General features: G+C 41.4%; 1 protein-coding gene and 1 non-coding gene across 2 annotated transcripts; both read left to right on the top strand.

Annotated features, from left to right (window-relative positions):
• The first annotated feature begins 35,127 nt into the window (after positions 1 to 35,127).
• Positions 35,128 to 116,480, top strand: PKP2 (plakophilin 2). The gene is made up of 13 exons (XM_059682548.1): positions 35,128 to 35,417; positions 53,206 to 53,318; positions 53,683 to 54,377; positions 61,452 to 61,587; positions 73,259 to 73,466; positions 80,872 to 81,049; positions 95,886 to 96,003; positions 96,863 to 97,027; positions 98,084 to 98,257; positions 104,183 to 104,336; positions 108,604 to 108,793; positions 114,785 to 114,872; positions 115,023 to 116,480. Exons 1-13 carry the CDS (start codon positions 35,195 to 35,197, stop codon positions 115,089 to 115,091), a joined length of 2,511 nt encoding a protein of 836 aa, XP_059538531.1. The 5' UTR covers positions 35,128 to 35,194; the 3' UTR covers positions 115,092 to 116,480.
• LOC132229016 (small Cajal body-specific RNA 24) lies at positions 40,106 to 40,234 on the top strand. The gene has a single exon (XR_009451595.1). It is a non-coding gene; the product is annotated as a small Cajal body-specific RNA 24 (non-coding RNA).
• Positions 116,481 to 144,179: the final 27,699 nt, after the last annotated feature.

Below are 144,179 nucleotides of genomic sequence, written 5' to 3'. Positions count from 1 at the left end.
TGTCAGGGTCTCCAGCCAGGTTCGGTCCAGGTTCTCCAGTCAGGTTCAGTGTCCAGGTTCCAGTCAGGTTCTCCTGCCAATCTCTGTAGTCAGGTTCAGTCCAGGATCCCTTACCATGTTCTCCCGCTAGGCTCTGTCTCTAGGCTCCAAAGCCAGTCCCTCTCCAGGATCCTCCGGCATGCTCTCTCCAGCGAAGTTCTTCTGTCTCTAGGCTCCGTGTAGGTTCTGTCTTCTTGATTCTGTTCTAAGTTCTGAGTGTTTCTGTCTTGTTACAACTGTATTTATACCAGTTGATTCAATCCTATCAATCTCTATTACAAAGGTTAGGGCGTTTCTTATCTCCATTCCAGGGAGAAAAGATTATGTAGTTTAAGCATGATTGTTCGTAGTTAAAGGGATTAATTACCCACCTGGCACTTAGTTGAGGGGTTTTATTCCCTCCCTAACTTCAGGGGAAAATCCCTACCTGGGGAAAACAACCTTTCTCAGAGACCTTGGTTAAAACACATAGTGCCAAGAAGGTGAGCAAACATATTAAGAACAGTATGCCATATATGCCAGGTCCCTTGAAACAGCAAGCATGGACCGGCTCCCGGCAACTTAATATCTCTGGGCCTCACTTTGCTTGTCTGTGAAATAAAATTCAGACTGATGCCTACCTCCTATGGTAGTTGTGAAGATTCAACAACCAATACACAGAAGTGCTTAGAAACAGTGCCTGGCACATGGCAAGTTACTCAATAGATTCCAGTTCTTGTCATAATTATGCTTGCTTTTATTTTATGAGGCACTCATGAATGTGTGCCTTGTGAAAATGTAATGAGCAACGGCAACGAATTCTATAGGTTTTGTTCTAAAAATATACACACAACATAATTTTAACTATTTTACACTTAACTGTTCAACACTTTCCACTGGGCATAGACATTCTTTTAAGAAAAACTCCAGATGTGATTATTAAAGATAAAGTAAATAGAAAAATTAAGTACCCTGTAGTCTGTCAACAATCATTTAATATAGGCTCTAACTGGTCTCCACTGCCAGGATACAAATTAAAGAATTAAAGGCCCCAATGATTGCCCATCTTAAGATTAAAATGAATGGAAAATGAATTGTTCCCAGAAAGGGATTTTGAGTTACAGGAAAATAATTTGCCTAATATCATATTGGAAACCATCATAAGTTCAGCATTCTGCTAGTGCTTATATCTTTAAAAATGCCACTCTCTTCTGGTGATTCTTATACCGGGATTCTGTGCATAGAAATCATGGTAGATCATCTTTATGTACTGATTGATTATTATATATCTCACTATCAACACCACCACTAGAATATAAGCTCTAAGTTAGGGGCCTTATCTGTCTTATTCTCTACTGTGTTATAGTGTCTATAATAGTGCCTGACCTATAATAATTATTCAATTTAAAAGAAGATATAGCAATGCCCTGGCTGGTGTGGCTCAGTTGATTGAGCATGGTCCCATGCACCAAATGGTCACCAGTTTGATTCCCAGTCAGGGCACATACTCAGGTTGAAGGTACGACCCGCAGTAGGGTGCATATAGGAGGCAACTGATCAAAGTTTTTCTTTCATATTGATGTTTCTCTCTCTCTCTCTCTCTCTCTCTCTCTCTCTCTCTCTCTCTCTCCCTCTCTCTCTCCCTCTCCCCTTATCCCTTTATCTCTCTCTAAAAATCAATGAAAACATATTTTTTAAAAAAGAAGATAGCAATGTAAGCTTGATTTAACACCAGATTTTCCCCCAATGTTGAAATGCATATCCTATCTAATAAAAGAGAAACATGGTAATTAGCTGTACCTCTGCTACCCTTCCCATTGGCTAATCAGGGCAATATGCAAATTACCTGCCAGCCAAGATGGCGGCCTGCAGCCAGGCAGCTTGAAGCGAACATGAGGCTTGCTTGCTTCAGTGACGGAGGACTCCAATGTTCCCCGCCTGCCGCTGCTGGCCTCTGAGCTTGCAGTTTGAAACATTGTTACAAATATAGAAGCTAAACAAAACCCCAGAAACCTGCTTTCAGCCAGCCGGGATCTCAGAGCTGGAGTTGAAACAGTGTTTCGATTATAGAACCAAAACAAACCAGATACCTGCTTTCAGCAGCCGAGGCCTAAGAGCTGGAGCCAAGCCTCAGAGCTAACGCTGGCCCAGAATAAAAAAAAAAAAGAAAAAAAGGAGCAGTTGGGAGCTTCAGTCACCCGCCAGCCTGAAAACAGCCCTCAGCCCCTCACCCAGAATGGCCAGGCACCCCAGGGGGGACCCCCACCCTGAAGTGGGTGTGACCAGCTGCAAACAACCATCAGCCCCTCACCCAGGCTGGCCAGGCACCCAAGTGGGACCCCCCACCATGATCCAGGACACCCTTCAGGGCAAACCAGCCGCCCCCCACCCATGCACCAGGCCTCTATCCTATATAGTAAAAGGGTAATATGCCTCCCAGCACCGGGATCAGCAGAGCCGTGAGGCCTCCGGGCACCAGGATCAGCATAACACAGGGCAGCGCCCAAACCCCCTGATTGCCCTGCGGCTCTGTGTGTGACAGGGGGTGGGGCCACAACCTCCCTATCTGCCCTGCTCTGTTCATGACAGGGGAAGGCACCCCAACCCCCTGATCAGCGCTGCACTGTGCCTGATAGGGGGGAGCTCCCCAACCCCCTGATCGGCCCTGCTCTGTGTGTGATGGGGTAGAGCCATAACCTCCCCATCATCCCTGCCCTTAGTGTGACAGGGTGCGGCGCCCCAACCCCCTGATCCGCCCTGCTCTGTGTGTGACAGGGGGTGGTGCCCCAACTCCCCTATCAGCCCTACTCTGTGAGTGACAGGGGGGAGCTCCTCAACCCCCTGTTTGGCCCTGCTCTGTGCGTGACAGGGGGAGCTCCCCAACCCCCTGATGGGCCCTGCTCTGTGAGTGACTGAGGGTGGCATCGCAACCTCCCAATCTGCCCTGCTCTGTGCAAGACAGGGGGCTGTGCCCCAACTCCCCAATAGACCCTGCTCTGAGCCAGACCAGCGGCTGCACCTAGGGATTGGGCCCGCCCTCTGCCACCTGGGAGCAGGCCTAAGCGAGCAAGTCGTTATCTCCCGAGGGGTCCCAGACTGCGAGAGGGCACAAGCTGGGCTGAGGGACCCCCCCTACCCCCCCCCCCCAAATGCACAAATTTTTGTGGACCCGGCCTCTAGTCTTATCTAATAAAAGAGTAACATGCAAATTGACCATACCTTCGCTACACCCACAAGCCACGCCCACCAGCCAATCAGGAGCGAGTATGCAAATAAACCCAACCAAGATGGAGGAGGCCACGGAGCTGGAGCGAACAGGAGGCTTGGGTTGCCCCGGACGATGGAGGAAGCCAAGCTTCCTGCCTGCCCTGGCTGGCTGTGGGCTCCACTCAAGTCTACAAAGTTTCAATTATAGAAGACAAATCCCAGATACCTGCTTCTAGCAGCTGTGGCCTCCGCTCAAGGAGGGTCTGGGAGCCTGGGTTGCCCGGGGCCATGGCCAGCTGGCAAACAGCCATCAGCCACTCACCCAGGCTGGCCAGGCACCACAGCGGGGACCCCACCCTGAAGGGGGTGTGGCCAGCCTGAAAACAGCCCTCAGCCCCTCACCCAGGCTTGTCACACCCTCATAGGGTGAGGGTCCCTGCTGGGGGGGGCTTGGCCAGCCTGCAAACATCCATGAGCCCCTCACCAAGGCTGGCCAGGCACCCAGCTGGACCCCCCATCCTGAAGGGGGTGTGGCCAGCCTGCAAACAGCCCTCAGCCCCTCACCCAGGCTAGCCACACCCTCATGGGTGAGGGTCCCGACTGGGGGGGGGGGGGGCTTGGCCAGCCTGCACACAGCCCTCAGCCCCTCTCCCAGGCTGGCCAGGCACCCCAGCAGGGACCCCCACCCTGAAGGTGGTATGGCCAGCTTGAAAACAGCCCTCAGCCCCTCACCATGGCTGGCCACGACACCTCCAGTGGGGACCCTCACCCCATGGGGGTGTGGCCTGCCTGGAAACCACCACAGGCCCCTCACCTAGGCCACCCCACTCCCCAAGGGAACCCCTACCCTGATCCGGGACACCCTTCAGGGCAAACCAGCCGGCCCCCACCCATGCACCAGGCCTCTATGTATACTAATAAAAGGGTAATATGCTAATTAGACTGGGAGACCTTCCGGACATTCTTCTGGACAAAGCCATGGTGGCGGGGCCGACGTAGAGGCGGTTAGAGGCCAAGAGGGGAGGGAAGTTGTGGGTGATCAGGCTGGTGGGGGGCGGGACTGTTGGGGGTAAGCAGACCAGCAGGGGGGCCAGTTGGGGGCAAGGAGGCCATCAGTGGGGGTCAGTTGGAGGTGATCAGGACAGCAGGGGGGGCAGTTGGGAGCGAGCAGGCCAGTGTGGAGGAAAGGTGGGGGCAAGCAGGCCAGCCGGGGTGGGGGGCAGTTGGGGGTGATCAGGCTGGCGGGGGGGGGGGGCGCATTTGGGAGCAAGCAGACCGGCGGCAGGGGGCAGTTGGGGGCAAGCAGGCTGGCAGGCAGAGTGGTTAGGGGCAATCAGGCAGGCAGGCAGGCAGGTGAGCAGTTAGGAGCCAGCAGTCCCGGATTTCGAGAGGGATGTCCGACTGCCAGTTTAGGCCCAGTCCCTGTAAACCAGCAGTAAGACATCCTTTGAGGAGTCCCAGATTGGAGAGGGTGCAGGCCGGGCTGAGGAACACCCCCTCCCCCGTGCATGAATTTCATGCACCGGGCCACTAGTTAAAAATATTAGCCAGAAGTAAGACATTAAACATCTCTACCACAGAAAGTGTCTGCCAGGTCTTACCTGGAATTTCTCCTTTTAATACACCATTTTAAAAGTTAGTGCTTTAAATTTTCTAAAGACAAGTTAAAAATAAGTGAAATCCAAACATTTTCTTTTCAAAATAATTTTAACTTAACAAGTACATGTTTGACTTTATTCAACAGATAAGATCTTCTTCCTTAATATTACCCCTTGGGGACACTTTTCCAGTGTCTAGACATAGGCACCAGCAGAAACCTGGATTTACATATTAATGGAATTATCATATATTATTGTTTTGCAATTATTTTCTTTATACTTATATATTGCTTTGTGCTTATATATTTCTTTATATGTTGATCTTTCATATCTTATTTACAACCAGATATCTTCAGAATAAGGGGAATGACGGATGATAGATCATGACACTGTTGACTAAAATTTGAGAACTCTGCTCTCAACTATACTCTCCCTCATGTCCAACCACCTCCTCCAAAAGGAAAAGGTATACCTCTCCAGAGATAATAAACATTAGTTTTCCTAGATTCTCCCATTCTCTCTCAAAACAGCCATTTGAGACCTTGTATTAGTTTGGTAGGCTACCATAAATAAGTACCACAAAGTGTCTGGCTTAACCAATCGAAATTTATTCCCACACAGTTCTGGCGGCTAGATGTTCACGGTCAAGGTGTTGACAGGATTGTTTCTTCTGTCACCTCGCTCGTTAGTTTCCAGATAGCTGTCTTCTCCCTATAACCTCATGTGATCTTCCCTCTGTGCATGTCTATGTCTTAATCTCCTTATGAGGAAACCAATCATATTGGATTAGAGCTCACCTAATGATCCCATTTTACCTCTTTAAAGACCCTACCTTCACATATAGTCACATTCTGAGGTAACTAGGGTTAGGACTTCAACATATAAATTTGATGGATACAATTATGCCCGTAACAGATCTATATTTATGTTTTCATAACATATACATTCAAACATTAAGTTTATCAGTAAAAATTTTAGAACTACGGTACTTTATCAAAATTCTAGATTAAGTAGTCCAGATAAGGTAACTACAACTTTGACTAGAAGTTCCAGTTATTGGCAGGGATAGAGATGGTTTTGCCACTTAATTTATTTGTATTACTTTTTCCATTTGGATTTGCTGCTCATCCATGCTTTTATTTATCGGATTGGATGCTTACTGGAAAACACACTAATCTTCTATGTGAAATCACCATTAGAAAGTAGTGGCAGCCAATAGCAGTTGAGGAGACATGAACATCTGGCATGCTGCAGTTGGTAAAAATGAAGTATTTAAAATGCTTAATGTAGTCACATCATTTTGTCATCCAGGCATTTTCATTTCCCAGTGAGATCCGACCCTCAATTGCATCTTAAATTTATGCAGTATCTATTACCTATGCCATTTGATATGGCACAACCTTTTCACAAAGCACCTGCTGGGGAATAGTTTCTTCTTGCTTAATGTTCACATTAATTTCCAAGACACCAAGGGCCTGAATAAAAATCAAGGTGCATATTAATTTCCTGCCCACTCAATTTTTTTATTCAAGAATTATTTTCATGTATTAACCTTGGTGTGAACAATTCTCAATACCTAGCCTACAAAAGGCAGCTACAGAGACAGAGCTCAGAGGCAGGACCCTCACTCACATAATTGTCAGAATGGGGTCAGTGACCCATTTGTTTCAGCCTTTTATTGGGAAGTTTATCAGCGAGATACAACAAGCTAGTCTATTATTGTTGTTTTCTTAATTTCCTGTATGTATGTGTGATAAACATACCCTCGGCTTAGAATATGGACTCTGTGGGAGAAAAAGTTTGAGAAAACTTCAAAATCAGAACCAGTGGCCTGCACAGAGAAAGAAACTAAGACCCTTATGTTGATGTTTTGCACTCTAACATCTCCTGTGATAATCAGTGGTCCCAAGATCACATTAAATTGAAGCCTCAGTTAGCATAAAGGGGGATAATTATAAACTATTAGGTGATTTCAGTACCTCAGTTATATTGGCAGGTGAGAAAGAGATTATTTTTAATACCTCCATCCTGTATAAATAACCAGAAAATACCTGCTGGGAATTAAAAGGTCATGAGTTAAACCTCCTCTGAACTTTGCCACTATAAATAGCCAGTGCATATAGACAGTTTCCAGGACACACTTCATTCTGAAAATGTAGTATTTTCCAAAACATAAAGAACACAATGAAATGCAACATCATAAATATTTAAGAACTAGAGGCCCAGTGCATGAAATTCGTGCATGGGTAGGGTCCCTAGTGACTGCCGGCTGCCAGCTGGGGCCTTCCTTCATTCTGCGCCACCCCCTGGTGGTCAGTGCATAGCGAGCAATCAAACCCACAGTCAGTCAAACTCCCGAGAGGACACGTTGCATATTAGGCTTTTATATATATAGATTAGTTTATCCATAAGCAAAGCTCTGCTACACCCAGGAAAATCAATTTTGTCAATGGGCATAAAGGGAGATGGGCCAGAATAGAACCACATTTCTCTTTTCAAAATTACATAAACCCAAAACTTGTATTAAAATCTGAAAAACCACAGCTTGAATTAGATCACTGAGAAATGGCCTCTATTCAACAAACACACACACACACACACACACACACACACTGTCTTGATATTCCCAAAGCTTCTAGGGAGAGCTGAATCTCATTGACCAAATGATGACAGACTTACCACCTCCCCTCTCCTCCACTCCTAGATAGACAAGGAAGCACCTAATAGATATGAAGTCCTCCTACTTCTCTCTCCCTCTAACCCAGGAGAGCCAAGCTTATGTCTTTTAGCCCAGCCCCCACCCAAGATCCATGGATCACAACAGGTCATGTTTCGCCTCTCTCTCTCTCTCTCTATACTATATAATAAAGAGGTAATATGCAAGTTAGCCCTCACAAGATGACTGCCTACAACTGAAGCAGGGGGTCCCTCAGGGGTGAGGATGATGGAGCCTCAACGCACTAGGGCGTCTGCATGCACGACTCCGGAGACCAGGTTCAGTGACGCAGATCCGTTTTATTGTGGAACTACAGGGGTATATATAGCATGAGGGGACCAATCAGAGGAAGACACGTAAATACAGGCGACCAATGGCTGAAAGGCTGGGGTACTGTGCATGTGGCTCTAGGAGTTTGTTCAGGCGGGCATTGCTACTTCCTGGTGTGCCGAGGAAGTATGTCATGGTGGAGTGTGCTCACACCATTGCATCAGCCGCAGCGCTGAGACATACTTCCCGAACTCTACGTACATACGACCAGGCTAGCAGGGGAGGCAGTAAGAGGTGACCAGGCTGGCGGGAGGGTGCATTTGGGGGCAACCAGGCCAGCAAGGAGGGCAGTGAGGGGCAACTAGGCTGGTGGGGGGTGGCAGTTGGGGACGACCAGGCTGGCAGGGATCGGGCCTAAACCGGCAGTCAGACATCCCCCGGGGGGTCCCAGATTGGAGAGGGTACAGGCTAGGCTGAGGGGACTCCCTCCCATGAGTGAATTTCATGCAGCCGGGCCACTAGTGTGTGTGTGTGTGTGTGTGTGTGTGTGTGTGTGTGTGTGTGTGTGTGTGTATATATATATCTTATATATCTCTTCACACTTAGCCTGGACATCTTCTTAACTAGATGGCCTAATTTGTTAGGTATATTTTATACTTTCTATATTATCTCAGATGACAATGTTGTTAAACTTTCTGCCACTCCTCAAGGATCCTTGCATCCAGTTTTCAAAAGCATTTTCCTCAAATTTTCTTTAAGTTCTCACTGGCAACTTTCTGAAAGGCCAGCAGGCTTCTACTAACAGTCTCCTCAGGACACCTTAGGCTTTCACTTACACTCTCCTCAAAATCCTTCCAGTTTCTGCCCCCTGCCAGGCCCCAAAGCCACTCCCACATTTTTAAGTTTTGTTATGACAGCACTCTAGACTTAGATACCAAAATATGTAATAGTTATCTACTGCTGCATAAAAAATTATTCCAAAACTTAGCAACTTAAAATAACAACCAACAATTATTTTTTTCATATTTTATTTATTTATTTATTTTAAATTAAATCTTTATTGTTCAGATTATTACAGTTGTTCCTCTTTTTTACCACCATAGCTCCCCTCCACCCAGTTCCCACCCCACCCTCTGCCCTCACTCCCCACCCCTGTCCTCATCCATAGGTGTACGATTTTTGTCCAGTCTCTTCCTGCACCACCCACACTCCTTCCCCCCTGCCCCGAGAATAGTCAGTCCACTCCCTTTCTATGCCCCTGATTCTATTATATTCACCAGTTTATTCTGTTCATCAGATTATTTATTCACTTGATTTTTAGATTCACTTGTTGATAGATGTGTATTTGTTGTTCATAATTTTTATCTTTATCTTTTTCTTCTTCCTCCTCTTCTTAAAGAATACCTTTCAGCATTTCATATAATACTGGTTTAGTGGTGATGAACTCCTTTAGCTTTTTCTTATCTGTGAAGCTCTTTATCTGACCTTCAATTCTGAATGATAGCTTTGTGGGTAAAGTAATCTTGGTTGTAGGTTCTTGGTATTCATCACTTTGAATATTTCTTGCCACTCCCTTCTGGCCTGCATAGTTTCTGTTGAGAAATCAACTGACAATCATATGGGTACTCCCTTGTAGGTAACTGACTGTTTTTCTCTTGCTGCTTTTAAGATTCTCTCTTTGTCTTTTGCTCTTGGAATTTTAATTATGATGTGTCTTGGTGTGGTCCTCTTTGGATTCCTTTTGTTTGGGGTTCTCTGCACTTCTGGACTTGTAAGTCTATTTCTTTCACCAGGTGGGGGAAGTTTTCTGTCATTATTTCTTCAAAGAGGTTTTCAATATCTTGCTCTCTCTTCTTCTGGCACCCCCAAAATTCAGATGTTGGTACACTTGAAGTTGTCCCAGAGGCTCCTTACACTATCTTCATATTTTTGGATTCTTTTTTCTTTTTGTTTTTCCGGTTGGGTGTTTTTTGCTTCTTTGTATTTCAAATCTTTGACTTGATTCTTGCGATCCTCTAGTCTGCCTTTGGAACTCTGTATAATATTCTTTATTTCAGTCCATGTATTCTTAATTTCTAGTTGGTCCTTTTTCATATCCTCGAGGGTCTCACTAGACTTCTTGAGGGTCTCACTAAATTTATTGGTGGTTTCTAGAAAATTCTTGAAAAACCTTATAACTGTGGTTTTGAACTCTATATCCAGTAGTTTGCTTTCCTCCATTTCTGTCATTTGTGATCTGTTTCTTTGTCTCCGCATTTTGGCTGCTTCCCTGTGTTGATAGAGTAGCTTTGTGTGCTAGGTGTCCCATAGGGCCCAGTTGCTCAGCCTCCCCAATTACCTGAGGAGGACACTCTTGGTGCACCCCTTTGTGGGCTTTGTACACAGCCTTGTTGTAGTTAAACCTTGATTGTTGTTGGTATCACTGGGAGGAATTGACCTCCAGGCCAATAGGCTGTGAGAATCAGCTGTGTCTATGGTGGGAGAACTTCTGTGCTGGAGACACCCTTATGGGGCAAGACGTGCTTCTGTGGGGCTTTGGTGTTCACTGAGTCTGCCCCCTGAGTGTGTCCCTTATGGATCTGAGGAGTTGTAATCTGGATGGTCCCACTCTGACCACTGGGTACACTGGCTCTTGGATCTCTAAGGAGGTGCTAATTTAGCCTCTGCCTGAGGCTACCTATCAGGAGCTATGGAGAGATCTGAAGATTCCTCTACTCTGTTTAGGGTTTGGAGGTGCCCAGATGAGGTCCAGCTGTGAAGCAATGCAAGCTGCTGTGGGGTCTTGGGTCTTCTTTTGGATGTCCTGGGTCTCTCTGACCCAGCTTTAGTTTGTTAGGTAATTTTCAGATTGCAAAGGGCCAGGCCTTTCATATGCAAAAGCTTCTGCACACAGCTTGGGTAGGGCGGGTTCTCAGGGAATCAACAGGGTGGAGCAAACAGCTATGGCTGATCCTCAGTCCTGCTCTAAGAGGCCCTGGGTCTCAGGGTACCACGGTAATCACTGCAAGCACCTTTGAGAGAAAGCTGCCCTCAAGTTCTGCCCGATGCCAGACAGTCCAGTTTCTCCCTGTATGAGTCTGGGTCCCCAGAGACTCGCCCAGAACTGGAGTTCAGAGCAGTCAGGAGCTTGAGACTCCCTCCCAATTGAAAAAGACAACCGAGTCCTCAGTTGCCAGCCCTTTCCACATGCGCCTCCGTACCTCTGCACTTTACTTCCGCACCTCCTCTGAGTCTCAGTGTGCTTTTCTCTTTCCTTCTAGTTGTAGAATTTCCACTCAGCCAGCCTTCCTGTGGTTCTGGATGATGTCCGTTTTGTCTTTTAGTTGTAGTTTTGAAGTGGTTGTGCGAGGCAGCAATTTCAGGTGTTTACCTATGCCACCATCTTGGTTTTCTCACAACCAACAATTATTATCTCCTACAATTTCCACAGGTCAGGAAACTGGAAATGCTTGCTAGGTGGTCCTGGCTCACCTTGTATGCTTTTCTCCAGTTAATTTCTCAGTTTACTTTTCAGCCCAGCCAGGGACCCTAAGAGGTCAAGGAAAACTTTTTCCTCTCCTACTAGAGCCACATAGAATTAGAACTCCAGAGGTCTGTAGGACTCCCTTAAGTCTTGGTCTGAGTTCTGATCAGCATTTGCTCATAAGGAAACTCCTGAGCTCCAGGGGAAAAACCAACAACCAGAAATGAGCAAAGGGAACAGTCTTCACAGCTCACACTAGGCTGGAAAATTTTCCTGTTCCCACTCAACAGAGTGCTCAAAAGGCCTCAGTGTAGGACCAACCGAGCCCTAGACTGCTCTGGTCCTGCAACAGAAGCTAAATACAAGGCTCAAAATTAAAATGTTCCAAATAACTGCATCCCAGAATAATGCTCAGGAATATTATTAGAAAATGCAAATACCCAGCACTCAACAGGTAAAATCGACAATATCTAGCATCCAATAAAAATTAGCAGACATGCAAAGAAACAGAAAAATGGCTCCAATAATAAGATAGAAAGGCTCAGAAAGATACAGGTGTTAGAATTAGTTGACAAGGACATTAAAACATATATATATATATATATATATATATATATATATATATATATATATATATATATATATATGCTATATATTATGTACTCCTTATATTCAGGGATGTAGAGAAAGACTGAGCACATTAGGTAGAGCAATACAGTGTCTTAAGTAAAAAATATATATTGGTTAGGATGAAGAGCAGATTAGACCCTGCCAAAAACAACATTAGTAAACTTGAGGCATAACAATAGAAACTATCGAAAAAGCCATTAAAATAGAAAAGACTGAAAAACATTGGAACAGCACATCAATGAGCTGCAGGACAACTTCAAAGGGGCCTGATATACATATAATTGAAGTTTTCAAAGTAAGGGGATGGCCAGAAAAATTCTTTAAATAATGGCTAAGATTTTTCCAAATCTGCTGAAATCTTTAAGCCCATACATCCAAGAAGCTCAACAAATCCCAAGAATAAAGAGACATGAAGAAAATTATACCAAAGCACCACATAATACTTGAAATTAAAAAAGCAACTCTGGAGCACTAGTCTGTTTGGCTCAATGGATAGAGAATTGGCCTGTGGACCAAAGGGTCCCAGATTTGATTCTGGTCAAGGGCAGATGCCCGGGTTGCCAACTCCATCCCCAGTAGGGGGTGTGCAGGTGGCAGCTGATCCATGATTCTCTCTCAACACTGATGTTTCTATCTCTCTCTCCCTCTCTCTCTCTCCCTCGCTCTCTTCTTCTCTCTCTGAAATCAATAAGAGCACTTCTTTAAAAAATATTAACAATTAACGCATTCAGTTTTCTTTAAAGGCAACCCTGGAACTCCCTATCCCTTACCCTACTGTATTTTCTTCTTAAAATCAAATTTTAGTTATTTTTATAGTTATTGGATTACTATTTCTTTCACACCCTTAAAAGATGAACTTTATAACAGCAAAAAATTTCTCTTATTTGTATGTATATATTTCAATATAGCCAACAAAATCATGCCTAACACAGTAAACACTTAATAAATGTATGTGGAATATTGATTCAGAAGTGAGTTTAATTATTGTTGACCCAATTATTTATCATACTTAAGGAAACAGAATTTAGACTGCTTCATCTGCTATATTCACTTATTCTGTTACATGTGACATGATACTGGTGTGGACGAAAGGGGCCACACGCTGACCTGACAAGCTCAGGGAAGGCCTGCGTGGCAGCCTAGAGACCTAAAATAACCACAAAGGATGGTCTGAAATTAAACTTTGACTAAAAGCAGTTATGGTGGGCAGTTATGTTCTAAGCCAGTATCTTCACTGACAAGATCAACTTTGATCCTTACTGAGCCCATTTGCCTTTTTGCCTCTAAGATAACATTCCCTTGAGATGTCTGGGTAACTTGTAACTTTCCTTTTTCTGGAGCCCCTGGGGCACAACCAAATGTTCTGGGCGCCAGGACAGATACTACAAATTCCTTTATTATCATGTCAATTGATCCTGCACCCTCCTAAGTATGTGTCCATCATTTTACTTTTTATCCTATCACAGAGGTTTCCCCCGATTCGCTTAATCCCACCTCCTTAAATGTGTCACCAATGAATTTCATGTATAAATACGGATGTAACCCTGCCATTCTCCGAAGCACTATCTCAATCCGTTGAGGTTCTGCTTCCCGGAATATGTCGACAGTTTGGCTCAAATTCACAAAAATTCTTTACAGGTTTCAATGGTTTTTTTACGTTAACACTGGCAACTGGGCTAGTTTTATAAGTGGTTTTTACCAATTCTCTCAAACAGTTTAAGCCTTAACAGTAGGCACTTTTTAAAAATGGACAAGAGACAACTCAATAAACAAACAAAAAATATTAAAAATGGGCAAAGGACTTGAATAGACTTATTTTCCAAAGTAGATACATAAATGATCAACAAAGCACATGAAAAGGTCCTCAACATCACTAATCATTAGGGAAATGAAAATCAAGACTATGATGAGATTCCACTTCCCCCACTGGGAAGGCTACTGTAAAAAAAATAAAATAGGAGTTTGGCGAGCGCAGCGGGGAGGAGGGAGCGCGGATGCAGGAGGCAGGGCAACATAAATAAATAAATAAATAAATAAATAAATAAATAAATAAATAAATAAATAAATAAAATAGAAAATAACAGGATGTAGAGAAATTGGAACCCTGTTAAGGATGTGAAGGAATTGGAACCCTGGTGTACTGTTGGTGAAAACAGAAAATGTTACAGCCTCCATAGAAAACAGTACAGCAGTTCTTTTAAAAATTGAATCATTATACTATTGAGCAATTCTATTTCTGGATATAAATATAGAAGAATTGAAAGCAGAGTCTTGAAGAGATATTTGAATATACATATTCATAGGAGCGTTATTCACAAAAGCCAAAAGGTGAAAGCAAGCCAAGTGTCCATCAGTAGGTAAATGAATAAACAAAATGTGGTGTGCATTTATTATCCAGCCATTAAAAAAATAATCTGCCCTGACCAGTTTGGCTCAGTGGATAGAGCATCAGCCTGTGGACTGAAAGGTCCCAGGTTCGATTCTGGTCAAGGGCATGTACCTGGGTTGCGGGCACTTCCCCAGTGGGGCGTGTGCAGGAGGCAGCTGATCGATGTTTCTCTCTCATCGATGTTTCTGACTATCTATCCCTCTCCGTTCCTCTCTTTAAAAAAAATCAATGAAATATATATATATATATATATATATATAAAAATCTGCCCCAGCGGGTTTGGCTCAGTGAATAAAGCGCCGCCTGCAGACCAAAGGGTCCAGGGTTCGATCCTGGTCAAGGGCAACAACCTCGGTTGCAGGCTCCTCCCCGGCCCAGGCCCTGGTCAGGACGCGTGCAGGAGGCAACCAATCTATGTGTTTCTCTCACATCAATATTTCTGTCTTTCCCTCTTTCTTCCACTCTCTAAAAATCAATGGAAAAATATCCTCGGATGAGGATAAAAAAGAAAAAAAGAAGAAAATTCTGACACAGTGATACAACATGGATGAACCTTGAGGACGTTATGCTAAATGAAATAAACCAGTCACAAAAAGGACAAATATTATGTGATTTCACTTATATGAAGTACCTAGAGTAGTCAAAGACAGAAAGTAGTCAAAGGCAGGTGATTCCTCAGGGTTTGGGTTAGTGGGAAGTTGTTGTTTAATGGGTATAGAGTTTTAGTTTTATAAGATGAAAAGAGTTCTGGAGATTGGTTATACAATGTACTTAATGCCACTAAACTGTACACTTAAAAAAGGTTAAGATGGTAAGTTTAATGTCTTTTGTATTTTATCACAATTAAAAAATAAAAAACTAAATTAAAACAAATAACCTAAACATTTTTTTAAGAAAAAAAAAATTTTAACAAAAAAGACGTTATTTTGAGTGAATGGACAAAAGGAAAAGAGCGAAATGGCACCCTATCACCCATCCCCCATTGTCACCAAACCTGATTCCATGTCTTGCTCCTCTGGTTACTTTGGCTGACCCTCCCCCTACATCCATAAATCCAACCCTGTCTTTCCAAATCTAGCTCAAATGTCACCACCTCTTACTTTATTGATTCATCCAAATAAATATCTTTCCACCTTTGAATTTCTGCAGTCCTTTATTGATCTTCTACAATTCATTATACATATATGCATGTTTTATCTCCACTAAAAGATTGGGGATTCTTTGAGTGTCTAACACTATAAATGGTTATTTTAATATCCTTTCCCTTCCCCAAACTTCACACCACAGTTTACATAAACCTAATCCTCAGCTATTTTTCCTGCCCTATTTCCTTTTTTTCCTTTTTTTATTTAAATCTATTGGTGTAACATTGGTTAATAATATCATATACATTTTAGGTGTACAACTTTATAATACAACATCTGTATATTCCATTCTATACTCACCACCCAAAGTCTAGTCTCTTTCTGTCACCATATATTTAACCCCTTTTATCCTATTCATCCTTCCTCCAGCCTCCTTCCTCTCTGCTAGTCACCATACTGTTGTCTGTGTCTGTGAGTTTCTTTTTTTGTTGCTGTTTTATATCCCACATATGAGTAAAATCATATGGTTCTTTTCCTTTTCCATCTGTCTTATTTCACTTAGCATCATATTCTTAAGATCTATCCATGCTGTCACAAATGGCAGTATTTCACCCTTTTTATGGCTGAGTAGCATTCCATTGTATATATGTATCACATCTTCTTTATTCAATCATCCATCAAAGGACACTTCAGTTGTTTCCAGACCCACCCCTATGCCCACTGCAATCTCTCAGTGCACAATTCCTTTCAAGGTGCACAAATTCATGCACAGGGCCCCTAGTTATGAATAATGTTGCAGTGAACATAGAGGTACATGTATCTCTTTCTATTTTAGGGTTGGGGAGAGAGAGAGATTGAGAGAGAAACATCAATTTTTGTTGTTCCACTTATTTATGCATTCATTAGTTGATTCTTGTATCAGTCCTGACAGGGGATCGAACCCACAGCCTTGGCATATAGGGGGGACACTAGTCTAACCAATTGAACAACCCAGTCAGGGAGGGGTACATATATCTTTACAAATAAGTGTTTTCAAAAATTTTAGGTAAATACCCATAAGGGGGGTTACTGGATATATAGTAGCTTTATTCTTGTTTTAGGAACCTCCATACTGTTTTCCATAGTGTCTGCAGCAATTTACATTCCCACCAAGCAGTGTGCAAGGATTCCCTTTCCTCCACTTCCTCTCCAACAGTTACTTCTTGTCTTATTGATAATAGCCATTCTAATAGGTATAAGGTGGTATCTCATTGTGGTTTTGATTTGCATATTCATTACAGCTAGTGAAGTTGACCATCTTTTCATATGTCAGCCATCTGTATGTCTTCTTGGGAAATGTGTCTGTTTGGATCCTTTGCCAATTTAAATTAGATTACTTGGGGTTTTGTGGTTTTTGTTTGTTTTCTTGTCATTGAATTGTATTTATATATATTATATCAGCCCCTTATCTTCTCCCATTCCTGACCTAGTTCTTGCTTGATAAGAATAGAAAAGTAAGTGCTTTTGGAAGTTATGTAGTCTAAAACCCATCTCTTCTCCTGCTCATCTACCCAAGACATGGAACCTTATTCTAGTGATATGATACTCAGAGACCCTTACTCTGGATAAAAGAGATACTGGAAGATATTCTGAGTTTTCCTCTAAAAAAACAAACAAACAAACAAACAACAACAAAAAAAAACTGTAGCTGATCTTGGTATATCCCATGCTGTCAATAATGTTCTTCATTCCCCAGGGTCAGTTTTGCTTATCAGAATTCAGCCCATTAGGCTTTCACATTCCCTAAATTGAAGTGATAAGGAAAGCTTATTAGCTCAGAACATTCTTTATGGAAACCAGTAATAAGGAAAGAAGAATACAAGACACAAGCCTAGGGCCAAAAGAAATGTAGAGATTTAGATAGTGCTCCTCAATACTGGGAAAATCCCTCAAATTCTTGGGTCTCAGTTTTTCCACTTGGAAAAAAAAAGGGGGGGAAAGTTAAAAGATCTCTGTAGGACTTTTTTTTTTAAGCCCAAATGGTTTATAATTTTATGAAATTTCTTTCTCAAAAAAATCACCAAATATCGTTTTAATTGTTACACACAGTGTTTGTTAGTCTTTTCTCATTTTCCTTTGCCTTTGCAGCATTTTTCACTCTTGGCTACATTTTCTTCTTTCACTAGATTTAAATAAAAAGTTGTGATTTCCTTAGGAGTAGGTAACACTTAAGACGCATATGGTTATGTAAGATGGGCATTGCCAACACACCACATCCAAAGGGCAGTATTTCCATCAAATACATCATACCTATGTATTTCCTCAACAATGACCGGCATGTATTCAAACAAAGTTATTTTTTAGCATTTACTCTTTTTAAATGAGAGAAAAAGAGAAGTTCACATAAACTGACCCCATTAATTCTATGCTCCTTTCCATTTTCCAGCCACTGTATCTGCCGGTCTCCCTACCTTTGGTCTCATCCTCCACCAATATGTCTTACACACCACTACCAGTTATGTCTTCCCAAGACACAGGCATGGTCATCTCTTTTGTTTTCTTGACAACATCCATTTATTGCTGAAGAAAATATGAGTCATCCATGTTCTGACCCCAGTCTACTCTTCTGGCTTATCTCCTGATTACTAAGTATTACATACTCATGGGTGGGGGAGGTGTAATAGAATGAGTTGGCAAAAGAACAATTATTATTAGCTATAATATAAGTGCTTATACTATGTCTGTGTCCAAGTAGACACAGTTGTTTTCAATCTGTTTTAACGTCTGATTGGGTAAAATAAAAGTGAAAATTCTGTCCTCTTATTTGGGGCCTTGAGATAATTTCATAGGGACTTATAAAGTTCCCAGTATTTCAATCCAGGGACACTTTCCATTTAAGGTAAAGCAAAGCATTCTTCTCATCTTGGAATGATTTATTACTCAGAAGCTAAAGAAAAGTACTCATTAATCCCTCTCTATTATTCACATATGAATGTGACATGCAGAGGGGTGTCTCATCACTTAGTCATTCACAAGTTTTAGAACATTTAGCTCAAAAATAGATGATAACTCATAAAAGTTCTCTCCCCGTTTATTGTTTCTGGTCATTCCATTGTCTACGGCAGCAAGTCCATGACATACCATTATCATCTGACTGCTGTTTTTAGTTTTTATATAAATGTTCCTCCTGTGAATTTTCTAAATGGATAAGCCTTCTACCTGAGATGTAAAATAAGAAAGCATCAAAGAGCTAAACTGAGGGCCAATTTTTTCCCCCACTTAGAAAGTGGCTAAATCTAGAATTTTAAAATGAAACATATTTCCTTTTAGTTTCAGATTTTAGAAACATAAGATAGACATATTGAAAAAAAATAAGAAAATGAGATTTGAGAAACACGGGTGCAAAAGTAAAGAGGACTTTCTGTGAATTGGTGACTTGGCTCTACAGTTCTTGCACTAGTATAGGCAGCTTGGGACTAGTGGCTTATCTAGTTGCACTTGCAAGATCTTACACAAATCTTTGGTTCCACATACAAAATGATGGTCCCTGGGATCAAGAGTAATCCCACTTCCTTTTTTGTTTTTTGTTTTTTTAAATAACTCAGGGTTCTTTCTCTGCCAGTGTTTTGAAGTGCCACAGTCCAGACTAACTAAACGTCTACATGCCAATTAATTGCCCAACTTCCTCTTCTTTCTTTTATTTGTAAGTTGGGTGTGTCTTACTCTGTTCAGCAATTGTATTTCTTTAAACTATGTATATCAAATATTTATAAACTTAGTCATAATATAAATATACTGTGAGATCGCCTATAAAATCAGGGATTTTTTTGTGATTTCTTTAGCATTGTTATATTTTGGGTACCTCGATTTTAGCTCACTAGGCATGGTTACAAAAGGAGCTTTGACCTTTGTCATAAACTCATTGGATTTTCTTGGCATTAGCCCGAAGTATTCTCATTTTAGTCAAGTTCATAGTGCTCTCTCCTTGATGAGTCATATTGTTTTAAAACCACTGACAGTTTCATCAACATTATCATGGTTTTTGCATGTACAGTTTATCTTAGGCTTTCTTTCACTTCACTGAAACCACCTGGTTCTAGAAACAACTAACAAAGGTGTTTATATTGGAGAGCACTCAAAGGATCCCATGTCAGGGTCAAATTTTTGTTGTTGTTTTTCTATTCTTTTAGCATTCTGGGGGGAGTAAGGTGTGCATAAACAAAAGAATACATCCTGAAACTGATGGGGGAAGGGAGAACAATACCCTATTTAAGTTAATTAATTTAAATATCAAAGTCCCAAATAAAAAGGGAAATACCCTATAACAACCACTTGATGTCACTGCTGTAGCTCCTCTCCAGCTTTGGAGAAGCAGGGAAGTTGGCTACTTCTTAAGTCACCAGAAAAGAGAAGACAAATATAGTTTTAGTATTTTCTCATGGACATTTTTTAAAAAGTAATGATTGCTTCTGTTTTAAACTGAGTTATTCCACCATGTGTCTTTTACTAGCTCTGTAAAGAGAAGGGAATTGCGTGAAGGGACTGAGCAGATACTACTGGACAAAGGCAAATATTTCATTCCCCTGTTTGCAGTTCTCAAATGTAGCCATGTATCAAAATTTATCTGGAGATGTTTTTAAAAACACAGATCACTGGACTCTACCCTAGAACTACAGAATCAGAATCTCTGGGTTGGGGCATGGACATTTATGTTTTTACAAATTTTCCAGAGTGATTCTGAATATCAGTAAGGTTTGAAAATCTCTGTTTCACTTTGTCCTACACCTCTCCTAATTTATAATGTTAGAGAATGTAAGCTGACTTGATATCCTATTTAATAAAGAGGGAATATGCTAATTGGCCCTCACACCATCGCAAAGATGGCAGCACCCACAGCCAATAAGGAGGGATATGCTAACTGACTGCCCAGCCCTCAAAGATGGTGGCACCCACAGCCACAAGATGGCGACGTCCAGTCCCCTCAGCCCCTCTGCACGCCTGCCTCCAGAGTCCCCCAGATCCCTCAGTCCCCCAGCCGCCCAGGACTGGCCCGAGGCACAGGCAAGCCTCGGATGTTGGCTGCCCAGCCAACAGGGCCACCCAAGACTCAGGTAATGAGGCTTGCACTGCTGGCAGTGGCAGCAGCAGAGGTGTGATGGGGCATTGCCTTCCCCTGATTGCCAGGTCACCTCCCACCCCTAAGGGCTCTCAGACTGTGAGAGGGGGCAGGCCAGGCTGAGGGACCCCCCTCCAGTGCATGAATTTTCATGCACCGGGCCTCTAGTTCTATATAACTGAATAATTATACATTTTTATATCTTCATATGCCACTCAAAATGAACTTTTATCCCTCATTCAGCCCTTCTTTCTTTCATTTCCTTTCCTTCATGGAACTTCTTTATTTTTCTCTTCCTTAAATATTACACAGAATACACATCTTTAATAGTAATAACTTCATATTTTGCTTTACGTATATATCTATTTTTTCAATTGAAGGAAAGCTGAGCTAATTCCACCTCTCTTTGCTGCTTGGTCTTTTCTTTTATGACAAGCACAATTTTAGTTTCAGCATTTTCCTAATAATAAAAACAAACTCCCTTATTAAATTTATACAATGTTATAGGTAAAATATATATGTGTTTTAAAATAATTCCCTTTACCGGCCAATTACATGCCTGATCCTATTTCGTACAAGTGCCTACATTCTCTCACAAAATTGTACAGGAAGTATACCATTAATGTATCTTTACAAAAGAAACTGAAGCCAGAATATTGCCTCCTTCACCCCCACACTCTAATCTTAAAGTCAGAAATTCTAACACAAATACCTTTGCAGGTTTCAGATGCTGCTTTGTCTTGTCGGAAATATGATCACCTTGCTACTGACCAATTTATTAAGTGTCCACTGTGCAGACTGCAAGTTAGATATGAAGAGTCTTACATAAAGACATAGCACGCAATCTTCTTGATGTGTTATATTGTTTCTGCTTACCAGGGAAAAGAAGCTAATGGCAAACCCCAGAGCAGTGAGCCCACTGCTCTATCAGAATCCAGCACACTTAGAACACTTGCCAAACTTTTGCTAAGTAAGGGACAGAAGAATCTACGCCTTGGAAAAAGAATCTAACGAGTAGCCCCACCTTTGGCTGATAAATTGAAGGTTAGAATGTCTTCTTGGTTTTCGTTTTGTTTTTCAACAACAGTCAGTGCATTTCAGCTCTTTTGTAGAAAATATCAACAATCTCAAGTTTCTTGCTTGCTTTTAGACTTGCTTTTAAAGGGGATTTATGACCAGAAACACATTCACCCAACCAATCATTTATGTAAGAAAGACTGATTCAATTTTAGCATACTCTAATTCTGCCTTCTTCCTAACACAACAACCGGGAAGAATATCAAAGCAAAAATTGCATACTGAAGTCTGATAATAGCCAAAATAATGATTATGTGAGCACCAGATACTTGAAACACTGCCAACAGAAAGAAAACAAATACCGTCCATTTTGTCTGAGTAAAATTGAAAAAGAAATTCAGGTATTTTTTTAAAAAATAAATGAAGTAAGCACATTACTCAAGTCTGAATAAAAATATTTTGTCAGTCTTTACAAGCAAAAAATATCTCATGACAAAAGGAGACTAGTTTCACTCACATCTCAAACAGTTGCACAAATGCTTTTCCTCAAAACAATCCTCGCACTTCTGTAAGCAGCAGCAGATCTTTACATGTGTTTCCAAATTTGTCATTCGGGATTTTTAAAAGGCACACACTCAAAGATCAAAGTTTAATAAAATGAATAATTGTTACCGCTCCATCAAGGATCCTCCTGAGTGAAAGCAGATTGTCTTTAGCAAGTGTGTGGCAGTGAAGCCTACAATGACTCCTCCTGCAGTGCAGGGCCACTGTCCGGCCAGCAGTTTTACCCACCACTGTTTTCCACCTGACTGGAGTACTTTCGGCTGCTATCCACAGACCCCGGTAAACATTAGACTCAAAGAAGAAACGTTAAAAATCATACAGATTCTTGGGCTCCGTTGCTCCATAAATCAGAATCTCAGAGGTAGTGTTGGGAATCTGTGCAAATGTCAACATGGTGGAAAAGACAGATAAAGTTTTACTAGTATTATTATGAAAACAGTTTTACTGTGGAGAACTCTATGAAAGGATCTCAGGGAACTCTAAGGGCATGAACACTATGCTTTAAAAACTATTGCTTTAAACTTAGAAGTCCACCAGAGAAGTTATACAGGAATTTATTTTTAAGGCAGGACTAGAAATTTGAGATTCCCAAGCAAATCAGTAGAAAATGTGTCCCAAGAGTTGCTTGTGTTGAGAGCCAGAGGAGACAGAGGAAAGAAAAGAAGCAGTCTTAACCTCCTAAACAACCAAACTTCTTCGTGGTCTTTTGAATAGTGCTGAACATCCTTTCCACATCAACAATGTTTCTGCTACTATTCCTTCCTCTGGCTGAGAAAAATACATACTCTAGAGCCCTCTTTCCCCTTACAACCCCGATAACCACTGCATTACCTCTATGGCAGTAGTTTTCAACCTTCCTAATGCCGTGACCCTTTAATACAGTTCCTCATGTTGTGGTGACCCCCAACCATAAAATTATTTTCGTTGCTACTTCATAACTGTCATTTTGCTACAGTTATGAATCATAATGTAAATATCTGATATGCAGGATGTATTTTCATTGTTACAAATTGAACATAATTAAAGCATAGTGATTAATCACAAAAACAATATGTAATTATATATGTGTTTTCCAATGGTCGTAGGCAACCCCTGTGAAAAGGTCGTTCAACCCCCAAAGGGGTCGCGACCCACAGGTTGAGAACCGCTGATCTATGGGATCTCCTAAACGGAGATCAACTCATCTCTACTTTCTTTTCTCTTCCAGGCCATTCTAGAGACTATAAGTAAGTATATGAGTATCTTAGATCCATACCTCAAAGCACTGTCCCTCCTCCAAAACTTTCTATGACTCTCCATTAACTAATTGCAGGTTTTTCATAGACTTTCCAGAGACATTTTCCCCATTAAAAAGTATCCATACATTACTAAAGTTTGAGAAGTACTTTTGTATACAGTACAAAACCTACTCTTAACATTCAAGGCCTTGGAGTTTGGACCTCAACTAAATTTCTTGCATTATAGCCCATTAATCCTTTTTTACCTGTGGATCCCAAACCTGCCTATTCATCAGAATCACATTGAAAGTGTTTTCAAGCTACAGATTCCCAACACTACCTCTGAGATTCTGATTTATGGAGCAATGGAGCCCAAGAATCTGTATGATTTTTAATGTTTCTTCTTTGAGTCTAATGTTCACCTGGGTCTGGGAATAACAGTCAGAAGTACTCTAGTCAAACTAGGTTCTTATCAGCTTTCCAACTATCACACATTTCTTCTACCTCCGCACTACTGCTGCCCACTTTCTTATACTCTCTACCCACTCGCCACTTAACCAATTCCCACTCTAAAGATGTAGCTCAATTAATACCCAACCACAGTCCCTACAAATATCCTCCGTGATTGCACCAGGAGGAAAGCTATCTCTTATTCCTGGGACTTCAGGGATACTGTTTATCTTTTCAGTTTATTCAGCACATCACCCCAGACCACTCCCTTCATTGTTGAATGATTTTTGATATGCTATTGTTATTTAACCTTTACATATTTTGTTTTATCTCCCTATCTACAATCTACAATGGAAAGGCCTCCAGGACAAGAATGTGCCTTACCCTTTTGGATACCAAACTCCTAACTACTGTCTTGCACATTGCTGGCTTTTAAAACAATCTGTTACTTTGATGACACATATCTAAACATTCTAAAATATGCAAGGTAACATTTAACATTCACGTAGCACTTTGTGACTATGAAAAATGTTTCTACCTATTATTTTACTTGTGATGTTATCTCTATTAAATGCGGTAGTGTTTACTGCCTCCATCATTAAGGCAGAACTAAGGCTTAGGGAAGTCTAACAACCTGACCAAGGTTAAATAACTATTAAGCAGCAGAGTAGGGAAAATAATTCAGGTTCATCTAATTCCATATTATATTTCTTTATATATCACACCTTATTATTCATTTTTTGTCCCCTAATTTTTCATTTTAAGTATCTTATAAACAAGCAAACATAAAATGAGCCTCTTTATTCAGGACACTAGGCTAAGCTCCTAAAAAATGTCGTCTCATTTAATTCTCAGGAACAAAACCAAATGCTACTAAGGAGTCTGTGGGTGGAGCAAAGAGAAAAAATGAGGACAGACGACGTCGGCCTTGCTAAGGAGAGGAAGCATGAACTGGACCTTAAGAGATGGGTAGAAATAAACCAGGCAGCCACTGAAAGGAAGAGGAAATGAGCACCAGTAATTTAGGGGATGACAAGAATTTTAGCCTGGCCACTTCAGAACCTTTGCGCTAGAGAGTTTCATATTGTAAAATAAAGTAAACTTGCTAGGTGAGGCTGATGGGCAAGATCTTAAAATGCCAGGATAACTAATACTGTCTTGATCCCTTAGGCAACTGACTGTTACCAGGGTCATTTCCTCACTAAATACTTTCCAGATAATATCTTTGAAATTTTATTTATTGAGTCAATATACTATATTGATATTTCTGCTGAAATCTAGGACATCGAAATATGAGCAGGGTCAATCAAAATACCCAGCACATCATTCTGAATCTTTTCTTTAGAAGCTGTTGCCACAGTCACAACTTCAGAGGGACTTCTTTCTTACCTTTTCTTTTTTTGTCACAGAGAAACCACTAGGATTCCTATTTGACTTCGGTTCTATGGTCAGAATTTTTTCTTCAAAAGGTTTCCTGCTTTCTGAGATACAAGATTTTAAGCTTTAAAAGAGCAGACCTGGACAGGCTCTAATGGGAGCTTGTTTGGTTCACTGCAATAGTGATATTGAAGAATTTCAGAAAACTTGGGCTGCAAAGATAATACAAGAAGGCTCAGGAATGCAGAGTTATGTGTCCTGTTTAGACCTATCCCTGAAACCATGAAAATCCAGAGCTTCTCAAAAGGTCTTTGCCCTTTAGAGGATTTAGGTCATGACTCTGGGAGATTTGCCAGAAGTCAGCAGTAAGCTGGGTTTCAGGTTCTAGGATCTACTACAAATTGTGAAAACAGGCAATTGCTCAACCTTACTTTCATTTAACACATTGTTACTCAGAGCATTAAGTTTCAAAATAAAAATAATGAAATAAAATAAATAAACAAATGTCAGAATCCCATCTCTAATTATAAACCATCTACACTAATAAAAGAGAAAAATGGTAATTGGCGTACGGCGATACCTTTTCATTGGCTAATCAGGGCTATATGCAAATTAACTGCCAACTAAGATTGGCAGTTAACTGCCAACAAGATGGCAGTTAATTTGCATATGTAGGCACAATGCAGGGAGGCGAAAGGGAAAGCAGGAAGAAGCCCCCTGCCACTGACAGTGATTGGAAACCCAGGGGAGAGCTAAGAGCTGGGGGGCAGGGCAAAGGCGGCCCTGGGGCCGCCTTTGCCCTGCCCCCCAGCCATGATCGGAGAATCAGGTGCCTTTGCCACCCTGGCCAGTGACAGCAGGAAGTAGGGGTGGAGCCAGCGATGGGAGCTGGGCACGGTCGAAGCTGGCAGTTCCAGGAGCTAGGGGTCCCTTGCCTGGGCCTAAATTGAAGCCCACGATCGCGGGGCCGCTGCAGCTGCGGGTCCCTGCTGCCCGGGCTGGACACCTCAGCCAGAGGCATCCTGCAGGGGCAGGGGTGGAGCCCGTGCGATCGCGGCACCCTCCCCCCCCCCCCCCCCCCCCCCGCTGCCACTGCAGGTCCCCGCTGCCCGGGCTGGACGCCTAGGCCAGAGGCGTCAGGCCTGGGCAAGGGGCCGATCCTGCAATTGGAGGGTGATGGGGGTCAACGCCTGAGGGCTCCCAGTATGTGAGAGGGGGCAGGCTGGGCTGAGGGACACTCCCCCGCCCCCCACACACACACACCCAGTGCACGAATTTCGTGCACCGGGCCCCTAGTGTGTGTGTGTGTGTGTATATATATATATATATATATATATATAACACTAAAAGATTTGTCCCCACATTGACACTCTATTTAAAAAGAGAGAAGGACTAAAATTAAGGTGTTTTTCTTTTTCTTTTTTTTTTTTTTCATGGTGTTTTTCTATTATGCATTAATTTAACAAGTCCTGTGAGCTTACTAAACGTATAGATTCTAAGAACTACAGATGACTTGGTGAGCAAGAAAAAGTTTCTGCTTGCATGGGTCTTACATTCTAGTTGGGAAATAATACATATGAACATATATACCTCTGTAAATAAGAAAACTATCAGGCCATCATAAGTGCTTTGTGGAGAGTGACAGGATAGCTACTTAAGACTAGTTGATCAGAGAAATTCTTTCTGAGGAGGAGATACTTAAACAAATCTGAATGTCAGAAAAAAAGCCAATCCCTTGAAAATGCAGGAAAGCATCTTCCAGGAAGAGGAAAGAATAATGCACAGGTATATTTTATAAAGAAATAAAAAGGAATACTATGCCCCCCCTCACACACCCAACCTCACCTGGACAATTTTTAAATTGGGGTTTATGCTGCAGACCTAATAAAAGAGAACAAAACATAGTTGCCATGGTCTGAATGCGTGTGTCCCCAAAATTCATATATTGAAACCTAATGCCCACTGTGATGGTATTAGAGAGGTGGGGCCTTTGGGAGGTGCTTAGGTCAGGGATGGGATTGGGGGGTGTGGGGAAGAAGATAGAGCCCTCATGAATGGGAGTAGTGCTTTTTAAAAGAGATCCCAGAAAGGTCCCTTCCCCGTCTGCCATGTATGGACACAGCAAACAGGTGCCTTCTGTGATCCAGGAAGGGTCCTTACCAGACGCCAAATCTGCTAGTGTCTTGATCTTGGACTTCCCAGCCTCCAGAACTTAAGAAATAAATATTTATTGTTATTAAGACAGCCAGTTTATGGTATTTTATATAGCAGCCTGAACAAACTAAGACAATAATGGAATAACAATGTAAAATAATGGGGTTGGACTGACAATTGGTCTATCCTCTCTCATTCACATCACTCTTTACAATTGTTATTCTTTTGAACTATAGCAACTATATTCCAAATGAATAGTATACTTTCCTTCTTACTATTAAAAAGGTCATATATTTTTCCTTTATCATTATAAGTAGAGATGCCACAATAAAATTGTATGACATTGATCACTTTTGAGGTTCAATTTTTTCATTTTTATTCATTTTTTAAATTTATCAATGAGTATACTCTGAATTAAATTCAAGATTATGATTGTTCAAGCACCAGTGACCTCACTGAGATGGTGAACAAACTGGAACTCCATTCACTTTTAAACCAGTAGAGGACAGTGAATCCTTCAAATCCAGTGAAACACATCTGGATTAACTGCACTTGATTTGTAAAGATACCCAAGGTTCCTCTGAATAGAGTTTACACTCTACTGATGGGACAGGCAGAGAGCTATTTCTATCCACAAATCTTGGGTAAATCCAGATTGCTTTTCTTTGGCTTTGTTCCTCCAGCCATCAAAAGGTCATAGCAATTCTGCCAAATTCTGAGAGATATGCCAATTCTAAATAATAATGATGATGATTATGATAATAATAATAGCAAGTACCATTTATGGAGCAGTGAGGGTTTTATATGGTTTGTAAAGATGGTCACAATATCTCCTCCCATCCTTGCATGCACATCCCTTGGAATAAAACTTTGTGGTCTCTCCTTCAAGAAGTGGCATCTTTTCCTCTACCCCTTGAATCTGGGCTAGTCTTGTGACTTGCTTTAGCCCGAAGGCTATATGGTGTCCCCCCAAAATGTATACACACACTTTAAATAATTATAAAGGAAGTGTTTATTAAAATACATTTCATTTTCCATGGACACAGACAATGGTGTGGTGAGGGCCTGGGGAGGGGGCAGGGGCAAGCCAGAAGGGGTCAATGAGGAAAAAAGGGGACATCTGTAATTCCTTCAACAATAAAGATAAACTTAAAAAATAATAATAAAATACATTTTATTTTCAAAATTGAGCTATCAACTGTTAAAGTGTAGATGCATTATTTGGGGACACCCTGAATATGGTCAAAATGACATTAAGCAAGTGCCAGAGCCTGGGCCTAAAACGACCTATTGCTTCTGCTCTTGCTCTTAGAATGCTACTGAAGCCCACCCTATAAAGAAGTCCCAACTAGCCTACAGGAGGATGAAAGGCCACATGGACAGAAAGGCTCAACCATCCCAGCTGTTCCAGCCATCCCAGTTGAGGCACGGGACTCGTGAGAATGGCTGTCTCAGACCATCCAGCCCAGCCCAGTCACCAGCTAACCTCAGCCACATGAGTGAGCCCAGGCCAGACCCATAGAAGTATTGTGGAGTCAACCACAAAACCATGAGAAGGAAATCTTTCTTGTTTTAAGCTCTTAAATATTGGGATGGGTTTTTTGCAATTATAGAGCATTGATATGCTAAATATTGACTAGAGAGCTAAGGACTTTATATTTAGTATCTATATGAATCTTCTTAATCCTGTAAGGTCAATACTATTAATGACACCACATTACAAATGAAGAACTTAAAGCTCTGTGAATTTAAGTAATTTGTCCAAGGCACACAGTAAAGAAACAATCAAACACAGCTCTGGCTTCAAGCACACATTTATATCAACCTACTATTCTATATCATGTTTGTGAGGGAACAAGGGGGGGGGGGTGTTGGTGAGGCTTTTAAAATCCAACTCAGATTATTAGTATTATTTTTCTATATGGAATATAATGATTCTGTTTGGGGAATTTTAAGAAAATAGTAATGTGTATGAAAAAAGGAGACAAATATTAAAATGCAGAAAATATATTTATGAAGGAATAATATATATCAATTGATAACATATATATCAATCAATATCTTATGTTCAAGTAACTTCCAAGTAAATAAAAAAATATATAGTAAAATAATTTTAATAATTTGAACAACATATGACACTGACATGGTAGATCATCTATAAAGTTATATATAAATACTCAATTCTACTGAATTTCTCTGCTACTTTCATAAGGTTAAAAATCACTAAACGTTGTTCTCTTCTGGGTACTCAAGTTGCTTTGATGTTTTATTTCAGGCCAAGTCACCTCTTCAGAATCCTTTCGTTCAGCTGCATCAAAATGCCTATAGGTGAGAGGTTACACTCATTATTTATTAAGCACCTGATAGTTATCTCATTGCAAGATTCAGGGTGGAGACAAAGAGGTGAGGATCATGGTCTCTAATGTGGACAAGAATATGTGATAGAAATCAACCAAATTGTCCCCTCCCTTCAGCCTCTCTGGCCTTCAGATGAGAGATCTGACAACCATTAATGTACCAGCTGTAGTCACCCACCCAGAAGGTAATCATTTTAACTCATCTGCCAAGCTCATATGTGCCATGAGTCATGATTAAAGGGACTGTCTTGAAAGCTTCAGTAACAAGGAACAAATTGTGCATTGCCAGCCCTAGTGGTTGCCCACCTGGTTTCCACCTCCCACACCACTTAGGGGTCTTTTAAAAAGAATAATTTTCAGACCTACACACTCACCACATTGCCAAGATAGCAGACAACATGAACATCTGCATTAAAGAGGAACACCTTCACCCTCACTGCTATTGAGCGTCCCCACTGGAGGTGTGTTCAGTGCCTCCTTGTTCAGAGCTTCCTTTTCCAGGCCTGATCCACTTTCGTTATACGTGGCTAATGTAAAACTGCTACCCATTGCCTTGGCAACACGTCCATGTGCTAAAAAAGGAAACAAAACCTGAGGTTTATTTTAAATTTTCTATCTGCCAGAAATACTAATTTAAGAAATACTTTTTAAAAGCAATAGAAAATAATGCCTATAAATAGTAACAGGAAAATAGTTCGTGAGGGAAGACATTCATGAAAATGTATTAAGAGTTTATCTTTTAAATATGAATCAAAGAGTTTTGATGCTGTTCATGTTATTTAAAGTTCTCCATTAAAATAATATTTCCACTGCCGAAACCGGTTTAGCTCAGTGGATAGAGCGTCGGCCTGCGGACTGAAGGGTCCCAGGTTCGATTCTGGTCAAGGGCATGTACCTGGGTTGCGGGCACATCCCCCATGGGGGGCGTGCAGGAGGCAGCTGATCGAGGTTTCTCTCTCATCGATGTTTCTAACTCTCTATCTCTCTCCCTTCCTCTCTGTAAAAACTCAATAAAATATATATTTTAAAAATAATAATAATATTTCCACTCTATAATTTATACTATATTTAGTTTTTTAGGAACTTCCTGAATGTTTTGCATATTGAAATTTCCCATAATGGAATTTATATATGGCTAAAGCAGTGGTTCTCAACCTTCCTAATGCCGTGACCCTTTAATACAGTTCCTCATGTTGTGGTGACCCCCAACCATAAAATTATTTTCATTGCTACTTCATAACTGTAATTTTCTACTGTTATGAATTGTAATGTAAATATCTGATATGCAGGATGTATTTTCATTGTTACAAATTGAACATAATTAAAGCATAGTGATTAATCACAAAAACAATATGTAATTATATATGTGTTTTCCAATGGTCTTAGGCAACCCCTGTGAAAGGGTTGTTCGACCCCCAAAGGGGTCATGACCCACAGGTTGAGAACCGCTGGGCTAAAGGAAGTAAAATTACTCTGAAGAAGCCCTAACTGTAGATTTGAAAACAATAAAAGATTAGTGCTTTAAAGGTGGAGTGTGTAAATCAAAGAAAAATGCAAGTGTAAAGTTCAAGAATTTCTGAATCATTATTTTAAGTTCCCAGCAGAAGGAACTGTAGCCTCATAATTAAGTTATCTGTTATTTATGTTCCACTTCTACATTCCTGTGGTTCAAACTTTTTATTTTGTTTTTATCAAATTTGGTTGGTAAATGAAAAATCCTATCTAATAAGGAGGGAATATGCTAATTGACTGTCATGTCCTCAAAGATGGCAGCACCCACAGACACAAGATGTCCGGCAGGGGAGGGCAGTTGGGGGCAACCAGGCTGGCAGGGGAGGGTAGTTAGGGATGACCGGGCTGGCAGGGGAGGGTAATTGGGGGTGACCAGGCCTGTAGGGGAGGGCAGTTAGGGGTGACTAGGCCAACAGGGCAGGGCAGTTGGGGATGACCAGACCAGCAGGGGAGGGCAGTTGGGGGTGACCAGGCCAGCAGGGGAGGGCAGTTGGGGGTGACCAGGCCAGCAGGGGAGCAGTTAAGCGTCGATCAGGATGGCAGGGGAGTGGTTAGGGGGTGATCAGGCTGGCAGGCAGAAGCGGTTAGGGGCAATCAGGCAGGCAGGCAGGCAGGTGAGCACTTGGGAGCCAGCAGTCCTGGATTGCGGAATTGGGCCTAAACCGGCAGTCGGAAAACTCCCAAGGGGTCTCAGATTGGAGAGGGTGCAGGCTGGACTGGGGGACACCTCCCACCCCTCACGAATTTTGTGCACTGGGCCTATAGTAAAAGAAATAAAAGAGTTTTCAAAACTGGGCCTAAATATTAAAAAGTAGCAGATTGTAGAGCAGCCAAACACCACAAAAGTACTCAGAGCATTTTACTTCCACACTTCAATCTGTTGGCTGGAAGCTACTGTCTGCTGTCATCTCAGGGCTTGCTCACAATTTAGGAAGCTGGCTAGGCAGTTTTCCCAGGAAACAGGGCAGGGCCTGCATTTTGTTGGAATAGGAGCATAGTTAGACTACGTTTTGGGGCACAATGCCAGTCTGCATACTTCCTCACCTGGTAATTAACAGTTGCTATTACAACAGGATTCTTATCTCCAAAGGGAGCCATTTAATGAGTTTATATTCTTTTCAAAAGGATTATTTTCTTGAATTATTGAATTCTGAAACTATTTAAAAATTATGTCAGTATAATTTTTTATTTATAGGGATTACTACATAACAATTAATTGAATACCTAGAGTACATAGGATATCTATCTGACTTTTTAAAAAATAAGTTACAGGCCCTGACTGGGTAGCTCAGTTGATTAGAATGTCATCCCATACATCAAGGTTTTGGGTTCCATCCCCAGTCAGGGCACATACAAGAATCAACCAATGAATGCATAACTAAGTGGAACAACAAGTTTATGTTTCTCTCTCACATGCATTTTCTCTAAAATCAATAAATTACCAAAAAAATAAACAAAAGAGTATGAAAGCCTAAATAAGTACTATGAACAGTTGTTGTAGTAATTATTATGTACAATGTAATAAATAAACTAAGTGCTTTTATGCATCATTCATTCATTCATTCATTCATTCAACATATACCTATTATCTACTATGTGCACTGTTCCAGGAACTGGAGATCAACAGTGAACAAAACAAAATCCCTGCTTTCATGGAGCTTATTCTACAGTAAGGAAACAATAATTAAATAACCAAAGCATAAAGCACGTGTAATGAAAATAAGAGCTATGGAAAATGTGTATTTGAATAAGCATCTCATTCAAATGATAAGTTGACATGAGCAGAGACCAAAGGAAGTAAAAAAATCCAAAATTGGATCTCAGGGGGATGTCTGTTAAAGATCATTGAACAATTATTTATTGAGGATTTCTTGTAACCACTTACCATTCGATCCTTACAGCAGCACTTCATGGTAGGTGTCTTATTGCTCCCATTTTGCAGGTAAGAGAACTGAGGCTTAAAAATGTAAGGAAACTTTCTTAAAGCCACACTACTTATAAAGGACAATCTAAGATTTAACCCATATCTGCCTCAGTCACAAGCTGTGCTTTTGACCATCTTCCTTCTGTCAAATCACCCAAGCCCCTGATCGTCCTGCGGCTCTGTGTGTGACAAGGTGCGGTGCCCCAACCCCTGCCCCCCCACCCCTCCCCCGCCATCGGCCCTGCCCTGAGTGTGACAGTGGAGGCACCCCAACCCCCTGATCTGCCCTGCTCTGTGTGTGACGGGGGGAGCTCCTCAATCCCCTGATCCGCCCTGCTCTGTGCGTGACAGGGGGGTGCTCCTCAACCCACTGATCGGCCCTGCTCTGTGTGTGACAGGGTATGGAGCCCCAACCCCCCTGATGGGCCTTGCTCTGTGCATGATAGGGGGCAGCGCCCCAACCCCCTGATTGGCCCTGCTCTGTGCATGACAGGGGGTGGCGCCGCAACCTCCCTATAGACCCTGCCTTGAGTGTGACAGGGAGCGGTGCCCCAACCCCCCAATCGGCCCTACCCTGAGCGTGACTAGGGGTGGCATCTCAACCTCCCAATCTGCCCTGCTCTGTGCATGACAGGGGGCGGTGCCCCAGCTCCCCAATTGGCCCTGCTCTGAGCCCGACCAGGGGCTGCACCTAGGGATTGGGCCTGCCCTCTGCCACCCAGGAGCAGGCCTAAGCCAGCAGGGCGTTATCTCCCAAGGGGTCCCAGACTACAAGAGGGCACAGGCCAGGCTGAGGGACCCCCTCTTCCCCCCGAGTGCACAAATTTTTGTGCACCAGGCCTCTAGTATAAAGATAAAATGGCATGCATAGGATGGGGAAGGGGAAAGCTGCGCTCTCTAGCCACCCCAGATCTGAGTGAGTGGAGCTTTACAGTAATTGAGTGGCTTGAGGAAAAGCAAACATCTTCCCAAGCAATCAAAGGAAGACTATCTGACTTAATACCTGGGATAGATGTTTTTCTTTCTGCCTCTCAAGGCCAAAGAGGAAAATCAGGATGAGTGGCTTTGGTTGTAAACTTTAAGGTCAAGGACCCTTTCTGTTGAGCTTAGCTTTCAAGTTCTCAGTAGTCGAGTATGTGTGAAACATATTTAATAGCGGGATAAATACAAGTTGTGGAAGATGAGATTGAAAGTCAGAGGTGCCTTCCATGGGCCCCCTACAGAGCCTGTCGTAAAGATCACGTAATCAACATTAGCAGGGCTGTTAAAAAGTATCACCTATTAGAAGTGTGCTCTTCCCTAGCGCCTCTAGCTGGAGTTTCTCTGTGTGGGTGTGTTCCTCGGAGAGGAGTCGTGTGCAGAGAGTGTACTGGGTACAATGTGTATTTATTTGTAAGAGGAAACAGAAGATCTCAATGAGGAAGAACATATGTTTCTGAGACTGCATCTGTGCAAAAAGTACATAATCCCTGAAGTTGTACTAAGGGAAAAAAAACAACTACCGGATTATAAAAAACCAAAATCTTTTATTTCACGCATGTCCTCTTGGCACAATTCCCTCCTCCTGCTTTTTCTGCCTGACCAAATAATTCTTTCTCACCCTCAGGTCCAGGAAAACCACGAAATGTTTCGAACAGTTTGGCATAGCCTGACTAGCCAGGTTAATAATCACGTGGGGATCCCAGAGGCAAACCTTAGCCCTAGAAGAGACGTGACTCTTCAGGGATCACCTGCCCGGGGCGCTCCGCAATGGCGCTGAAATCATCCTCTGAGGGCTGGGCAGAGGCCCAGCAAGGAAACTAAAGTTGGGCGCGGCCCTGGCAGGTAGCAGCCTAGGTGATGTGGAGCGTGCGCGACCACCAGGTGTCCAACTCGCCAGGTGTCCCGGCTGGCCGCCGGCTCCGCCCCGCCCCCGGCTCAGTGCGCCTGTCTGGCGGGAGCCGCGCCCCCTCGCCCTGGGAGGTTGGGCTCCAGGGCTCCCTTGGCCTTGGTCCCCTCCGGCCTCCCACCGGCGCTGGGGGCGGGGCCGGGGCGGCGGGGCGGGGCCAGGGCGGCGGGGTGGGGCTCGCACCCATGCCCCCGGCTCGTCGGCAGCTGCTTCACCCGCAGATCTCGCAGCAGGCGAGCGGCTCGGTCCCCTCCCGCGGTCCCATGGCAGCCCCCGGCTCCCCCGCGGAATGCGGCTACATCCGGACGGTCCTGGGCCAGCAGATCCTGGGGCAGCTGGACAGCTCCAGCCTGGCTCTGCCCTCCGAGGCCAAGCTGAAGCTGGCGGGGAGCAGCGGCCGCGGCGGCCAGGCGGCCAAGAGCCTGCGGATCCAGGAGCAGGTGCAGCAGACCCTGGCCCGGAAGGGCCGCAGCTTCGTGGGCAACGGTGAGTGGAGCCCGCCACCCCCCTGTATCGCCCGACCCTCCTCCTTCTCCCCCTTTCCCCCTCACCCCGTTGCTTCGACTCCCTGCTTCCTGAGGGTGCGGGACCTGGTATCCTGCCCACCTGTTGCTCGCGGTCCCTTTGTACGAGCCGCCGCGCCTCGCGACCCAGACCGGCTTGCTTGGGGAAAGCAGTGTTTTCTAAAATAACCTCCCACTCAGCTTTGTCCTGTGTGTATCAACGTATATTAAATGCACGTCTATATCTATGTGAAAGAATTCAGTCTTAAGATTTTTACTTCTTCCTTAACCGGCTCCCCTCGCCGTCCTCCTCCCGCCCCGTTCCCCCTCCCCTCCCCCCAGGGGTCTTAATGGGGAGGCTCCAGGAGTCTGTAAACACTTTGAAATGCTGTGCTATGCAGAAAGTCGATAGGATCATTTTCCTAGGGGAAAGCGCCCCTCGGTTTTATTAGTTTTTTTAAAGAGTCTAAGGCCCCATTGAATATTTTGAAAAAGAAAACCTGAAAGTACTGGCGCTCCTACAAACTGTACATTGGGATGGCGGTGCCTCGCCCAGGTACTTCGGGGCGCTCCACCCAGTGTCTGCGCCAGTGGTTGATCTAGGAAGTGAAAAAATTGGGAAGGAGGCTTTGGGCCAGAACAGTCAGTGCCCCGCGGGGGGAGATGCGGGGGGGGGGGGGGGGGGGACTTTGGCCGGGCCGCCGCAGCACCCACACCCACACCCCCTCAGAGGCGAAAGGGGTTTTTATAAAGTAAAACACTGTATCAGTAATTGATAGTCGGTGGAGAGGGAAGGTGAAGAAGATGGCAAACTAGTTCTACAAATTAGAAAACAGGAAATATTTTCTCCCCTGCTAAAATCAGATGATTGAAGCTACACAGTCCCATTTTTATTAGGTGTTTTTTTTTTTTCATTATAAAAGTATTGAAGGGTTATAGAAAAGAGAACAGGAAAGAAATTGAACAGTTAATTAAGTTGGGATATCAGTTTGTTTCCTGCAATGTTGAACTGTTTCTCTAGGAAATAATTCGGCAATGGCAAATGGAGAGCACATTAGGAAAAAGAAAAACGCTTGCAGGTCGGACTAGAAATTTAAAATAGCAGACCCTGGGAGGCCATATAGTTTTCAATTCGTGTAAAAGAATCCTAAAGGATCAGACAGTCAATATTTACATATTTGAAAGGCAAACAGTTGTTTGATGATTATAGTTAATGTAACTGAGTGCCTACTATGTGTCAAGAATTGGACTACATGGTTTATGTTCATTGTGTTATTTATGCCCCTCACCCCCCTAAAAAGAAAATCTGTTAGGTAAACCCTCTAATCCCCATTGTACAGATGAAGACACTAAGCAGTTAGGTAAGACTCAGGTTCCCACAGATAGTAAGTAGCAGAACTGATATTTAAACTTCCAAGCCTGAATTTTTAAACTACTCATCAGTTATATTAAGCTTTTTGGTTATTAATACTAAATAGGATCTTTATCAGACACCAAGTTCCCTCCCATTTTTTCCATAAATAAAATTGAGGTGGTTCTGAGAGAGTGGGAGGTGTAGATAACACAGAATTGCCACAGTGTATGGAAAAAAACCTAAATTTATGTTAAGGAGGCTGACTAATGGCTTCAGGATAGCTGAGGTCAGTTGTTGACCAATGGAGTCACTGCACCCCTTTATTCTGTGCAGGTCCAGTGCTACACTAGAGCCAAACTAGCTTCTGCTTGGAGACACAGGGATGCACATTAGATCGTCTTCCGTCCCCTCTGAGAGTGGCTAGCCAGAAATAACAGGACGTCAGCTATGCAATAAATCTGAGGAACAGAGAAGGAAAGGGAGCATTACTGAGCATCTAGTATGTGCCTAACCCTATTTAAAAATATGTTTGCATTTTACTATATCCTTAAAACAATTATATGAGATAGATATGAGGAGTCATTTCACATATGTAGAATGTGTAGGTCTCTCCACATTTATTGGACGCTTAGTCTCAAAGCCACACATGATCTGTCTGTCCTCTCTACAGCATGATGAATTCATGTTGTTTCGTGAATTCAAGAACTATCAAATGAGTCTGTTCTTCATGAAGGGCATTGAATTAAACATAGACTCTGCTTGCTTTAAAGCAAGGAGTTTAAGGTCTGAAGAAGGAAACCTACCTCTAAAAAAAATGTATCAAATAAAACATGGTAAGTGACAGTAAAAAAGAACAGCTAGTACGTTATGGAGTTTAGAAGGATGAATTAGACCACTGACTGAAGGGACTTTGAGGAGCTGCTTGGAGGAATTGGGATTTTAGATCCCCCAAGATTCAGTGGGATTGGACATAGAGAGGTTGCTGGAGAGAACATTTTAGGCGGGAATAGCAGGAATGTGTCATAGTTCACAGAATTGATATGGTAGAGCAAAGTGCACTGTCATGATACTTCTGCTCTAATGCTAAGGGCAACTGGCTGAGTGGCTCTTCAAACTAAGGAACAAAGTGTTTGAAATATTTTGTTTGCAACGGGAGCTTCCCAGCAAGCTGAAATGCACTCAGCAACCTACACAGAAATGCAAGTCAGGCTGAGAGATAAGGCAGCAAACACCTACTTACTTTAAAGCCTCAGCTTTCTGAGACTCAAAGAAGTAATCCACTTAAAAGGAATTTAACATGAACGTGCCATGAACAATTACCAGAGGTGGTTCAAGTATGTTGTTTAATCCAAGTTCTTTGAAAAGGTCTGGGGGCTCTTGATGGTTGTGAGTATTGCATTTATTATTTCCGTATTACTGTCATGTCTCTACAGTTGAAACAGTCAAGCAATTGTTGAAACAGTGCTGGTCTGGAAAGAATCCTGTATCAACACAAGAAATTCTGGGAAGAAGTGACCCTGGTGTTGACTGTTTTTAGTTCCTTGGGCCCTGGAGAATTCTGAATTGTTGACATACCTGTAAGATTGAGGCAGCAGATAATCTGCTGAAAAACATGACCTCTATGGGGCTGATCTGTTGATAAATACCCTGCAAGGATCTTTAACCCGATCAGTTTCTCTCTAGTGCCTTAATATTGGTGGGTGGTTTTCACTGTAAATCATTCTAACTCGTGTTGTTATTGTAAACTGTGCTGAACACTTTTAAAGTTAGCTGTAACTCATGGGGGTGGAGGCAGAGGGGCAGAGGTGTACAGCAGCATTGTGAAATGAGTCTGTATTGTAGGGAGTTTTTAAAATTCTTTTATAAAAGTCACAGAGAAGACATTTAAGGATTGCAAGTATTAGAAAAAGGGAAAAATTTTAAATGTCCATAATCCTAGTTATTACACTTTGGGAATACTACCACTTTACATATTACACTGTCCCCCCATGGGTGCCCATGTAGGAAGAAAGTCATGTTTTAAAGTGTTGTCTGTAATACTTATAAAACACAATGAACAACAGTATCTTAATAAAATTTGCAACTTCTTTCAAATTTTACCTTAAAAACTTGAGGCATGCCATTTACTAAAATGGTTTCCCTGGACAATATCTTTTGAATATCTGGCATCAGGGGGAATTCTGGAGAAAGGACTGAAAACTGGCTAAGGCAGCAAAAAGGCAATTGATAGGTGTTACTGGGGTGGGGGAGTTAGACACAGTTCAAATCCTGTACGAATTCTTTTATTGCCAAAAAGGAATTCCAGGAATGAAGCAATTCTGGAAGCAAAGTGACTAGTCATTCTGAAGGTAGGAGAGATTAGGAGAGGGGAGGAAAAAAAAAGACTTCAATAATAGGGTGGTAAGGTCATGGCTATGCTGCTCTGAATGAAAAGTGTTGGTAGTGCCGAACCGGTTTGGCTCAGTGGATAGAGCGTCGGCCTGCGGACTGAGGGGTCCCGGGTTCGACTCCGGTCAAGGGCATGTACCTTGGTTGCGGGCACATCCCCGGTTGGGGGCATGCAGGAGGCAGCTGATCGATCTCTCTAATCGATGTTTCTAGCTCTCTATCCCTCTCCCTTCTTCTCTGTAAAAAATCAATAAAATATATTTAAAAAATATTTAAAAAAAAAGAAAAAGGAAAGTGTTGGTAGTGCCACCTGATTTAATATTCCATGTCTGCCTAATATATTGCCCATGGGTGACCTTCTGTCCAGTGTCTAGCAAATTGCTTGCAGAGAATTTAAAAAAAAAAAAAAGTGTTTTTTTTTTTAAGAAATTCTTCTGATTATAATTAGTCAAAGGAAGTAGAATGTTAAGACAATGCTGATTACCGAAAAATGAGCTCTTCACCCCTAGAAATGGTGAGAACACATCTTTTGTGGGTAAGGCAGGGTCTGGTAGAGAGGTTTCAGAATCAGTGGAACAGTGTGTGATTGTAAACGTTCCTCTTGCCTATGTGTCACAGATAAGATACAGGAAATTACCTTAAAGAGAAGAAGACTGTTCACTCTGGCGTCTTAAAAGGCTCCATTAATGTTATCTATGCCCTGTGCTACTGGTTCCAATCATAGGAACACAGGGTAGCTCACTTGAATTAGATATTCTAGGTATTTGTTGTTCACATTAGCTCATTCTCCTGAAGTGTTGTTTTGGATATCAACTGTAAATGGTTTTCCCATATAATAAATTAAGGCTACACATATTTATATTATTTTATCTTCAAATAGTTAACATTGATTTTACACTCAAATTGAATTTCTGGTCTGATCAATAAAAATGATTTTCTCTTTATTCAGTTTCTTCTTAAGGTGAAGAAAACTCTTTGTAAATGTCCTAGAGAAATATAGTAGCTTTCTGTTCACACTTCGCAAGTAAAAAGGGTGGATTGTTCCACTATTGACATATATAAAAAAAAAGATTTTCTGAGAGGACACATATTATTGGCAACTTATCAATGATAACAATTAAATATAATAACAAAATGTTGCTAAGACCTCTGGTATTTAAAAATCAGACTTGATTAATGTGACTTATAATAATATAATTTAGTTCTATCTCAGATGACATTCAGGAATTTTAAGTTATACAATTCTGAGATTAATGTTTTCCAGCTATTTTGCATGTACACAAATATGTGAAGACAGAAGCACCATACTTCTCCTGGGGAAGTAAACAGTAAAAGGCAATGCAAGTGGGATATACAAAATTAGGAAAAAACTTAATCTTTGTATTAGAATGAGCCATCTCATTCCCTTGCCTTATTAGGGTAAGAATAATAATAGAATTTCAGGTCCTCTTCCAATGGAAATAATAAGAAATCTATTGTGTATCTCTGTGTAATGCAGTTAATGATGATTGGGTGATTGAATATTGGACATAAAAACAGTTTGTTATGTTCTTAAATACTTAAAGATGAGCTAGGGAACCCAATATGTAGCCTTAGAGAAAAATGCATATTTACAAAAAAAGAAAACACAATCACCACTATCATTAAAATAATTCACATATTTATATCTTGGAATAATCAGCTTTAGGCTTTAACAATATTAACTGGCCAAAGCATGATAACCAGATTTCAGCCATTCCTTTATTTTCAGAAGAAAATATTGCTCATTAGAAGTTTAGTAAATTGTTCCCACTAAATCTTAAATCTCAGTAATACAACCATGGGATGGGGTTGAGAAGGATCACATCAGAATTATTGTATCTTGATTACCTTTTTTTCTTTGAAGGAAACAAACAGGAACTTTCCTTGACAGATAATCGGAAGTTATTATAGACCACCAAAATATTACAGATAAATAAACAAGCCACACAGAGAAGAGAACCAGAGTAAATATATATTATCCAAATGTCTAACTAACCTTGCCAAAATGAGCATAGTCAGATTTCTTAGTCACTCAGGAAGAAAGTCTGCCTACATTTGGGAGAAATTTTTCTTCCCTATATGTTTCCAGAATGACAGAGAAACAGTAGAAAATATTTGAGTATCTTACATGTACTCCAAGGCAAAAACACACAAGCAACCACTTTCCTCACATTTTGGCTTCATGGTGGCAAGCCACAGGATAGATGTCAGCCTGAAGCATTAAGTGTCAACTGAATTGTGTGGCTAGCAGATTTTGAATGGACAAGGAAATATGACTCATCAACAATTAACTTGTCAACTGCTAATGCAGGACTGTACTAGACATGGAAGTAAAGGATGTGAGTCTTCATGTTGAGGAGATAAAATTTACTGGAAAGATAAGGTAACCTCTTCCTGCTTTAGTCTGGCCTCACTCCAATCCATTCTCCCTCTAGCTACTAGAGTAAATTTTCTGAAGTCTCATCAAACCATCTTCTGATTTATTATCCTTCTGATTCATTTCTTGCTGTTATCTGCAAGAGTAAAATCCTCATTCAACATGGCATTCCAAAGTCTTCATGATCTAATGCCTGCAACTCCTCAACTGTCATCCTATCACCACTACTCCCACAGCCCACCAAACAAACATGTGCATTTATCTTACATGGTGTTCTTACGCCTACCCCTACCCCACTCCTCCCTCCCTTTTCTGGGCCTGGTTAACTCTTGCAGGCCCCTCAAAACGCAGTTCAGTTGTGTCCTCCATGGACAGCCTTCCCTCACCCCTCCTCCACCTCACAGTATAGAAGGAGATCTTAATACAAGTTAAAGATTTGGCCATTATGAGTCACAGAAGATGTTTCAGCAGAGGAGAAACACAGAAAATGCAAAGGTTTTCTGAAACCACACTTGGCAGATTTGGTGGATTTAAAAGAGAAGGGATAGAAGATGTGAAAATCAGTTGGAAGGAAAAAGGTTAGCCCTAGCAATTGAGAAGCTATAGAAATATGATGACTTAAGACCATTACAAAACCTGTGGTGAGTTTTATAAAGAAAAAAAAATTTAAATTTGTGAGTTCCAAAAATTCATCTTTTTGACTGTTGCATCATTGTGAGAGTATAATGTGATACTTGTCATTGCAATTCTAAAGTAATCACTATGGGGATATCTCAGCAAGTGAATTGGTAGGAACGCCAAAGGAGACAAATTATACGAATTAAGAGATTTAGACATTTCCAGACTGTAGCAATGTAGTCCTTAGCCAGTGCTAAGTTACCAATTTATAATGACAAATTCTATAATCACATATTCTGGCTATCCAAACAAAATGCATTTATAGCCACCAGCACTATGAAAGGGCCTTTTTAATCTATATTTTTTTGTAGTTATCTATTGCAGTAATTTGAAATTGGCCCCAAAATGCCATAAACTGATGCATCAAAGGATAACCTCAAATTGCTTAGGGGGCTCCTGAAAAGTAAGGATTTTTGGTGGTTGGTTGGTATATCCATTGACTAGTCACAGAGTGGCACATGGAGCATGTGGCCCATTCTCCCAAGAGAGCTGGTCTGTCCCAGGCATAGTCAACTTTGTTGGGAGGCAGCTGTGCTCACCACTACGCCACCAATGCCGACGGCTGGTATATTCAGCTTAGTAAGAAATCATAGGCAGTACTATCCAGGCGTACCCCCGCTACACTGAATTGTTTCCTAGGGTTGATTATGTGAGCTGTGTTAACTGTAATAAGAATTACACAATAATCACACCGCACACATTTTGTTAATTTCTCAATAATGCAAAACATTATTAGACTTCGATGTGCTTTAAAACATCTTTTCACCATTGTTTTTGAAACCAACAACTTCTACTCGTTTTCCAACCTGAGCAAGTACCTACCTGAGTTCTATGCAATGTGTGAAATTGTTGCATATCTGGTCATTTTTCTTATAATGCAATAAAAGAAGATAAAGGAAGTTAGTTTGCTTTTTTAATTTAAGTCTGGGGAAAAGAATCCTGTGTTATATGCCTCACAAACAAAAATGTGTCACCAACTCGAAGAGTCCTGATAATATGGTTCTTGATGGGTCCTAACATATTTCATATTCTCTTTTAAGTTACTGGTAAATAATTCTAAGGAGCCACAGAAATATGAATTGCTATACAGATTTCTTCTAGTAAGTTTCAAGATGCCATGTCTTACTTGTAATGGCATGCCCCCAATTTTTCTCTAATGGAAGAAGTGAAATATTTGTAAGGTGTGCAGAGAAAGAGCGCTATTATTACCCAAAGGTTCCTGTAGAAAGACCAAGTACCAGAGGTGATAGTGTTTAGACCTCCAAGTTCTCTTTCCACCAAAAAGACCATTGTGAATCCACACTGTGAAGGCAACTGTTTGTGAGCACAATTAAATGTAGCATATATTATTTTATTTTATTTTTTAAAATAGATTTTTATTGATTTCAGAGAAAAAGAAAGTGGGAGAGAGAGATGGAAACATCAGTGATGAAAGAGAATCATTGATCAGCTGCCTCCTGTAGGCACCACAGTGGGGATCAAGCCCACAACCGGGGCATGTGCCCTGACTGGGAATCAAACCATGACCTCCTGGTTCATAGGTCGATGCTTAACCACTGAACCATGCCAGCCAGGCTAAGTGTAGCATTTAAATTAATACCAGCAGTGAATGCTGACTGATTTCCATGCATACATATTCCCCCCCCAAATCAATACACGGCCTTTATTGCATCTTTAAAAATCAAGGTAAGGCTGAGGAATCACCTGACATCTTGTTGTTTCTATAGCTGGACAATGTGGATCTCATTTATCAGCCTGCTGGCCTGTTCCTTTTTCAGAAACAGAGATACCATCCAAATATTTTCTGATATCCTTCTTTTTAAAGTTGTGGCTTGTTGAATCAAAGCAGCTGAATTTTATACAAGTTCAATGTCAGCTCCTTAAAAAATGTATTCATCTTTCTGGGCTTGAGATACTGAACAAACAATGCCTGACCTCACCCGAACCGTGCAGATGTATTTTTCACCCAAGAAATTGTGGGTTTCAACAAGAGAACCATTCTCCTAAATAACAGTGTTGGTGGGGAGTTGAGCGTACACAGACCTTATATTGTAACGGAAACCTGGTGTAACACCCTTGTTCTGTACAGGACAGCAGATAGTGCAAATGGTAGCTCATGTGTCAACCCAGAACCTATTTTTTTTCCCCAAGGAAACTGAGTTCTACATTTATGTGATAGAAGTCCCTCCATGGGGTGCCTTTGGGTTCCGTCACAGTAACTGTGCGTCCCTTCCAAGTGATGTTGACATTTTCTGGAATGTCGACAGTCTGATTGCTGAGAATGGTCTTCATCTTCTCAATGGAGGTGGCAAAATCTGTGGCATACACTTAACAATACCTGTTCCGTAAGAATTGCTTGTCCTTCCATCTCTGTACATTCTCCTCTGAGAGCTCAGTGTGAACCAAGCAAATTAGTTTTTAACCAGGCGCAGAGGGTGCTAGACGCTTGAAAGAAAAGATGCTGTGCTGACTGTGAATGCTATTCTCTTCTCTAATAGAAGGTTATCTAAAAGTTTTGCTTCCTTGTTTGTTTAGCAATTCCCTGTCATCTACTTACTTTAAGGCAGTGGTTCTCAACCTTCCTAATGCCGCGACCCTTTAATACAGTTCCTCATGTTTTGTTTTGTTTTTTTTTTAATTAAATCTTTATTGTTCAGATTATTACATTTGTTCCCTTTTTTTTCCCCCCATAACTCCCCTCCTCCCAGTTCCCGCCCCACCCTCCGCCCTCACTCCCCACCCACTGTCCTCATCCATAGGTGCACGATTTTTGTCCAGTCTCTTCCCACATCTCCCACACCCCTTTCCCCACCAAGAATAGTCAGTCCATTCCCTTTCTATGTCCCTGATTCTATTATAATCAACAGTTCATTCTTTTCATCAGATTATTTATTCACTTGATTCTTAGATTCACTTGTTGATAGATGCATATTTGTTGTTCATAATTTGTATCTTTACCTTTTTCTTCCTCTTCCTCTTCTTAAAGGATACCTTTCAGCATTTCATATAATCCTGGTTTGGTGGTGATGAACTCCTTTAGCTTTTCCTTATCTGTGAAGCTCTTTATCTGACCTTCAATTCTGAATGATAGCTTTGCTGGATAAAGTAATCTTGGTTGTAGGTTCTTGGTATTCATCACTTTGAATATTTCTTGCCACTCCCTTCTGGCCTGCAAAGTTTCTGTTGAGAAATCAGCTGACAGTCGTATGGGTATTCCCTTGTAGGTGACTGAGTTTCTTTCTCTTGCTGTTTTTAAGATTCTCTCTTTATCTTTTGCTCTTGGCATTTTAATTATGATGTGTCTTGGTGTGGTCCTCTTTGGATTCCTTTTGTTTGGGGTTCTCCGCGCTTCTTGGACCTGTAAGTCCATTTCTTTCACCAGGTGGGGGAAGTTTTCTGTCATTATTTCTTCAAATAGGTTTTCAATATCTTGCTCTCTCTCATCTTCTGGCACCCCTATAATTCTGATGTTGGTACGCTTGAAGCTGTCCCAGAGGCTCCTTACACTATCCTCGCATTTTTGGATTCTTTTTTCATTTTGCTTTTCCGGTTGGATGTTTTTTGCTTCCTCGCATTTCAAATCATTGACTTGATTCTTGCGCTCCTCTGGTCTGCTGTCGGGCGTCTGTATAATATTCGTTATTTCAGTCCGTGTGTGCTTAATTTCTAGTTGGTTCCCCAATATAAGATCGAGGGTCTTATTAGTTTTCGTGTAGATCTCATTAAGTTTATCGGCAGCTTCTAAACAGTTCTTGAGAGACCTTAAAAGTGTGGTTCTGAACTCTATTTCTTCCATTGACAATTTTGTCCTGTTTCTTTGTCTCCGCATTTTGTTATGCTTCCTTGGTGCACCCCCTAGTGGTCTTTGTTCGCAGTCTTATAGATAAATCTTGATTGTTTTAGCTAATTCCAGGGAGGGTTTGACCTCCAGGCCAAGTGGCTATGAGAATCAGCTGTGTCAGCAGTGAGAGAACTTCTGTCCTCTAGGGAGGTGCTAATCTAGCCTTTGCCTGAGGCTATCCGGCAAATGCCTCTGTGCAGGGCTTGGGCAGGGCAGGTCGCACAGGATCAACAGGGTGGGCCAGAGAGAGCAGTTATGGCGGCTCTCAGTCCTGTCCCCAGGGGCTCTGCCTCTCTGAGTCCCAGCACCCGCTGCAAAGCTGGGAGAGAAAGCTGCACTCGCTCTGACTGAAGCCAGACAGTCCCGCTTCTCCCGTTTGAGTCTGAGTCCCTAAAGACTCGCCCGGATCTGGAGCTCAGAGTCTGCGACTCCCTCCCGATTGAAAACGCCAACCGCGCCCTCCGCCGCCAGCCTGCTCCGCGCACTCCGCACCTCAGAATTTGACTTCAGCACTGCGCCTCCTCTGAGTGTCCGTATGCGTTTCTCTTTCCTCCTAGTTGTAGGACTTCCACTCAGCCAGCGTTCCTGTGGTTCTGGGTGATGTCCGTTCCGTGTTTTAGTTTCACTTTTGAAGTAGTTGTTCAAAGCAGCAAACTCCGGCGTTAACCTATGCCGCCATCTTGGTTCTCCCCCAGTTCCTCATGTTGTAGTGACCCACAGCCATAAAATTATTTTCGTTGCTACTTCATAACTGTAATTTTGCTACTGTTATGAATCGTAATGTAAATATCTGATATGCAGGATGTATTTTCATTGTTACAAATTGAACATAATTAAAGCATAGTGATTAATTACAAAAACAATATGTAATTATATATGTGTTTTCCGATGGTCTTAGGTGACCCCTGTGAAAGGACCCACAGGTTGGCGACCCACAGGTTGAGAACCACTGCCTTAAGGGAAGCTGTAGTTGATTTTTTAAATGTGTCCAATATAAGTAATGGTGTCAAAATAGAGGCTTCTCATTGCAGTTTCATAAATCTATTTGATTTATCCAATTAGGAAATAAAACTGCTCACAAAACCTACAAAGAAAAAACTGATTATGGAAATCAACTTATTTTTTTAACCCTAAAATAATCCATTATTTTGGATAATGCATAGGTGAACAGAAATCAAGATATTTTCCTACAAGCTGTTTGGGTATAGTATATCCCTCAGATTAATATTCAGAGTAGGAAAGAAAGAGAATTACATTGTCCTGTAAGGTCTACTACACCTCTGCCATCTTCTGAGCAATTTGTAATCCTTCCTTCCATCAAAACCAGTCCCCTTTAGCCTTCTCCTCCAGCCCCAGCCCCACCCCTACAATTGCTTTGACCAGAATTGCTTCCTATTTGAGGAGGGTGGAGTTTAAAGTTGATCTGTAACTGCTTCTTTTATTTCCTTTAAAGTGGGTTCCATAAAATGTCCATGGTGTTCTTAGAAGAAAAGGTTTGGATAATATTGCCTGAGTTAATATTAATTTGAAATATTCCCTATAAATCATTACCTCCTTTTTGGAAACAACAAAAATACATAATGCATGATGCAAGTGAAATGAATGGCAAAAAAAAAACAAAAAAACCCCACTATCATGTTATTCTGATCCTCAGTGGCCGGGTCAATCAAAAACAGCCTATTTGACTTCGTGTGGTGGACACACAATGCAATATACAAATCATGTATCATAGAGATACACAATTAAAACCTATATGATCCTGTTAATCAGTGTCACCCAATAAATTTAATAAGAAAAAATAAAACAGAAAAAAAAATCAAATTCAATATCACTGGTAAAGTTACCAGAATAAAAGCTCTGAGGTACAACACAATGTAAAACTTGCATACTAGCTTATTTCTCCTTCTAGAATAGATTAATTCAAGAAAAAGTGTGAAATATAAATATTTTGTGATCCAAATTCTGTTTTAAAAACCATACCTCATTTTTGCATGTTGCTTTACATTTTCAAAGCATTTGAATGAGTGCTTTCTCAGGTAAACCTCTTTCTCAGCAACTCTGTTAGTAGCTGGAATTGAGGGAAACTGAGGCAGCTCAGTGATTTGACCAGACACATAGAATGCAGTAGAGGCTCCAGAAAGTCCACAGATTTCTTTGGTTTAGGGAAGATACCCACCTCCTTTTGTGAAGCAAATGAATCCTTTGAAATATAGCCACACGCTCATTTTCCGTGTTAGAAAATGTGAGTTTTCATGTTGGATATATTTAAAGCAGGGTGTGCCTGTATGTATAGTATGTTTTTGTTTGCTGTTATTTCTATTTTTGGAGAATAATTCGTGGCTGAATTATTTCATCTGTCCCATAGTCATTATTATGGTATATAATATTTTATCCTCTGACTGAACAGAAAATAATGACTTGCCTTAAAGAGATTAGTTTCTATCTTGATGAATATTTATCTTTTAAGAAAAAATTCCACCTTGTTCAAAATTTCTTTAAAATCTTAGAACACAGTTGCTAATTTACCTTTAATCCACTATACTGATCTCAAACGCATGACTATCTAGGCAAATTAATCTGCATTACTTGTCGTTTGAGATTGGCCTTTTAACCAGAGAAACCATCCTTTGTACCAGCCTGCAGGTTGAATATCAGGAATCACAACTTCTCTGGAAAAGGAAGAGAGTTTGTGGTTTAAAGATCCAATCTTATTTTATTCCTGTTACCAACCCCGTTGTAGATACTTTGGGAACCAGTAAACTGGTTTCAGTTCATACATCTGAAAATGCAAGGAGAAGCTTCCTTATGAGGACTTGTGTCAGCAAGTAGAGAACTAATATTTGCAGAGTATTTTGAGTTGCTCGGGCAAAGGTTCTAGAGCAGGAGTGGGGAATGTTGGCCCAAGGGCCTTATAAGGTCTGACCCTGCCAAGGAATTAGGGGGGAGTTATTAAATGTTTGACCAAATAGAGCAGGCTAATTTTTAAGTTGATAATTTTGTATGGCCCGTGAATGATGTTATCAATATTCAATGGCCCTTGGCAGAAAAAAGGCTCCCTTCTCCTGTTCTAGAGGAAGGAGAATGATCGATTTTTGGTCCTTATATCAAAAACTATGATGATAATCCCTTCAAGGTCTCATATTTGACAATTCCAGAAAAGTCGCCATGCACTTAAACAACAGAGACCAGTGGAAAGGAGGAACCCAGAGTTCAAACCTGATATTAAATCTCTTTGCAATTTAAAGCAGTTAAATTGTTTCCCTATTTATCAAGGGAAATGATAATAGCTGGTTCTGCATCGCAGAATATTGAAAAGAAACACATAAAATAATTTGAGCTCCTGAAAGAAAAGTAATACTGGAATGTAAGGAGTTCAAATAAATTGCTTTAAAAAGCCTTACAGCCCCCAGCAACAACGTGAGTTAAACTTATTACTTCAACAGGCCCGCTTATAAAGTTCAATGATTAGCTATTTTGATAGGCTACACTGTTTCCCTGGTTCCTGCTCAAAGATTCTTACACATTTTTTAAAATATATTTTATTGATTTTTTACAGAGAGGAAGGGAGAGGGATAGAGAGTTAGAAACATCAATGAGCGAGAAACATCGATCAGCTGCCTCCTGCACACCCCCTACTGGGGATGTGCCTGCAACCAAGGTACATGCCCTTGACCGGAATCGAACCTGGGACCCCTTAGTCCGCAGGCTGACGCTCTATCCACTGAGCCAAACCGGTCAGGACGATTCTTACACATTTTAAAAATCCTTGCAGGAATCTTAGTTTGAAGATGCAAATAGCCCTCTAAACCCACCCCCACCCCCACCCTCCCAAGCCCCCCACCCCCAGTAACTGTTTATGAATATCTGCTTGTTCCTGGACACTGCAGGGACGCCAGGTTAGAGGGACCCATTGAAGAAATGTTGAATTCCTAAATTCCTTTCATCATCTGCCATTTTAGTATAGAGTAACAGGAATTAATCGTTCTGGCAGCCATCCATATATGCCATTAGGATTTTCCCATTCTGGTTGTCCCTGCCTTTCATATATTTAGTTTTCATACAGTCTAAAATTCTGAACATGGATAACCTTGAACTACTTTTTTTTTCTTTATTGCTTAAGGTATTACATATGTGTCCTTATCTCCCTATTGCCCCACCCCCACCTCCCCCACTCATGCCCTCACCACCCTGGTGTCTGTGTCCATTGATTAGACTTATATGCATGCATACAAGTCCTTTGGTTGATCTCTCCCCCTTACCCCCACCCTCCCCTGCCTTCCCTCTGAGGTTTGACAGTCTGATTGATGCTTCTCTGTCTCTGAATCTGTTTTTGTTCATCAGTTTATGTTGTTCATTATGTTCCATAAGTGAGTGAGATCATGTGGTATTTATCTTTCTCTGACTGGCTTATTTCGCTTAGCATAATGCTCTCCAGTTCCATCCATGCTGTTGCAAATGGTAAGAATTCCTTCTTTTTTTACAGCAGTGTAGTATTCCATTGTGTAGATTTGCCAGGTTTTTTTTTTTTTTTTTTTTTTTAACAGTTAGGCAGTTTTTTGTTTTTTTTTAATATATTTTATTGATTTTTTTTTACAGAGAGGAAGGGAGAGAAATAGAGAGTTAGAAACATCGATGATGAGAGAAACATCGATCAGTTGCCTCCTGCACATCTCCCACCGGGGATGCGCCCGCAACCCAGGTACATGCCCTTGACCGGAATCGAACCTGGGACCTTTCAGTCCGCAGGCCGACGCTCTATCCACTGAGCCAAACCGGTTTTGGCGATTTGCCAGTTTTTTAATCCACTCATCTGCTGATGGGCACTTAGGCTGTTTCCAAGTCTTAGCTATGGTGAATTGTGCCACTATGAACATAGGGGTGCATATATCCTTTCTGATTGGTGTTTCTAGTTTCTTGGGATATATTCCTAGAAGTGGGACCACTGGGTCAAATGGGAGTTCCATTTTTAGTTTTTTGAGGAAGCTCCATACTGTTCTCCACAGTGGCTGCACCAGTCAGCATTCCCACCCAGTAAACTAAACTACTTTTTATTAAAGTAATAAATTTAGTTTCTTATATATCAACTGACCAATAATTTTCTTCCTCACCATAACCTCTGTAGAAAAGGCTTCTGTTTTATTGGAGGGGGGCAGAGTTTAAGCACTCCCCTGTCCCTGCTCACCCCCTCACCACACCCCACTGCTGAGGACTCCCTGGTTCCCAGGCCTTTCAGAATTAGAGCCAGCATATTCCCTGGACCTGCTCAGTTAGCCTCCTTTCCCATACCAGCAGGACCCTTGCAGCCCTGCCTCCCTGAAAGTCTGGGATGGATTTGGGGTGGGAGTGGAGGACAGGGGGAATGGTGAGTGGGGGAAGAGTTAGGGACTTCGGGCAGCCTGAGCAGGAGCTGGAGGTAGGCATTGAGAGCTCAGCCCTAAGGCCACTCACAACCTTTGCTCTGGGGTCTTAGAGAAGATTCCTTTCCCCCATTCCTTGTCCCAGTTTTAGGCATTTTCTGTCATTGAGGTTAAAAGTTAAGGGGCTACTTGACCTTTTACCATCCCTTGTGGAGAAATCAGCCCCCTAGAAATCAAGCCTGGCTTACCTCAACTTCTCTAGTCTTTAGAGTGACATTTACAAACCTACACTGCCTCCCCCAGGACCCCTCCAGGCCTGAAACTTGTTTACCAGCCAGATTGTTTAGCTCCAGGAAATAAGACACATGTACACGCACGTTTTGGGATGGATTCATTCTTCTTCATGCTCTCACACAACAACAATCTCCATTCCCTCCTCCCTCAAAATAACTTGTGAATCTGTCTTTGAAACTTTGACTTTATAACAATGTATTGAGAAAATATGTTGGTGTGTTCCAATTGTATTGGAAAGAAAAACCTAGGCTAAAATTAGGGAATCAAATTTCCTAGGTTTTAGAGATCTTTTATTATTTTGACCTGCTTGTGTGTGTGTGTGTGTGTGTGTGTGTGTGAGAGAGAGAGAGAGAGAGAGAGAGAGAGAGAGAGAGAGAGAGAGAGAGAAGGCAGTGGGAGATTATAAAGGAACAAATAACAAGATGGGAGAAGGATCAAGTTGTAGAAGACGGTGACAACACTGTCTTCCACCACCCGCTCCTCAGAGGAGTGCTTTAAGAGACACACACGTCAGCTGAGAGACCCTGTGGGCCCCAGGACTGAGCAGGAAAGGCTGTCTTCACAGCAGAGTGGGCTGGCGGTTAGATCACCAAACTAAGAATGAGCCAACCCAGCTCATTCCAAAAATGTACTCATTTGTAGGGCAGAGGCTGATTTCCTCTCCTGCCTCACTCTCACATGGCCAAATACTGCCCTCCAACCCTCCCCCCGCCCCAGTCCTTGTTTACTTTGACCACACTGAGCCACCTTGTTGTTTATACAAGCTATCTTATCTAGTATTGGTGAGTCACCCTTATATTTATTGCCTACACCTACTGCCTTCTTAGGTAGCTTCTGGGGTCCTGCCCTGGGAATTGAGTTCTCTGACTTAAGAAGCTGAACTTTTTTTTATTTTTTGAAGTATATTTTTATTGATTTCAGAGAGGAAGGGAGAGGGAAAGAGAGAAACATCAATGAGGAGAATCATTGATCAGCTGCCTCCTGCACACCCCTTACTAAGGATCAAATACACAACTCGGGCATGTGCCCTGACTGGGAATGTAACTGTGACCTCCTGGTTCATAGGCCCAGGCTCAACCACGGAGCCACACCAGCCAGGCCAAGAAGCTGAATTTTTATAGTATAGACCCACCTAAGCCAATAAGTGATTCCCAGATTTCTCAGCATTGTAACAAACAGACACTTCTTTTATGTTTGTGAAAATTTCCTCTCCCCTTTCTTCGCTTTCCTTTAATATATTTAATTATGTATTTTACTTTTAACTCAACTTTTATTTCGAAAAGCTTGTAGATAATGCTGTGATGACAACCTTTCATCATTTGCTACATCCAAGGATAATGTTACACCAGCCCTAATATAAATCTAATACTTGTTTTTGGCCTTATTACTTACACTTAAAATACACTACTGTTATACAGTGTTTAACTACTACATTCTTTTAATGTACGTGCTTGATTGCAGGAAATCTTCACCGAGCCAGCAGTGTTCCTGAGTATGTCTACAACCTGCACTTGGTGGAAAATGACTTCGCTGGCGGGCATTCCCCGGCTCCTAAAACCTATGACAGGCGAAAGGTAGGATGCCAAAGAACGCGACACCAGTTATCAGAAACATGTTCCACCTCCCACAGATTAGTTTTTAATGTTGCCTCTCCGAAATACTGCTACTTCCTAAATGAATTATGAGAAGATTGATTTTGTGTGGACACTGTAGAAAACTGGACATTGAAACAGCCTCAAATCCTGGTGCAAATAACTCGTCAACCCAGGTTAACCACGTCTTGTTTAGAAACAGATTTTACCCAGAAAGGGCCTAGCTAGCTTCTCCAGGTGATTCAGAGAAAGGGACCCCTTGGTTAAGAGCCCCGGAATAGTGAGTCTTCAACAGAGACGGAGACTGACTGATGCCTCATTTCACCTTTCTCTCTCCCGCGTGCAGTCTGGCATAACCATGGCGTATGAAGGTCGCTGGGGGAGAGGCACCGCGCAGTACAGCTCACAGAAGTCCGTGGAAGACAGGTCCCTGAGGCAGCCTCTGCGGAGACTGGAGATCTCCCCAGACAGCAGCCCCGAGCGGGCCCGTTACTCGCACAGCGAGTACCAGTACAGCCAGAGGAGCCAGGCGGCGCACACGCTGCGGCCCCGCGACAGCCTGCGGTCCACCCTCCTGCTGCCGCCCAGGTACGCGCGCTCCGAAATCCTGGGCTTCACGTCGGGAGCCGCGAGCCGGCAGCGCTACTATGACACTTACCACCGGCAGGTCCAGTACGGCTCCGGGAACGACTCCGTGTTCGACGGCGCCCCGCCCAACCCCGTGGTGCGGGCGTACCCCCGGCCCGGGACCAGCCACAGCATGAGCAACCTCCTGGAGAAAGAGAACTACCTGACGGTCGGCACGGCGGCGCTCGGGCAGGCCAGGGCGCTGCCGCCCCTGCAGCCCGCCGCGCACAACAGGGCCGCCCGGGCCTCCTGGCATCAGAGCTCCTTCCACAGCACGCGCACGGTGAGGGACGCCGGGCCCAGTGTCGCCGTGGATGCGGGCGGGAGGAGGACGCACCTGACCGCGGGCCAGGTGGCTGCCGGAAGCGGGACCGTGCTGGCGGAGAGAACCGCTTTCACCGACGCCCAGCTCAGGTGAGGCCCGTCTCAGTCTGCAGTTCCCACAGCCCGCAGGCCGAGCTGGCACTTCCGAGGCTGCAGAGAAAGGTGTTCAGAAATAAGTGTTCCAGGAACGGCTTTGCGGGCAGCTGCGAAATTGACAGATTAGCCTATTTACCTCGGGGACAGAGGCCAGGCTACCTGCTCAGAAGGCAGCCTTGGAGGGAAATGTGACAGTCAGTCCATCTGTTACACTTCCAAATTCGATGCTGGCTGACGGGTTATGGCTCCCTCTCGGCTCAATGAGCACTAACTCCAATAGACCAGGAAATGGATCATTGCATGCATATTCTTGAAATAAAGGAAAGAAAAAGGCAAAAAGGCTGTTCCAGGTGCCAAGTGAACCTCAAATGCTATTTTGATAACTACTACCACAGAAAGACTGATGGCTAAGCAAGGCAGCTAATTTTTAGATGTCTCCTTCCTTCTATACCCAATACGTTTTTGTTTTAAAGAATGTTTTAATTTTTAAAAAAATTGATTGATTGATTTTAGTGAGAGAGAAAGGGAAACATTGATTTGCTGTTCCACTTATTGATGCATTCATTGATTGGTTCTTGTATGTGCCCTGACCAGGGAAAGAACCCACAACCTTGGCATTAGGTGCTCTAACCAACTGAGCTACCCAGCAAGGGATACTTCTTTATTCAGTGATTTGGAGGGTATTTTTTGGCAATACCAAATTATTTTATTTTATTTTATTTTATTTTTAATTAAATCTTTATTGTTCAGATTATTACATTTGTTCCTCTTTTTTCTCCCCATAACTCCCCTCCTCCCAGTTCACGCCCCACCCTCCACCCTCACTCCCCACCCACTGTCCTCATCCATAGGCGCACGATTTTTGTCCAGTCTCTTCCCGCATCCCCCACACCCCTTTCCCAAGAATAGTCAGTCCATTCCCTTTCTATGCCCCTGATTCTATTATGATCACCAGTTCATTCTGTTCATCAGATTATTTATTCACTTGATTCTTAGATTCACTTGTTGATAGATGCATGTTTGTTGTTCATAATTTGTATCTTTACCTTTTTCTTCTTCTTCCTCTTCTTAAAGGATACCTTTCAGCATTTCATATAATCCTGGTTTGGTGGTGATGAACTCCTTTAGCTTTTCCTTATCTGTGAAGCTCTTTATCTGACCTTCAGTTCTGAATGATAGCTTTGCTGGATAAAGTAATCTTGGTTGTAGGTTCTTGGTATTCATCACTTTAAATATTTCTTGCCACTCCCTTCTGGCCTGCAAAGTTTCTGTTGAGAAATCAGCTGACCGTCGTATGGGTATTCCCTTGTAGGTAACTGAGTTTCTTTCTCTTGCTGCTTTTAAGATTCTCTCTTTGGCCCTGACTGGTTTGGCTCAGTGTATAGAGTGTCAGCCTGCGGACTGAAGGGTCCCAAGTTCGATTCCGGTCAAGGGCATGTACCTCGGTTGTAGGTGCATCCCCAGTAGGGGGTGTGCAGGAGGCAGCTGATCGATGTTTCTCTCTCATCGATGTTTCTAACTCTCTATCCCTCTCCCTTCCTCTCTATAAAAAATCAATAAAATATTAAAAAAAAAAAAAGATTCTCTCTTTGTCTTTTGCTCTTGGCATTTTAATTATGATGTGTCTTGGTGTGGTCCTCTTTGGATTCCTTTTGTTTGGGGTTCTCTGCGCTTCCTGGACCTGTAAGCCTATTTCTCTCACCAGGTGGGGGAAATTTTCTGTCATTATTTCTTCAAATAGGTTTTCAATATCTTGCTCTCTCTCATCTTCTGGCACCCCTATAATTCTGATGTTGGTACGCTTGAAGCTGTCCCAGAGGCTCCTTACACTATCTTCGTATTTTCGGATTCTTTTTTCATTTTGCTTTTCCGGTTGGGTGTTTTTTGCTTTCGAATCTTTGACTTGATTCTTGCGCTCCTCTGGTCTGCTGTTGGGTGTCTGTATAATATTCTTTATTTCAGTCAGTGTATGCTTAATTTCTAGTTGGTTCTTTATCACAACATTGAGGGTCTCATTAGATTTCTTGAGGATCTCACTACATTTATCGGCGGCTTCTAGACAGTTCTTGAGAGACCTTAAAAGTGTGGTTCTGAACTCTACATCCTCCATGGACAATTTTGTCCTGTTTCTTTGTCTCCGCATGTTTTATGCTTTCTTGGTGCACCCCCTAGTGGTTTTTGTGCGCAGTCTTGTTGTAGTTAAGCCTTGATTGTTGTCGGCAATAGTAGGGGTGATTTGACCTTCAGGCTAACTGGCTATGAGAGTCCGCTGTGTCTGCAGTGGGAGAGCTTCTGTGCTGGATCTCTAGGGCGGTGCTAATCTAGCATTTGCCTGAGGCTATCTGGCAAATGGCTCTGCACAGGGCTTGGTCGGGGCGGTCCCCGGGGATCTACAGGGTGGGCCGGAGCCAGCAGTTATGGCTGCTCTCAGGTTTGTCCCTAGGGGCTCTGCCTCACAGAGTCCCAGCAACCGCTGCAAACCTCGGAGAGAAAGCTGCCTTCGAGTTCCGACCAAAGCCAGACAGTCCTGCTTCTCCCGTTTGAGTCTGGGTCCCTAGAGACTCGCCCAGATCTGGAGCTCAGAGTCTGAAACTCCCTCCCGATTGAAAACAACAACCGCGCCCTCCGCCTCCATCCCGCTTCGCTGCACTCCACACCTGAGTATTTCACTTCAGCACTGCGCCTCCTCTGAGTCTGGGTATGATATTCTCTTTCCTCCTAGTTGTAGAATTTCCACTCAGCCAGCCTTCCTGTGGTTCTGGATGATGTCCGTGCCGTCTTTAGTTGTTTTTTGAAGATGATAGGGCTAGTCTAAACTCAAAGCAGGAAATATTTTTTATAACCTTTCCATAATCCCACCAAGTTTTCCTGCCTTTCAGCATGGCACCTAAGGCCCATGTTTTCCCCTGCTTATCACTCCAGTCTCATCTTTCTTATCTTCATCCTTTGTCACCACCCTTCCCACACCACCCCCACATAACACTCAAACCACTTTGAACCTCTTTTATTTCTCTTAATGGAAGATATTCATGCATATATTTCCTTTCTTCTTCCATCTAGCTACCTAGCTACCTAGCTACCTAGCTACTTACCTACCTGTCATCCCTTTCCCCCCAGTAGCCCTGATTTTGCCTGGCTTAGCTCAGATACATCTTTTCCCTGACCACTCCCCTCTCAGTCTAGTCTAGGTGCCCCAGTTAGCTGCACTGTGTGACTGTCTCTACCAGAATAATATATTATGGTTATCCATTTACTTACCTGCTCTCCCTCTAGACTTTGAGCTTCTTGTGAGTGTGTCTTATCTTTATATTCTCAACACCCTATAACAGAAGTAGGTCCATAATAGTCACTATGTAAATGAATGGTGAGAGAATGAAGGAATTAAAGAAGGGAGAAATGAAATATAAACTCTTTCCATCTTTTATTACCCAAATTCTGGAAGAAGTATTAACCACACTATTTCAGGTCATTGTTTTAACAAATAGGGTACATTTTATTAGAATAATTATATTTCAAAGAAGAGAAGGAACACTTGGGATTAAGAAATATAAAGTAAAGGGAAAGATATCTATTGACTAGAAGCTCAGCGCACGAAATTCTGGCACAGTTACAGTCCCTAGGCCTGGCCTGTGATCAGGACATCTTCCCCGGCTTCCTGCAGCTGGCCCCGCCCCCTGCCCCCGGCTGGCTGGAGGGAGGGACCAAGAGGCCAGCTGTTCCTGCACGCTCGCCAGCCCTGCCCCCACCGCAGTTCACCCTCTGTGTGTGGGCTGACCAGTGGGGTGGGGGCCTTGGCCTGGTGCCACCCATGTCCCCTGCCACCCACCCTTGGTTCTCTGTTCGTCATGGGAGCCTGCCAGCTGGGGGGAGGGACCCAAGAGGTGGTCAGTGCTCCTCATAGTGACTGGTTGACCGGTCATTCTGGTTTGTTCCACCATTAGGGTCAATTTGCATATTACCCTTTTATTATATAGGATGATTCCTAAAATTGCCATCCTAGAGATCAGAAACCATAGACAGGAACTCTCTTTGAAAACGCTGCTCTCTATGGAAAAGCAGAGATATTGCCTATAATGAGGCAAACAGGTGATCCAAGGTGCTGCGTATGCCTGACTCTCTTCCTTGCTTTGGTGTGCCCCTGGCTCATGTCCATGTCTCAGGCTGTCCCCTGCGAGTCCTGCTGCTGGGGATGCTCTTCTTTGTGTTGTCTCGCATTTCAAACCTACCCAGCCCCTATTAATTTATCTTTATTGTTGAAAGTATTGCAGCTGTCCCCCTTTCTCCCCTATTGACCCCCTCCACCCCACACCTGTCTTCGGAGGTGTAGCCCTATCCTAGTACCTGGGAACCAGCGTGCAACAGGGCTGTGCTGTTAGCCAGCGGGGATACTGGTTGCTGAAGGATTGCACAGATAAAAAAGTATTGTTTGTTATTTACTGCTAAATAGTTCATATTCTGACCAGGGATATGTTACATTGCCTCCTCTTAGTGTTTTCATTTACATTGACATCATTTTAACGTATTTACTAATAATACATTGAAAAGACTCAGTTCTAGAGAGTATGTTCAGGGGATAATGGGTCCTGATCCTCTCTTCCATTCCCAACCCCATTCCCAAGCCCCAATTCTGCAGATTTCAGGAAGTGCTTGATGAGTGAGAGTGAGGAGGGAGGGAGGGAAGAAGGAAGGGATGGAGGAAGGGAGGGAGGGAGGGAGGGAAGGAGGGAGGGAGGGAGGGAGGGAGGGAGGGAGGGAGGGAGGGAGGGAGAAAGAAGAGGATGGAAGGGAGGAGTGCTGTAGGAGAATAGAGGAGGAAAGGAATAGCTTTAGCTGGGAATAGGTACACAAGAAAGATTTCACAGAAGTGAGGATATTTGGGTTGAATCTTGAAGAATAGCTAAGAATTAGGCAGAAGGGTGGGCTTTCTAGAGAAATCAGGGAGTGGTTTGTGAAGAGGCATGCAGTGTTAAGAAAAGGATTAAAAGTCACATGTGATTGGAGGATGGGTGGTTGATCAGAGGAGGGGGAAGAGGGGATTGAGGATGGTAGGATTTGGAGCCAGACTGGGGTCAAAACAAGCTATGTTTTAGAGTTGGGCATCACAGACAGTAGCAAAACAGAAAATTGACACCCTGACAGCTGTAGCAAACCTCCTATTGAGGAAGTTTCATTTAGTTTGGGAACTAATTTTGATGATAAAGAAAAATGGCACTAGATTGGCTAGGAGTGCATGCAGAGCTTCTTTGTGAATCATGTTCAGGAAAATGAACGATTCAAATAATTGAATTATTTTTGGAAATTCAAACTCTCCTGAGTCATTTATGACTTATGAAGTGGATTAATGGTTGAATCTTGGGGGGGCGGGGGGGAGCTGTATTAAGCAGAAGGCTATTCCAATGCTATGAGTGATCTTTTATCAATTAAAAAACCTGCAGTGGTAGATGCTAAAGACTTAAAATTGCCATTAAAATGAGACTGGTAGAGTTTTGGTGTCTCTGTAAAGGCATTGGAGTCTATGCATGAAAAATATTTCCATCTGTTTTAAAAGGGTATATATATATATATACTCAAATTCTGGTTTTAATGGTAATAGCCTGTTTTGGGGGGGTTTTTTGTGTGTTTTTTTTTAACCAATTAAATTAATTCCTCAGGCACAACATTTTAAAATATGAGATCATTATATAATTCTCAGTATAGACGCCAGAACTGTTTTCTGCCTAATTTTTAATGCTCTTACGCCCATGAGGTAACATTTCTGTGTTTGAACATGTGTTTCAGAAGCAGTAGGTATTAGTTTTTAGTTATGAGGCTCACTTATCCCCTCACCTATGCCACATCCACCCTACACAAATACAACAGTCACAACACAGCACATACTCACATCTGAACACGTGTGCATATATTGTGCATTAGTCTGATACAGGAGAGAATTTACTTACTGTGCTTGCTAGACGATACTGGAAAACACCCTCCCTCAGAGTTTACAACCTGGAATGAGTCAGGCATAACCCTCTTTGAAGCCAAAGCAGGGTCATAGGTTACCTTTAAGACATGTTTTTAGCTACAATTCTAAGATTAACAGTTAGTGTCCTATGTGGTTTCACAGAATCACTGCTTAAGGAAGCGTATTGATAATAGATTGTCTAATCAGGTGTCCCTCGAGGCAAAAATAGAAGGGGAGAATGCAATGTCATTCTATGAGGCATTTGGGAGTTATTGTTTATTTATTTTTACAAGTAGCATTTTAATTGTCCTCAGTAAATTATCCTCTCAGTGTCAAGCTGCCTCAGATTTTATCACCACTATAAATACCTACAATTAGTAAAGAACAAAAGTATGCTACTAGCTAGACATAATCTCAGTATCATTACAATAGCAAAGGAAATGAAAACATGATGTGTATAACATTTTTTAGGAAAATGCATATTTGTAATTGCATTAAATCATTACCTTTCCTGATAGATTTTGTCAAACCAGCATGACTTATTTTAACAGAACAAACTCAGTTTTCCTGGCTTTTACTGTTTATATACTATTATACTCATTGAATAAGAGCACTTTTTGAATGCTTTTTTAGAAGCTCACTTTTAGCTGAAATAATAGATTTTGTGCAGCATTGCGAAAAATGTAATGACTTTTTAGGAAAGGTGTTTTCTTTACAGGTGAAACATTACCAAGGTAGCAATAATTTTTTATTCCTGTGACCAGATTTCTTTTAAATTTTACCTAAAGTGTTATTGTGCCTTTAAAGTCACTTTTAAGATGAAATGCTCACATTATCCATATTTATCTTAAACAGAGTTCAGTTTCTTTCTTTGGTCTATGTTATGATTCTGCTCAGTTCACTGATGTCTTCTGAGACTAGTCTGACCAGAGCTGGAGTATTTCTGCTTCTAGCTTCCTGTACCTTATGCTCTCAGATTCCGATTTTTCTCTTGGCTGAAGAAGAGCCAAGACTCAGATGTTCTGGGTGTTTCCTGATATTAGCCGAGTCATCTCTGGAAGATCAGGTTGGTAGGCAGGGGGGAGCAGGTGGGAATTTTGCTGAACCTGTGACTTTTTGTCTAGGAATGCAGACCTGGAGATGACCCTGGAGCGGGCCGTGAGTATGCTCGATGCAGACCACACACCACCCGCCAGGATTTCCGTGGCAGCCACCTTCATACAGCACGAGTGCTTCCAGAAATCCGAAGCACGGAAAAGGGTGAGTAGCATCTTAAGTCTATTGCAAAACTACATTTCTAGTGGGGGAATTATAGTTCAAAAAGATGTGCAGTGAAAACTGAGTTTCTCTCCTACTCCAAACCCCAGCTTACTCCCATTTCCCTCTTTTCCTCTTTCTCCCATTCTCTCTACTTCTCCCTCTCTCCTTCACTTTCTCTCTCTCCCTCTCTCTCTCTTTGTCTCTCTTATTAGTTTCTGGGTATCTCTCCAGAGATACTTTATGCATGTAAAAACAATTATTGGATGGGTTGATTTTGTTTGAAACAAAATCACAAGTGGTAGCAGATTATTTACAATACTCTGTACTTTGTTTTCATTTAATATCTTGGAAATCTTTCATATATATTAGCTCTACTTTATTTTTTAGAACTGCTGCATAGATTTCTGTTGTATAAATACACCAGTTTAGTTTGTTCATTTTTAAAATACCTTTATTAAGGTATAGTGTGACAAAGTTTTGACATGTTTTTGGCACTGTGAAAAATCATCACAATCAAGATAGTGAGTATGTCCATTACCTCCAAAGTTTCCTTGTGCCCCTTTGTAATCCATACATCCCACCCCTCCCCTAGGCAGCCAGTGATCTGCTTTCTGTTACTATATGTACATTATAGCATTTTCTTTATCCATTCATCTATCAATGGACACTTAGGTTGTTTCCAAAATTTTGTTAAGAAATTATACAGCTATATTTATAAAGGTTATTAATCTGTGATTTTCTTTTCTTATAATGTCTTTGTCCAGTTTTGGATTGAAGGTGATACTAGCCTGACAGGATAAATTGGAAAGTGTTCTCTGCTCTTCAGTTTTCTGAAAGAGTTTCATTGTAGTTATTTCAGACAAGAAATCTCCTGTCATCCTTATTCTGCCTCTGTACATAATGTGTCTCTGCCCCTCCCCGACCCCATCAAGCCAAGTTGCTTGTAAGTTTCTGTTTATCACTGGTGTTGAGCAATTTGGACACAACATATCTTGGTGTAGTTTTCTTGTGCTTAGGAGTTCATTGAGCTTAAATTTGTGGATTTTTACTTTTCATCACATTTGGAATTTGGGTTGGAAATATTTCACCATTATTTTCTCAAATATTTTTTGGCCCTCCTTTGGGAACTCTATTTACATACATATCAGGCTACTTGAAGTTGTCCCACAGCTCATCCATACTCATTTTTCTTTCTTTTTTCCCCCTGTGTTTCCTTTTGGATAATTTCAATTGCTGTACTTTAAATTCAATAATCTTCTTCAACACTTAAAATGCCATTAATCTTAGTCAGTGTATTTTTATATTTCATAAATTATAGATTTCATCTCCAGAAGTTAAATTTGAGTCTTTTTTATATCTTCTATGTCCCTACCTAACTTGTTCCATCTTTCCCCAAGATTTCTGGACATATGGAAGACTGTTTAAATTGCTGCTTAAATTACCTTGTCTGTGAATTCTAATATCTGTGTCCATTCTTGGTGGGTTTCCGTTGATTGATTTTTCTCCTCACCATGGGTCATATATCTCTCCTTCTTTGCATGCCTGGAAATTTCTTATTGAATGCCAGGTATTATGAGTTTTATCTTGCTGGGTGCAGGATTTTTTTTTTTTCTGTAAATACTCTCGAGCTTTGTTCTAGATGGCAATTAAGTTACTTGAAAACAGTTTGATCCTTTCAAACCCTGCTTTGGAAATTTGTTTGGTGGGACCAGAGCAGCATTTACTCTAGAACTAGCTATCTTTTTATGGCAAGATACTTCTGAGAACTCTACCTAATGCACCATGAATTAGGAGGTTTTCTGGCCAAGTGAGAATAGGAGGGTTTGTGGTCCATGTGAGCAAGAGGAGCTGTTCCCTTAATCCTTTTAGGTGGTTATCTCCCTGGCCTCAGACACATACATTTATTAATACTCTGTTGAATACTAGAGTGTCTTTCTCTGCAGCTCTTCTTTCTGGTACTTTTCCCTGCAAACTACTGGCCTCTTTGTTTTTCTTAGACTCTGCACTGTCTCCTCAACTCTGCTTGTGGAATTCCACTTATTTCCCTCGATGCACTTCCATCACCTGGAACTCTCTCAAGGCAATGATCCAAGACAGCAGTGAGGCTCACCTTGCTTGTTTTCCACATATTGAGTCATTTTCCATCATTGCTTCCCACCCCCCCCCCCATGTCCAGTTATTGAAACCATTGTATGCTTTGTCTGTTTTTTTTGTTTGTTTGTTTCAGGCCGTAGGTAAATTCAGTCCTTTTTACTGTTGAGTCATTTTTTATTTTGATAAATAACTCTTCACCCAAATTATACAAATTTACACTCCCACCAATATTGTGAACTATTACTACCACAGGATATTACTTTTTGTTTGCTTTTTTGTTCATCTGACAAGCCAAAAAAAGCATCTCTTTGTAGTAGAAATTTTACTATTTTATTGAAATCAAGACTAAGTGTTGATTAGTTAATCAACAGAGTTACCGAGAAAATGTTTTTTAAAATTATACACATACACACTTACAGAGTTTATCATCTTTCTTACATAAATGATGCTCTTTATGTATTATTTGCCATTTTTAGTTTCTTTAAAGTGAAATAAGAACTTAATGGCACTAATTCCTATGAGTTCAAATCCTTCTAGAATTGTATCTGTTATCTACTCTTTTAAGTTAATGTTGTCTACAAATAATTACAGAGCTTTTTAGAATTCTTCACCTTTATGTAACCTTTCCAAAGCACTCAGATTAGCTTTCAGAGAGACAGGACTCTCTTCATCCTTATATTTCATTCATTTTCAGAATCCTATATAATAAAAGGGTAACATGTAAATTGACCATCCCTCCACTACGCTCACCAGCCAATCAGGAGTGAGTATGCAGATTAACTCAGCAAAGATGGTGGGTTAATTTGCATATACAGGCGCTGGGTGGAGAGCAGAGCAGGAGAGCTGGCAGCTTGCAGGGACTTAGCTCCCTCGGTCGCTCCCCCAAACCGCCAGTTGGAGAGCAGAGCAGGAGAGCCGGAGGCTTGGGGGGAGAGCAGATCGGGAGAGGTGGCAGAGAGTGGAGAGGCTTGGGGAACTTGGCTCCCCAAGCCACCACATGGAGAGCAGAGAGGGAGAACTGGTGGCTTGGAGGACTTGGCAGAGTAGAAGGCCGTGGGACAGAGACAGAGCAGGAAGGGAAAACCAAGAGCGTGGGGAGCACCAGGAATCCTGGGAATAGTAATTCTGCTGGAAGCCCCAGGACCTGAAGCAGAAGCCCAGAGTGCGGGGAGCACCAGGAATGCTGGGAATCATAGTTCTGGTGATAGACGGATCTCCTAGACACTAGAGCAGTGATGGTGAACCTATGACATGCGTGTCAGAGGTGACACGCGAACTCATTTTTTTGGTTGATTTTTCTTTGGTAAATGGCATTTAAATATATAACATAAATATCAAAAATATAAATCTTTGTTTTATTATGGTTGCAAGTATCAAAAAATTTCTATATGTGACACGGCACCAGAGTTAAGTTAGGGTTTTTCAAAACGCTGACACGCCAAGCTCAAAAGGTTCACCATCACTGCACTAGAGCAAAGTGAGCCTGGAGCAAGTTACTGTTGCGGTGAAGGATGGAGGGAAAGCAAAGGTGAGAGACGTAAGTAAAATCAGAGTGTCTAGGAAAAATTAAAGGGAAGATATCCTAAAACTTCCAGGAAATCTCCACCAGTGAAGCAAAGAAAAAAAAATGCCTCTATTATTCTGTGAGCAACAAACCAAACTGGGTTAGGGGTCTCAGACAATTCGTTCATATGATTGCAAAGTCAGACAGAAACTCCCAGATTGGAGAGGGCTCCCCTGAGGGCTCCCAGATTGGAGAGGGTGCTGGTCGGGCTGAGGGACACACCCCCAGTGCACGAATCTTCATGCACCGGGCCTCTAGTAGGTAAATAAATTGCATTATTACAATAACCACTACAGTTGACATAAATACATTGGGAAACAAACCTAAGTTATTCTTGTTAAATACATAACTCAACCAGTAAAAATAGGAGTGCAAAGCCCAACAAAGAATTAACCTACCAGCTTTGAAAGTACTCAGGGAATCAGTAGATTTCACAGAGGGAAAAGAAAATGTGGTTAGTCCTGCAAATCAGGTAAGTCAAGTCAGACAAAAGCACTTCTAGCTCCAGTTCACTCATGATGAGATTACAGTCTGAATTTGGCCTAGAGCTGCTGTTGTCTAAAGGCTTGAATGGGGCTGGAGGACCTGCTTCCCAAATAGCTTCTTACATGGCCAGAAATTTGGTGGTTGTAATTTGCAGTGGAATTGGGCTAAAAATTAGTCCTTTTATGGCTAATTCAGATCAATGGTCATAAGTTGACGCTCAACCACTAAGCCACACCAGCCGAGCTAAATGTTTAAATCTTTTTTATTCCTAATCTTTCAAAACGGGACATTATTATATGTACTTTTTATAATATGGAATTACTTGAATTTTCTTTTGTTACCCAAGTTGGGGACAGATTTCTCCTATCTCTTTTTTATTTTTATTATTTTTATTTTACTTTATTGATTTTTAGAGAGAGAGAGAGAGAAACATCTATGTGAGAGCAAAACATCTATCAGCTGCCTCCTGCACTCCACCTACCCTGGATGGAGCCTGCAACCCAGGCATGTACTCTGACCAGGAATTGAATCCAGCAACCCTTTGGGGCACTGGATGACCCGCAACCAGCTAAGCCACACCATCCAGGGCAATTTCCCCTATTCCTTAAATTACTAATTTGATTTTTTTTTCCTTTGCTTAAGTACAGAATAAAAGCTATGCTTACCTTCTTAACTCTTATTCCCTGATAAAACTAGAACAAAGACTAGTTTTGAGAATAATGAAAACTATATTAAAAGCTAAAAACATATGCTTTGTAGAAAATCTAAGAATGGAGATGTTAGAACCTACAAACATTAACAAAGTCCTGCTGATATTAAGCATGATCCTATAGTTTTTAAATGTATGTATAAAAGACAATTATGAATTGGACATAAAGATCAAAATTTTAAGTCATAACTTTTAAAACCAGTAGCAACTTTTCAGTTCTTAATTTATATGATTAGCACTCTCAGGATTTAACACCGTCCATCACTCTTTACTTTTTGAAACTTTCTTTTTTTGATCCAGAGTCTCTGGATTCTTTTTCCATCTCTCTGGCTCCTTTAGGTTTCCTCTGTGAAAAATTGATGCTTGACCTGTCCCTTAAATATTCGTTAGATGTCTTCCTGGGAGTTTTCTTATTCAGCACCATCTTTTGACCTGCCTCATCCATGTTCATGGCTTCCATTACTGTGTGATCTAAATGCGGATGACTCAGAGCATCTCCAGCCCATATCTCTCCTCTGGGTTCCAAACACGTGTCCATCTACGTCCTGGCCTTCCCACTAAACTCATCAACCTATCAAAAAATGAACACATGACCTTTTGCTTTCCTTATCCATTATCCAAACCTCCCTCTATACTTGTTCTCCCTGCTGCGTTGAGGTAGGACACTTGGTGGTTTGAGCATTGGTGCTCAGGAGCCACTCAGGGATGGGTTTGTATCCAAGCACCCTAATTACCAGGGTGACCTCGAGCAAGATATTTTGCCTCTCTAAGCCTCAGCTTTGCTGCCTATAAAGTAGAAATAATATTCCTACTGCCAAGAGTTGTTGTGAGAATGCAATCAGATAACAGTGCAGTGCCTGCCCGGAATAAAAACTCAGAGAAGATTATTTCCTCTGTGAGTAAGTGGTAGTTCACCCAGGTAATGGTACACATCATCCCTGTCACCATCGTCCCTGCTAATCCAGCTGTCTCCTAATGAATCTCCCTTCCTCCACTCTTATCCACGCCTAATCCATTCTCCTCACAGCACCCAGGAGACCTTCCAATAGCTGCCCTGCTTGTCTCTGCAGGATAAGAACAAATTCCTTAATTTAATCTGCAAGACCTTCTTAAACTGGCTTTATTTTATGCTTGTTTTAGATCTCATCACAGAGGCAGTAACTGCCATAACCATTTTGTAAGATCTTATTATAAAACTGATGTAAGTTTATTATAAGAAAGGGGAAAAAAAGAAAAAAACATACCCATGGTTCCACTATTATCATCATTTTGGTTTTGTTCACTGATTTTTTAAGGCATATATAGGCTGAGGCAATCTTACAGTTGTTCGCATGGAAAATAATGCAAGAATCTATATGTAAAAAAGGCTCATATGCTAAGTGTCCAACCGTCCGACCAATCGCTATGTTGCACAATGACCACCAGCAGGCAGACACTCAATGCCGGAGCTGCTGAGCTGCAGTGACCTGGCAGCAGCGGTTCTTGAGTGACACACCTGGAAACCAGAGAGGGGGGAGCCCAATTCCTCACGGGCTGCACAATTCCACCTTTGGCCATGGGTTATGTTGTTGCTGGGGCACTGTCGGCCCCGAATCTGGTTTACTGCACACTTGGGTTTTTATTCCACACCCTGTATGACAGCAACTTTGCAGAGTGCCCTTCATACTCTGGGATCCCTTAGGGGATGTCAGAGAGCTGGTTTCAGCCTGATCCCCGCAGGCCAGGCCGAAGGACCCCACCTGTTGGAGGGACCCTGCTCACACAGACGCAGGGGAGGGACCATGGGAGGTTGGCTCCAGGGCGTGTCCAGCCCATCTCGCCCAGTCCCACCCCTCCAGCCACCTTCTAATTAATTTCCTTTCAATATGCACGAGTCCGTGCACCAGGTCACTAGCTGATAAATAATAAAACAAGAATAAACTGGGTTTCATATACCCACAACTGTATACCTACTCTTACCCCATACTGTATGTACATAGCTATAATCAAATTAAATATGTGCCCTTGTCTGTAGGGGTTTTTTGTTTTGCTTTTTAAAAGTATGCACAAGTGTTGGAGAGGATGTGGAGAAAAAGGAACCCTCATGTACTGCTGGTGGGAATGCAGACTCATGCAGCCACTGTGGAAAACAGTATGGAGTTTCCTCAAAAAACTAAAAATGGAACTCCCATTTGACCCAGTGGTCCCACTTCTAGGAATATATCCCAAGAAACCAGAAACACCAATCAGAAAGGATATATGCACCCCTATGTTCATAGCGGCACATTAGCTCATTAGTTCATAGCTAAAATTTGGAAACAGCCTAAGTGCCCATCAGCAGATGAGTGGATTAAAAAACTGGCAAATCTACACAATGGAATACTACACTACTGTAAAAAAGAAGGAATTCTTACCATTTGCAACAGCATGGATGGAACTGGAGAGCATTATGCTAAGCGAAATAAGCCAGTCAGAGAAAGATAAATACCACATGATCTCACTCACTTATGGAACATAATGAACAACATAAACTGATGAACAAAAACAGATTCAGAGACAGAGAAGCATCAATCAGACCGTCAAACCTCAGAGGGAAGGTAGGGGAGGGTGGGGGTAAGGGGGAGAGATCAACCAAAGGACTTGTATGCATTCATATAAGCCAAACCAATGGACATGGACAACAGGGGGATGAGGGGATGAGTGGGGGGGGGGTTAATGGGGAGATGAGGACACATTTGTAATACCTTAACCAATTAAAAAAAAAGTATGCACAAATATATGTTTGCTGTTTAAAAATATACAAAGTAACAGGCCCCATTCATAATTTAAAACCCCATCATTTCTCCCAAACCCCCTAATCTCATTCCCTTCTTTATGTCTGTTTTTATGAGTAGAAATGCAAGTATTTTATTTAGCTTTTTTTCTGTAACATTATATCATAAGCATTTTCTCATAACATTAATAGGTTGTAGGCATTTTAATGGTGGCATATTAATGGTGATAGTAGCAGCTACCACACGTTAAGTAACTTACTGCATGCCTCGCACACAATCTTACACAGTCCTCTTTTGATGGATGAGGTAGCTGTGTCATTGTTCTGCCTCTTCCATGTATACCTCACCATGTGGATATGTGACAATTAATCATTAACCAGTCTTCCCCCATTGTTGGACAATTATGGTTTCTTATTTTTCACTATTATAAATAATGTAGTGACTATCATAGTGTCTGCATTTCAAATTGTTTCTGCATTTCAAATTGTTTCCTAACTAAGATTTCTGGAATAGAAATCTTTTTGACATAAATTGTCTGTCAGTTGCCTTCCTGAAGGGTTTTAGTACCAATTTATAGGGAGTGATTAATTCTAAGGGGACAGAAAGGAGAGAACGGGAGTGACATTTCACAGATGAGGTGACATTTGAGCTGGCTCCTGCAGGATAAGTAGGGCTTTGCCAGAAGAGAGGCAGAGGGGGCCGAGCGTCCCCAACAGGAAAGAAAGAGAGCAAAGGCACCCAGGCATGAGGGGAGCCCTCACCCCAAGAGAGGCGGTCTGCTCCCTTCGCGGATTTGCTACCAGAAATCCTAATCAGTTAATTATTTTAGAGTTGGCAGGGAAGAAAATCAGAATAGAGTCAAAAGAGAAACTTAAAATTCTAATATGTGATTTTGCCCCTGTATATATTTACAAACCATCTCAAAGGAAAGCTCCTTTGAAGTCCTAAGACATTCGTGTTAGTCTGTTTCTTTTTTCCTTCCCCCAAAGGGAGAAGAAATCCCCTGAGGATTTAGTATAACTGGGAACCAGATGTAACCTCTCTGGCTCCAGCTGCTGCCCTGAATTTAAAGGAGCAGGAACAACACCTGTGACATTAGACCTGATGTGTGTAGGGTTCATGATCAGTGTCCTTCCAGTTCTACGCAGCCAGGAGAATATAGTCAGCTTCGTGCATTTGATAAGATTTATATCCATTTGCTTGATAAAATGGGGTAAAAGGAACTTTTCTATTTTTAAATATAGGGTAGATGCCAGACACGAGTGAGTCAAATTCTGCAGTGAAGTAGAGCTGTAGTCGGATTTCAGCATTTATCTGAGCATGGTGTGTCTACAGGTGCTGAAAGCCGAGGGATAGAAGTGGTCGGCTAAGAGAGCGGGTCAGAGAGCGGGTCATAAGGCTGTGAAACAGAAGCCTGCAGCCCTGTCAGAGGTTTCCATGGGCCACTTCTCACTAATGCTGTCCTCCCGGCTGGAAATGCGGGGTAATCAGTAAGCCACCTCACATCATATTTTGAAGAAGGCAGCTTATAAATTATGAATTAAGTAATAAAATATTTCTAAATCTGCCAACATACCTTCAGGACAAATAGGATTTTCTTTTTGCATCTGATGTTTATGCTGCTCCTGTGAAGATTTAATCTAGCTGGCATTTGTGATGTTTATGGAGTGAACTGCCTCAAAACCTAAGTATGAAATAGAATTTGAAGGAATTAGGGAAACGTGAGTTACAGGCTGTTTTTAAATAAATTCTACCTTTCTGCTTTTAAGGAAATATAATAATGGGAATAGATGAAGTGATCCAATAGATGATAAGGTTTCACTGATAGCTAGGAAATGAAATCTTTATCATTGGCACTGTCATACACATATATTACAATGGCTCTAGACATCACCCGTCAAAGTTGGTGTGGTCCATCTTCCGGTTGTCTCCTGTTCTGCAAATGTCTCCTCTGAAGGGAGCCAGTAAGTGGAAATATGACTCCTCATTACCACCAGTGGAGCCTTAGGGACCAAAAGAGTACTTTCCTTTTAAGGTTCTAGCGAGCTATTCATTGGATAATATTTATAACACCCTGAACACTGTGCTAGCACTTCCTAATGATGGAAGTGGGAGGAGGAGTTGTTATTTTTGTTTTATTATTATTGTGGTGATTATTTAGGTTATTTTATCATTTTGACTTTCATTCCTGCCTTTCTCGTCTTCTCCCCAGTCCTAACAAAGGAAGATGTAAAATTGGAAGACTGGATCTTAATAATATTTATCTGTCTGTGGAAGGCAGGCTGGCATTTGATGAGGCACAGGAAATATGAAAACGTGCCCCCTGGCCCTGACTGGTTTGGCTCAGTGCATAGAGCGTCGGCTTGCAGACTCAGGGGTCCCAGATTCGATTCCGGTCAAGGGCATGTACCTTGGTTGCAGGCACATCCCCAGTAGGGAGTGTGCAGGAGGCAGCTGATCGATGTTTCTAACTCTCTATCCCTCTCCCTTCTTTTTTGTAAAAATATCAATAAAATATATTTTTTTTAAAAAAAAAGAGAAAACGTGCCCCCCTGGGCCAGGTGTGCAGCTCTCACCCAAACATGAACTGCTGTGTAATTAGGGCATCATAGGCAATGAACTTCATCTGAAAGGGAAACTCCTGCCCTTTCACAATTTATGTCCTAAAAATGTCTGCGTTAAGATGTTGGAAATGACTGGGATTTTTATCAAAAGTTCCTAACCAACTTTTTAAATCACATGCTAACGGAAGCCTATGGGAAAGAAAACTGTTAGTCTACAACTTAACATTTCTCTGTAGCAACCCTGTGTCCACCTCTTGATTTCTTTAAATAATATGTGCTGCCTAAAACACAAAATCTCCTTGCCCAGACTGCCTTTACTTGGTCTATTCTCAAACAGCCATAGGTTTTGGAATCTAAACCATCTATTTTTCTTCTTACTCCTAGCTCTGGCCCTTTTTCTAATAGACAGTATGTCCTCTCTTGCGTATTTGTAAAGAAGAAATCTTTTTAAAATAGCACATTAAAAAGTGTAAAATTATGTTATTTACTTGAATTAAAATGTTTGAATAATATATATAAATCTTTTTAAATACTCAAAGCAATCTATATATATAAAAGCCAAGTGACCAGAACGCCAGAACGACCTGTCGCTATGATGTGCACTGTGGCTGGCCAACTGGCCCGATAGGGGGGCGACCCCTCCCTCTGACTGGCCCTGGCCAGATTGGGGGCCCCGCTGGCTGGCCAACCTCCCATGGACCCTCCCCTCAGCCGGCCCCTCCTCCCGACCGGCCCCACCCCTGATCCGCCCCATTTCAATGTGGGGCGGGGCCAGCCAGCCAACCTCCCGTGTCCCCTCCCTCCTGCTGGCCCAGCCTACTCAGCCCCCATTGAGGGGGGCCAGCCAGACCCCACCTGTGGATGAATTCATGCACTGGGCCTCTAGTTGATCATAAAAATAGTTTACATTAAGGGTTAGTTTGCATTGCTCCTGTGGTTGCCATGGTAAGTGAATTTTTATTGCTACCATTGATGAAGGTGATTTCTGTTCAGTTTCAGAGTATAAAGTTCTGTCCTAGAAAAAAACACTCATGTAATGTGGTGTTCTTCTATAAAACTTTCCTTACTCCTCAAATTCCCAGTTCTCTTCATCTTTCTTATGCTCAAGGCTTTTATCACTTAACTCTTTCTATCCACTTAGCTATCCTTATTCACCCTTTATCACTTAATTTTCTCTTTCATTTTTTCATAGGTTTTTGTGTTAACTTCTCTAATTTATTGTAAGCTCCTTGATGAGAGATGCCTGATAGCAGGACTATATTGTACACCAAGCATGTTAAACTCATGGCCCTCGGGCCGCATGCCTCGTTTATTTGGCCCGCGTTAGCCTTTGAGTTTGACATGCTTGTTTACGCTATATGTATGCCACACATAGTTGTTGATTGATGGGAGTTAAAATCAACTTCATCTGTTCATTCAAATTTCACTGGATGTCTTTAATACCATATCAAAATTAATACATATGTACAGTATCTGAAATGTCCATCCATTTCTCCCCCAGGTCTATCAGCTTCAAGGCATCCCCAAGCTTCTGCACCTCCTAAAAGTTCAGAATGAAGATATTCAGAGAGCCGTGTGTGGGGCCTTGAGAAACTTGGTGTTTGAAGACAATGACAACAAGTTGGAGGTAGCTGAACTCAACGGGGTACCTCGGCTGCTGCAGGTGCTGAAGCAAACCAGAGACTTGGAGACTAAAAAACAAATAACAGGTAGTGTTTACTGAATATTAAAGTGTATAGACAGTGCACCCCAGCCAAATGTGTTACGTCATCTCTTTTTCTTAAGTTTCCTGGGACAAATGATTGATGGGCTCATTGTCATTTGACAGATGGCTTTTAAGGAACATTGTCACCTGCTGGCTAAGACCCCAGGTTCAAGTCAAGTTTGAATTCCTTTTCTTCTGAGGAAGAAATTACAGTGAACTTTGTAACAGGGTTTCAATGTTGTCCAGGGTGTCCAAAACATTCTGAAGAAACCCAACAAGAACCACACGCAATTCATTTTATTATTCACTCAATACTCTATTTGCTAAATCTATACAAAGAAAGTAAATTAGTCAAATAGTGTCCTACCATAGAGGATCGATCAGTTTAAATCAAGTTAACCAAAATACCAGTAACTGTACTTCCCAATCCTTCTGTCACCTGAGCCCCTCAAAATACCAGCTTCCTAGCCCACCTAGCCCTCCACCCCAAAAAGAGAAAAAGAAAAGAGTGGCTGGATATGTTTTTCAGTTCTGTACTTCCTGTGTCTGTTCAAATACTGATTTGAACAAAAGAATATCTCCTTTCTACCCAATGTATTTTACACGAGGAAACTAAAACCCAATATATAAATGGTTTTCAGTGGTAATAGTTGACTATTTTTACTTTAAAATGAGGTACTTCATAAATGTGGTTTTAAGTTGAATATATTGTGCTTATGCCATCCACACTTTATTATACAACAGCTTTCTTTTTTCTATAAAACTATTATATCCTCTCTACTTATTTATATCTTAAAATCTCACATTTTTTCTATCTTGATGTATTTTAATTTTATAAAACTATATGAAGGTTTGTGCCGTGCTACCCTTCTGCCTGCCTGCTATCATGCCCCATGGCATAGTTCCTTTCATATTTATGAGTCATATTAAAATACCTACAGAAATTGAGTGATCTAGATACTCATTCATTTATTCAGCCAACATTTACAGGGCAGCCTACCAGGGCCAGGCAGTGAAAATCGCAGCCCAGAGAGGTGTTGTGGCTTTTATATTCCAGCAACTAAGATTTTCTTCATTAAAATATAGAAATGAACCACAAGAGAGAATCTTGTTTTACAGTTAAAAAAATAAGAGATTTCATGAAGGAGGTATGTTTCATTGTAGACCTTAAAAAAGGGATAGCCTTGGGGCTGATGTTTTAAAGGAGAATGAAAGTTATTCCCAGCAAAGAGAACATCACTACTAGCAAAGCAAAGAAACAGAAAGAAGCTGCTGGTCATTTAGAGGAAGCTTGGATAAGAGTGACGGAGGTTAGTACCGGGGTTGCTAGAAAGCTTGGGAGCATGTGTGGGTGTGTATCAAGGAAGTAATTCATTGACTCAGACTTCCTCTTCTTTTGTATAGGAAAATAGGAAACTAAGGTCAGAAAACATTCTGTGGTATTGCTGCCATGGCAACCATTCAGTCATCTTTAGATCATCTACAGAGCTGATCAATGGAGTTTGCTTGTGCTAGTCCCAGGACTTCTAATATAAGCCAACATTCCTACCAGAGGGTGTTCATTATATGTTCATTGAATTGAGCCAATACTTGAATGTTTGATACAAATCCTTCTTAATAACTTCCTTTGGTTCTATTAGTAGAAAAGTTAAATAAGTGCTTTTCTGGCCTCAGAAATAAATTGTTGACTTAAATAGACACGTTTATATCTTTTGTTGGAAACACAAAGTGAGTAGCCATATATGTGAATCTCTTCTTGTCTAGTTCATAAACATCTTTTTATTGAGTCCCTATTATGTGCTAGTCACTCAACTTGAGCTTTTCCTTTTTCATCTCTGTTCCTCCTGACAGCTCTAAAAGGCATTATTGAGGATTTACATATGATCATGTGAGGCTCAGGGGGATTAAGTAAATGGCCCAAGGTTACACAGTAAAGAACAAAGTCCAGATTTGAGCCCAGGTTTATCTGGGTGTTTTTGCTCTATCAAAGTGGCTCCCACTGACAGTGTGGGGACACGGGGTGATTAACCTGTACTCATCTTTGAAAAGGGGCTTGTCTTTGAGAATCTCTGAGGAAAGAGCTCTCCCTCACTTCTCTTTGACCCTCCCTCTCTCCTCTTGTCACTGCCTGTTCTGCTCTCTGTTATGCTCTTGTGTAGCCTTGGATCTGGCCTCTGTGATTCAGTATCGCACGTTCCCCATCTATCCACCACTCTGCTAGTGATTTCTTTCTAAAATGAGAATATTGTCTCATTATGCCCCCCCCCCATTGCCTATAAGGTAAAGTTTGTACTCTGTAGCATGCCACACAGAGATTTTATTATCTGAGCCTGATGACCTTGCAGCAGTGTCTCCCCTCGTACCCCTCCAGCCCGAGTTCTGCAATACTGAAGGATCCCCCGGTGTTCCATGTTTCCCTCTGTCTCCATATCTTTGCCACTGTTGCCTTGGACTGGCATCCTGTTGTACACTTAGAACCTTCGATAGCTGTCCCAAGTATCACTTCTCTGAAGTATTTTCAAAAGCCATCCCTCTATTTACTTTCAGCCCCTCTCCCTTGGTTTTGAAGGGAGGGGCTTCTCTGATCTACCTTTGCATTCTTTAATGTTAGGTTGCCACTCATTTCATGCCTGTCTGTTTATTGCCATAACACTGTGGTGCTCATGTAAGATTCTCAACAACTGTGGATGTCTGACCAAATATTTTACAAAACCAGAATTATGGCTTGGGAATATTTGGATTATACATAAATAAGAGAATCAGATGTGTTTGCAGATAAGACTTTGATTTTTCTAACCAAGTTATTAATAGAACCATCAATTTATATGTTCTCTCTCTCTATCAGAGCTTTGTTCCCTATAGAGAATGTCAACTCACTGACCTTTCTGGCATTTTCTGTACCAGCCTTGGAGAGAAGCTCTTCCCTCTTCCAATGAAAAGACTTCAGGATCAAAGATCTCTCCCCTATGAGATTGTTCCCTCTTCCTTACCAGGGAGTGTGGTAGTATACTTTGATTGAAATGAGAACAGTACATACTAGTCTCAGAGATTCATTTTCAAGGTCACTGAGGAATGAGCACTGGCTGTAGTGTGTAGGTCTCTGCCTTGGATTAAAACAGACAGGTGTTAAGATTTAGGGGATTCTTGTCCCCCTTCTGCATATGGCAAGGAAGAGTCAGGGGAAGACTGTCAATGAAATTTGTTGAAAATTTATTTTAACCTCTGTGTATTTTAAAGAAATACTTTTTTGGATTGCTGTATTTTCATAAGATATGAAAACCATTTTTCTATAAAATATTCATTGTGCACCTTCTTTAAATAATTGTATGGTATTTTTTTCTGCATTTGTAATGTGCAACAAGATACCTTGGGTTTATTTTTAACTTGGAATAAATGGCCTTTGTGGTAATGTAATATCCCAGGTAAAAATTTATAAAATTTAGGTGAAAGGAAGGGTATATTCTTGCAAAGGAGATTGTTTTTTAAAAAATCCTCATGCTCTGTGATCACTTCGAAAAACAAAGTTAAGCCCTACTAGGTTTGGCTCAGTGGACAGAGTGTTGGCCTATGGACTGAAGGGTCCCAAGTTCGATTCCAGTCTAGGCTTGATCTCCAGCCCTGGTCCAGGCACCTGAGGGAGGCAACCAATCGATGTGTCACTCTCTGATCGATGTTTCTCTCTGTCACTCCCTCTCCCTTCCACTCTAAAATCAATGGGAAAATATTCTCGTGAGGATTAACCAAAAAAAAAAAAACAAAAACAGAAAACAAACAAAGTTAAAAACCCCAGTCAGTTCTTTTCCTGCTCCCGCTCCCCATCTCCTACACTGAAGAGAAGAATTCATTTAATCATAAAATTCGCACATTTTGCTACCTCATTATCATGCAGGCTTAGTGAAATAACTATACTTCCAGTCCAGTGAAATAACTATACTTCCAGTTATATCTGTAAGATATTAAAATATAGGTAATATCTGTAAGATCCCTTTACAGATCACTAGTTAGCTATGTTTTGCAAATATCACAGTTGACAATGAATTTCTAGATAATGCAGTTATCATTATTGCTAACTATTCAAAGTGTATCTCTTACTAGAATCCACTTCCCTTTCTTTTTGGCTAGAATGAGAGCTTAGTGATAGAAACAATAGGCAGATTAGCTACAACAAAGAACTATAATAATTGAAATTTAGGCACTATGAATAAATTACCCAGAAGTTCAAGGTGAGACAAATGAAGACCTAAACTCTAAATATTATATCAGGGAGTCTAGAATCAGATCATTGAATAGATATTCAAGTTTATCTAGTCCACTAATTTCCCAATACCAGAAATGGGAATCATTTTGAAAATATGAATTCCTGGAATTCATCCTGAGATTCTGGCTCAGTCAGTTTGGTGTGTAACCCAGGAATACATGGTTCTGATTTGCCACTGGGCTCATTTGGAAACTGCTAGTTGAGTCTAAAACACTGGTTTCATAAAGCCCTCTCGTCAATGTTTTGGTAAAAGATGAGCTCATTTTTATCAGCTCCGATGATGGAGCTGGATCTTACAAGCAGATCTTTCTGTTTTCCTCAGTGCTCTCTTAGACGTTTATGCTTTCAGGGAGCCAGAAATCTCCTTCCCAACCATTTCCACTCATTGGTTCTGGTTTCACCTGCTGTAAATGATTTTTCACTGTTGAATTTGCATTTCTTCAGTTACTGGAGAACATGCATTCCTATGTATATTAGACTCTAGTATCTGTTAATTTGGGGTTAATTTTTCTACTAGGCATTGAATTTTAATAATTTATAAGAACTATGTATATTAAGAGTATTAACTCTTTGTCTCATATTGTCATACATGTTTTCCCAATTGGTAAGGGATCATTTGTTGGATTTGTGTGTATATGTGTGAGGGTGTATTATAAGTATGTATAATCTTGCATCTCTTTTCAGCATTTAAGCTCTTCCTAGCTTCATGCCTTACAGAAATTTGGCAGGCATGACATTTCTGTACAATACCCTACATTAAAAATTCAAAAATTATGTGTCCTAAAACATCCCAAACCATAGAAATAGCATAGAAATAATAATTGCATGTCAAGCTATAAGGGACATTGAAAGGAAATTCCACTCCCTTTGTTCAACTTAATCTTCCCTGGGTTTTATTGTAGGTGTACTTTTCCTTTGCGTGCCCTGTGTGGTCCTTAATAAAAAGGAAAGTATTATGCTTCACACTTTTAAGCCTCTAGCAGGAAGAAACTCTTTTTTATTTATTTATTGGGATGATACTGGTTAATAAAGTTAAATGGGTTTCAGTGTACAGTTCTATAATACAATCTGTATATTGTCTTGTGTGTTCACCACTGCATGTCAAGTCTCCTTCCATCACCACAAGCAGAGACTCTTAACTTGCCTGCTTATCTAGAACAGGAAGCTTTTTCCCCCTTTCTCTTTTTAACTTTCTTTGGTATCTTAGTAACCAGAACTCTACCTCAGACCTGCCTTTAATTGTTTTCAACCACCTGGGGTTTTATTCTGTCTCTTGCCCTTCCAAGGCCTCTTAAGGTGAAGTGGGAGGAATGAAGTCATTGTGTTGCAAAACCTGTGGCTGAGGGACGCTGAGGATGACTAACTCCAATGCTAGTTTGATCAGGAAGAGACCTCTTCATTAGCCAGAATTCTAGTCCTTACAAGACTGGAGACCCAGTGTCGCCGTATCTAATGGAAGCTAAGTGTAGGTTGCAGTGGAAATTTGGTTATTGTTTTAGAAACTAGTCCCTTGTACACAGCCAAAGTAAATTGTTTAAACACTAAGCCTAGCATGTTCTAATTGATGAGCCAACTACAAGTGTGGTTGAATAATTACCAAGCTTTAACTGCACAGACTCTTATTTCAGTCATTAATGTTAGAGATGATATCACCACATAATTCAGTCAAGACCACCATCTTTGCTTTTTTTCATAAAGTAGACTGCGCTGTATTTCTATGCTTCCTCTTTCCTTTCATTTAGACAAAGCAGTAACTTTACCCAGTGGTTCTCAACCTTCTGGCCCTTTAAATATAGTTCCTCATGTTGTGACCCAACCATAAAATTATTTTCGTTGCTACTTCATAACTGTAATGTGGCTACTGTTATGAATTGTAATGTAAATATCTGATATGCAGGATGGTCTTAGGCAACCCCTGTGAAAGGGTCGTTCGACCGCCAAAGGGGTCGCAACCCACAGGTTGAGAACCGCTGCTTTAACCCATAGGCATTATTGACTGGGCAGTAGGAGAGTGAATGGGAAAGAAAATGAAGATCCCTTCTCTTTCTGTTCCCCCTCTTTCTCCTTTCCTGGATGCTAGTGAGTTAAAGAAGTTTACTGAGGGTATGAAAGATGGCCAGGCAACTTTATACCTTCTGAGAGTCACTGGAATAGTGAGCAATAGGTATGTAGTCTTTCCACTGAATCAGAAGTATTTGAGCAAAAAATATATAAGAAAAACAAATCCTAAATGTATACACCGTTTTGTATTCTTTCTCACTACCCAGCTTCAGACTGTCTCACAAATGTCTGGAAAGTACAGTATCTTATTGTCTTAATTTTTCCTGAGTTGGTTTATATGGCCTTTCTCTCTTTAATAGGGGTGTGGTATGGGATGGGGAGAGTTCAGAAAGAAAGGGAAAGTTAAATGAGCAAATGTAGTACCCATCTTAGACCAATTCTCAGGCCATACAAGTTTTCAGATAGATAAAATACTCTTGTCTCTCCTTCATTCTCAAACTATAAGAAATAGGTGAGGTAGCCAGCATGAATTCCAGGAGGACATAAAATCTATCATTGGGTCAGAGTCAATAAATAGTGTTTGGTAATGTTGATCAGCCTACTGTTGACAGGCATACACATAGTTGGAGGCTTTCCTTGGGCCCTTCCTGTGAGTATTGGGAGGCAAATGTGAGGTGGAAGTTGCAGAGTGGCGTATTCTCTCCATGCATCTAAAGGAGAAAAATAAGACCCTTTGAAAACGTTGAAGTCAGTTATAATAGGGTCATTTCAAGCCTCCCTCTTGGTAGCTCAGAATTTATTATTTCAATGAGCTCAGCTTATGGTAGGGGCTTAAAAGAAGTGGCAATAAATGTTTAAGGGTTTCTGGCTTTCATTCACATTCCTGATTAATTTAAATTTGCATAGTTTTATATTATAAGCTCTCTTCCTCTCCTCCTTCTCTACCTGCCTATCTATTTTTCAGTTGTTGTTATGGATCAGCTTCTATTGAATTCTAATTACCTCTAAATAAGTTTTTTCAATTGGAAAAGGGGCTGTCTCCCTAGCCCTATCCTTTTGGTTTATAACTAGTCATAGCCCTAGAAGTGATGGCCTTAACTGATCTTTTCAGCAGTTCTTTTGACCCAATCCTGCACTCTTTTGATTCTAGGTTTGCTGTGGAATTTGTCCTCTAGTGAAAAACTCAAGAATCTCATGATAACGGAAGCCTTGATTATCTTGACTGAGAATATCATCATCCCCTATTCGGGATGGCCAGAAGGAGACTACCCCAAAGCGAATGGTTTGCTTGATTTTGATATATTCTACAATGTCACAGGATGCCTAAGGTAATGCCACTCTGCAATCCCTCTCCACCACCCCCATCCCCCATACACACACACACACTTTTTTCTCCATGCACCTTAAATACTGTATTCATGTCTGTCTAAAACTCTACCCTATGACCGGTAAGGGGAAGCTGTAAGAATATAGATCATTCTAACTACTAGAACCACTATGTAGAGGCAATGAGAACGGTTCAGATATCAATAGAGTATTGTTTCCAAACCCATTTGATTTCAGAAGCTACCTGCATAGCTCATAAGAGAGAGGGCGTCATTTCTGATAGAGAACCCAGGTATCTGATCTGAACACCTAGAGGTCCATACAGGATGGCCTTCCCCGTCTCACAGGTTTTAAAGCAGTTTTCATGCTATTTTTAATTCGCAAAAATCTGCTTTAATGACATGGCTAAAAGACATAATTTTGAACCTGGTATTTTATTATTTTTATTTTTTTATTGAGGTATAGTTGACCTACATTATATTATTTTCAGGTATATAACATAATGATTTGTTATTATATGTATTGTGAAATGATCACCACAATAAGTCCAGCTAGCATCCATCACCATATATAGTTGCAGAACATTTTTTTTTTGTGATGAGAACTTTTAAGATTTACTCTCTAATATGCAATACAATTATAATTATAGTCACCATGCTGTACATTACACCCCCAGGACTTATTTCTTTTATATTTTTTCTTATTTATTGTTTAGAGAGAGAAAAAATTAAAAAAAAAACTGATTTGTTGTTCGACTTATTTATGTATCCATTGGTTGATTCTTGTATGTGCCCTGACTGGGGATCAAACCTGCAACCTTGGCATTTTGGGAGGGTGCTCTAACCAACTGTGCTACCCAGCCACGGCCTGTATTTGCACCTTTTGGCACCTTTCAAAAAGTTTGCTAACACCCTCCATCCCCCAACTCCTCTCCCACCTTCAGCAATCTGTTCTTTAAATCTATTATTTCAGTTTTGTTTTGTTTTTTAGATTCCATATATGTGAGATCAGACAATATTTGCTTTCCTCTGCTTGACTTTTTTCAGTTAACATAGTGCCCTCGAGGTCCATCCATGTCATCACAAAAGGCAGAATTTCCTTCTTTTTTATGGCTGAACATATTATATAATTTTTTTATTTCTGTGAAAAATGCCATTGGAAAATTTAAAAAATATATTTTATTGATTTTAGAGAGGAAGGAAGAGGGAGAGAGAGATAGAAACATCAATGATGAGAGAGAATCATTGATTGGCTGCCTCCTGCATGCCCCCTACTGGGGATCAAGCCTACAACCCAGGCATGAGCCCTTGGCTGGAATCGAACCTGGGACCCTTCAGTCCTCAGGCTGACACTCTATCCATTGAGCCAAACCAGCTAGGGTGCCATTGGGATTTTTACTCCTCACCTAAGGATATGATTTCTTTTTCCATTGATTCTAGAGAGAGAGAAAGGCGGAGGGAGAGATAGAGAAACATTGATGTTAGAGTGAAACATCTATCACTAACTCCCCACCAGGGACCAAGTCCACAACCCAGGCATATGCCCCAACCAAGAATTGAACTCACACCCCTTTGGTGCACAGGATGATGCCCAACCAACTGAGCCACGCTAAATTTGGATATGTATTGTATTGAGCCTGTAGTGTGGACTTAACAATATCAGCTGTTCCAATCTGCAGGAGTGTGGTATATCTTTCCACATGTCTTATTCAGTGTCTTACAGATTTCACCTTCTTGTTTAAATTTTTTCCTGGGTGTTTTTAAATAGCTATAAGGCAACATTGCCTAAAAGGACAGAATGTCTTGCCATAAGAACCTACAAAGAAGCTAGTTTGATCAGCATTTCCTTACATTGGGATGAAAAATGCCTGAAATGTTATTTTCCCTTGGGTTGTCAGATGACAACTAAATCAAGAAGAAATAGAGCCCTCGTCGGTTTGATTCAGTGGTTAGAGCATCAGCCAGAAACTAAAGAGTCTCTGGTTCAATTTCAGTCAAGGGCACATACCTTGATTGCAGGCTCGTTCCCTGGGCTGGTCCGGCTGCATGAGAGAGGCAACCAACCGATGTGTCTCTTTCACATAGATGCTTCTCTCTGTCTCTCCCCTTCCCTTCCACTCTCTCTAAAAATCAATGGAAAAATTTTCCTTGGGTGAGGCTTAACCAAAAAAAAAAAAAAAGGAAAAAGAAGGGGAGGAGGAGGGGGAAGGGGAAGGGGAGGAGGAGGATTAGGAGGAGGATAGAAGCACATGCAAGAGGAAGAAAAAATGCTAGTCTTAACTTCTCTAGATTCATGCATATCAAGCTTTCTCATATTTGGAAATATTCATTGTCCTTTATGTTCAAGGATTAAAAGAAATCAGACAGAGGATGTAATAAAAATTAGGCAGTCCCAAAGAAGTCAAGATGTATGCTGCCTTTCTATCTTTTCTCTGGGTACAGAGTTCATTTTGTTGTTGTAGTTTTTAGGGAGTCTGGGTGTTAACTGAGGGAATTTATTATGGTGAGATGTTTCTCTTACCTCCTCAGTTAGTAATGCGTATCAGATAGCACTTTTGTGTAATACAGTATGTTAGCTTCTGAGAGTTTTCAAAGAAAAATTAGAAAGTCCTTCAGGAGCTTTTAATCTAGCAGGGGGTTCTGATGCACAAACGGTGTAGAACACTGCCACAGTGAAATGTGTTAGAGCAGTGGTTCTCTAAGTGGGGCCCCCAGTAGCATCTGGAACTTGTTGGAATTCTTGGAATCAGACGCTCTCAGGGTGGGGCCCAGCAATCCACTTTTAACAAGCCCTCCAGGGGCTTCTGGTGCACTGTGGTGTCGTCAGAGGTCCAGGTACAGTGCCGCAGGAATGCAGAACAAAGGGCCATTCATGCCAGCTGAGTGAGATCAGAAAGACACTAAAGAAGAGGCAGAGGCGCCAGGTGAGCTGGGCCTTGCTGGACTATTTCAATAGTCAGGAATTCTCTAAGGACAAAATTCTTCAACAGTATAAGAGGTGCTTAAATGGTCTCCCTTGAAATCCATCTCATATACAGTCCCCTGGAACTGCTTTTTAAATGCATTTTTGAGCCTTTAAAGCTTTTTTATCCATTTAAAAACATTTTGTATTTTAAGATTTCTCTGTGGTTCCCTTTGCCTTACCATGAACAGCAGAGTTCTTAATGTGGCAAGTGTGTCAGTCAGGATTTTTTTCTGTTGAAAATGGCTGGTGCCAAGTTGGGATTCCTGGGCTCAGGTGGCTGAATGTTGACAGTCACTATGGAATTGAAGAAATTACACCAGGAACCATGGCCTCAAGGACTGGGACAGACTTTTAGCATGCCTGCTACTCACTCTTTTTTTTTTTTTTTTTTTTTTTTTATCTCATCTGTTTCCTCTCCTTTTGCATGCTGGGCTCATTCTTGACAAATGCAGGCAAGCATACACATTTTTAAAATCATTAATCACTAAAACCTAGCAAAGTTTCTGGCATATAGTTAGCAAATGTAAAGTATATGAATGAAAAGAATAAATGAATGAGTGAGCAATTGAAGATACATGGTGAATTAGGTGAATAATCGAGTCTGTCAAGAATGTCAAATTTTGTTGTTGCTAATCCTTACCCGAGGATATTTTTTCCCATTGATTTTTAGAGAGAATGGAAGGGTTGGAGGAGGGGTGGGGCGAAGGTAGAGAGAGAGAGAGAGAGAGACATTGATTAGTTGCTTCCTGTATGCACCCTGACCAGAGCTCAAGGATGGAACCTGCAACCCAGGTACGTGCCCTTGACTTGGAATCAAACCTGAGACCCTTTGGTCCCCAGGCTGGTGCTCGAACCACTGAGCCAAACCAGCCAGGGCAAAAATGTCAAACTTGTGATAGAAAGTAATCAAACACAAGTTAGAAACATAGGCTAAGGCCAGACTCTGGAGGCCCTGAAGGCCATGTTAAGGAGTTCAGTATGGCCCTAGCAGGTTTTGTTCAGGATAGAGCGTTAGCCTGCATACTGAAAGGTCCCAGGTTTGATTCCCGTCAAGGGCACATGCTCAGGTTGTGGGCTTGATCCCCAGTATGGGGAATGCAAGAGGCAGCCGATCAATGATTCTCTCTCATCTTTGATGTCTCTCTCTCTCTCTCTCCCTTCCTCTCTGAAATCAATAAAAATATATTAATAATTTTAAAAAAGGAGTTGAGTATCTTTTTCTGTAACCAATATTATCTAGTGTGGGGAGGATAGGAATATGATAAATTCTAGGTAAAGAAGAATAATTATATCAACAGGAAAGATATATTGAGACGGTAAAAATCTAGAGAAAGATGTTGCTTAAAAATCTCTTCCAGTGTCACCCCAATAAATTCAAGAAAAAGGAAAAAATATCTTCCTATAGTCTTCCCTGTGAATGAGGAATAAAATACCTATGTGGTTTGGGAAGATGTAATAGCTGAATACACTCTCATTTACATAGTCAATCCAAACTACCGACTTGAACTACTTTTAGAGGAGAATATAAAAAAAAAAAAAATCTGGGAAATTAAGCACCATAGCATATGCTTACTAAAATATCTGTTCTTATTTCATCTGTATATCTACTTTATTATAATAATGGCTAATATTTATTTATTATGTTCTAGAAATTGTTCTAAATGTTTTATGAGGATTTTCTCAGTTTATCCTCACAACAGCTGCTGTAAAGTATATTTTCCCCATTTTATAGATAAGGAAACGGGCTCAGAGAGATTGAGATATTTTCCCATCATCATACAGCTAGTAAGAGACAAAGCTGAAATTTAATACAGGAAGCATGTCTCCAAAGCCAAAGCTCTTAATTAGCATATGGGATACATTAATGTTAGTCACATGTCTACAGACTGTGCTGATGAGGATAAAACCTCTTCCCTTCACAGTCTGGCAACCTCACAAGGTCAGGTAGGCCAATTACAGACATGTTCACATCTCATTATGAACATTGTAACAGCATTTTAAAAATTCTATGCCAGTGGACCTCTGTACTGCATTTCATATACAGAAAAGGTACAAAGGATGAAGTGTATGAAATAGGAGATCTTTCCAAGAGAGGAGATGGCATTGGAGACAACTACAGAGGAGAGGTTGTCAGAATGCATGTAAAAGCCACCAGGAGATAGGAATCAGAATGTAAGAAAGACCTGCAGGGAACCTGTAATCAAATACTCTCAGTTTCTGACAATAAGAGATGTCTGCTGAGGAGTTATTTATGACCCCAGCTTTCTCTAAAAAGATTTTGAGACAGGTGCTGTATGATTCTAAGAAGAGTGAACCTTAGCTGTATAAAAAAGGTCATAAATATTAGCAAATGTCTTAATTGCTACAAGTTCACTCAGGTATCCTCTCCCCCAGTGGGTAGAGAGCCAACAATGAATTAGCAACATGTGTAGTATTTCTGGCATTGCGGTTGACTTAGGTTAGTGTCACTAAATTCTTTCAATCTACTTTGGAGAAAAGCTTCTGCATACGCCAGTTCCCTTGGTCTGTATATAGCAGTGGTGCAGGGTGAATCTGCCCTGTAGTTGAAATGTTTGCTTTGTTAATGAGCTTGAGGCAACGACTCTGGTTCTGCCTACTTGGAGCTGATACAGTGAAATTGTGTTCACATAGGAGAACATGCGCAGTTTATCCTTCAAAAAGACTAACACTGTCAGATATACCATCTTTGTCAAGTGTCAAATCATTTATTTATAGGATTAGCATCTGCCCACAGCAGCATGTACCATGGGCCTTGGCTTTCTTTAGGTCCTTTTGGAATTATATACTTTTCATGGCTGAACTTACTCACTGAAAGGGGATACAGATTTTGCAATAGGGCAAACAGTTTGTTCATGCAAATATAAACTTTTTTCTTAAATATTATACTGGCCTAATGAGTAGTAAAATCCAGGTTAGGAGAGGAGAAATAAATTTGCACACTCCGATTTGTGCTACAGCCAGCAAGAACAATTGTCAACATCTTCATAGCTCCCGTGTGTGGCATCATGTTGGTAGGTTGAAATCAGCCATGGAGGAGTATTTATACCACAGAAATTGGCAAATGCTACAAATCAGAGCTCTCCCTGCTCCCCTGCCTCCAGAAAGCTAGTGGTTAGACATTTACCAGCAAACTACGGGTGCTGAGTTTCCATTAGCTTCCATTATTTTAACAACAAAATGTGGATAATTAGAGTATAGGCCATTATATTGAAATTTCTCAACAATAATTAAATTAGTGAAGCAAAAAAAATTACATAAACAAAACAAACATGGCCATGCTTACCTGGTAACTCCTCTCTGCTCTCCCTGAATCCAGTGTTTCTACAAGTATGTGTCTTATTGGAATTGTCAAGCAGCACAACTAACAACCACCCTCCCCCCCCCCCCCCCCACACACACACACCCTGCAAAGGTTCGCACACCTCAGACTAAATTTTCACTATCCTATTCATGGCCTTAAGGAGGTGGGCCCAGATTAAAAAGTTGTACTTCACAGAAAAGATATGACATTTCCGTTTGTCAAAAAAATGTTACCTATCAGTCCATAAATAGTGACTGCCTAGTGTAGGCCCCAAACTGTGTAAATTATTAAAGAAAATAGAGAAAATATGGAGGAAGAAGAATCAACAAACAGAAGAATAATTTTTATTACATCAAGAAGACTGTATTTGCTTGTCTTTCTTCATCAGTTAGTTAATGAGTTGAGTCTTGAACAGAAAGAGAAATTACCAAAAATGTCTTTGTCAGAGATTTTTAAAACTTCTTCATGTTAAAAAAAAAAAAAATCTGTGAATACCTTACAATTTAAAGTAGTGTTTTACTAACTATATCTTTTGGCACTGAGAGTCTTTAAAAAACAAAAACAAAAAAAACCCCTGAAAACTATCATCATAATCAGGACTATTATTAAAATTTTTAAAGTAATCATTATAAAAGAACGAGTGAGTTGACATATTTGGATAAAGCCACTGATGTCTTTCCTGTGCTTAGAATCTGCCCCTGTCTTGGAGGTGCAGGATATTGAAGCAGAATATGTTCTACTCTAGGTCTTGAGTATCTTCAGCAATTCTAGTCTGGCACCCCTAGACCTTCCCTTTAGGTATCAAGAATGTCTACTCAAGTTCCAGTGGCTTCTGGGCATGTTTTAGAAATTCATTTGCTGTTTATAATTGATTTTAAGTGGAACTTGGCACTCTATCTTGAACAGCCTGCTACACCAAGAGGAAATGACTGTTGCCTACCAACCAGATGATTACTGGGTGCGTCAGCTATTCAGAATACTTTTGGAAGACCCAAAAATGCAGGAAAGCAGAACTAAAGGATAGATTTTCTCCTCCGCATTCTGGTTTCTTGGTGTGTAATAGATGCTGCCGTATCCTTGTTCAGTTAATGTTCCTAGTCCTGGAAGAACAAAACGTGTAGGTTGTAGAGCTTTGTTCTATCTCCCAGTGTTGCTTCTGTTTGCAGATATAACAGTTGACTTTGGCTGATGTTGCGGATACGTCAGGATCTGATGTTGACTTCAGAATAACAGGCAAGCCCTTCTTTGGGCGGAGACTTCTATTGCTCTGCCAGTTCAACTGAGGCTCTCCTTTTGTTCTGTGCCACCACAGGCTGCCTCTGCAGCTTTCTCTGGGTTAATCACAGACAAGGCCCAACTGTTTGATATATATCAGCTGAGAGTTCAACAAAAGCCCAGACCTAAATCTCAAGTAACAAGAGGAAGAAGGATGCCTCCTTATCAACCAGTGTCTTATCAAGTGCCTGTTGGGTCTTAGAATGGACTCTGAGGAAGTACTTAATTGACTGGTACTACTGGGGACCTTACCCACATAATTTACAACACATGGTGTTAGGAAGCCTGTAATTGTTGGTGAACAGGAAGATGCACCCGGAGTTTTTTAAAAACCGTTGAGGAGATCACTGTCTCAATGTGCTGGTTAGGACTTTAACACTGGTCCCATAGGCAGCAGGTCTTGCGTACAAGGTGCATGTAAATTGTGCATTAGTATGAAACTGCACCTATTATCGGTAGAAATGGCCCCATTAAAAATATATCTGCTTCTTAGAATTACTTATTTTGTTGACAACGTGTCTTGAAAAGATTTACTCCAACACTATTATTGTCTGCCATTTTCATGTCGTGGAAATAATTATACCCTTTTACTCCAAACATTTTGTATCAGCACATCGTTTGCCTAGGCCAGTTGACCATTCCCTGAGCTTGAACTTTCAGTGCTGGCACACTGACAACACACCTGCCTGTAGCCACGCACACACAGCCCTTCTATGGAAGGCCCAGTAACAATCCTGTTAGAAGCAGGCAATTCTGTTTTAAACAAGAGTCACAGGTCAGGATTCTGAATGAGAGTTTTACAAACCTTAATTTCAAGAATTTTGTGAAAGTTACAGGTCATGCCCTGACCGGTTTGGCTCAGTGGATAGAGTGTCGGCCTGCGGACTCAAGAGTCCCAGGTTCGATTCTGGTCAAGGGCATGTACCTTGATTGTGGGCACATCCCCAGTAGGGGGTGTGCAGGAGGCAGCTGATCAATATTTCTCTCTCATCGATGTTCCTAACTCTCTATCCCTCCTCTCCCTTCCTCTCTGTAAAAAAATCAATAAAAAATATTTTAAAAAAGAAAAGAAAAAAGAAAGTTACAGGTCATGATATTTGTAAAGTACCTACAATAATGTCTAGCACACACACTAAATGGCAGCTGCTTTTATCATCTGGCGTTGTCCATTCTTTGGTGTGCCATATGAATTTAAGGTTCAGTCACACTGTCATTCATCTTAACAAAGACATACCATTCTTCCTTTTAACCCCAGTAAGATGCAGAGTGTTTGATTTTTTTTTTTTTCTCTTTTTCATTGTGACATTCAGGAACATGTGAGATAAGTGGTCCAGGGATGAGTCATGAATCACTGATTTGCTTTCAGATAAAACATCTGAATCCTCCTAACTATGTGAAGTTTTATTCAGAGACCTACAGAGTTCAGATTCTATTCTTCTCACCCCTTACAAGTCATATTACCAGAAAAAAATTCTTAATTTCAAACACAGATTAGTTCCAGCTGCATCCTCTCATTCAGGCCCAGTGGAGGTGTAGACCTTCACAATAATCCTGCCTTTATGTGAAGAGTTGTTTTATCTTCTTCTCCACTTCCCCCTTCTGAGGGGATGGGCAGCCTCCTACCCCCAGTCTAGGACCTGGTTTTTAAATTTTAACTTTAGTATACCATAGTATACAGTTTTAGTTTCCTACAAGGTACTCATATATTTACCCAGACTTCTGTTGGATTATACCTGCCGAAAATAAACTCATTGTTTAATCAAATTTAACAGTAGACACTAAATTAAACATATCCAGTATATTCATTGGTAAATCTAATAATCAGTTTTTAGTGAGTAACTACTCTGTATGCTCATTCTCTTTTACTTTTCAACAAGGTAATTGTTTTGATATATTTTATTTATAGTTTTGAGTTATTTTTCCATATTAAACCTTTATTTGGCTATACATAGGAAAAAGTTATAGGTAAATATTTCTCAGGATTCAGGAGATACACTGTAAAAAGATCAATTCTGCCTAAGATTAGCCATGTTAATTCTCTGATTCCCACAAACTGAAGTATTAGCTGTTGAAAATAATACTTTACAATGGATATATTAATTTCTAATAATTATTGGGTGGTACAATAGCAAATTCCTTTCTAACTAGTGACTTCTATTCATAGATGTAGTGCTATAAAGTAATACACCCTTATCATTCATATTTCTGGGTGGTTGAGTAAGGTAGGAGCTATTTTTGATATGCAGGACCAAATACTGAAACAGTGGGTTCCATGTGCTTTCTGTCAGCAAAAGTATCAACTGCCAGGAATCCCTGATAAGTAAGTCCCTTTTCAAACAAGGAGAGTCTGGATAATATCAAACTACAAGACAACAGTTAGTGCGTGTGAACTGTCAGTGCTGCCAAACTGAATTACCATTCCCACCCAAAATAAACACCCTGAAGTTGAACAAAGCTAAGCCATCCTTCTGTAAGGTATGTAGTGGATTTAGCTAGTGAGAAAGACAGATCTTTGATTTGTCAAAGCATTCTTAAAATACTGCCATTTTTCTAAGCCAGAAGTTGAAAAGGTCAAAGGAGAGCTTTAAAATGTGATAACATTGTCTTGGAATTGGGGATGTATGGTATTTGCTAAGCAAATGCCAGACTGAATGAATGTCAGATGAGCTTTGCTCCACTCTGGAGCAACTAGGAGCACAGCATAAAGACCAGCTCTCCGATCGTGACTTGACCACTATTGTTCCCTGGAGAAGTAACCTACACTCTATGGACCTCAGTTTTTCCATGTGTAAAATAAGGAGACAGGCTCAGAAAGTAGAGAGAGGATCTTAATTCAAATGATCATTTCTTGAAAAAAAAATATAATAAAATGGTTTTATTAGCAGGTTATAAACCCAGTCATTATCTTTTTTTTTTTAATTAAATCTTTATTATTCAGATTATTACAGGTGTTCCTCTTCCCCCCCCCCATAGCTCCCCTCCACCCAGTTCCCACCCCACCCTCTGCCCTTACCGCCCCACCACACTGTCCTCATCCATAGGTGTACGATTTTTGACCAGTCTCTTCCCGCACCCCCCACACCCTTTTCCTCCCAAGAATTGTCAGTCCACTCCCTTTCTATGCCCCTGATTCTATTATATTCACCAGTTTATTCTGTTCATCAGAGTATTTATTCATTTGATTTTTAGATTCACTTGTTGATAGCTGTGTATTTGTTGTTCATAATTTGTATCTTTACCTTTTTCTTCCTTTTCCTCTTCTTAAAGGATACCTTTCAGCATTTCATATAATACTGGTTTGGTGGTGATGAACTCCTTTAGCTTTTTCTTATCTGTGAAGCTCTTTATCTGACCTTCAATTATGAATGATAGCTTTGCTGGGTAAAGTAATCTTGGTTGTAGGTTCTTGCTATTCATCACTTTGAATATTTCTTGCCACTCCCTTCTGGCCTGCATAGTTTTTGTTGAGAAATCAGCTGACAATCGTATGGGTACTCCCTTGTAGGTAACTAACTGTTTCTCTCTTGCTATTTTTAAGATTCTCTCTTTGTCTTTTGCTCTTGGCATTTTAATTATGATGTGTCTTGGTGTGGTCCTCTTTGGATTCCATTTTTGGGGATTCTCTGCACTTCCTGGACTTGTAAGTCTATTTCTTTCACCAGGTAGGGGAAGTTTTCTGTCATTATTTCTTCAAAGAGGTTTTCAATATCTTATCCTCTTCTGGCACCTCCATAAGTCAGATGTTGGTATGCTTGAAGTTGTCCCAGAAGCTCCTTACTCTATCTTCATATTTTTGGATTCTTTTTTCTTTTTGTTTTTCCGGTTGGGTGTTTTTGCTTCTTTGTATTTCAAATCTTTGACTTGATTCTTGCAACCCTCTAGTCTGCTGTTGGATCTCTGTATAATATTCTTTATTTCAGTCAGTGTATGCTTAATTTCTAGCTTGTCCTTTTTCATATCCTCGAGGGTCTCACTAGATTTATCGAGGGTCTCACTAAATTTATCAGCGGTTTTAGAAAATTTTTGAAAAATTTTTGAACTCTATATCCAGTAGTTTGCTTTCCTCCATTTCTGTCATTTGTGACCTGTTTCTTTGTCTCCGCATTTTGGCTGCTTCCCTGTGTTGATAGAGTAGCTTTGTGTGCTAGGTGTCCTATAGGGCCCAGTGGCTCAGCCTCCCCAATTACCTGAGGAGGACACTCTTGGTGCACCCCTTTGGGCTTTTTGCACAGTCTTGTTGTAGTTAAGCCTTGATTGTTTTTGGTATCACTGGGAGGAATTGACCTCCAGGCCAATTGGCTATGAGACTCAGCTGTGTCTATGGTGGGAGAACTTCTGTGCTGGAGACACCCTTATGGGGCAAGACTTGCTTCAGTGGGGCTTTGATGCTCACCAAGTCTGCCCCCTGAATGTGTCCCTTATGTATCTGAGGAGTTGTAATCTGGATGGTCCCACTCTGACCACTGGGTACACTGGCTCTTGGATCTCTAAGGATATGCTAATTTAGCCTCTGCCTGAGGCTACCCAGCAGGAGCTATGGAGAGATCTGCAGATTCCTCTTCTTTGTTTGGGGTTTGGAGGTGCCCAGCTGAGGCCCAGCTGTGAAGCAGTGCAAGGTACTGTGGGGCCTTGGGCCTTCTTTTGGAGGTTCTGGGTCTCTCTGACCCAGCTGCAGTTTGTTAGGTAATTTTAGATTGCAAAGGGCCAGGCCATTCATATGCAAAAGCCTCTGCCCACAGTTTGGGTGGGACGGGGTCTCAGGGAATCAACAGGGCGGAGCAAACAGCTATGGTGATCCTTAGCCCTGCCCTAAGAGGCCCCAGGTCTCAGTGTCCTGCAGTAATCGCTTCAAGTACCTCTGAGAGAAAGCCGCCCTCGAGTTCCAACTGATGCCAGTCTGTCCAGTTTCTCCCCAGAGAATCGCCCAGAACTGGATTTCAGAGCAGTCAGGAGCTTGAGACTCCCTCCCAATTGAAAAAGACAGCCGTGTCCTCAGTTGCCAGCCCTTTCTGCATGCACCTCCGTACCTCTGCACTTTACTTCCACACCTCCTCTGAGTCTCAGTGTGCTTTTCTCTTCCCTTCTAGTTGTAGAATTTCCACTCAGCCAGCCTTCTTGTGGTTCTGGATGTCCATTTTGTCTTCTAGTTGTAGTTTTGAAGTGGTTGTGCGAGGCAGCAATTTCAGGTGTTTACCTATGCTGCCATCTTGGTTTCTCCTCATTATCTTTTTTAATGGACCAAATATCAAAGTTTTGCCTGACTGGAGTGAACATTGTCCAGTGCACCGAAAGGTGGCTGGTTTGATTCCTGGTCAGGGCATATACCTGAATTGTGGGTTTGATCTCCAGTTTCTCTCCTCTCCCTGCAAACCTCTCCCTCCCTTCCTCTCTCTTCAGATGAGGATTTTTTTAAGTGTCAAAGGTTTTCAGATACAGTGAAAATTAAGTAAGGAAGTGAATTTTTAATTAGAAATTTCAAAAGAGAACTGAGGTCACAGAAGGGATTTTGTTAAAATAAAAAATTGGTTGTATCAATTCAGCAACCATTAAGTTGTTAGTATCCTTAGTTTTAGGTGTATTAGTCTTATCTCCTCCACCATTAGGTTGAATCATGAAATTGCATTTTTGTTGGTTAAAAACAGTCAGGCATCATCAGTTTCGCCCTATAGATGTCATCTCCATGGGAGCAGAGAACACATAGTGCTGTGTGTTATTTCCTTTAGTTCTTGCTATAATGCCAGACACATTTGTTCTTTGACATTATGAATTGAAAGTAGTATTTGGGAGCAGAAAGTCTTTTTGAAATTACTTAGAGCAATATATTATTTTTTAAAATGAAGAAAATAATACCCCAAAAGTTCTTAGAATTATAGTTCTTTTGATGTTCAGAATGACATTGAGACATTATAAATAAGTCTTCAATGTGTTTTGAATATTCTACCTACCAGTCAAAGGAACTAGTCTAATAAATTTTATAGTAATAGTTCTTAGCAATTGAAGTTGGCAAAAGGCATTAATCTTTTGTCATTTTTGTTGACAAGGAGGTTAACATTTGGGGTGGCGGTATTTTTTAATGGTTAATGCTAACAAGAAAAACTTAATCCAAAGGAACATGGTAATAATAATACCTGAATATCAACATGATCTGAATCTGAAACATGATCCCCAAATGCATTACTTTCCTATATTTGATAAACTTTATTTCTCTATTAGGAAACAATCTCTGCTTGTGGATTTAGTTACTGTTTATAGAAAGGTGTCATAGCTTAGCAAAATTAGAAATAGACTAAGTGCAAAGATATTTATAGGTCATGTTTTTTTACTTAGGTCGAACACACTGTGAAACCCTGCATTTTTCATGACTTTCTGCCATTTTAGTTACAGAATAATCACATTTTAGTGCATTTGGTTTAATATTTGCCAATAACAGTTTACTCTGAAACCTACAAAAAACCCCAAATAATAAGAGTCCAGCACCCTATCTTTATAAATGAGGAAACTGAGCCCTAATAAATTTAAGTAACTCTCTGTACCTTGGAGTTAAGTCACAGAGCAAGTTGGAACTTGGCTATCCTACTACACAATGTCTATTTTGTCATTTGTCCTTTTAATTGCAAAATCTTTGCCTCATATGAGTACCCTCTCAAACATTGGTGAAGATTAAATAAATAATGGTATGATCTTGGTGCTTGGAATGAAGCAGAGACTTTTATTGATGGTGACATGTCATCTATACTAATAAAAGGGTAATATGCTAATTAGTCCGGACCTCCTTCTGGACAAAGCCACGGTGGCGGGAGCCAAGGCAGAGGCAGTTAGGGGCGGCAGGGGAGAGCAGTTAGGGGCAATCAGGCCGACAGGGGAGAACAGTTAGGAGTGATCAAGCTGGCAGGGGAGAGCAGTTAGGGGCGATCAGGCAGGCAGGCAGGTGAGCAGTTAGGAGCCAGCAGTCTCAGATTGCGAGAGGGATGTCAGACATCCCCCAAGGAGTCCTGGATTGGAGAGGGTGCAGGCCAGGCTGAGAGACCCTTCCCCACCCCCCCATCCTGTGCATGAATTTCATACACCAGGCCTCTAGTATGAATATATTTAGAAGCTGTGTCCAGACTTAATGACCACTGAACAACTGATGGAGACCACAGGGCAATACTGTCACTCTTTGACAAATTTGCTAGTTTTCCAAACCCTTGGAAGAAGCATCAAGTAAAGCTTTGAAACAGAGGCCTATTGGATACATGTCCTATGCCTGATGGCTTTTTGTTTGTTTTTCCTAATAGAAACATGAGTTCAGCTGGCCCTGATGGGAGGAAAGTGATGAGACGGTGTGATGGACTGATTGATTCGCTGGTCCATTATGTCAGAGGAACCATTGCAGATTACCAGCCAGACGATAAGGTGATGCAAGAGTTAAATATCTTACATGTTGAATTATTTTGTCTTACTAAGACTCTTCAGAGTATTCTTGAAGTAGTAGTTTGGGTTTAGTTTTATTCCTTAACTCATTTACTGGGCTGAGGATTTCCCATATACACTTAAAAATATTAAAATATATCAAGCCCCATTTTTTTCTATTTTCCAGACTTAAATTCCAACTATCCCTTTAACAACTCTGCATAGATATTTGAAAGGAGCCCAAATGCTCCATGTTCAGCAATGAACTTAAATTCATCTCTTCCCTCCTCCCAAACTTGCTCCTTCTCTGTGTAATCTCTCTTCATAATCACCACCATCCACCAAATAAAAACAGAAATATGGGTAATGTCTCACTGCCTCTCCTCACATCCCACAGCAATAAGTCATGTCCATTCTTCCTGTGAAATGCCTTTTGGTTCATCATTCCTCTGTAATGCTGCCTACCTCTGCGGTCCTAGTTTGTGCAACTTTCATATTGTTTATTGCAATTGGCTCCTGATTGGCCCCTACAAACAACATCTCCTCCTGTTTTCCAATTCCACATGGCTACTAAGTTATACACATAGAATGCCGAGTCATTCTGAACCCACTCTAAAAAGTAAACCAAAAGGGCTCGCCAATGTTTTAAGAAATTCAGCCTCAGCGTCTTAGCACTATGTTTGTGATCATGGATGGTCTCTAGCCTTAGCCTTTCCGGCCATACTCATTCTCTTCCCCCAGGTTCCCTATAGTCCAAGCATCTAGTAAACCTTGTAAGATCTAAAGCCTAGTAAGTCCTGTGATATCACACTTGCAAAAGGATGTCTATATGTATCTGATTAATATTTGTGTATTTTCTCAGGCCACAGAGAACTGTGTGTGCATTCTTCATAACCTCTCCTACCAGCTGGAGGCAGAGCTCCCAGAGAAATATTCCCAAAGTAACTATATTCAAAACCGGAATATCCAGATGGACAACAACAAAAGTATTGGGTGTTTTGGCAATCGAAGCAGGAAAGTAAAAGAGGTATGTTGGGAGGGCTTTGAAAGAAAAAGTGGTTATGTATGTACATTTCCATGTACTTAGTATACCAGGGTTGGCAAAAGTAGGTTTCCAGTTGTGAGTACACAAAGCATAGGGTTTATTCTTGTATCATTATTTATTAATTATTGAATTAATTTTCATATGAACAATTGTAGACCTACTTTTGCTCGCGCCTTATGTCAGACATTATTTTGAGTTCTTTTCATCCTGACGTCAACCCTACAATGTGTGTATGATTAATACCCACATATATTGAAGAGGAAACAGAGGTACAAAAAGGTTTATCAGTTTTCCCAGAATTATTCAGCAAATTAATAGAGGGGATGAGATCCATTTCCAGGCAATCCGGCTCTAGATTTGCATTGTTAGCCATTAAAACCATACTGCTTTATGTCCTATTGCTTAGGAAATAGGCTTAATGTACCATGGCCAACGGTATATAAAGTTTCAACATTTAAAAACAGCCCAGATATTCAGATTTAGACATTCTAAAAACAAACTTCAGACATCCTAAACGCAAATCCGTAGGAAGGAATATTGTTCACACCGGCATTTTATGGAAACTGAAAGAATGTGACCTCTCCTACTCCTCGGGGTGTCGTGGTGTTTGTGAACTTGGAGAACAACTGGTAAATTTAGAATCCTGATGTGATCCCGGACACTTCACTGGACTCGGAGGGAAGAGGCCTGTGTTTCTTATCTTCAGAGCGTTTGTGCCTAATTTAGCTTTCATTTACCAGTAGCCTGGAAACTGTTCTAGGGCAGCCTATGCTTTATGCTCTGAGTTCTTTCTCACAGTGCAATGGAAAGTTGAGGGTATGGGATGTTGCTAGGCAGAAATGGTCATCATGGGCTTAAAGTGAAGTGATTGGGAATCATACATATTTGCATTTTCATTTCCATTTCAGGGGCTTCTTACTATACAAATTATGAGTCTCTATCTAGACTAGTCAGTGTTCCTAGTCTCTTGGTTTGGGTGTGGAATTGTAGAAATCCCTTGAAGGCATTAATTCTAGATCTTATCGTGTGTGTGGTTAGCAATACCAGGACATGCCGATGCTCGAAGAAAAGAGCAACCCCAAGGGTGTGGAGTGGCTGTGGCACTCCATCGTGACCCGGATGTATTTGTCCTTGATCGCCAAAAGTGGCCGAAGCTACACCCAGGAAGCATCTTTGGGAGCTCTCCAGAATCTCACGGCAGGAAGTGGCCCAGTGAGTATCATGCCTGTTTTCCTACTTTGTAAAGTAATGCCATTATAGACATAGCTACATTAGGTTTAAAGATGAGACGGTGAGGTAAGAACAAAAACATTCTCCCTTCAGTTAAGACAGTTCTCTGTCCTGTTGATTCTGGATGAATACCAGTTCAAGGCCTCTCAGGAATTGCCAGAGAGTCGCAGGGTTCCAGAACATTCAGCTTCTGCCAAGCCAGGTCACTGTGAGTGAAGGACTCATACATACTGATACTTGTCTTAGCTCTTTCAGTTACAAGTCTCAGAATCCCGCCTAAACTGACTTAAGTTTTAGAAAACAATTTTTAAAGATTAATTTCTTGGCTTACATAACTGAAAAGTCCAGGGGGGTCTTCCTTCTGTCATGGTAGAATGTAGGTGCCCCAGAAACCGGAGTTATGACTATATCTAGGCTTCATTTCCCTCTGTTGGTTTCATTTTATTTTTAAGATTTTTAATTGATTTTTAGAGAGAGAAGGGAGAGGGAGAGAAAGAGAGAAACATCAGTTGGCTGCCTCCTGCACACCCTCTGCAGGAATAGAGCCCACAACCCCAGTATGTGCCCTGACCTGGAATCAATCCAGCAACCAACTGAGCCACACTAGCCACAGCTGTTGGTTTCATTCTTAACAGCTCTCCTCATGTTGTAGCACAGATAGCACTAATGATTTCAGGCTTACATTTTATTCAGCCCTATGTCCCCATAAGAAAAGAAATTACTTTTGCCCAGTAGCTCTATTAACAAATTGCAGAGCAGTAGTTTTATTGCTAGCTTACACAGTGGCCAGATAAAGTTTCTATTGAACGAGTACAAAAAATGTTTTACATACCCATTGCATTTTGAAGTTATTTACTACATGCTCTTACAAGCTAATATCTTTTTAAAGAATTCTTGTGACTGGCCACAAGCCTTAGAACAGAAAATATGAGAATCCTCATGGTCTGTCTGCAATGTGTTAAGAACTCAGACCAGCGTGGCTCAGTGGTTGAGCATTTACCTATGAACTAGGACAGTGGTTTTCAACCTTGGCTGCACATTAGAATCACCTGGGAATCTTTAAAATCCTGATTTTTGGGCCTCATCCTCCAGAAATTCTGTTTCTTTGTTATGGGGTGAGGCCACAACATTAGTAACAAAGACACAGAATTTCCGGAGGATGAGGCCCAGAAATCAGGATTTTAAAAAGATTCCCAGAAGATTCTAATGTGCAGCCAAGGCTGAGAACCACTGAACTAGGAGGTCACTGTTCGGTTCCCGGTCAGGGCATATACCTGGGTTGCAGGCTAAATCCTCGGTGTGGGGGCATGCAGGAGGCAGCGAATCAATGATTCTCTCTCATCATTGATGTTCCTGTCTCTCTCTCACTTCCTACCTCTCTGAAATTAATGAAATCTATACTAATAAAAGGGTAATATGCTAATTAGACCAGACATCTTCCAGACATCTTCTAGGTGTCCTTCTGGACAAGACCACGGTGGCAGGGGCCTAGGCAGAAGTGATTTGGGGTGGTCAGGCCAGCAGGGGGGGCAGCTAGGGGATGATCAGGCCAGCAGGGGAAGGTAGTTGGGGGGCGATCAGGCCAGCAGGGGAGGGCAGTTAGGGGTGATCTGGCCAGCAGGGGAGCAGTTAGGGGGAGATCAAGATGGCAGGCAGAGGTGGTTAAGGGAGATCAGATCAGCAGGCAGAGGTGGTTAGGGGTGATCAAGCCGGCAGGGGAGCAGTTAGGAGCATCAAGCCAGCAGGCAGAGGTGGTTAGGGGCGATCAGGCAGGCAGGCAGGTGAGCAGTTAGGAGCCAGCAGTCCCGGATTGTGAGAGGGGTTCTGGATTGGAGAGGGTGCAGGCCAGGCTGAGGGACCCCGCCACCCCCCCCCCCACACACACACACACACAAATTTCGTGCACTCGGCCTCTAGTGTGTGTGTGTGGTGTGTGTGGTGTGTGTATGTGTGTGTATTTTTAAAGAACTCAGAGAATTAGTCTTCCTTACCCATTTCTGAATTAGTACCAGGGCCAGGAGCCTATGAGATGTTCTGATTGGCCAGGTCTGGGTCATGTGCCCACATGTGAATTTCAGAGGCATGAATTTGAGCAGGGGAGGGTCACTGACACTTCTACCACTGAAATAGACTGAAATGGTAAAGGAGTAGTAGCATCTCAATGGAAAATCAGAGTGTTACTACCAAAAGGAATGATAAATGCTGGGCAGGCAAACTCAACAGATGTCCACTGCAGTATGGAGTTGGAAAGGACATCTGTGCTTTGGTGTCCAAGAACTTTAACTATACAATAAGAACTGCTTCTCACTTACTTTATATGAGCAAAGTCAAAATATATAAAACAGTACAAGCTTATTCCCACCTCCGTATATTTTGCACCTCGCTACACATAGTCAGGGATTCTATAAATATGTAACTATTTGAACTAAAATTATTTGCCTTGATCATAAAATGATTAGAATAAACCCCCTCAGAATAATTCATGGTATGGCCAGGTGCCAAGTATCCATCCTTATAGGGAAAAACATCTTATAGATAACAAAAATATTATTTATTCTTCATTTGAGAAATCATATTCATTCTTCAATGAGTTTACACAGAAGCTTGCTCTGCTCTGAATCAAATTGTTCAGTACTAAAACCAACATTTATCTTAGCACTGTGGTTAAGAATATGTATGAATAACCTTTCGATCTTATTTATTTTCTGTAAAATGTACTTGTGCACAAACAGAAATGGGAAACTATCAAAGAGACCTGAATGACACAGGGACATTAATTTATTATCGTACCTTCTCGTTTTTCCATGCTGAGTTTCCCAAAACTACTATCCTTTCCCAAACCACAGAGCCTTCTTATTAACCACCAGCCAACTTACAAGAAAATGTCAATGGAGGGTATTATGCTAAGCAAAATAAGCAAATCAGAGAAAGATAAGTATCACATGATCTCACTCATTTGTGGAATCTAATGAATAAAATAAACTGATGAGCAAAATAGATCGAGAGATATGGAAGCATGAAACAGAGTTTGGAACATCAGGGGGAAGGCAGAGGAGGGCGGGTAGGTGGGAAGAGATTAACCAAAGAACTTGTATGCATATATGCATAACCCATGGTCACTGACAATAGGGTGGTAAAGGCCTGGGGCAGAGGGTGGGGGTGGGCTAGAAGGGCTCAAGGGGGGGGGGGCAGGGACATAATAATACTTTCAACAAAGATTTTTTTAAAAGAAAATGTCAGAAATTAAATTGCACTGTGTGTCTGTGTGTGTTTAAGCTTGTTATGCTCTAAGGATGACTGACTGAGCAAACCCTTTAAGCTTGGATTTTAGCCTCTTGCAATCCAAGATCTCGCATGGAATCCAAGCAACAGAGATATCTTCATAACTGCCCTTATTGTGTGAAACCCCTGACCAGTCCGGTCCCCTGAAAGGAGGCCTACAGTGAACTGGTATTAATCCAGAATCAAGGTTATGAGAATCAAATTGCCTGGAGATTTATAGGAGAAATTATTAACAACATGGGACAATGTTACAAGGACTCTGTTTTTACAAGTTAGGAGATGCTTTTTATTAACACTTTTACTTTTATGAATATCTTTTCTGATTATTTTCCTAACTTTGTTATGCTTAGATGGTGTGATTAACAACAATATTTGGTTTTGTAATTTCTAAAAAGAATCACTGAATAGAAAAACATGAGAAGCAAGCCATTATACATAATTCCAGAAAAAATCCACTCCGCAAACCTTGCGTTCCTAACTGACCTTTAGGAAGCCTAGGAACGGTGAGGTAATTGATGTGGTCATCCATAACGGATAGATGGGTAGGAGGCTCTAAAGCCCCCAGTGGATGTGGGAAAGGACCAATAGGTCTTGAGATGACAAAGAAAATGCTGTGTGAGTGACAGAGCTGGATAGCAGAGACTCAGGAGAGCAGAGTTCTGCATATGAGGAAAGACAAATATCTAGACGAGCCATTGGGAAGAGAGAGGGATCCGAAGCCCACCTCTGTGCCTGAGACATGGGGGTTGTGCAGAATAAATTGCCTCCTGTCCAGAATGGCTACAGGGGAGGATTCTTCTCAGTGGTTATTGAACTTTTTTTGAGTCAAGGAGACTGAGTATCTAATAAAAGTTATGGGCCCTTTCCCTGAGAAAGATAAACACAAGAATAGTTTTAAGGGCCACCTGTCCCCTCCCTGAAATCTATATTGGGCCCTATATTAAGAGCCCCTGTTCTAAAAGGTACAGTGGAGAACGTAAGGACAGCAATCTGTAGGGGGGGGGGGGGGGGAACAAGCTGTGTTTGAATAAGATAAACAGAGAAGATACACCCTGAAGAATGGTCATGAATTGCAGAAATTTCTGGCATGGTGACCTCAAATTAGCTTCGAATAGAACTCTATAAAGTTGCCGACACACAAGCTAAGGCATTTGTTGGGGTCCAGCCCCAGCAGGTCCAGGGGTTCCCAAAGGTGTGGAAGGAATGACATGGAGGCAGCGTTCAGTTGATCAGCATAGTTGGGTTCTCCCTTTAGTGTCCTCTTACATCTATATTTATACTATTTGATCCTATAAGCATGCCTCTATAATTACATCATGGTATGTTTTGGGTAACGTTCTACAGTTCCTTGTTTCTTATCTGACCTTTGCCAAAAATCCTGTCTCTATCTAGTTCTGTTGATTTTAATCTTGTCTAGGTTAATCTCTGTGTTCCATTATAAGGGCTATTCCAAGGCCACTGCTCTACTGATAAGCTACAAGGAAGTGACTGAAGGAGATTCTCCTACCCAGTAAAGATTATGTCCTCCCAGCCTCACTGCTTGCCTTCCCTGGGACTGCCCTGTGTCAGTGGGTCTCCAGGGGTATAGGCTTTGGTGCTTTCCCTGGTGGGCAGACCCCTGGGGATGCGGGCCCAACAAGTCCCAAATTTATTGCCAACAGTCTTAGTCCAAGTTCTTCATAAGTAGTACATGGTATTTCTGTAACACTAGGGAGATTTACTGATTTATTCTCTTCCTTAGTTCTGTTACCCTCTAACCTGGGGAAACAACCTTTCTCGGGGAGGTGGTCCTGGTTAAAACACATAGCGCTTAAGAGGGGGAGTGAACATATGTCATATATGCCAGGTCCCTTGAAACATAAGCTGTGCAGATGTTTCTTCCCTGCAGCGACTGCGTCAAGCAGCAAGGGTGGAATGGCTTCCAGCAGGCATTGGCATTGTTGGAGGTTTGCTGGTGCTAGGAAGGGCCTAGTCGGAACTCAGATGCCCTGTGAAAGCAGGCGACCAGCCTAATTCTAGAGAATTGCCTCTAGAGGACCTGGTCCTGCAACCTGCATATGAGCCTCTGACACAGAGCATAGACTCACAGGTGGTCTGACTAGCAATGCATTTCTTTTTTTAAAAGCCCAGTGTCTCTTTCATAATAAACTGTTTTTTTGGAAACAAATAACTTGATTAAAATATGTAAAATGCCAAAATTTGAACAAGACGAAACAGAAAAGACGACTAAGCCAACAACCAATAAATGTAACTTTGATTCTACAACTGTGATACCAAAACATTGTCTTTATCATGTTCATTTCACAGTGATGAACTGAAACTGAATAAAGGGCGGACTGATCAACAGGAAGGAAAGGCAAAGACAGGCCCATTTTATTTATAAACAGAAGCAAAAATTATAATAGCTAACCAAACCCAATGCTATATTAAAAAACACTGCATAAACTGTTTTTACCCAGTAATTCAATTGAAACCCTAATAAGGATTTAAAGACAGTATCTTTAGGCTGATTTAGCCCCAGTTCTAGTTTTGAAAATGTCTTGCTCAATCTCTAGCCATCAACAGAAACAGCATTATTGTGAAGTCAAATGCAATAGTATTTATAGGATGTGTCCCATGAAACAGATGCCGATGTCAGTAGCACAGACCGTGGTCCAGAAGGAAAACGGCCTGCAGCACACCCGGAAGATGCTGCACATTGGTGACCCAAGTGTGAAAAAGACCGCAGTCTCTCTGCTGAGGAATCTCTCTCGGAACCTTTCCCTGTGCAATGAAATTGGTGAGTCAGTAAGGATGGCTGCATGTAGTGTGACCATGTTGGAAATACAAATGCAATAAAACATTGTCCTTATCGCATTCTGTTTACAATGATGGGCTGAAAATGTGAATAAAGAGCAAAATGTGGTAACTAGGCCTGACTTTTGTGCACCAAGGCATCAAGGGTAGGCTTTCTAACTGGGTCTCCACAAGGATTTTTCTTCATATCCAGCATCTCTCTTTGTTCATTTTAATTACTGCAAAAGATTCAGCCTGGATGGTTTTAGAATAAACACAATGAAACATATTTGCTCCTTTTTATGAAAGTCTGTACTGACAAGGATGATAACTATGTTATACTATTACATAACAATGTTTTCTTTACTTGCTTAATACTTAGAAAAATCTGATAACTGTGAATCAAGTAAAAAAACTATAAAATGACATAAGGAGAAGATAATGTCAAAATTAAGTATGCTTCCTAATGCTCTATAAAGTAGTCATTTCACTAAAATTATAAACAAATTTTTGTGGGTTTATTTAATGGAGTGGATTATTCTAAAATTACACACACACACACACACACACACACACACAGCATGAGAGATACTGAAGTCTGTGGTTATGTTTTAATAATGTCATTTCCAAAGACAGAAGGCAGCCCAACACTGGACAGGTGGTTTCATGCCCATTATAAATATAACGAGCCTGGAAATTTTTCGGTGGATCTAAAAGAAACTTTGCCATCGGCACTTTCAACATTATGGGAGTGTTCCCATTGTCTCCTGTGGGCTTTTGTGCTTCACTTCAATTGGGTGTATAATCCTTTGACTTTTTTTCTTTTCCCAAATAAAACGTTGACTCCATCTTTAAAACTTTGCTGATGAAATAACTGCACTCTACACATTATGCATGTGCCTTCCAGGCAGAAGTGCTGCAGGTCTCGGCGCAGGTCCTCTAACTGTGGGCAGATGAAGCGGTAGCTCCACAGTTTATGGAAGATGATTTCACTAATAAACCGCCCCACATGTTAAGGGCAATAGTGAGATGAGGCTTCAGCAAGATAAATACAGTTTTTAAATTTTAAATTGGCTTTATGTCAAATATATAATTTGAGTAAAAGGACCTGTCTTGGTTCAGAGTATTAATAGCCAGGAATAAATGAAATCACTTTGAAATGCATGTTTTGTGTTTCTCATGAGAGACTTCAAGGCCAGGTAAAACTTTCCATGTGCTGGCCTGGAATGCAATCATCACATGTTACTTAGATTTAAAGAAATAAATGTAATAGACAACTTAGTGCGGTGACGGAGTAACAGGCCTCCTGCAGAGGACATGGACCTGCATCCTGCAGTGCCACCAAGGTCACCGTGACTGGTCATATAACAGCTCCAAACAGGGAGAGATTAGTAATCGCTACCTAACAGTGTTTTCCCAGGATCAGGTAACAGTGTATAGTATGTGCAAGCAACAGGAAGTATTTGGACACTTCTCTAGGATTTCAATTCACATTCATTCATTGTTGCAGAATTTTCAAACATCCATGCCTTGGCTTGGGTTTTTAGCCATTACAGTGGGTCCTGGGTTACGTCGAGATCCGTTCCTACTTCGCCATAGGTCGGAACCCACCTACATAAGCACCTACGTCACTCCCATGGAGCACATACACAGCAGTAATGAAGTGAAACAGTAAAAAACATTTAAAAGAAAGATAACAACTCCTGGCCTTTACTTGTGGCAAATAAATAATAAAAAACATAAAGCATATATGTACATACGCTGAAATGACGGAACTTTTTTTTTTCATAAATAAATGGGAGATGGCGATGTAACCTCGAGTCCGACGTAACCCGAGGACTGTCTGTACATAAAATCTCCCTCAACTATATGACATTAAGCTATAACCTTCCTATATCGTGGTAAGGCCTTTAATTTTAGATTTCACTATTAAAGATCCAATTTTAATTGTCCCACAGTGAGTGAGTGAATGTATTTATGGAGGCCCTGTGTGTGTGTGTGTGTGTGTGTGTGTGTGTGTGTGTGTGTGTGTGAGTGTGAGAGAGAGAGAGAGAGAGAGAGAGAGAGAGAGAGAGAGAGAGAACACAGGGTGGGGCAAAATAGGTTTACAGTTGTGAGTACACAAAAGAATTTATTCTTGTATTATAATAAGAGAGGAAGAGAAAGAGAGAGGCACCCTTTGTATATTGTAGTGTTATGCTTTGTCATGAAAACAGTTATATTTTCTCAGAAAAACAAACATGATACAAAGTGTTAAAGACTCTATCTTCTCTAATTCTCACTCCTTAGACATGACCCTACCTTTCCACCTTAAAATTGATCTACAGAAGTGGACCTGCTGGTGGTGTGAGGGGGAAAGGTGGGCCTCCCTCATCAGTGATTGTTCTCACTGTGGGCAACCCCGGTCTCAGCAGCCACCACCGCACCTTGCAGAGAGATTGAGCATTTTCTGTTGTGATTGTCACAGACTTACTTTTATGTTTTCCACCTAAATTCAGTGGAAGGAAATTTCATGTTCTCAAGGGCTTTAGTTCTGTGATTTAACTTATTAAAAAGAGGAAACCTTCTCATAGTAATGTATCTGTGTTGAGAGCTTGCTAGGCACAGGGTATTATGATGCAGTAACACATGTTAACTTATTTAATCCCTCAAAACAACCCTGTGAAGTAAATACTATTGTTACACACCCACTTTGCAAATTAGGGAATACCAAGCGTAGAGAGGTTAAGTAGCTTACCTAGACCACACAGCCATTAAGTGGCAGAGACAGGACTGAAACTAAAGAGGTGTGGCCTCGGAGGATGAGATCTAAGCCCTTCGCACTCTGCTGCGATGCTGAAACACAGTCAAGAAGGAAGTGTTCCGGCCTTTGAGTAGAAGGTATGCCTTTCCTGTCAGTGGGGCCCAGGTGTCATCAAAGGATGACATTGTTCAGTTCCGTTTATCGAAGGTCTCTGTTATAGGCATGGCAGTCGGAGATAGACATCCGCAAACGAATACTATGACTGTCGTCAAGGGACCCGTAGCCACATCTGGAATTCATGTAACTGATCACAATGTAGACTCATAGAGAGAGAAGTACAGTTCAAGGTGCCACATAAACTCAGATGAAAAATAATAAAATTAAGCAGAGGTATTTGTTTTAAACTACAATAAACACAACACTGTATTAAAGAGCTCTGAGGAGCTACAAAAGCAAGAGAAATATGTTCCATATCTTTTTTTTAAGTAAATCTTTATTGTTGAAAGTATTACATATGACCTTTTTCCCCCCATTGCCTTCTCCCCTTTTATCCCCCCTCAAAAGCCTTCACCACCCTATTGTCTATGACTATGGGTTATACATATATGCATATGCGTTTACTGGTTGATCTCTTCCTACCCTCCCCTTCCATATCTTTTAAGGAGAGTCCAATCTAGTTAGAGAAAAAGAGAAAGCATATGTGAAAATAATTATTGCAAAAAATCAAGTACAAATTCATACTGTCCAAAATATATACCATAGGGCAAGTTATAATGAAATCATCAACCATTACTACCGCTCTTGTTTCTACAAAAGAAGCCAAACTAAAACCCTGCTACCAAGAACTTGCATAGTTAGTGAAAAATAAATTTAAAATAATCTCTTTTTAAAATGATACTATTATTTGTGTATTAAAGAAACTTTGGGAAGATAATTTTTTTTAAATATATTTAGGTCACCATCAATATTAATATTTTAATGTATTGCTTCTAAGGTTTCTTATGTGTATTTTGTTTCCTAATGTTATAATATTATGTATTCTTTATATAAATAAGTATAGATTTTTATATAGAATATTAATATAAGTATTTTCTTATTATTTGTGTGCTTCATAGATATATTTTACATAAAATTCTTTGCAGATGTATTATATTCTATTAGGCTTATTATAATTTTTCATTTATACATAATGCTATAATAAAGATTTCTACATAAAGCTTTTTCTATTTTTAAAGTGATATCTTTAGTTTGAATTCCTAGAAGTGGAATTACTGAGTCAAACAAAGAATGTGAAAATTTTAAAATTTTTTGCTCTTTCTATCAAATTCCTTTCTGAAAAGATTTCCAGTGTATTGAGCAAACAGCATCATCTTTTTAAAAATCCTTTCCAAACTCCAGTATTAGAGAGGTAACATCTTTCCATATGCTGTATTTCCTCTTTAAAATGTTCTTTACCCAAAACTTACTGGGATCTTGAGGTTAAAAAACAGTGTTTTTAATCAAGTGTTCTTTTTCTCTCATTTTGTAGCCAAAGAAACTCTACCTGATTTGGTTTCCATAATTCCTGACACAGTTCCAAGCACTGAGCTTCTCATTGAAACTACAGCCTCTGCCTGTTACACATTGAACAACTTAATCCAGAACAGTTACCAGAATGCCCGGGACCTTCTAAACACTGGGGGCCTGCAGAAAATTATGACTATCAGCGCAGGCGATACGTAAGTCCTTTAGCACCTACCCATTGGCTGTCTCCCCTTTCCCACCACCACTCCGTGTGCAAATCTAGTTGTAAACATTGTCACTGTGGACCATGGGCAACATTCAGGGCTGGCCAAACTCCAGAGCTTCCAGCATTTTATTAACCTGATGAATTAATTTGTTTCCCAGAACTACAGCTGTGATTTAAGAACAGCAGAATGTAGGCAGAGTGGGAGGACTATGGACAGGGAATACCTTTCACTGAAATCTGTGGAGCCCATGTTGGCCCAGGTGGCTAAGAAGAAGTAGTGATAACACAAGTGGGAGGCCAGCATAATAAATTCTTCCTCTCCCAGTTTTCTCTGTTACTTCTCTTTCCATTTCTTGTTCCCTTTTGAGAAGAGAAGTCTAATGCATATGCATCATCCCACATCCCCTTTTCTGTCTTCGAATTTTCCCCATTTAAAAATGGAGGAAGAGCCCTGGCCAGGTGGCTTGGTTGGAACATACACCAAAAGGTTGCGAGTTCGATTCTCATACCTGGATTGTGGATTCAGTCCCCTGTTGGGGCGAGTATGCGAGGCAGCCAGTTGATGTTTCTCTCTCACATCAATGTTTCTCTTTCCCTTTCTCTCTCTCTAAAAAATCAATAAAAACATATCTGCAGATGAGGATTTAAAATAATCTATATATATAAAAGCCTAAGTGACCGTTACAACTGGACCACCGGTCAACTGGCTGGTCACTATGACGATGCAATGACCATCAGGGGGCAGACAATCAGTGCAGGAGCTGCCCCTGGTGGTCAGTGCAATCCCACAGCAAACTTCCTGCCGCTGGCCAACCTCCCACAGTCCCTCCCCACAGCTGACTGGCCCCAATAAGCCCGATCAGGAATGGGCAAGACAGCCCCAATCGGCCCCAATTGCCAGCCAGGCCAAGGGACCTCACCTGTGCACGAATTCATACACCGGGCCTCTAGTCCTATTAATAAAAGGCCAATATGCAAATTGACCAAAGAGCAGAACAGCCGGTCGCTATGATGTGCACTGACCACCAAGGGGCAGACGCTCAATGCAGGAGCTGCCCTCTGGTAGTCAGTGCGCTCCCACAGGGCTAACACTGGTGAGGGCAGCAGTGGTGGCAGGAGCCTCTCCCGCCTCTGTGGCAGCTCTAAGGATGTCTGACTGATGGCTTAGGCCCGCTCCCCCTGGGCCTACAGTCAGACATCCCCCAAGGACTCCCGGACTGTGAGAGGGCACAGCTGGGCTGAGAGGATTCCCCCCCCCACCCCACCCCCACCCTCGCCCCTGCAAGTGCATGAATCTCGTGGACCAGGCTTCTAGTAATAAAATAAAAAGAAAGGAAGAGAATGAAAAACCTTGTATAATCAAATTATTACTATTACTTAATTTAGAGTGATAGGATCTAAAGGGGGCATGAAGATTACTATCTTTTCCTCTTTATACAATTCTGAATTGTTTGACTTGTTAAAGACAACTTACTTTTGTAAATAACTAAAAAAGAGAGAAATGTTATAGCCCAGTTCTAATGAGTTGCAAAGCAAATGGACTTCCTCTGTAATGGACAAGCATGTGCTTGGCCACACAAGGGTGAGCAGAGGGGTCTGTGGCATCCTGGATGATCACCTGTGTCCTCTACCACAGCCCCACCCAGTATAAAACCCTTGTACTTTGAGCTGCGCTCTGGCAAAGTTCATGGGAGGGAAGACCCCATTCAGAGTCAGGGTCACACAATTAAAAGGAGCACTGCTTAGAAGGTCAGTTCCTAAGAGCAGGGAATATTCACCTGTTCCCAGAGCCTGGCAAATAGCAGTTGGTCTGTCTTTGTGGGGAAAAAGCGAATTATTGCTGCAAAACAGAAATGACTATTTGCAGTAGTCATCCAAACTTCTAAGCAAATTTCCAAAAGACTGCATGATTTTACTTATTTGAGTACTCAGACATAACAGGCACATTGGAGTAAAAGTTGCTGGTGAAAGTGGCCTCTTTTGTAGTGTCTCAAGAAAGAAATTTCAAAGGGCTCATGCATGGAGAAGTTTAAATGTAGTGGTAAGATTTTCACTGGGCTGGAGGGAAATAATACACCCTCGGGGATGTAGAGGGTGGGCAGGCTCTAGCAGCAACTTCCTTGAAACTTCTGATAATCCTGCATGTTTTTTCTTGGTTCTCCATAACGAGCAAGGTGTCCCTCAAACCATCCAACCCACTTCCCTACTTCTCCTGGGCTCTCATTGGGCCCTGCCCTTAACCAATCCCTTTCCTGGACCTACCAGGGTTTCATGCCCCCTATCCAACCTGATTCTTTCCCCAGATTTTTCCAGGCTAGGCTCTGCCTCTTTATATCACCTTTCGGCTTTTAGTTCACATGCTTCAAGTAGAAGCTCCTCCCCTGTGCCATGTTGACGTCTAAGAATTCTGTGGCGTCATCTGGTTTCTACTGTGCATGTGCTGAGCAGCGGAGTTTTCTCTCCTCCGTCCCATAATCTGGTATCATCAGGCAGCACCCCCCAGGAAGATCTTCCTGGCTGCTTGGAGGGTTAAGTCTCCTCCACGATACCCTGAAGTGTGTACATGAATTTAATGCTATAGCCTCCTAGTAAATCCAGCTTGATGGGATGCTGTAAGTTCCTAGTGAAGCAGGCCCAATGTGTGAGTCGCTTCCCAGTTCATTAAGTTTAATATTTGATTCAGCTCCTTAGTTTATTAAGCTCAGTGTTTGAATCCCCTTTGATCCCTCTCTTTATTAATAACTAGCTAACTACCTCTGCTTAACACCATCACTTTTGGGAGCTTCTTGTAGCTTGGCAACATATGGAGGAGCTAATCTGTTATTTCTTTGTTGCCCCAAGCGTCCATTTGCGAGCCAGTCCTCACATGCCCTGTCTAAAAAAAGAAAAGAAAAAAAGTCAACAAGGAATTTCTACTGTCTGTGCCTGATGCTCCTTGCTTGCTAAAGTGTTGTACAGCTGACCTGTAATTTATGGCATCAGTTTAAATGAAGACATCAACTGAGGCAAGCTCAGATTCCCAGAATTTGAGCTCATTCAGGAATAGCAGAGAAATGACAGTGCTGGGAACCCATGCTGCAGCAAGCTTCCGGGGAGGCTCAGTCTTCTTTAATCAGACATTTACAGGGAGTCAGTCTCTCAGTTCATAAGTTCTCTTCTTCTAAGGGGGCATGCATGACATTCTCTATTTCATATCCTCTGGTTTCATTCTAGGTTGAGATTCTTTCACACGGTCTAGCCTGGGGACCAATTATCATTTATATCATTTTATCTTTGAATAAATATATGAGTTCCCAAGTGTCAACAGCCAACTTATAAACAAATTTTATAAATATAACACCCTTGTGAAGGGGAGGAAAAATACTTTTTTCTCTACCCTTCTAGTGTTATCAGGGGAATTGAGGTATTGGGGACGGAGTCCTTACGATATCTCAAGAAAAAGAATTTTTTGAGACTCACACGGGAGGATGAGTGATTTTTATTTGTGTTGAATTACATCCCTTGGTTTCCAAAGTCCCGTTTCCCTTAATCCAGTTCTTGAAGGAGTGCAGCTGGGGCTTCAGCACAGCTAAAAGCAAAGTCAGTGTCCACAGTTTCCATTCCACATTGCAGCCGGGTCCAGTTCAGCAGCAGCTAGTTATATAGTCCATTAGTCCATTGTGTGTAGGGGTGGTCATGTGGGTGAATGCAGGAAGCAGGAGTGTGAGAGCCCCAAAACTGGGAGTCAGTCAAGAGCACAGCACGCTAAGAGCATAAGAGGAACCAAGAAAAAACAAGAGAGCTAACTCTTTTGTTTAGGGGATTAAATGTTCCTGTGCTTGCAGTGGCCACACCCATTCTGGCCAGTGACCTTTTCCCAGGTGTGACTGACAAACAAGTACCTTTCTAATGTCACCCAAACTTTACTGGTCATGTCTCTCTCGCCCCCTGTTCAGTGCCTTCCTCCAGCAATCTGTAGGGAATAGACTGGCGGCTCCCTGGGGAGTGTAAAGCTTTAACTTCCTGGTGAAACTGCCTAAATGACATGTCTATAATATTTGGCCTTCCCTTTGCTCCTTTCCTGTTACTAATAACTAGGTTAATTACAACAGTATCACTGGGTACTTGGCTGAGACACCCCTGCAATAAAAAAGACAGATTAACAAAAGAAAAACAAAGGAAGTTTGATAACATATAGACCGTCTGTATCCTTGGGAGAGACCCAGGAAAACTGAGTAACTCCTAGAAATGGCCCAAGCCTCTAACAAAAGATGCTGGGGAAGAGGGGAGGCCAGTTTAGGGGGATTCCCAGGAAAAGCACAGTAAACAAGGGTTGTTGGGCAGATTTAACTCCTTGCCTTCTCCGTTGATCAAACTTTCTAAAGATTGAGTCATCCCTCACTTTCTGGTACAGAAACTCCTTACAAATGGAGATTTTCCTTATAAATGTCTCTTTCAAGGGTAACTTCCACTCAGTTTTCAGAGCTTTCCCTATGTCTGCTGTTTCTTAAAAATAATCCCGTGCCAGAGAGGCATATTTGGGGGTGGTGTATTCTGTTCCCCTTCACTTGCTGTTGAACTCTTTCCAATTTTAAATATTAGGGACCCATAGCTTTCATGGATTAATTAGTATCTCAGTTATAAACAAGCTAGTCTGAGAAATCCATGAGGTGACTAAAAGTTCTGTAGGGTGCCGATCTGCCTTACCCTCTCTGCCCAGTTGGTGTAGAAGAGAAAGGCTTTTAGCTGAAGAATGAGCCCAGCATGCGCTTCTCCATACAGCTTTGCATTCTCTAGTCTTGGTTGCATGTTTACAAACTCCTATGATAGGAAAGATAAAAGATATGTTTCTTTGTTAAAAGAAAGTTCAGGTGGTAGAAGAGAAAAAGATCAAAGAAAGCATTTTCTCCTCAGCCAGAAACAGGAAATTTGGGACAAATTTTAAAGCAGAACATCAAAAACTAAATACAATGTCAAATTCAGTGGTAACTTGGATTTAAAACAGGAACACATTTGACATTTGCTCAGCACAAGAACAAAGCCATTTTGAACCTATTTTAACAACTGTTCCAACAAGAACTTATTTTATTAACTTGAAAAAATTATTCCTACCTATAGAGTCACTCAGTCTAAGAGAAGGATATATATATTTTTCAGTCACACTTTCCTGATAAAAATACATGTACACACATTATAAGCATACATATATATTTGTTCTATAAATGGCAGTATAAATATATAAATATAAATTGTATTCTATAAATAAATTTAAGGATTTGTAACATAGTCCTTATAAATATAAAAAATTTGTTCTATAAACTCTTTATTTGTTAGCACTGTTAGTGGTTTTATAAGATTTTTTTCGCCTGGCTGGAGTGGCACAGTGGTTGAGTGTTGATCTATGAACCAGAAGGTCATAGTTTGATTCCCAGTTTGGGCACAAGCCCAGGTTGTGGGCTTGATCCCCAGTAGGGGACCTGCAGGAGGCAGCCAATCAATAATGTTGCTCTCTCTCATCAATGTTTCTATCTCTATCTCTCTTTCTTCCTCTCCCTGAAAAATCAATAAAAACATATTTAAAAGATTTTTTCAAAATAATTTATAGCCTGGCCAGCATGACTCAGTGGTTAAGCATCGACCTTTGAACCAGGAGATCACGGTTTGATTCCTGGTTAGGGTACATGCCCGGGTTGTGGGCAAGATCCTCAGTGGGGGATGTGCAGGATGCAGGCGATCAATGATTCTCTCTCATCATTGATGTTTCTATCTCTTTCTCCCTCTTCCTTCCTCTCTGAAATCAATAAAAATATATTTAAAAAATAATGAGTGTTCCCTGGCCTGAAGTTTACCATTTGATTCTCTTATCATTGTGAGTAACCTGACTTAATGGATGGCTACTGAGCAGCAGCAGTTAAAGAAGATTCACAGACCGTCCAACGGCCACCTCCAGGAGCCTCAGACGCATTCTCACTGATCTCGGAATGTCCTTTTCTTCTTTCAGCTATGCCTCCAACAAGGCAAGCAAAGCCGCTTCTGTTCTCTTATATGCCCTGTGGACACACACGGAGCTCCACAATGCCTACAAGAAGGTAAGAGCGCTCAAAAGGCATGTGTCCTAGTTAGCAGAGCCAGATCCTAATGGCCCACTTGTCTGACCCTGGTGGGAAATCACTAAGAACTGCAGTTTTGTGTGTGCAAATGTTGTTATTGATCATATTTTTTGTTTGCTTATTCCAAAGGCTCAGTTTAAGAAGACAGATTTTGTCAACAGCCGGACCACCAAAGCCTACCACTCCCTTAAAGACTGAGGAAAGTGAAAAAGTGCTCTCAGAAATACCAACCTCACCATTCTCGGCCACACAAAAAAACCCCAAAGGAAAACACCTATTTTTCTACTTCCCAGTCCAAGAAACCTCAGAAATAAAGCATGCCTTGTTTTTATCCTTTTCTATTTCCATGGTCCCCCGAATCCAGAAGACAAATAATCAGAATATGATTTTATTAGTCTTCCAGAAGATTTTCACAAGTTTGCCACCAGAAGATACTGGCAGCAGGCTGTATTTACCCTCCACAGATAGTGGTCTTTGGGATTAGGGCTTATGGCTCATGCCCTCCTGGAACCGAAATGTGAATTCATGTGGAATGGACGTTGACAGAATAAATAAGGAAAGAAGCTGTTGTAGTATTACTAGGATTTTAAAAGTTTTATCTACATTTCCAAGTTTTGTCACTTATGTGCACATTGCTTCACCAGAGAGCCATGCATATATTGTCTGCAGTGTTGAAACAGAATGGAAAGGACAAATATTTGCTAAGTTATCCAGGAGAAAATTTAATGGCAAAACTGTTTTTTGTTTGTTTTTTTATGACTTTGTGCTTGTTCTTATCCTCTTGAATTTTTTCTCTGACTTTAAATGAACTTAAGAAGTTTAAATCATGGAGCATGCATGTCTATAAGAAAAAAGAATTGAAAGGTAGTGATCAAGCAGATTTAAAATCTTTTCTACAGAAAAAGGAACTTTGGCTATGAAATTCAGTGTTTCCTCTAACCACTGAGTAAATGAGATTTTTGCTTAAGGAAATACTTTACCTATAACAACAGCATTAAATGCAAATCTCTTCTGAACAGTAGCACTCAATGTAATCTATTTCCTGGACTTTCTCAGCCTCTGCAGTGGGCTGGTGGAAGAATGGACTCTATATTTAGCTACAGAAGGAACCAAGGTCTCTCAAACTGCAGGGCCAGCCCAGGGCTCTGAAAACACAGTTCATTTAAATAAGTTACGTTGTTATCAACCAGCCCAAGTTTGCCCAACATTTAAAAAAGAGCACAGAGCCACTAAGTCTCATAATCTTCCTCAAGCCATTATTTTAAGTAAAGGAAACTCTAGAGAAGAAAAATAAAGGCGTTATATTGAGGATAAAGGGGTCTAGGCCACCCAGAAGTGATATGAGAAGTACCCATATGTAAAAGTTGACAACATCGTCTATTAGGGCGAATCTGTATTAAGTGTTATTTTAACTGGACTCTAGTTTATGCATTCATAAAGAAGTAATCTTCTCAACTACAATTCTGTTTTGTTATGTTTTTTAAAAGAAACCTTACAATGTTTGTTATAAGAAATAAGAAGTAAAAAATTCATCTCCTTTTGTCCAGAAAAGCGTAATAGAAAATAAATCCCCATTTTCTATTTGAATGTGTATGTAAGTCTTTATTATATTTAGAACTTGAAATTTTTTCCATTTTAACAGCTCAGTGGAGAAGATTGAAGTTACTAACCTAGTTTAACCTGAAATTATTTAGATACCCATTTTTAAAATACTGAAGATAGCAATTCTCTTTTTCCAGAGTTTTGACGATAGGCATTTGGAGTATCTTTATTTCCCCTAGGTAACTGATTTCTGTTCAAGAAGTTTCTGTATTTTTTAAGGCACTAATGGAGCCTTTAGTAAAGTTCACCACAAAGTTAGGCAAAAATAACGTTGCCTGCATTAGAATCTGGGCATCTAATTTATGTATCTTAGTATATGTGATATGATTGATGTGATATTTGAGGATTTGACCTGATAAACTTTAATCTAATGACTAAGAGTTTAATACCTTGTAATTGCTTTGTAATTCTTCCCTAACTAAAGTCCTTAATCCTTTAACAAGTAACTCTTCCTATAAGAAAGATAAGACTAGCTAGTGACTAAAACTTGTTAAAACGGAGATACAAGTGCGTTAGCTATTGTTAAATTTTAGTAAATGGAGTGAGTCTGTGACCACGAAAGATAGACTTTATTTGATCCCTGTGTTTTGCTTTGTCACTCTGCTTACAAAAACTTCATGCTTTGTATCTGTGAACATTTCTGAGGGAAGTCATTATTTGATTGATTATCAGTTTTAATCACTGGTCCACTCACAAAGCTCTTTTATTTCCCATGTACCCAGACTATGCCCATGTCATCAAAGGAAGTGACCAGCTGAGCAGGGCCCTTGCATTCATTCATGCTAAGAGTTCCAAAGGGCTGTGCCTTGTCAGGAATTCTGTGTGGTCTTCAAGAATATGGGATATTCCCGCCATTTCTATAACTGGAAACATTTGTTTATACCCATGGGAATAACTAAAGGATTATCTAACAAAATAGAGAGGAGATTAAATGTCAAGTGGGAAAATAAACAGCATGAGTAGATAAACCACTTTAAAACCAATATAATCACTCTGAAGAAGCAATTTCCTATAAGAAAAGGGAAATGGGAAATATTTGTATTTATATATATTATAGTTATAAATGAAATTTCCTTTAAATAACATGTGTGATGAACTTACTGCATTGGAATGATGAGGACTTCAATATATGTGTACTTTAAGCAAAACTGAAGAAGCCTCAGTCACAGAATCTGAGGATTAAGAGGGAATTTAGAGGGCATCTGGTCATGTCCTCCATAAAGTATCTTCTTGCATCAGGAAAGACTCAGTTCTTATTGAAGTGACAGAGAAAAAAAATATGCCAGCATTCATTCAACTAATGCCCAACATGATCCTGTAACTAGCCCAACTCAAGACTCACTAGCTGTTGCATTTAAGTGTTTGTTGTGTGGCTCAGTGGATGACCATCGACCCATGAACCAGGAGGTCATGGTTTGATTCCCAATCAGGGCACAAGCTCAGGTTGCAGGCTTGATCCCCAGTAGAAGGCATGCAGGAGGCAGTTGATCGATGATTCTCTCTCATCATTGATGTTTCTCTCTCCCTTCCTTTCTGAAATCAATAAAAATATATTTTAAAATGTTTGTTTCCTTTTTTATCTATACTTACTAGAGGCCCAGTGCATGAAAATTTGTGCACTTAAGGGATGGGGGGGGGGTCCCTTAGCCCGGCCTGAGCCCTCTCACAGACTGGGAGCCCTCGGGGGTTGTCAGACTGATGGCTCCCCTTCAGGGAGTGGGCTTAAGCCACAGTCTGGCCTCCCTCTGCAAGAGGTGACCTGCGGGCTGATTGGGGGATACCGCTAGCCAGCGAGTGGCTGCCCCCCCCATCATCCCACCACCACCACCACCACCATCACCCCCTGATCGCCGTTGCCTCCCTCTGCCTGCTGGCACCTGCCTCGGCTGGCCTGGTGCTACCCGCTTGCCGGCCTCACCCCGGGGCCGACCGGTCATTCTGCTGTTCAGTCGATTTGCATATTAGGCTTTTATTATATAGGATTCCTTCCCACAACAAACACTTTGTTTTTTTAAAATTGATTTCAGAGAGAGGGAGGGAGAGGAAGATAGAAACATCAGTGATGAGAGAGAATCATTGATTGGCTGCCTCCTGCATGCCCCGTACTGGAGATCAAGCCTGCAACCCTGACATGTGCCCTGACCAGAATTGAACAGTGGTTTCCTGGTTCATAGGTCAACACTCAACCACTGAGCCATGCCAGATGGCCAGAAACAAACTTTTCAAAATAAAATTCTTTTTACTAGTAGGTCTAACATTTTAGTTTATACTGGTACTGACCTTTTAATCTCTTATGCAATTAAATGTAGCCTTTTAAGGACTATAAGAAAAAGAACTCTCTTTTTGTGATTTATTCAAGAAAGAGCACTCAAAATGCCACACATTGGCATAAGAGCTGTTTAAAATAGAAGGGAAAGCATTCTGAAGGCCATAGTTTGGGAAACACAGTTAAAGAACCTGCAATATTTAGCTGGAGAGTGGTGGGTGCTATGTTATTCTGACAGAGTAGAATTGTGAGACTAACTCAGCAATAGTAGACATATTGAGTATGCCCTACCACATCCTCTGAAGTGTGCATATATTTTTTCTTTTTCTTTTATGTTTATATGTGAAAATAACCTGAAATAGAGAGAGGTTAAGTCACATTCCAAAGTCACATAGCTGGAAAGTGCAGAGGAGCTATAGGAACAGGGCTAGGGGTGACCAGGGCTCCTGTGGGAACCAATAATGACAGACTCATGTCTCCATGCTGGGGAAATGTGGGGTCTCTGGCTTTGATCCCTTAATCATTATGAAACTAGAGGCCTGGTGCACAAAATCCATGCACAGGGGCAGAGGGGGGCTCCCTCAGCCTGGCCTGAACCCTCTCACAATCCAGGACCCCTCAGGGGATATCCAACTGCCAGTTTAGGCCCAATCCCGGGATCAAGCCTAAACTGGCAGTCAGACATCCCTCTCGCAATCCGGGACCGCTGGCTCCTAACTGCCTGCCTGCCTGCCTAACTAATCACCCCTAACTGCTCTCCTGCCTGCCTGATCAACCCTAACCACTCTACATGCCTGTCTGTTCGACCCTAACCACTTGCCTGCCTTCCTGATCTCCCCTAACCACTCACCTGCCTGCCTGATTGCCCCTAACCGCCTCTGCCTCAGCCCCTGCCACAGCAGCTTTGTCCGGAAGGACATCCAGAATGACATCCAGAAGGTCGTTTGGCTGTCCCGTCTAATTTGCATATTATGCTTTTATTATTATAGATGTCCCTCTTTGTCTCTTGTTACAGCCTTATTCTAAATTCTATTTAGTCATATAAATATTGCTACCCAGATTTTTTTTCATTTCCATTTGCATGAAATACCTTTTTCTATCTCTTTACTTTCAGTCTGTGTGTGTCTTTCAATTTGACGTTGGTCTCTTGTATGCAGCATATGTACAGGGCTTGTTTTTTTATCCACTCATCAACCCTGTGTCTTTTAATTGGAGCATTTAGTCCATTTACATTTAAAGTAGTTCTTGATAGGTGTGTAGTTATTGTCATTTTATTAATTGCTTTCTGATTGTTTTTGGAGTTACTCTCTTCTCTATGTTGGTGACTTTCTACAGTGTTGTGTTTAGACTTCTTTCTTTCTTTTTATATCTCATAAATTTTTGCTTTGTGGTTACCATGTCCTTCCTATATACCAAGCTATATTTATAGCAGTCTATTTTAAGTTGATGGTTGCTTAAGTTTAAACACATTCTAAAATAACTACAATTTTTATTCACCCTTCCCTGTTTATGTTTTTGGCATTACTTTTTGCTTTTGTGTGTGTGTTTGGTTATATCCCTAAATTTTACTGTAATTACACATGATCTTCCTAGTTTTGCCTTTTAACCTTTGTACTACCATTATAGTTGGTTGAACCATTACTTTTACTAAATGTTTGCCTTTGTCAGAATTTTTTTTCTTTCCTGTATTTTCTTAATCATATTTATTCTTAGTCTTTTCTACTTTAAGTCCCTTTAAAATTACTTTCTATACTGACTTAGCAGTGATAAACTCCTTTAGCTTATTCTTATCTAGGAAACTCTTTATCTCTCCTTTGATTCTATATGGTAGCCTTGCTGGTTAAAGTAATCTTGGTTGTAGGTCTTTCATCTTCATCACTTTGAAGATTTCATGCTATTCCCTTCTGGCCTGCAAAGTCTCTGTTGAAAAATCAGATATCTTATGGGAACTCAACTTGTACATAACTAACTGCTTTTTTCTTTCTACTTTTAAGATCCTTTCTTTATCTTCAACCTTTGGCATTTTAATTTGACGTGTCTTGATATGGACCTCTTTGGGTTCATCTTCGTTTGGTATTCTCTGCACTTCCTGGACTTGTATGTATGTCTATTTCTTTGCCTGCTTAGGGAAGTTTTCAGTCATTATTTCCTCAAATAAGTTTTAAATCTCTTGTCCTCTTCTCCTTCTGGTACCCCTATGATGCAAATGTGGTATGCTTGATGTTGTCCCAGAGGTCCCTTAAACTATCCTCAATTTTTTAAATTCTTTTTTCTTTCTGCTGTCTCTTTGGGTGCTTTCCACTACCTTTTCTTCCAGATCGCAGATTTGATCCTCTGCTTCATCTAATGTTCTGGTGGTTCCCTTGAATGTATTCTTTTTTAAAAATATATATATATTATTGATTTTCTACAGAAAGGAAGGGAGAGGAATAGTTAGAAACATCAATGAGTGAGAAGCATCAATCAGCTGCGTCCTACACACCCCCTACTGGGGATGTGCCCGCAATCAAGGTACATGCCCTTGACCGGAATCAAACCTGGGACCCTTCAGTCTGCAGGCCGACGCTCTGTCCACTGAGCCAAACCAGTTAGGGCTCAAATGTATTCTTCATTGCAGTTATTGTATTCTTCAGTTTTGACTGATTCTATTTTATGGTTTCTATATCTTTGTTGCAGTTCTCACTGAGTTCATATGTTCTTCCCCTAAGTTCATTGAGCATCTTTATAACCAGTGTTTTGAATTCTGTATCAGCTTGTTTCCATTGCATTTACTTCTTTTCTTTTGGAATTTTGTTCTGTCCTTTCATTTGGGACTTGTTTCTTGTTTTGTTTTTTGTCTTCTCATTTTGTTTGATTCCTGTGTTTGTTTCTATGTTTTGGGCAGATAATTCTATATTTTCTATGGCAGAGTGGCTTTACGTAGCAGGTGTCCTGTGAGGCCCATTGGCACCATTTGCCTGTTCATCTGAGCCAGGTGTTCCAGGTGTGCCCTTGTGTGAGTCGTGTGTGCCCTCCTGTTGTATTGAGCCTTGAGTAGGATTGACCCTCAGGCTGACAGGCTTTGAGGACTGGTCATGACTGCAGTGGATATGTTTCTGTACAGGAGCTTACCCCACAGAGCAGGGCGCTGGTGCCATCCGCCTCTGCCCTTTGGGTGGTTCGTTTGTGGAGCTGGTTGGGTGATGCTCTGGTGTGGTCTGAAGTTGGCCACTGGGTGTGTTGGTTCTATAGCCTCTTGGGAGGGGCTGTGATGCAGGCCACAGTCAGCTGCCATTTGTGCCTGGCTTGGGGCTTCCTGGTAGGAGCTACAAAGTAATCAGCATTTGGCAACTACCTGTGCTGGACTTGGAGGCACCTGGGAGAAGCTAAGCTGCAAGCAAGACTGGCTGCCACTGGTACCAGGCTGGGACTCTAAGAGCATGGGACTCTATAGTGCAAGCCGAGGCCAGCTACCACTTGTGCAAGGTTTGTGGTTGTTTCATTAAAGCTACATTCCAAGCCAACACTAGCCGCAGCATATGACAGGTTTGGAGTGACCTGATGGGGGAGTTACAATGCAGGTTGAGATCAGTTGCCACTTGCGTTGAGCTTGGGGCCACTTAGCATGAGGTACAGGGCATGCCGAGGCCAGCTGCTGGGGTTTGTGGATCTTTTAGAAATTTTAGGAAAGTCCACAACTCGAGCCGAGGCAAGCTGCTTGAAGTGGCCCAGGTGTGCCGGGGTCCAACCCCAGCAGGTCCAGGGGTTCCCCAAAGGTGTGGACGGAGTCGGTGAAGAAGGAAGGACATGGAGGCAGAGTTCAGTTGATCAGCAGCCTAGCAGGATCTCCAGCCAAGTTCTGGTCTGGATCTCCAGAGAGGTTCTGCTCCAGATCTCCAGCCAGGTTCAGTCACCAGGTTCTAGTCAGGTTCTCTTGCCAATTTCTGCAGTCAGGTTCAGTCCAGGATCCCTTGCCATGTTCTCTCCAGCGAAGCTCCTCCATCTCCTGGTTCCCTGTAGGTTCTGTCTCTCTTGGTCTTGTCTTCTGAGTTCTGTGTCTGAAGTTCTGTCTCTCTGTCTGGTTACATCTGTATTTATACCAGTTGATTCAATCCTATCAATCTCTATTACAAAGGTTAGGGCGTTTCTTATCTCCATTCCAGGGAGTAAAGATTATGTAGCTTAAGCATGATTGTTTGTAGTGATTAACTACCCTCCTGGCACTTAGTTAAGGAGTTTCATCCCCTCCCTGACTTCAGGGAAAAATTCCTACCTGGGGAAACAACCTTTCTAGGAGAGGCATCCCCTCCCTGACTTCAGGGGAAAATTCCTATGTGGGGAAACAACCTTTCTCGGAGAGGTGACCTTGGTTAAAACACAGCGCCAAGAAGGTGAGCAAACATATTAAGAACCGTATGCCATATATGCCAGGTCCCTTGAAACAGCAAGGATGGACCGGCTCCCGGCACAGGTGTTGGAGTGGGGTGTGCTGCCCTAGGGAATCACCAATGATGTTAGCCAGGTTACTGGAGAGCTCAGATTTGGTGCCTGCCATCTGGGTTGGAGGAGAGCTCAACAAAGGAGCGATGGTGCCTTCCAGTCCCTCCATCCCTGGAGAGAGCTCCCCTAAGCCCTATCCTTCCAGCCCCCACCCTGAAGCTAGTCAATTCCGTTCCTCCCTGTATGTCCCTGGCACTTTTGGACTGAACTGCCTCCCCTGTGCTGGCACTTGGGTGAGTGAGTTTGTGAGCTGGTGAGTCCATGAGTGGGCCCCTCAGGAGGAACACCTAGGACTCCAGCACCCTCCTTCTCACTCGGATGCAACCCCTGCTGGTTTTTACAGCCAGAAGGTATGGGGACTTCTCTTCTGACTCAGGTGCCCACGGCTGGGGAGCCCAGTGTGGGCTGGGACCCCTTGCTCCTCAGAGGGGACCTCTGCAGCTAAGATATCCCTCCAAGTTCTTAATCACTACACGTGGGTGTGGGACCAGCCCATTTCTCATCTCCATTTCTCGTCTCCGTCCCTCCTACCAGTCTCAACATGACTTCTTTATGTCATTAGTTAGAGGACTTCTGTTCAGCTGTCTTTAGGTGGTTCTCAATGATGTTTCTCTAATTTAGCTGTGATTTTGCTGTGGTCACAAGGAGGTGAGCACAGCCTTTAATTATTTTATCTTTTTTATTTTTTGTTGTTTGTTTTTTGTTTTGTTTTTGAGAGAGAGAGAGAGAGAGAGAGAGAGAGAGAGAGAGAGAGCACAAGGGAGAGAAAGAGACATCAATTTGTTGTTCCACTCATTTATGCATTCATTGGTTAATTCTTGTATGTGCCCTGACCGGGGATTGGACCGCACCCTTGACATTGGAGCAGCACTCTAACCAGCTGAGCTATCCGGCCAGGGCGTTGCTGCACCATCTTGACTGGAAGTTTTCCTGAATTCTGACTTTACCCCTCACTAGCTCTGTGACTCTGGAGCGTTATTTTAAATTTTTGAGTGTTTTACCTCATTGGTTAAATCATAGGATTTTTTAGGGAATAAAATAAGATGTTTTCAAAGTGCCTGGCACCTCAGTGCTCAAGAAAAGGTAGCGATTGCTTCCTCCCTCGTCGCTCTGGCTGCCACCCAGGGGTCTCCAGTTGTTTCCCCTGCTTTTCACTGTGTCCCAAGGATCACCTTAGAGCAGAAAGCAAACTCCAGGAAAGAGTGGTGAGAAGAGATGAGGGAAAACTTACCCACAGAACCTCCTCGCCCCCTCCAGCCCCTCCCCGTGCCTCCAGATTTCCCTCACTCTTCTTCTGCTGACCTGTGTAACCCACAACCCCACAGTCCCTTGTCCTGCCCATGTTAACACCAAACCCCATCCTCCTCAAGAACCCGAATCAGGAGAACCTCCCAAGGGCAAAACGTGAACGGACTCCCCTGCTGGCTGCGGGGGTTGCAGCAGGAGACCCTGTGTTTTGTTAACTCGGGTGGCAATACCTTTTCTATTTAAAAAGTAAGGGTAAATAATGTGTCAGGTCAGCTGTGCAGTAAAAAAGATTAGGTTTTTTGGAAGAATATTCTGAACCAGTAAATGTTTTATGTTTGTATGAAAGTTGGGTGTGGCATGGTCTACACATCACCCCAACTACACCCTTTCTCACCTCTTTCCAATACAATAGAATTTTTAGAATTTTTAACAGGACAGGTGTCCAGAATAAAGACTACATTTCCCTGCCTTACTTGCACCTGAGTGAAGGCATATGATTAAATGCTGACCAGTGGGATGTGAGTGAAGTATAATCCTGTAGCTTCTCAAAACCTTCCTTAAGAGACAGTGGGCAAGTGCCCTTTGCCCTCTTTTGTCCTCTGGATCCATTCTGACTAGCATGCTGATGCTACATACCTGGACCCCAAAAGGGAAGGCCACACTCCGGCGTGGCAGGACAAAGACCCGAGAGGGACCTCGTCACACAAGCTCTGGACCACTTACCTTCAAACACTGCACACGTGAAAGGGAAATAAAACCTCGGGAGGTGTAAGCTATTATTATTTTGGTTTTCATAACTCACAATCAAACTTAATTCTGTTACTTCTTGACACCATTGTCTAGAGCAGCGGTTCTCAACCTGTGGGTCACGAACGACCCTTTCACAGGGGTCGCCTAAGACCATCGGAAAACATATATAATTACATACTGTTTTTGTGATTAATCACTATGCTTTAATTACGTTCAATTTGTAACAATGAAATTGGGGGTCACCACCACATGAGGAACTGTATTAAAGGGTCACGGCATTAGGAAGGTTGAGAACCACTGGTCTAGAGCAAAATCAAATTAAAAGAAGAAATTTCCGAACCTCTATTCTAGATCAAAATGTCAACTATAAGATTAAATTGCTAGTAAGAATACAGAGAATGAGAAGGTAATTCGGTCAGTTAACTTAGGACTTCCGATCCCTTTATCCTGTTGATAAAGCTCTTTACAAAGCAGTGTGCAGCCATGTTGTGAAATTAGTTCTACTCAATGGAAAAATAAATACCATTCCAACAGGGAACTAACTGGAAGGTGCAGGCTTGACCATATGGTATCAGGTTTCCTCTAAGAAGCATGCTCTGGGCATATTGCTTGGGGCGGAGGTGAGTAATACCGAAACACAGTTCATAAAACTATGTGACCAGCAAAGCCTGTTTTCTGCCATGGATTGGCTGGCAAATGTCAAGAAGAAAGTTTCTATACAATGAAAACAGTCATTAAGTAGACAGCTAACTTAAGTCACATTTTTAAAAGATCTACTGGAAAACCATCTACAGGTGCCTAACTCAATGTATCCACAGGGGCTCTGTTTGACAAGAGGCATCTAATTTCTGACTGTGTTTAAGAAACCTTACCAAGTCATAATAAATAGCCCTGTAAGGTTTGGTGGAATTTGCATCATGGATCTTGTCTTTGGGCACTCAGTGTCCACTCTCACCTCTTCTGAATTCCCTCCTATTGTATCCTAAGGGCTAGAAGGCAAAAAAACTACATTTTTCAGACTCTTTCCTTTAGGGTTTTGGATGCAGCTTATGGTCTGCCAGTATCATGCAGTTGGGGGGGAAAATGGGGGCCATTTTCCAGCTGCTGTTGTGCTGGGAAAGCAAATCCCAAAAGATGTAAGTGTACCAGTGTCCAGTCAGCCTGTGAGTGCTGGCAGCCGTGATAGTGGCAGATGTGAAGGCAGTAACAGCAGCAGCTGCCCCTGACTTCTGATCCACCAACTCTTCCACGGTGTGTGAGCACCAAATTCCTGTAGTAAGCCCTTTCTATTCAGATACCTAAAGTGAATTCTGTTTTCTGCACTGAACTCTCAGACAGTATTCCAAACACTTTTATTTTCTAGTAATTGGGGAAATTAACTTCACAGAAGAGCCTAATTTTGTTCACTGAGATTTTTTTAAAATATATTTTTATTGATTTCAGAGAAGAAGGGAGAGGGAGAGAGATAGAAACATTCAATGATGAGAGAGAATCATTGATCAGCTGCCTCTTGCACACCCCCTTCTGGGGATTGAGCCTGCAACCCAGGCATGTGCCTTGACCGAAATCAAACCTGGAACTCCAATCCGCATGCAGGCCAACGCTCTATCCACTGAGCCAAACCAGCTAGGGCTGTTCACTGAGATTGTTTTTTTTCCACTGAGATTTTTAATGTTAAAAGGAATCTTTGGTATTTGATAATGACTTGTATGTATTTCTCAAACATTAAGCTCAACTGAAATATCTGGCCATTTTCAATAAATCTAGTTGTTTTTCTATAAATTTTTACTGGACCTGTGATTAAAATTCCAAGAGCTAATAAATTTGACTAATTTACCCCAAATAATTAGCACCTTAATTAATTATATTCAGTTAAGCTGTAATCACATAATTTCAGTGTATCTCAATGCTTACATGCATCTAACACGGTAGACCCAGATATTTAGAAAACTAAACTTTCCTAAGCAGTTAAATGGTGCTAAGAAACCTGGACAGAGAGTTTTTAAAAATACCTGATTCCTTTAAACATTCAAGTACTATTTATAAACCAAATAAATCAAATATGTTTCTCATAAAAATCACAAGACTAGTAGTAAACATTTGAAATTAAATCACAAGTACAAAATGTCAAATTCTCTTAAATGTATTAAATAACAAATATAGGCAGATTGTAATCATTTTAAAACTTGCCTCTAGGTGTACACGGAAGTATGAAGATTATTGTTTTGATTTATGTCATCATTTCTACGGTAATTTCTTCGTCTCTGCGGGGTTATAAAGTCACCGATGGAACTAAGGGAAGCAGAGTTACCATCTCAGGATAGCTGTGACCATTTGACAGGTAATCCAGGCCCAAACTCAGACTGGTTTCAGTCAGATTCCAGACCTGGACCAGGATTCTGAGTTCCATTTGATCCGACCTAAGCCACTGGAACCACAGGTGACCTCCCTCTGTCCTTTCTCACTGATTACCCTTCTTAGAGGAATAGGACTTTCGAAGTACATGCTTTTTTTTGCTACCTTGTCCCCTTATCCAACCTCAGGCAACATTTCATTATCTTACTTAGGTGAGGTGAATTCCTTACTCATACACATACACATACAATCACACACCCCAAGCAAATTGCAATTAATCTCTTTGCTGCCTGAATACAGTTAATTGAATTCTGCAAACCCACATACACATAGTAATTAATGTTTTTATGCTTTGCTTGGTTACCTATCTCATCAGTCATCACTTTTAACAAAAACATTATATGGGCATTGCTGACTTTGGGCCTTGATACAAAAAGTCTAAAATAATTAAAAATTGGAGAGCAGTATTCCTTTGAAAGAAAAACTTTTTGCTTTTAATCTCTTGGGGGTACAACCATTGTTCCTGAGAGCTTAATAGATTGAATTCATGGGAAATGAAAGGCACTTCCAGGTCTTCAATTTATATCCTACTTCAAAGAAATTTTCCTGGATCAAGAATACTTGGCAGTTTTAAAATCATTTTTGAACAAGTGCCTACTGGGGCTTTTGCTTTCCACAGTTTTAGTTTCAATTTTGGTGAGCAGATAGTTAAAACCATTGATTTGTTCTGTGTTAAGCCACTGGAAATCATACTGAAAGCCAAGGTTTCTTGTAGGAATTTCTTCTGCATCAGGAAAACCATTAGAGAAAGGCCATTTCCTGCAATGCTATGCGTGGCAAATTAATCTTTTTGCAAGACTACTCACAACATTAATACAATATAAAAACCCAAGCAAGTAGCCAAATTCCTCATTCTTGGAGTTGTGGGCTGAAGTTCAACATTTCTTGACTCACTGCCCAAGATCCATTATTTTGAAAAAGTGTGTTCTGGGCTGCAACACCGTGTTTGATAATCACAACAGTAAAGCTCAAACATGATAATCGGGGTTATTCATGAGGTGCCCATACACATAATTTGTTTCCATATACCAGTTATTTTTTTATTCTTGCTTATCCTTTTGATCTCATTTTTTAAAAGACGGTATTCCCTTATTTAGTCTTTCAACTGTAGAATCATAGTTTACCAATTATAAAATGTTAATTTTTAAAACACTAATTCTGATCTGACAAAAACCAATAGTCCTTTGTGGGTCAGTGGAGTCTGATTATGTGATATAAGAAAAAACATTTGTATTTTAAAAGTTCATACTTTACTAAGGTATTTATATTTGCTTGTCACAGTGCCTGGCATTCCACAATTAGAGATTGAGGCTCTGGTTAAATATAAAATCTCTTTTAAATGCCAACTCTCATAGACAAGTTAACACCAAAAGTCCAACCAACTACAAAAGACCATATAAAACAAAACAGTAGCATTTCATAATAAATCATCACACAATGAAATAATAGTAAAGAAAACAAATGAGCTACATGTACCAATGAAAGTAAACTTCAATTAGATATTGGTTAAGCAGAAAAAAGACTCTAAAGACAATATAAAGTGGGGTGATCTCATTTAAATGAAGTTCAAAAACTAAACTAAACTGAAAATCATATTAATTGGGAATAAATATTTATGTGGCTTTGACAAGCTATAAAAATGCATGTAGAGAAGTGTTTAAGAACACATGTACAAAAGATGTTTGTGAGAGTATCATTGGCCATGAGAACAGGGCCAAGTCAGTGAATGGATGTCACAGACATTCTGTAATGCGTGTAGAGAAGTGCATGTAGAGAGTAATACTCGTAATAAAGGTGTTTGTAAGAGGAAAGAAATCTTATAGGCTGAATTGTGTCCCCTAACCCAAGCCAACTGGTGCCCTTATTTAATAAAAGAAAAGCTATAAAGCATAGTCAGTAAATGATGAACCCCAAAACAGGTCAGCAGTTACCTCTGGACAGAAGAATACAATTAGAGAGATTCATGTGGGAGCTTCCAAGGTTTTGGAAGTGGTATATTTATTATACATACAGGTTGTCCCCCAAAAATGCATACACACTTTAACAGCTAGTAGCTCAATTTTGATAATGAGATATATTTTAATAAACACTGCCTTGATAATTATTCAAAGTATGTGTGTGCATTTTTGGGGACACTCTATATTATTATGAGTTCTCTAGTATGATATATGTCATGATTTAAAAGTTTGAAACTAATTTCAAAATTAAAGGTGTACTGCTATGCTTAAAAACTGAAGAAGCCTGAATTCTGGGCAGAGTCCCACACACTGAGCCATCCCCATCTCTAGCAGAGGCTGTGGTGCACACCCAGATCCCCTTCTCAGGTCTGAGGCACACACCCCAGCTCCTGGGAGTGGTGGCAACCATCATCTCAGCTGAGTTCCTCTCTGACACTTTGGATAAACCCAAGGTCATGCCCCCTTCCCAGGGAAAGCCCATGTCCACAGACAAAATCGAGATGATAAAAGTTAATCCCTTTGCCTCTCATAGGATTTAAATATGATGACATAAACATGCTGTAAGTAATTATGCAAAATATTAGAAAAATATGAGGTTATTGATAAAAAGTGCCAGGTAAATATCACTGAAAACAGATGTTGCTCTTAAAATGACATGTTAATCAAAACTACATCCTTTCCAGAATCTCTTCCCCTTGTGGAGGTGTTTTTCATCAGAGACCTCATACAGTAACACAAGTGCTATAACATGGACTTTCCCATTTTCTTTGTTTTTGTGGATGTGAGGCATTCTTTCTTAAATGTAATAACAACAGAATATAAAAGCCTAAATGTTGCCATCTAAAGAAATATTTCCAATGCAAATGATCGCCCCTCAGTTATCACTGGGCTACTGTCCAAGGGCTGTGGCGAGGAATTTAAAGGTCGGAGACTAAAACATGATACCAGCATGTGCTTGTCTTGTCTGATAATCAGTCGGTAACATCCAAGCTCTGCCTTAAATAGAAAACAGCACTTTGTTCAGTTCTGCGGAACAACAAGGCAAGCCCTGAGGGGGCCTCCTAAATTATGCAACAAATGGGGACTTTGGAGAGAGGCAAAAGGAATCTATTTTGGCTGAAAATGGAGAAGAGGAGAGAAATGATCTGAAGGCTCCTGGGTTTCATGTTAGAGGAGGAATGTAGAACCACCCTATCATTTTCATTCCTTCCTTCAGTCCTGTTGTGTAACAATGTCCATTTAGATGCGAACTCTACACACTACCCATCTGGAATTTCTCAGAACTTCATCTGCTTAGGGATTCTACCAAGGAATATCTAATGGGATAGTGTGACAGCTGTTACCTCAATGTCAACATAATGAAGTCAGTGTCTCTCCCAAATATTTACCACCTTTCCCTTGGGTTATGTGAAGGCCCTGCCTGCCATCTTTGAGCATATCTAACCGCTTTCATTACCATTCATTCCTTCCTTCATTCAGCAGATGCGTCCTTGCTGCCTGCAATGTGTCAGGCACAGTGCTCAGCACGGAGGATGTAATGAACAAGGTAAAGATGATCCCGCCCTTGCGGAACTTTCCTAGGGTCTCCGGCTTCATCGCGAAACGGCTGTGTCTATATAACACTGATTGACAAAAAGCTTCCCGTGGTTATGATTCACCGACTATAAGAAGTAGAATTTTCTTTTCTTTGGTCTAAAATGATTTCAGTGTAAAACTCTCTTAAACCTTTAAAATGGGCCCAGCACTGCTCCTTGTTTCTACCTGAAGAACCTGGCACCAGAGCTGGAGAAGCAGAATGCACACATATGGGCCAGCCTGAGAAAGCTGCAAAGCCACTCATTTTCTCTTGGACCTAGAATGCTACAAAATTAAAAAATGGTAATCCTGCCCTAACTGGTTTGGCTCAGTGGATAGAGCGTCGGCCTGCGGACTGAAGGGTACCGGGTTCAATTCCAGTCAAGGGCATGTACCTTGGTTGCGGGCACATCCCCAGTGAGGAGTGTGCAGGAGGCAGCTGATCAATGTTTCTCTCTCATTGATGTTTCTAGCTCTCTATCCCTCTCCCCTCCTCTCTGTGAAAAATCAATAAAATATATATTTTTAAAGAATGGTAATCCGACTTTCCCCAGGACTCTGCAAGAAGGGTTTGGACTGGAAGGGCTGGTTTCAGACTCGAACATCTTCCACAAAAGTGAAGTATGAACAAATACCTGTAGAGGTCTTAGGTCAACCAACAGCATTAACCAACACTGAAACCTAATTTTCTACAGCGGTATTTATCCCAAGTCCATTTACAGTCCCTCACCTGTCCATAGACACAGCCCCACCAAATACAACACAGATGGTTCATGGTGAGCCTAGTTTATGCCCAGGGGTTTACTCTATAGAGTTATTTTGAAGAAGGCACAACTTTAGTTATATGTTCAAAGTAATCCCCCTGAGATCACAGCAGTGATAACTGTCATGTTGGGAGTTCACACTGGGTGCCTCCTTCAGTTTCATCATCCCTAAAATTGGTATTAAAATTATAACTGTGTCATAGCGTTGTTGTACTTGCCAATTTCTAGCATCATGGCCTTGGGTCATCATCCTTGGAATAAAGTATTTAGACCAGAAGATCAGCAAGTTTCTCCCAATTCTAAAATATCCTGTGATTTTGTTGCCTCCCATGTTCCTTTATTTCTTCTCTTGGTTCCTTTCTTATTGACTCCAGAGAGAGAAGTGAGAGGGAGAGAGAAACATCGACCTGCTGCCTCCTGCACGCCCCATATTGGGGACTGATACTGCAACTGGAGATAGAGCCTGCATGTGCCCTGACTGGGAATCAAACCGGCGACCTTTTGGTGAACAGCAGGACACCCAACCAACTGCCACACAGGCCAGAGCTCCCCTCTCTAAACTCCAATCCCCACAGACACATACTCAAGAACTGGTTAGAGCCCCTGAGCAACTCTCAAAACCGCTACTGCTTTCTTTTGGGTAGGAGCATTCCTAGATCAAAGATTACATTGAAGATTGTTTTCAGTATATTAGAAATGTTGATTGCTAGCCTTCCGGGTAATAATGGACCAGGCAAAATAACTGCAGGTCTACTCAGCAGTGGTTTCAATCTTGCTGCAAAGCTGTGATCACTTCTAGGTTATTCCACTTAAAAATATGGAGCCTTTAAGGAGACTTCAAAGTGGAATCAAATAACTGAAAAACAGAATATCTAAAGGATTTTTAAAAATTAGAATCACTTAGCTTGGTAAGAAGTGGCAAAAGGCAAACTTAATAATGGCCTCCAGACTTGAAAGGTTTTTGCAAAAGAACTGTAACAAATAATTGTGAATCTCTCTTCAGAACAAGAAAACCGCCCCCCCCTTTTGAGTGCTTGGTGTTTGCAGATGCACCTATTTTCCTTACATCTATTGCACAAAGTAATCTGATTTTCTCGAGTTTTCATGGTCTGTATATTAACTAACATTTATTGGCTTTCTCAACGTAAGGAAATTCATGGTGAAAGATTAATTTCTAATCTGCTTCCCTCTTACACTATTATGAAATACAGAGATAATTGTAAGGAATGTGGGTGTGTGAGCTCTATGCTGAAAGCCTGTGTTTCCCCATCCATTAAAAGCCATTTCTAGCACTAAAAAGAGCCCTGGGCTTGGAACTTCCAGAGGAGACCTCCCTCTTGTCTCAACAGGGGGCTTAAGAACACTTCTGTCTTTTTTACTCAGGATCATGAAGAGGAAGAGTCCACATACCTATCATGTTGGAAGAGAAGCAGAAAAAGGAATGCTTACCCTTTATCTCTTTAAGGGCAAATAGTCATCAAGACTGCCCCAGCCCTCACTGATTGGAGGGAAAAGCAGGCTCTGGTCAAAGGTGGCAGCAGGGTGGATACAGTGTCAGTGTTTGCCAAAAACGTTATGCACGTTATTGCTTCCAATCTTATCAATAAAACCTCATGAAATGGACACTACTGTCTCCATATTACATATGAGAAAGCTGAAACTCAAAATGGCTAAGTAACTTGCCAAAGTCACAGCCAGAAAGAAATGGAGCTGAGACTCAAGACCATGTTTGTCTTACTCCAAATCCTGGATCTTAATCGCACTAGATGGCTCCCCGGATTTGAAGGGACTCTACTCCGAACCCTAGCAGGCCAGTAAAGCTGCTACAGTAGGACGCAGGCTACAGGGGTTTGCATGGACCAGCTCTCAAAGAGGGAAGCACGTAGTTACCATGACTTCTAACAGCAAAGCAGAGATTAAAAGCCAAGTGTTGAGCTACCTCTCACCTGAGGTCCCTGCAAAATTCAAACTCTGGGTAAGCAAATCAGAGAGAAGAGTTCAAGACTGCCAATAAGAGATCTGCATGGTGTCATTTACTATTGTGGACTTCAACAGCCAGGCTGATTCAAGGCTTAAACCAACTGTGTGTGTGGCGGGGGGAAAGGGGGGGAAGCCAAGAATAGAACTAAGTTTAGACCCATTTGGATTGGGATCAATATCACACAGTCTTTAAAAATAGAGTGTACCCACAGAGCTGTGACATTGAGCAGGTCTGCCTCATTATCTCGGAACTGGGCCTTTCTGTCCGCTGCTCTTTTTGTAAGTTGCCATTAGATGAGGGTGAATATGGCCAAGCCAGCATGTTTAGCTCTCAGAGCCAGGCAAGGTTCTGTGTGTGTCCTTTAGACCAGAAGGCTTGGTCCTCTGCACACCGTCATGGTTCTCACAGAGCTTATGTAACCTAGAGATGACATTTATAGCAACCTACACTACTCTTTGGTGTAAAGGTGTAAATAATGCAAGTTAACATATAGCTATGCAAACCCAAATGCTGGAGCATCAACCCCCTTGCCCAGTAGTTGCATCCTCTGTCCACTCTTTATTCTTTTTTTTTTAAAATATATTTTATTGATTTTTTACAGAGAGGAAGGGAGAGAGATAGAGAGTTAGAAACATCGATGAGAGAGAAACATCGATCAGCTGCCTCCTGCACATCTCCTACTGGGGATATGCCCGCAACCCAGGCACATGCCCTTGACCAGAATCGAACCTGGGACCTTTCAGTCCGCAGGCCGACGCTCTATCCACTGAGCCAAACCGGTTTCGGCCACTCTTTATTCTTTATGCTTTAAATTCAGAGCTCTGGGCATCTTGATGCCATCTTTCATTTACTGCCTAAATGCTTTCAACTGGAGATAATGCTGAACAATGTCCTCTGCTTAGTAGGTTGACTTTAATTGAGGGATTAACGAGAATATCTTTTGATCCAAAGAAGCGCACCTGGAAGAACAAAGCACGCTTTGCCTCTCATCTGAACAAACAGGCCCTGTGAAGATGATTTATTCTTGATCTGGGGTTTATATACAGAGCATTACCCTTAAAGATTACCCTTACAGAACATTTACTTAAAGCAGAAGTTTTTTGAAGGCAGAGCCATTGCAGCTAGTCTGATGCAAGTTTGTAGACTGAGGTGTTGGGGTCCAGCCCCAGGAGGTCCAGGGGCTCCCAAAGGTGTAGACGGAGTCAATGTTCAGTTGATCAGCATGGTTGGGTCCTCTCTTTATTGTTCTATTACATCTATATTTATACTATTTGATCCCATAAGCGTGCCTCTATAATTACCTCATGGTATATTTGGGGAAACCTTCTACTGTTCCTAGTTTCATTTCCATAATCCTGTCTCTGTCTAGTTCTGTTGATTTGAATCTTGTCTAGGTTTATCTCTGTGTTCCATTATAAGGGCTATTCCAAGGTTACTATTCTATTGCTTTACTGATAGGCTACAAGGAAGTGACTGAAGGAGATTCTCCTACCCAGTAAAGGTTATGTCCTCCCAGCCTCGCTGCTTGCCTTCCCTGGGACTGCCCTGTGTCAGTGGGTCTCCAGGGGTATAGGCTTTGGTGCTTTCCCTGGTGGGCAGACCCCTGGGAATGTGGGCCCAACAAGTCCCAAATTTATTGCCAACAGTCTTAGTCCAAGTTCTTCATAAGTAGTACATGGTATTTCTGTAACACTAGGGAGATTTACTGATTTATTCTCTTCCTTCGTCCTGTTAACCCCTAACCTGGAGAAACAACGTTTCTCGGGGAGGTGGTCCTGGTTAAATCACATAGCGCTTAAGAGGGGGAGCAAACATATGTCATATACGCCAGGTCCCTTGAAACATAAGCTGTGCAGATGTTTCTTCCCTGCAGCCACTGCGTCAAGCAGCAAGGGTGGATCGGCTTCCAGCACTGAGGGTGGAGTTTAGATGGACAGCTTATGTCTGAGTTATCTGTGCAGGCCAGAACAAGGAAGCAAGAAACCCAAAAGCTCACTGGTCTTACATGAGCTGATTTTGAATTTATTATCAAGAATAGTCATATTGCTTTAGTCTCAAAGATTCTCTATTTCTCATTTCTATCGCATATGTTGCTTTATTTGATTTTACAACAGTTAATTGGATCAACAAATGAATATGTGAGTTCTTAGGAACTATAAAGCACTATACCCAGCATTGAAAAGGACACACACACAAACTCATAGATGAAACAGATCACTGCTTGCAGGAATGGGTAGGGGCGGGCGAAATGGGTGAAGAGGTACAAAACCCTAAATAAGTTATGGGGATTTAATATACACGTGGCAACTACAGTCAGTCATGCTATATTATATACATGAAGTTGCTAATAGAGTAGATTTTAAAAGTTCTCATCACAAGAAAAAGGTTTTTTTGTAACTAAGGTGATGTATACTGCCGGAAGCCAATTCTAGCATGTCATAATTTCAAGAGTTTCATCGAAAGGTTGATGGAACTTGGGGACTCAACAGGGTTGAGTCACACATGTAGTCACCTGTTGGGAATGGCTGATGGCATTTCCCCAAACCTGAAAAGGGATGATTGCCTGGCTGCCAGACAACTCAGGGCATCTTAATCTACACGTTATGGCCTCCTACTGGCCAAACACCTGAATAGCCATAGGCTAATTCCCCAATTCTGACAATGGATTCTGTATATGAAAACCCTGACCATTTGAAGTGTATATCTCTGCCTCGCCTCAGGACAAATTGTGTTAAAAAAAAACATGGGGTCCTGAGACAAGGAGAACTTAGAACTTAGATCTTAGTTTCCTTTAAACTAAGCTTCTCTGACCCCCAAATGCCTTTCAAAATTATGCTTCGTCTCTGAACTCTTATTTAATCTACGCACAGCCTTCTCCAGATTTCCTGAACCCTTCTTGATGCCAGAACAAGAACCCTGGCAGTATACTATCTAAACTTATTATAGTGACCATGTCATAATACGGGGTGGGCAAAAGTACGTTTATAGTGGTGAATACATGAACACAGAGTTTATTCTTGTATTATTATTTATCAATTACTGTACTATTTATCAATTATTGTGTTATTTTTTTGTATTACAACTATAAACCAACTTTTTCCCACCTTTATATATTTAAATATTGAATCATGTTGTACACCTGAACTAATATAATGTTACATGTCAATTATTTCTCAATTTTTAAAAAGGAAATAAAGTTACAGGTTTTTTATGAGATTATTATAAAAACAAGGGTGCTCTTTTTGTGCTGACTGGAAACTTTGCCAAGATACAATGTTAAATGAAAAAAAAAAAAAAAAGAAGCAGAAAAGTCTGTATAGAATAGTCTTGTTAATGTTCTATATGAAAAGATGCAAAAGAAACTGGTAAGAATGGTTGCCTTCTGGAAGAAAACTGGACCTCTCTTTAAATGCCACAAATTCAACCCGCAGGCTTTTGACATTGATCTTAGAATCTGATGGCCAAATGGCTGAGATCACAGCTCTTACTATGTCTTAGATAAAGAGTTATTTTTCTAGTGAAAAGTAGTGCAGGTTTTATTTCTATTCATGTCTCTCATATATATTTTCACATGTGGTAAACCCCAATTTACTTTCCAAATTTCCACCCAACTGGTGATTTATCCAGACTTTGAATGGCTCCCAGGTTCTTTCCACCTTGGACAGAATCCAAGTGGACTGACTCGAAGATAAATCATTCCCTCGTCACTTGCGTGTGCGTCCTGTCAGTATTTCTGGGAACATTATTTTGTCAAGTCAGTGTAAATGCATATGTTTTTAAATGTTAAAATGCAATGGGAAATGGGTAGCCTGAGAGAAAACAAGACTGCAGATAAAAAGAGTGAGCAAAAAGAAAGAAATAAGGAACAAGAAAAATTAAGGATTAAGTTAGTTAAGGCCTAAAGTAAGAAGGATTACCTGAAGGCATTAAGAAAACTAAAAAGCCATCAAAAACTAGTTTAGAAATATTCCTTAGGAGGGAACAGGGGATTGGCCACTGCAGGGGGTGGCTTACTTGCATTGTTTTTGAACTGTATTCATCCTAAAATGAAGTGTGTATACCCCATGTAGGGTGTACATTTATCCATTAGGATACAGGATTAAAAATTAGAATTTTTATATTTTTAGTTCCATTTGTATTTAGTTCCAATATGTATCACTCCATACATCATATATTCTTTCAATAGTACAGTAGTCCTCCCTTATTCATGGTTTCACTTCCTACAATTTTGGTCACTTTTGGTTGACCTAGGTCTGAAAATATTAAGTGGAACATTCCAGAAATAAACAACTTGTACATTTTAAATCGCATGCCTTCCTGAGTAGTGTGATGAAATCTTAGGCATCCCCCTCCATTCGCCCAGAATGTGACTCATCCCTTTGTCAGTTGTCTCCATGCTGTAGATGTGCCCTGCCTGTTAGTCTCTTAGTAGCCACCCTGGTTGTCAGACCCATTGTTGTGGTCTCACAGCGCTTGTGTTCAGTTGACCCTTATTTTACTTAATAATGGCCCCAAAGCACAAGAGTCGTGATGCTAGTGATTCAGAAATGCCAAAGGGAAGCCATAAAGTGCTTCCTTTAAGTGAAAAGGTACGTGTGTGTGGGAACAACATAGTATATAGAGGGTTTGGTACTATCTATGGTTTCAGGGGATCTTGGAACATATGCCCCACAGATTATGGTGGACTAGTGTACAGTCATGAGCTACATAATGATGTTTCAGTCAACAACAGACCCCATCTACATTAATAAAAGACAAAGATGCTAATTGACCGTACCTTCGCTATGCCCATCAGCCAATCAGAAGAGTATGCAAATTAACCCAACAAAGATGGCCGTTAAATTTGCGTACTGCAGGCAGAGCGGGACAGCGCCATCCATCGCCTGCCCCGCCGCCATCTGGGCCTGCTATCTGCGACTCCACCCAGGGTGGCTGGGCGGGACAGCAGCGATCCGCCAGCCCAACCGGCCGCCATCCAGGCGTCCCGTGTGCCAACCGACCCGGGGTGGCCAGGTGGGACAGCAGCAATCCACTGGCCCAACCGGCCGCCAAGGCAGCAGAGATGGGAGGGAGCCGAGGTGGTAGTGACGGGATGGAGTGAGGCAGCGGAGAAGGGAGTGAAGTCCGCTGCGGGCTTTGTTCCCTTCTCTGCTTCGCTCAGGCCTCAGGAAGCCCTATTCTTTCAGGCATAGGCCCGAGGAAGCCCTATTCTTGCAGCAATCTTCTTGCAACAGGCCTCTAGTATACAATAATGGTCTCTTAAAATTATAATGAAGCTGAAAATCTCTATCATCTAGTGAGTCATCGTCATGTGGCAGCACGATGCATGACTCGTGTTTGTGGTGATGCTGATGTAAACAAACCTACTGGGCGGCCAGTCGTATGAAAGCACAGCACATTCAATTACGTACAGCACATAATACTCGCTAATAAATGACTATGTTAATGGTTTACATACTCACTGTACCATAACTTTTATCATCCTTTTAGAGTGTACTCCTCTTACTTATTTTAAAAAGTTTACTGTAAAACGGTATGCCATGTTACGCCTGCAGCAGCCTCATCATCCATTTACCGCATCCCTTGATTGCATCATTTTCTCTTGTGCTTGTATTGTTTTGTCATTGGCCCCCAAGTGCACAAAACCCGCTCCTTAGGTTGCCAGTAAGAGGCCACATTGAGTGGTCGACCTGAAAAGGAAATTAAAAGCAACTAAGGATGATGAAGGTGGTGATGGTGATGGTAATTGCTCATGTTCCATTCCACCACAGCTACTATCTTGAAGAGCAACATGACAGAAGCTGTTCAAGGACCCGCTTCACTGAAGGCAACAAAACTTCAAGAAGGGCCTCTGTCAGACCTGGAGAAACTTCTAATGCCCTGACGGAAGGCCAGACGCCCTGCGTAGCCCTCTCAGCACCAGGACCATCACAGCCAAAACAGAAGGTGTGTTTGTGATGCTAACAGGCTGGACCTGCCTGTGGTGTTGAATGTACTGCCAGCTCTGGGTGGTTTCAATGATCCAGGAATTGTCATTCATTACACAGTATGAAAGTGCGTGGTGCTGATTCTGGGAATGCAGATGTGAAGGGGGCTAAAGAATTTTTGCAAACTCCAGAGGTGCTGATTGTGGAGGGAAATTACCCGCCAGAGCAAATATTCCGTGTGGATGAAACCTCCCTGTTCTGGAAATGGATGCCTGAAAGGACTTTCATCCACAGGATCAATGCCAAATCAATGCCAGGTTTCAAGACGTTTAAGGACAGGATACTAGTCTTGCTTGGGGACAATGTTGCAAGCTACAAATTGAAGCCCTTTTACTCTAACACGGCTTTCAAGTGTATCATCAAGCGCACACTGCCAGTGTACCACAGAAGCAATGAGAATTCGTGGGTGACCCAGCTCCTCTTCCATGATGCCCTCCTGTGTATGGTACTGTCCTAGGCCTTCACATTCACTCCCCACTCACTCACTCACTGACTCACCAAAGGCAGCTTCCTGCAAGCTCCACTCATAGTAAGTGCTGGTACAGGTGTACTATTTTTTATCTTTTATACCATATTTTACTGCACCTTTTCTATGCTTAGATATATTGAGACACACAAATACCATTGTGTTACAATTTGCCTACAGTCTTCAATATAGTAACATGCTGTACGGGTTTGTAGCGTAGGAACAATGAGCTCTACCAGACAGCCTATGTGGTAGGCTATACCATCTAGGTTTGTGTAAGTGCACTCTGTAATGTTTGCACAATAATGAAGTCGCCTAAGGATGCATTTCTCAGACAGCATCCCCATTGTTAAGTGACTCATGACTGCAAGGTGAATAAGGTCTGCGGCTCTAATGCACTAGTACAACATGGTGATTATAGCTGATAACACTATTGCACAGTTGAAATTCGATAAGACAGTGGAGCTTAAACATTTCTGAAGGGAGGGAGGGAGAAAAGGAGGGAGGGAGGGAAGGAAAAAGGAGGGGAGGGAATGGGAGGGGAGGGGAGGAAGGAAGGAAAGGAAGGAAGGGAGGGAGGGAGGGAGGGAGGGAGGGAGGGAGGGAGGGAGGGAGGGAGGGAAGGAGAACCTCCAGCACACACCTGCCTCCACATCTCTCATGAGTATACTAATATCTGATTGGAGGAACCCAACTTATGGTTAGAACCAGCTCAAGAGACAATGTAGCTTTTAGCTTTCCAGCCCTTGCAGCACATAAAGGCATAAAGAAGGAATTAGGAATAAATGTCAATCCACTATAATTAACACAAATGCTATCAGGCTAAAATAGTCTAATGTGTTCATTTCACAGCAAGCCTGAGATTGTCAGCAGCACCTTCCAACTGTAACCTACTAAAATTTAAGGACAAGGGCCATCTGTTTTCCTATGTTAAATTCTCAGAACCTAATACAGTTCCAATCCTATCTTTTAAATTAAAAACTACTGAACAATCTTGTGTAGGGTGGCTAAGAAGATGTTCTTTGTTGTCAGAGAGATCTGGATACAAGTAGTGATGTCTGATGTCTACTCGTCTGTGAACTAGCTAAAAATAATGAAATTTCTCTCAAGAGATTTTGGTGAGAATTAGTGCATGTAAAGCACTTACCACAATGCCCAGCACATAGCATTTAATAGTGTCTATTGTTATTACTGGTATTATCATGATTGTTCCTGCCCCTGTATCCAACTCTACATTAGGGATCAACTTGCCAGTTCTCACCATGGACGTGTCCCAAGTCAGAAAGCAACATCTCCCTCTCTTCCCTGGACACTGGCTGTGAGGCATCACCAAGGTTCTCCTTATGGATCTTTTACTCTGTGAGGCTCCCCAACCACTTGCCTGAGCATCATTGACCTATCTGTATAAAGATATGCTTTAGATCTTCTATCATCTTTAGTTCTCTAAGATCAGTCCCTGCTGCCTTAGAATCCAGGCCCTGCTGCCTCAGGATCTTGTCAGTCACTTCAAAATCAAAACATTTTATATGAGAAAACTATGGCTTTAAACTCTAGTACTTTAATTACTGGTGAGCCTGAGCATTTTCTAAAATGTGTTTATTGGCCACTGAGCTGTGTATGTGTGTGTGTGTGTGTGTGTGTGTGTGTGTGATTTGCTTATTGGTTTATCTATTGGAGTACTAGGTTTCTTCTCACTGGTTACATATTTGATATATGTTTAATAAGTTAGTTGCTTCTTGTATACATTACAAGTATTTTTTTTTTTACAGAAATTCTTTTTTTTTCAGTTTTATTGGAAATAATTGACATACCTCACTGTATAAGTTTAAAATGTATGGCATGATGGTTTGATTTACTTACATTGTGAAATGATGACCACAGTAGGTTTGGTTAACATTCATAATCTCATGTAGATACCATAAAAGGAGAAAAATTTTTCCTTCTAATGAGAGCTCTTAGTATCTACTCTCTTAACAACTTTACTATACAGGGTGGGGCAAAAATAGGTTTACAGCTGTGAGTATGTAAAACAGAGTTTATTCTCGTATTCTTATTTATTAATTACTAGAGGCCCGGTGCGCAAAATTCGTGCACTGGGGGGGGGGGTGTCCCTCAGTTCAGCCTGCACCCTCTCCAATCTGGGACATCCCTCTCACAATCTGGGACTGCTGGCTCCCAACCGCTCATCTGCCTGCCTGCCTACTTGCCCCTAACCACTCCCCTGCCTGACAGCCTGATCACCCCTTAACCATTCCCCTGCCAGCCTGATCAAAGTCTAACTGCTCTCCTGCCAGCCCCTTCGCCCCCAACTGCCCTCCCCTGCCAGCCTTCTTTGACCACATGGGGGCAGCCATCTTGTGCGAGGGCATGACAGTAAACTTGCATATTACCTCTTTATTATATAGGATTGTATGTTATTTTCCATACAAACAACTGTAAACATATATTTGGCCTACCCTGTATATCATACAGCAGTGGTTACTATAGGCATCATGTTGTATATTACATCCCTAGGACTTATTTGTCCTATAATTGGAAGTTTGTCTTTGACCACCTTCCTCCGATTCCCTTTCTCCCACTCCTCACCTCTGATAACCATAAATACGGTATCTTTTCTATGAGTTTGGGTTTTTTTCTTGTTCATTTAGATTCCACAGATAAGTGAGATTATACATAGTGACTTAATTTACTTAGCACAATCCTTTAAGTTTCATCCATGGTCTCACCAATGATAGGATTTCATCATTTTCTATGACTAAGTAATAGTCCATCATATATACATTCACCCATCAGTGGACACAATGTTGTTCCCACATCTTGGTTATTGTAAATAATGCTACTCTGAATATGGGAGTGCAAATATCTTTTTGAAGTCTTTGTTACTTTTGGATATATTTCCAGAAGTAGAATTGCTGGATCACATGGCAGTTCTATTTTTAACTTTTTGAGGAACCTCCATATCATTTCCACAGTGGCTGTACCAATTTACAATCCTGCCAACAGTGCACAAGTGTTCCCTTTTCTCCACATACACTTGTTATCTCCAACAGATAGTCTTTTTGTTGTTGTTGTTAATCCGCACATGAGGATATTTTTAGAGAGAGTGGAAGGGAGGGAGGAAGAGGGGTGGAGAGAGAGAAAGAGAAACATCCATGTGAAAGAGACACATCTCAATTGGTTGCCTCCCACACATGCAGGGGCTGGAGATCTAACTTACAACCCAAGTAGGTGCCCTGACCGGGAATCGAACCCTCGACCCTTTGGTGCTTAGACCAATGTTCTAACCACTTAGCACACCGGCCGGAGCTCCAACCGATGTTCTTAATCTCTTCATGTATGGCTCCACTTTTTGTTTTTATTTTAGAGAATTTTCCCAACTCAATAGGAAATATGTATCATTTTGTTTCTGGTACTACTCATTTTATAACCACAGTTTTAATGGGTATAAAATATGCCAGCAAGGGTTATATCATAATATACAAGGTGGCCCCCCAAAAATGTATGCACACTCTAACAGCTGATAGCTCAATTTTGTAAATGAAATGTACTTTCATAAACACTGCCTTTAAATTATTCAAAGTGTGCCTATGTCTTGGGATATTACGTTTCTCCCCAACAGCTTGCTATTTAAAATAATCTGATGCACACCGTTGTGCCTTTCTTTTCCCATATTTCATATTATTGAGACCCAAATATATAAAGATTTCATTGTTCTCATACATGGTTTCCAGTGTAGAAACTTCAAGTAGCTTGACCAAATAATTTATTGTCAAAGTGGGACACTTTGAGAGCAAA

Source organism: Myotis daubentonii, chromosome 2, assembly GCF_963259705.1.
Source record: "Myotis daubentonii chromosome 2, mMyoDau2.1, whole genome shotgun sequence".
Classification (NCBI taxonomy): domain Eukaryota; kingdom Metazoa; phylum Chordata; class Mammalia; order Chiroptera; family Vespertilionidae; genus Myotis; species Myotis daubentonii.
This window is presented reverse-complemented; position numbering and strand designations above follow the sequence as displayed.

Excerpts from the sequence above, each read along its gene's own strand:
- PKP2 (XM_059682548.1), top strand. The coding sequence starts at position 35,195 with ATGGCAGCCCCCGGCTCCCCCGCGGAATGCGGCTACATCCGGACGGTC. Across the intron at positions 53,319-53,682 it reads AAACCTATGACAGGCGAAAG|TCTGGCATAACCATGGCGTA; the intron begins GTAGGATGCCAA and ends TCCCGCGTGCAG. Across the intron at positions 97,028-98,083 it reads GAAGCAGGAAAGTAAAAGAG|CAATACCAGGACATGCCGAT; the intron begins GTATGTTGGGAG and ends GTGTGTGGTTAG.